This window comes from Schizophyllum commune (genome assembly GCF_000143185.2).
Source record: "Schizophyllum commune H4-8 unplaced genomic scaffold SCHCOscaffold_7, whole genome shotgun sequence".
In the NCBI taxonomy this organism is placed as follows: domain Eukaryota; kingdom Fungi; phylum Basidiomycota; class Agaricomycetes; order Agaricales; family Schizophyllaceae; genus Schizophyllum; species Schizophyllum commune.
Genome location: NW_026089544.1, coordinates 1253785 through 1374455, shown reverse-complemented (window position 1 = coordinate 1374455; position 120671 = coordinate 1253785). Strand labels below are relative to the sequence as shown.

The 120671-nt window shown below is 58.0% G+C and overlaps 49 protein-coding genes across 49 annotated transcripts in view; 21 read left to right on the top strand and 28 right to left on the bottom strand.

Annotated features, from left to right (window-relative positions):
* SCHCODRAFT_02629146 (carbohydrate-binding module family 13 protein) overlaps positions 1–532 on the top strand; it is a 656-nt gene extending 124 nt beyond the window's left edge. Inside the window, exons 2-3 of the mRNA XM_003030896.2 lie at positions 41–242; positions 297–532. Coding sequence (XP_003030942.1) covers positions 41–242; positions 297–426 — 332 coding nt within the window. The 3' untranslated portion in view covers positions 427–532. The remainder of the gene's footprint in view (positions 1–40; positions 243–296) is intronic.
* A 160-nt stretch (positions 533–692) lies between these two features.
* On the top strand, positions 693–5202 carry SCHCODRAFT_02629145 (uncharacterized protein). The gene is made up of 14 exons (XM_050345512.1): positions 693–847; positions 942–1121; positions 1170–1265; positions 1318–2276; positions 2330–2470; positions 2526–2906; positions 2989–3211; positions 3263–3665; positions 3721–4431; positions 4483–4610; positions 4666–4701; positions 4757–4865; positions 4912–4975; positions 5030–5202. Exons 2-14 carry the CDS (start codon positions 1010–1012, stop codon positions 5060–5062), a joined length of 3396 nt encoding a protein of 1131 aa, XP_050199655.1. The 5' UTR covers positions 693–847; positions 942–1009; the 3' UTR covers positions 5063–5202.
* Positions 5203–5704: 502 nt separating this feature from the next.
* On the bottom strand, positions 5705–7436 carry SCHCODRAFT_01154428 (uncharacterized protein; the record flags this gene model as incomplete). The annotated part of the gene is made up of 7 exons (XM_003031292.2): positions 5705–5777; positions 5829–5894; positions 5951–6114; positions 6312–6671; positions 6736–7038; positions 7090–7325; positions 7373–7436. The coding sequence occupies 6 exons, from the start codon at positions 7434–7436 to the stop codon at positions 5831–5833; spliced, it is 1191 nt and encodes a 396-aa protein (XP_003031338.1). The 3' UTR covers positions 5705–5777; positions 5829–5830.
* Positions 7437–8517: 1081 nt separating this feature from the next.
* Positions 8518–9858, top strand: SCHCODRAFT_02629139 (uncharacterized protein). The gene is made up of 9 exons (XM_003030898.2): positions 8518–8628; positions 8679–8720; positions 8770–8814; positions 8922–8944; positions 8996–9057; positions 9119–9199; positions 9280–9369; positions 9524–9581; positions 9664–9858. The coding sequence occupies exons 1-9, from the start codon at positions 8525–8527 to the stop codon at positions 9678–9680; spliced, it is 522 nt and encodes a 173-aa protein (XP_003030944.1). The 5' UTR covers positions 8518–8524; the 3' UTR covers positions 9681–9858.
* Positions 9859–9953: 95 nt separating this feature from the next.
* Positions 9954–10532, bottom strand: SCHCODRAFT_02506449 (uncharacterized protein; the record flags this gene model as incomplete). The annotated part of the gene is made up of 1 exon (XM_050343175.1): positions 9954–10532. The coding sequence occupies one exon, from the start codon at positions 10530–10532 to the stop codon at positions 9954–9956; it is 579 nt and encodes a 192-aa protein (XP_050199654.1).
* A 123-nt stretch (positions 10533–10655) lies between these two features.
* On the top strand, positions 10656–11807 carry SCHCODRAFT_02629138 (uncharacterized protein). The gene is made up of 4 exons (XM_003030899.3): positions 10656–10785; positions 10847–10932; positions 10988–11153; positions 11308–11807. Exons 1-4 carry the CDS (start codon positions 10731–10733, stop codon positions 11685–11687), a joined length of 687 nt encoding a protein of 228 aa, XP_003030945.1. The 5' UTR covers positions 10656–10730; the 3' UTR covers positions 11688–11807.
* A 118-nt stretch (positions 11808–11925) lies between these two features.
* On the bottom strand, positions 11926–14698 carry SCHCODRAFT_02504949 (uncharacterized protein; the record flags this gene model as incomplete). Its single annotated transcript, XM_003031293.2, has 6 exons — positions 11926–12693; positions 12751–13517; positions 13571–13660; positions 13711–14149; positions 14198–14342; positions 14391–14698. 6 exons carry the CDS (start codon positions 14696–14698, stop codon positions 11926–11928), a joined length of 2517 nt encoding a protein of 838 aa, XP_003031339.2.
* A 139-nt stretch (positions 14699–14837) lies between these two features.
* Positions 14838–17409, top strand: SCHCODRAFT_02544774 (uncharacterized protein). Its single transcript, XM_003030900.2, has 7 exons — positions 14838–15283; positions 15338–15375; positions 15422–15710; positions 15767–16787; positions 16852–17060; positions 17176–17269; positions 17320–17409. The coding sequence occupies exons 1-6, from the start codon at positions 14843–14845 to the stop codon at positions 17221–17223; spliced, it is 2046 nt and encodes a 681-aa protein (XP_003030946.1). The 5' UTR covers positions 14838–14842; the 3' UTR covers positions 17224–17269; positions 17320–17409.
* Positions 17410–17412: 3 nt separating this feature from the next.
* Positions 17413–18047, top strand: SCHCODRAFT_02320108 (uncharacterized protein). Its single transcript, XM_050342364.1, has 2 exons — positions 17413–17713; positions 17788–18047. Exons 1-2 carry the CDS (start codon positions 17575–17577, stop codon positions 17967–17969), a joined length of 321 nt encoding a protein of 106 aa, XP_050199653.1. The 5' UTR covers positions 17413–17574; the 3' UTR covers positions 17970–18047.
* A 467-nt stretch (positions 18048–18514) lies between these two features.
* SCHCODRAFT_02505715 (uncharacterized protein) lies at positions 18515–18811 on the bottom strand (the record flags this gene model as incomplete). The annotated part of the gene is made up of 1 exon (XM_050343165.1): positions 18515–18811. The coding sequence occupies one exon, from the start codon at positions 18809–18811 to the stop codon at positions 18515–18517; it is 297 nt and encodes a 98-aa protein (XP_050199652.1).
* Positions 18812–18994: 183 nt separating this feature from the next.
* SCHCODRAFT_02668796 (DUF1212-domain-containing protein) lies at positions 18995–22664 on the bottom strand (the record flags this gene model as incomplete). Its single annotated transcript, XM_050346598.1, has 11 exons — positions 18995–19222; positions 19275–19344; positions 19397–19491; positions 19544–19617; positions 19670–19907; positions 19967–20072; positions 20286–20527; positions 20584–20862; positions 20947–21310; positions 21362–22422; positions 22479–22664. 11 exons carry the CDS (start codon positions 22662–22664, stop codon positions 18995–18997), a joined length of 2943 nt encoding a protein of 980 aa, XP_050199651.1.
* A 1473-nt stretch (positions 22665–24137) lies between these two features.
* On the bottom strand, positions 24138–25017 carry SCHCODRAFT_02668795 (uncharacterized protein; the record flags this gene model as incomplete). Its single annotated transcript, XM_003031295.2, has 5 exons — positions 24138–24309; positions 24351–24407; positions 24452–24726; positions 24786–24823; positions 24876–25017. The coding sequence occupies 5 exons, from the start codon at positions 25015–25017 to the stop codon at positions 24138–24140; spliced, it is 684 nt and encodes a 227-aa protein (XP_003031341.1).
* Positions 25018–26208: 1191 nt separating this feature from the next.
* Positions 26209–26914, top strand: SCHCODRAFT_016105 (4A/4B type thioredoxin-like protein; the record flags this gene model as incomplete). Its single annotated transcript, XM_003030901.1, has 6 exons — positions 26209–26421; positions 26485–26528; positions 26587–26634; positions 26690–26717; positions 26770–26839; positions 26889–26914. The coding sequence occupies 6 exons, from the start codon at positions 26209–26211 to the stop codon at positions 26912–26914; spliced, it is 429 nt and encodes a 142-aa protein (XP_003030947.1).
* Positions 26915–26937: 23 nt separating this feature from the next.
* SCHCODRAFT_01038644 (uncharacterized protein) lies at positions 26938–28070 on the bottom strand. Its single transcript, XM_003031296.2, has 5 exons — positions 27942–28070; positions 27827–27858; positions 27615–27769; positions 27468–27540; positions 26938–27411 (listed from the first exon to the last, which is right to left on the bottom strand). Exons 1-5 carry the CDS (start codon positions 28045–28047, stop codon positions 27160–27162), a joined length of 618 nt encoding a protein of 205 aa, XP_003031342.1. The 5' UTR covers positions 28048–28070; the 3' UTR covers positions 26938–27159.
* A 1531-nt stretch (positions 28071–29601) lies between these two features.
* On the bottom strand, positions 29602–32274 carry SCHCODRAFT_02320076 (uncharacterized protein). The gene is made up of 4 exons (XM_003031297.2): positions 31700–32274; positions 31392–31647; positions 30062–31333; positions 29602–29987 (listed from the first exon to the last, which is right to left on the bottom strand). Exons 1-4 carry the CDS (start codon positions 32221–32223, stop codon positions 29946–29948), a joined length of 2094 nt encoding a protein of 697 aa, XP_003031343.2. The 5' UTR covers positions 32224–32274; the 3' UTR covers positions 29602–29945.
* A 383-nt stretch (positions 32275–32657) lies between these two features.
* On the bottom strand, positions 32658–34317 carry SCHCODRAFT_02581180 (uncharacterized protein; the record flags this gene model as incomplete). Its single annotated transcript, XM_050343912.1, has 2 exons — positions 34253–34317; positions 32658–34204 (listed from the first exon to the last, which is right to left on the bottom strand). Exons 1-2 carry the CDS (start codon positions 34272–34274, stop codon positions 32658–32660), a joined length of 1569 nt encoding a protein of 522 aa, XP_050199650.1. The 5' UTR covers positions 34275–34317.
* Positions 34318–34335: 18 nt separating this feature from the next.
* SCHCODRAFT_02629113 (uncharacterized protein) lies at positions 34336–36024 on the bottom strand. Its single transcript, XM_050345511.1, has 7 exons — positions 35996–36024; positions 35492–35943; positions 35399–35440; positions 35278–35347; positions 35080–35223; positions 34937–35021; positions 34336–34889 (listed from the first exon to the last, which is right to left on the bottom strand). The coding sequence occupies exons 2-7, from the start codon at positions 35932–35934 to the stop codon at positions 34510–34512; spliced, it is 1164 nt and encodes a 387-aa protein (XP_050199649.1). The 5' UTR covers positions 35935–35943; positions 35996–36024; the 3' UTR covers positions 34336–34509.
* Positions 36025–36206: 182 nt separating this feature from the next.
* Positions 36207–40225, bottom strand: SCHCODRAFT_02629108 (uncharacterized protein). Its single transcript, XM_050345510.1, has 6 exons — positions 39414–40225; positions 39099–39360; positions 37846–39050; positions 36945–37794; positions 36628–36895; positions 36207–36576 (listed from the first exon to the last, which is right to left on the bottom strand). The coding sequence occupies exons 1-6, from the start codon at positions 40132–40134 to the stop codon at positions 36391–36393; spliced, it is 3492 nt and encodes a 1163-aa protein (XP_050199648.1). The 5' UTR covers positions 40135–40225; the 3' UTR covers positions 36207–36390.
* A 614-nt stretch (positions 40226–40839) lies between these two features.
* SCHCODRAFT_02319632 (uncharacterized protein) lies at positions 40840–43472 on the bottom strand. The gene is made up of 4 exons (XM_050342363.1): positions 42453–43472; positions 42045–42404; positions 41143–41991; positions 40840–41089 (listed from the first exon to the last, which is right to left on the bottom strand). Exons 1-4 carry the CDS (start codon positions 43321–43323, stop codon positions 40923–40925), a joined length of 2247 nt encoding a protein of 748 aa, XP_050199647.1. The 5' UTR covers positions 43324–43472; the 3' UTR covers positions 40840–40922.
* A 557-nt stretch (positions 43473–44029) lies between these two features.
* Positions 44030–44469, top strand: SCHCODRAFT_02629104 (uncharacterized protein). Its single transcript, XM_050345509.1, has 3 exons — positions 44030–44064; positions 44123–44365; positions 44413–44469. The coding sequence occupies exons 1-2, from the start codon at positions 44061–44063 to the stop codon at positions 44347–44349; spliced, it is 231 nt and encodes a 76-aa protein (XP_050199646.1). The 5' UTR covers positions 44030–44060; the 3' UTR covers positions 44350–44365; positions 44413–44469.
* Positions 44337–46094, bottom strand: SCHCODRAFT_02629098 (uncharacterized protein). The gene is made up of 2 exons (XM_003031301.2): positions 45788–46094; positions 44337–45544 (listed from the first exon to the last, which is right to left on the bottom strand). Exons 1-2 carry the CDS (start codon positions 45855–45857, stop codon positions 44826–44828), a joined length of 789 nt encoding a protein of 262 aa, XP_003031347.1. The 5' UTR covers positions 45858–46094; the 3' UTR covers positions 44337–44825.
* A 2127-nt stretch (positions 46095–48221) lies between these two features.
* Positions 48222–50352, top strand: SCHCODRAFT_02629091 (general substrate transporter). Its single transcript, XM_003030902.2, has 11 exons — positions 48222–48274; positions 48332–48380; positions 48431–48597; positions 48653–48711; positions 48762–48910; positions 48964–49022; positions 49074–49177; positions 49229–49488; positions 49543–49964; positions 50015–50120; positions 50177–50352. Exons 1-11 carry the CDS (start codon positions 48235–48237, stop codon positions 50337–50339), a joined length of 1578 nt encoding a protein of 525 aa, XP_003030948.1. The 5' UTR covers positions 48222–48234; the 3' UTR covers positions 50340–50352.
* A 256-nt stretch (positions 50353–50608) lies between these two features.
* SCHCODRAFT_02581163 (uncharacterized protein) lies at positions 50609–51561 on the bottom strand (the record flags this gene model as incomplete). The annotated part of the gene is made up of 3 exons (XM_003031302.2): positions 51344–51561; positions 51138–51295; positions 50609–51084 (listed from the first exon to the last, which is right to left on the bottom strand). Exons 1-3 carry the CDS (start codon positions 51547–51549, stop codon positions 50609–50611), a joined length of 840 nt encoding a protein of 279 aa, XP_003031348.1. The 5' UTR covers positions 51550–51561.
* Positions 51562–51846: 285 nt separating this feature from the next.
* On the bottom strand, positions 51847–54093 carry SCHCODRAFT_01154396 (uncharacterized protein). The gene is made up of 11 exons (XM_003031303.3): positions 53464–54093; positions 53138–53409; positions 53008–53085; positions 52886–52959; positions 52761–52833; positions 52668–52712; positions 52543–52619; positions 52341–52487; positions 52243–52288; positions 52159–52178; positions 51847–52110 (listed from the first exon to the last, which is right to left on the bottom strand). The coding sequence occupies exons 1-11, from the start codon at positions 53802–53804 to the stop codon at positions 52027–52029; spliced, it is 1257 nt and encodes a 418-aa protein (XP_003031349.1). The 5' UTR covers positions 53805–54093; the 3' UTR covers positions 51847–52026.
* A 55-nt stretch (positions 54094–54148) lies between these two features.
* SCHCODRAFT_02629080 (aldehyde dehydrogenase) lies at positions 54149–56988 on the bottom strand. The gene is made up of 15 exons (XM_003031304.2): positions 56686–56988; positions 56567–56630; positions 56446–56507; positions 56304–56390; positions 56164–56245; positions 56039–56105; positions 55780–55979; positions 55639–55731; positions 55251–55591; positions 55064–55198; positions 54925–55011; positions 54821–54874; positions 54740–54750; positions 54627–54685; positions 54149–54571 (listed from the first exon to the last, which is right to left on the bottom strand). The coding sequence occupies exons 1-15, from the start codon at positions 56887–56889 to the stop codon at positions 54519–54521; spliced, it is 1599 nt and encodes a 532-aa protein (XP_003031350.1). The 5' UTR covers positions 56890–56988; the 3' UTR covers positions 54149–54518.
* Positions 54269–54537, top strand: SCHCODRAFT_02629081 (uncharacterized protein). Its single transcript, XM_050345508.1, has 3 exons — positions 54269–54318; positions 54359–54409; positions 54431–54537. The coding sequence occupies exons 1-3, from the start codon at positions 54287–54289 to the stop codon at positions 54513–54515; spliced, it is 168 nt and encodes a 55-aa protein (XP_050199645.1). The 5' UTR covers positions 54269–54286; the 3' UTR covers positions 54516–54537.
* Positions 56989–57141: 153 nt separating the features above from the next.
* Positions 57142–59224, bottom strand: SCHCODRAFT_02629075 (WD40 repeat-like protein). Its single transcript, XM_003031305.2, has 7 exons — positions 58872–59224; positions 58679–58732; positions 58549–58621; positions 58310–58416; positions 58139–58246; positions 57992–58084; positions 57142–57939 (listed from the first exon to the last, which is right to left on the bottom strand). The coding sequence occupies exons 1-7, from the start codon at positions 59105–59107 to the stop codon at positions 57207–57209; spliced, it is 1404 nt and encodes a 467-aa protein (XP_003031351.1). The 5' UTR covers positions 59108–59224; the 3' UTR covers positions 57142–57206.
* Positions 59225–62297: 3073 nt separating this feature from the next.
* Positions 62298–65924, top strand: SCHCODRAFT_02506702 (uncharacterized protein; the record flags this gene model as incomplete). Its single annotated transcript, XM_003030903.2, has 5 exons — positions 62298–62561; positions 62615–64027; positions 64077–65620; positions 65670–65791; positions 65848–65924. 5 exons carry the CDS (start codon positions 62298–62300, stop codon positions 65922–65924), a joined length of 3420 nt encoding a protein of 1139 aa, XP_003030949.2.
* A 260-nt stretch (positions 65925–66184) lies between these two features.
* On the top strand, positions 66185–68134 carry SCHCODRAFT_02581147 (uncharacterized protein). The gene is made up of 2 exons (XM_050343911.1): positions 66185–66257; positions 66317–68134. Exons 1-2 carry the CDS (start codon positions 66236–66238, stop codon positions 67870–67872), a joined length of 1578 nt encoding a protein of 525 aa, XP_050199644.1. The 5' UTR covers positions 66185–66235; the 3' UTR covers positions 67873–68134.
* Positions 67978–70439, bottom strand: SCHCODRAFT_02319396 (G-alpha-domain-containing protein). The gene is made up of 18 exons (XM_050342362.1): positions 70295–70439; positions 70051–70228; positions 69981–70000; positions 69910–69925; positions 69782–69863; positions 69339–69731; positions 69220–69272; positions 69086–69160; positions 68985–69028; positions 68906–68936; positions 68781–68854; positions 68652–68732; positions 68499–68598; positions 68422–68450; positions 68359–68374; positions 68268–68305; positions 68183–68216; positions 67978–68133 (listed from the first exon to the last, which is right to left on the bottom strand). The coding sequence occupies exons 2-18, from the start codon at positions 70208–70210 to the stop codon at positions 68084–68086; spliced, it is 1296 nt and encodes a 431-aa protein (XP_050199643.1). The 5' UTR covers positions 70211–70228; positions 70295–70439; the 3' UTR covers positions 67978–68083.
* Positions 70440–70887: 448 nt separating this feature from the next.
* SCHCODRAFT_02668777 (uncharacterized protein) lies at positions 70888–74899 on the bottom strand (the record flags this gene model as incomplete). The annotated part of the gene is made up of 12 exons (XM_050346597.1): positions 70888–71037; positions 71062–71237; positions 71296–71471; positions 71522–73407; positions 73462–73541; positions 73594–73678; positions 73730–73868; positions 73922–74074; positions 74126–74313; positions 74365–74570; positions 74623–74709; positions 74761–74899. 12 exons carry the CDS (start codon positions 74897–74899, stop codon positions 70888–70890), a joined length of 3465 nt encoding a protein of 1154 aa, XP_050199642.1.
* A 765-nt stretch (positions 74900–75664) lies between these two features.
* SCHCODRAFT_02668774 (uncharacterized protein) lies at positions 75665–77360 on the bottom strand (the record flags this gene model as incomplete). The annotated part of the gene is made up of 2 exons (XM_050346596.1): positions 75665–76074; positions 76124–77360. The coding sequence occupies 2 exons, from the start codon at positions 77358–77360 to the stop codon at positions 75665–75667; spliced, it is 1647 nt and encodes a 548-aa protein (XP_050199641.1).
* Positions 77361–78136: 776 nt separating this feature from the next.
* SCHCODRAFT_02689617 (SET domain-containing protein) lies at positions 78137–80145 on the top strand. Its single transcript, XM_003030904.2, has 4 exons — positions 78137–78418; positions 78468–78934; positions 78996–79398; positions 79525–80145. Exons 1-4 carry the CDS (start codon positions 78166–78168, stop codon positions 79719–79721), a joined length of 1320 nt encoding a protein of 439 aa, XP_003030950.2. The 5' UTR covers positions 78137–78165; the 3' UTR covers positions 79722–80145.
* Positions 80064–82235, top strand: SCHCODRAFT_02629048 (uncharacterized protein). The gene is made up of 6 exons (XM_003030905.2): positions 80064–80609; positions 80665–80834; positions 80889–80960; positions 81012–81508; positions 81563–81574; positions 81624–82235. The coding sequence occupies exons 1-6, from the start codon at positions 80244–80246 to the stop codon at positions 82043–82045; spliced, it is 1539 nt and encodes a 512-aa protein (XP_003030951.1). The 5' UTR covers positions 80064–80243; the 3' UTR covers positions 82046–82235.
* Positions 82236–82402: 167 nt separating this feature from the next.
* Positions 82403–83565, bottom strand: SCHCODRAFT_01190373 (uncharacterized protein; the record flags this gene model as incomplete). The annotated part of the gene is made up of 4 exons (XM_003031309.2): positions 82403–82663; positions 82742–83185; positions 83307–83492; positions 83536–83565. 4 exons carry the CDS (start codon positions 83563–83565, stop codon positions 82403–82405), a joined length of 921 nt encoding a protein of 306 aa, XP_003031355.1.
* A 784-nt stretch (positions 83566–84349) lies between these two features.
* SCHCODRAFT_01310088 (uncharacterized protein) lies at positions 84350–84892 on the bottom strand. The gene is made up of 3 exons (XM_050341422.1): positions 84802–84892; positions 84701–84748; positions 84350–84591 (listed from the first exon to the last, which is right to left on the bottom strand). The coding sequence occupies exons 1-3, from the start codon at positions 84840–84842 to the stop codon at positions 84441–84443; spliced, it is 240 nt and encodes a 79-aa protein (XP_050199640.1). The 5' UTR covers positions 84843–84892; the 3' UTR covers positions 84350–84440.
* A 1822-nt stretch (positions 84893–86714) lies between these two features.
* SCHCODRAFT_02629037 (SNF5-domain-containing protein) lies at positions 86715–90695 on the top strand (the record flags this gene model as incomplete). Its single annotated transcript, XM_003030906.2, has 7 exons — positions 86715–87959; positions 88013–88128; positions 88179–88582; positions 88637–88764; positions 88818–89674; positions 89726–90342; positions 90396–90695. Coding segments are annotated over 7 exons (3472 nt in total), but the record flags the coding sequence as incomplete, so codon positions are not given.
* A 375-nt stretch (positions 90696–91070) lies between these two features.
* SCHCODRAFT_02749442 (glycoside hydrolase family 13 protein) lies at positions 91071–93306 on the top strand. The gene is made up of 6 exons (XM_003030907.2): positions 91071–91638; positions 91692–91933; positions 91989–92209; positions 92259–92400; positions 92451–92580; positions 92630–93306. The coding sequence occupies exons 1-6, from the start codon at positions 91344–91346 to the stop codon at positions 93070–93072; spliced, it is 1473 nt and encodes a 490-aa protein (XP_003030953.1). The 5' UTR covers positions 91071–91343; the 3' UTR covers positions 93073–93306.
* Positions 93307–94020: 714 nt separating this feature from the next.
* On the bottom strand, positions 94021–95690 carry SCHCODRAFT_02629029 (uncharacterized protein). The gene is made up of 2 exons (XM_050345507.1): positions 95358–95690; positions 94021–95309 (listed from the first exon to the last, which is right to left on the bottom strand). Exons 1-2 carry the CDS (start codon positions 95487–95489, stop codon positions 94404–94406), a joined length of 1038 nt encoding a protein of 345 aa, XP_050199639.1. The 5' UTR covers positions 95490–95690; the 3' UTR covers positions 94021–94403.
* Positions 95691–97039: 1349 nt separating this feature from the next.
* SCHCODRAFT_02629026 (uncharacterized protein) lies at positions 97040–97378 on the top strand. Its single transcript, XM_050345506.1, has one exon. It carries the CDS (start codon positions 97082–97084, stop codon positions 97304–97306), a length of 225 nt encoding a protein of 74 aa, XP_050199638.1. The 5' UTR covers positions 97040–97081; the 3' UTR covers positions 97307–97378.
* Positions 97379–99317: 1939 nt separating this feature from the next.
* SCHCODRAFT_02505232 (LSM-domain-containing protein) lies at positions 99318–99721 on the bottom strand (the record flags this gene model as incomplete). The annotated part of the gene is made up of 3 exons (XM_003031311.2): positions 99318–99349; positions 99400–99513; positions 99574–99721. 3 exons carry the CDS (start codon positions 99719–99721, stop codon positions 99318–99320), a joined length of 294 nt encoding a protein of 97 aa, XP_003031357.1.
* A 52-nt stretch (positions 99722–99773) lies between these two features.
* On the bottom strand, positions 99774–100344 carry SCHCODRAFT_02319004 (uncharacterized protein). Its single transcript, XM_050342361.1, has one exon. It carries the CDS (start codon positions 100250–100252, stop codon positions 99965–99967), a length of 288 nt encoding a protein of 95 aa, XP_050199637.1. The 5' UTR covers positions 100253–100344; the 3' UTR covers positions 99774–99964.
* A 93-nt stretch (positions 100345–100437) lies between these two features.
* Positions 100438–101531, bottom strand: SCHCODRAFT_01201857 (uncharacterized protein; the record flags this gene model as incomplete). The annotated part of the gene is made up of 2 exons (XM_050341229.1): positions 100438–100860; positions 100914–101531. 2 exons carry the CDS (start codon positions 101529–101531, stop codon positions 100438–100440), a joined length of 1041 nt encoding a protein of 346 aa, XP_050199636.1.
* Positions 101532–102507: 976 nt separating this feature from the next.
* SCHCODRAFT_02629020 (WD40 repeat-like protein) lies at positions 102508–105244 on the top strand. The gene is made up of 3 exons (XM_003030908.2): positions 102508–103428; positions 103481–104792; positions 104847–105244. The coding sequence occupies exons 1-3, from the start codon at positions 102669–102671 to the stop codon at positions 104914–104916; spliced, it is 2142 nt and encodes a 713-aa protein (XP_003030954.2). The 5' UTR covers positions 102508–102668; the 3' UTR covers positions 104917–105244.
* An 82-nt stretch (positions 105245–105326) lies between these two features.
* On the top strand, positions 105327–108075 carry SCHCODRAFT_01213723 (uncharacterized protein). The gene is made up of 3 exons (XM_003030909.3): positions 105327–105598; positions 105662–105900; positions 105958–108075. The coding sequence occupies exons 1-3, from the start codon at positions 105344–105346 to the stop codon at positions 107837–107839; spliced, it is 2376 nt and encodes a 791-aa protein (XP_003030955.1). The 5' UTR covers positions 105327–105343; the 3' UTR covers positions 107840–108075.
* SCHCODRAFT_02702198 (uncharacterized protein) lies at positions 108006–109333 on the bottom strand (the record flags this gene model as incomplete). The annotated part of the gene is made up of 4 exons (XM_003031313.2): positions 108006–108126; positions 108192–108790; positions 108859–109143; positions 109193–109333. 4 exons carry the CDS (start codon positions 109331–109333, stop codon positions 108006–108008), a joined length of 1146 nt encoding a protein of 381 aa, XP_003031359.1.
* An 817-nt stretch (positions 109334–110150) lies between these two features.
* On the top strand, positions 110151–112236 carry SCHCODRAFT_02629012 (tryptophan synthase beta subunit-like PLP-dependent enzyme). Its single transcript, XM_003030910.2, has 7 exons — positions 110151–110258; positions 110306–110721; positions 110774–110930; positions 110994–111141; positions 111210–111697; positions 111757–111860; positions 111928–112236. The coding sequence occupies exons 1-7, from the start codon at positions 110208–110210 to the stop codon at positions 112142–112144; spliced, it is 1581 nt and encodes a 526-aa protein (XP_003030956.1). The 5' UTR covers positions 110151–110207; the 3' UTR covers positions 112145–112236.
* Positions 112237–112441: 205 nt separating this feature from the next.
* Positions 112442–117497, top strand: SCHCODRAFT_02629009 (uncharacterized protein). Its single transcript, XM_050345505.1, has 12 exons — positions 112442–112517; positions 112569–112940; positions 112993–113201; positions 113258–113682; positions 113734–114670; positions 114728–114889; positions 114943–115335; positions 115390–115584; positions 115642–115897; positions 115951–116491; positions 116544–116665; positions 116715–117497. Exons 1-12 carry the CDS (start codon positions 112457–112459, stop codon positions 117200–117202), a joined length of 4161 nt encoding a protein of 1386 aa, XP_050199635.1. The 5' UTR covers positions 112442–112456; the 3' UTR covers positions 117203–117497.
* Positions 117498–117534: 37 nt separating this feature from the next.
* SCHCODRAFT_02506543 (uncharacterized protein) lies at positions 117535–120429 on the bottom strand (the record flags this gene model as incomplete). Its single annotated transcript, XM_050343178.1, has 3 exons — positions 117535–117693; positions 117748–120294; positions 120358–120429. 3 exons carry the CDS (start codon positions 120427–120429, stop codon positions 117535–117537), a joined length of 2778 nt encoding a protein of 925 aa, XP_050199634.1.
* Positions 120430–120671: the final 242 nt, after the last annotated feature.

Here is a 120671-nt window from a genome sequence, read left to right as displayed (position 1 = left end):
TCCTCGTTGTGGGCGATGTCGACTGACCGTACCCTCACAGTCGTCGGCTGGAACAACAAGAATGGGGACAACCAGAAGTGGGAGCTGCAGCGCTCCGAGAACGGCTGGCACATCAAGAACGTCGGCAACGGGACGTACCTCGGCTTCGACGGTGATCTGCACGAGGGCACGCGCCTGACGTCGTGGAGGGACCCGTGCGACTGGCAGATCTGGAAGGATGAGCAGGACCCGTCGGTCTACCGGTGAGTCGACTTCATCGCGGTCCATCGAGCGGTGTTATTGACGATGCGGCGTAGTCTCTTCATCCCCAACACCACCCTCAACATCGACCTGTCCGACCACGGTAACGCGCACCCTGGCACCGCGATCACGCTCTGGGGCAAGTGGGAGGGCCGCCACCAGTGCTGGCGCTTCGACGAGGCTTGAGATGGCCTCGTCGAGATCCTCTAACGAGAAGAAAAGGCATGTAACATAGTGGTCTGATGAATGGACTGTAGCATTTTTGGACGGATATTGGCTCGACTTTCTGGCCTTTTGAGTGGACTTCAAGCAAGCTTGAGGTTGTGCGCAGAAAACAAAGCCTTCCTTTTCGGGATTAAAGTAACAGGCTCGGACCCGTATTCCCGAGTCACGCGCACGTGGCGTTAATGGGCGCGTCGCTAGCCAGCTCGCGGCTTGCTTTTGCCCACCATCTCTCGCATTTTTATCGTCTCCAGCTTCGCAATGGCCTCCCGAGGAGGCACGAAGCGCATGACGCCAGACAATATTATAGAGATACACGACTCGGACTCAGAACCAGAATATGTTGCCAGCCCACCGCACAAACGGATGAGGACCACAAATGCAGGTGCGTCGCGGTCTTTACGCGTCCTTTGTGCGTGCTTCGGGAGGTCACACTATAACTGAGCTCTGGACTCCCTTTGTGCACGTGAACTTCTTAGCAGCCGCGTCCACTAGCAAATTAAGCGCCCAAGTTAGCGCCACCGCCAGCAAGAGTAGATTTGACGCTATGGGTTCTGCGAACACGAGCCTGAAGGGCAAGAAGCGCTTCGATGCAGATGTCGAGGATATGAAGCGTGCAGCGGAGGCTGGCCTGTCGGTGAAAGGGCTACGGGTGAAGAGTGCGTGGCTGGTTGCTACATCCTGAATGAAGCACTGATCGACTTTAGCATTCCGCCCCGGTGAGGATGAAGGATCGATTGAGATGTCCCTGGTGGACGATCAGAATGCGGCGCCTGTCTTGAATCTGAATCTCCTTGTGTCTGGTAAGCGCTGCAGCTCGCCCCAATACGCAGTTGCCTCAATATGCTCTTGCAGACCCATCGGACTATCCCAAAGGTCACTCCTTCTTCTCCTACTGCCCAGATGGCGGCCCACCAGACCTCTTCCGTGACATCCTAGACGACCTGGCCACCGCCCCCTCCCGCCCTATCGCCACGACTATAGAACGCCTCGTCACGCAAGTAGCGAACGCCATGAATCCCTCCGCCGCGTCCGACGACGAGGACCCCGCGGAGGACGACGACGAAGACGACAGCGTGATCGACTACGACGCGTTCGACTACGAGCCCGCCGCGCCCTCCACGAGCGACAACCACCGCGAGCGGATGCGCGCGCTCCAGCACGACTTCCTCGAGTGCGTCGCGTCCGGGTACACCGCGGGCATCGTGCGCTTCAGCGGGGATGACTTCTGCGTCTCCGTCTCCATCCCCGTCGCGCGCCTCGCCACCATGGTCCCCCCGCGCGCGCTCGTCGCGTGGGATCGGCGCCTGCTGGCCACCTCGCAGCACCTCACGCTGCTCATCGGCACGTTCCACGGCGGGTACCCGGGCGTCGACGCGCAGGGGCATATCATATCGGGCAAGGGCCTCGCCTCCGGCCTCAACTTCAAGGTCGGCCTCACGCGCAACTACAAGCCGAGCAAGGACGTCGCGCGCGACGCGATTCGTACGTTCGGGCTGATTACCGAGGATGCGGAGGACGAGCTGCAGAGGCAGAAGGAGGAGGAGGCGGCGGCGCGACTGGCCGCGCTGATGGCGGAGGGCGAGGAGGGGTCGCCCGAGCCGCAGCCACCGGTGGAGGAAGAGGAAGAGGAGGAGAAGTTCGATCGGTTCAGCTTGACGAGCTCGTTGGAGAGCTTGATGGAGCAGTCCTTTTTGAAGGTACTGCAGGTCAGGAAGGAGTTCGGCCTTGGTTGGGCCGGGGCGGAACTCCTGCTTCTCGAGTCGGACAAGCTACAACAGCGACCAGCAGACTTGTTCAAGTCGAGCAAGGCGGTACATCGCACTCTTTCCCTCCCGCCAAGCACTATGACTGACATCGTTTTCAGCGCTTCGTCGCAGAGGACAAGGAGGAGAGGAAGCTCGCGAAGACAGTCAAGCTGCCCGAGGACCCTTTGCGAGAAAGCGGAAAGCAGGACTCAATCAACCTGCCTCTCACCGCATACTCGTACTTGATTCGCAGACTTTCGGTAACACTTCCCCCTTGCACATCTTCTCAAAGACGGCTGCTCACCGCGCCGACAGCTTTGCACGCGCTACTGCCTCGTCTGCCACACCAAGGTCAAGACCGAGTTTGCAGCGCTCAAGCCCTACGTCTGCGACTCCGCCCTCTGCCACTACCAGTACTACATGCACAACCGGGGTCCCTCCATTGAGTACGAGATCATCCACAACCCGCAGGCCGTGGATTTGCTCGTCGCGCTGGCCTACTCGGCCGCGGTCGAGCAGGTGCTTGACGATCCTCTGCCGAAGCATTTGGGGCTGCGTGTGCCGGTGCCCAATAATGGGGATATCAGGGCTCCGCCTCCGATGCGTGGGGTGGTGCAGACTCAGCCGGTGGCCTTGGCTGTCGTGCAGCCTGATGCGGATGGCCTATGCGAGTTTGACAAGCTTGAGGTGCCTCAGGTGCGTCCTCGATCTGCGGCGCCGTCTATATACGCGACACAGACTACGCTATTGCTACGGTCTGCTAACATTCACCCTGCAGATGCGGTATGCCATCGCAAAACTCATCGAATCCCTGCCCAAGATCTCGGAGATGCGCAAGCACCTTATGAAGCGGATTGCGAGGGGGAAGTCGAAGCCCAAGCTGCACGAGGTGAAGCCGGAGGTGCTGCCGGCTGCCTGGACGATCCTGCGGTGGTGTGTTGCGTCGTGTCGGTCGTATCTTGAGGAGATCACGGACGAGGAGTACCTCATCAAGAATATTGGTATGCATATTCCTCTCCAAGCAAGGTCTGGTACCCTGACCCATACTGCAGACTCCGAATGGCGCCAATTCCGCTTCACCGTCGGCGCCCCAGACGCAGAGGCCCGCTTTCGCGCCTCCATCGAGGCCGCCGTCAAGAAGGATCAAAACGCGATGAACTTCCCCTCCATCTTCGCCTTCCACGGCTCTGGCCTGCGCAACTGGCACTCCATCCTCCGGCATGGCTTATGGTTCAAGGACATCGTGAACGGTCGCGCGTACGGGCATGGCGTGTACTTCGCGAAGGACGGCTCGATCAGCATGTCCACCTACGCCCAGCGCGGCACGAAGACGTGGGAGGGGAGTGAGGTGATACCGCTGCAGTGCACCGCGCTGGCGGAGATTGTAAATCTGCCGGGGGAGTTTGTGAGCAGAGATCCACATTTGGTGGTTGCGAACACGGATTGGATTATGTGGTGAGTGGAAGGCTGTTGTATACTTTGCTTTAGGTAAGCTGAGGCCTTTCACCAGTCGCTATCTGCTCGTGCGTTGTAGTCCGAGGGAGCTACCTGCAGGAAATGGTAAAGAGGCGACGGCCAAAGACAAGAAGGCCAGCCGTGTCCCCTTCGTGCCGCTGGATCCCTCCCATCGCCTCACGCTGAACAACAAGGCGATCGCCATCCCCGACCCGGCGCACCAGATTGACACCTTACTCGCCCAGCGCATTGCTGAACAAGACGAAGTCGCCACCGACCGCGAGGACCGCGCCATCTTCGAGTTTGAGGAGGACGCGCCCACACCGGCGCCCATGTCGATCGACGATTCGTCCGAAGGCGAGGACTACGGCGAAGCTGAGGACTACGACCCGGACGACGTGATCATGGTCTCGGACGACGAGGACTACAAGGTGCCCGCGCCGAAGGCGAAGAACAAGGACAAGGACAAGGACAAGGCCCCCGCACCCCGCGCGCCGCCCAAGGACGACTGGAAGCACAATCCGCAGTGGGTCGAGGAGTGCTTGCAGCACCTGATGCCCCCGCCGGTGGACGCGAACCCGTCCGCGACGATGGCGGTGCAGAGGGAGCTGCGCGCGATGCTGAAGGAGCAGGAGAAGGCGGGGAGTCTGAGCGAGCTCGGGTGGTATATGCCGCCGGACTGCATCTCGGACAATATCTTCCAGTGGATCGTGGAGCTGCACTCGTTCGACCCGGAGATTCCGATTGCGCAGGATATGAAGAAAGAGTGAGTGACCCGTCGATGGACAGTGGAGGGGTGTCACTAATGTGCCTGTAGGGGCGTGAACTCGTTGATCTTCGAGATCCGTTTCCCGCCATCGTTCCCGAATGCGCCGCCTTTCTTCAGGATCATCAAGCCGCGATTCCTGCCTTTCATTCAGGGCGGTGGTGGTCATGTTACTGGAGGTACTTACACACTTTGTTCTTCCCCTTGGCCGTCGCTCATCTCATGCCCTCGCAGGTGGCTCGATCTGCATGGACCTCCTCACTTCCGATGGTAAGCCTGCCTTTCCGCCACTTGTTGTCCGCTCAGCGCTGACATTCTGACGCAGGCTGGCTCCCCAGCTACTCCATCTCCGCCGTCCTCATGCAGATCAAGCTAGCCATCTCCAACCTCGATCCTCGTCCAGCGCGGCTGGCCCCGCGCGGAGACTGGAAGAGGTGCGCCGCACGTACATTCGGACGGTCTCTTACTGAGTACTCATAGGGAGTACAGGGTTGACGAGGCCCTCCAAGGCTACAAGCGCGCCGCTGCTACGCACGGCTGGACTGTACGTCGTCTGTCTATATCTCTCGGGTACAAAGCTGACAAGCTATCTTCTCAGGTGCCGGTAGGCTTTGAGAAGATGTTGCGCTGAGTGAACTTGCACGACTGACTGAATTATCCGACATCTTCCATCCATATCTTCTGCTTCCCATTTACTCATCTTGCTTCACGAACACTCACGCACTCATATTATTCTTGCATCATACCCTTGCAATCCATCATATCATCTTCCGCGCGCCCGACCTTCAGCCTCAAACCTTGGTGATCTGAAGAGGTAACGTCCTCTCATTACTGAGAAGGTATAGAAAGTACAGGAATCTACACGAGCACCCTACACAACGAGAAGCAATACAGAAAGAGCAGAACCAGCCACAAACACATGAAGCAAAGTGAACAAGATACAGTCTACCCTTCACGCAACCTCCCCCAACCAGTTTTGACACTGTTTCAGACGTTGCTGCGCGACTCATCAGCACCGCGCTTACAGTGGCCACGGCCGTTCCAGATACAGCGACGACGCCATTCCGGATACGGCGTCCAGGCCCATTCTCCAAGCCTACTCACCTCACTCAACCCCATCGCATCGCACACCATATCCTCAACATGCTCCCGCAGAATACGCCTCTTCGCCCGCCTAACCCACCGCGACTGATGCGCCCCCTCCTTCGGAAGACCGGCACGACGGGCGTCTACGATGTTCCACCGCGGGTCGATGACTTCTTCTTGCATCGCGCAGACGTCTACAAGGGCGCGCATGATGGCAGCAGCAGTGAGGACGGCGGCATCGTAGCGCATGAGGTCGGGCGCTGGAAGGCAACTTAATGGAAGGACACAACGACGAGCAGACAAAGACGAACCTCTACAAGCCCTGAACAGCATCTCCCAGGACCTTCTTCGCACAGCGTTCCATCGTCTCCAGATAGCTAGCTCAGCGCATCCGGAACGCTTCGGGTTAAGTTGTGTCGAAGCTTTGCTGAACTGGGCCTTCTCCGCGTCCGCTTGCTGATTCTCTGCCTCCTCCTGGGTCTCATAGTCCAGCACGCTCTGCAGCTCCGGCACCGCCAACCAGACATTGTCCATCAGCGGCTGCGGCGTCACGCCGAACGTGTAGTTGACGGATCGTAGGACGTCGCGCTGGCATTCCTGGTGGAACGTTAGCAACCGCCTCGAAGATAAGAGAACAGGAACGACTCGCTTCAAAGGTCTGGTAATCCATCTCATGCGGCGCAATTGCCGTGAACTCGTCCGCATATATGGGGAGCAAGGGCGGCAGGTTATCGCGGTGGAACTGCAGTGCCGCGTTGGTTGTCCCATACGCGCAATCACCAGCCACTACATACCTTCACACTCAACGCCAGCGCCCCAACAGCCGTATCCCACACAATCAGTCTCAGCCCATCAACCAGCTCCTCCGCTTCGTACTCCGCGAGATCCGTCTCGTAATCGTATTCCGCGTCGTGCGCGCTCGTCTGAGTTCCAGTGGCGGCGCCAGCCTGATCTCCAACGCCCGTTCCACCCTCCTTCGCCTCATCCGCGACCAGTCGCTTCCTAATTCTCTCGTCCACAAACTCGCCCCAATTACTTTCCTTCACCGTCTGCTTTAGACATGCCAGGAAGAGCACGACTGCCTGGAAGCGCGTCTCCGGGGAAGTAGCTAGCTGGTCGTACAGTTGCGAGTGGCGCCGCTTGGAGGGAAGGAACTAGGCGAATGTGATCAGTCGCGGCGAGCAGCGAAGAGGCGCAAAGAACATGTAGCAGACTCACCGTCAACAACCACTCCACGATCCTCAGCCTCATCTCTGATCCAATGACAAAGGCGTCCTCGAAGAGCGCCGCCTCGCCGCCATCTTCGTTCGCTTCCCAAATCCTTGCGCGCGAAGCCTTCGCCCGCTCACACAGCCGCTGAAGCCTCGCATCGGCGGAGCCAGGCTCAGCCGATGATGACTGTGAGCTGAATGCCGGCGAGCGGAGGACCGAGGGCGAGATGACGGGGAAAGGCGTGTTCGGCTCGGTGGGCACGAGCTCGTCATCTTCCTCAACGTTCGTTGGACGGGGCTTGGACTCAGGCTGTAGGATTCAGTTGAGTGAATGCGGGTACGAAGGGTCCACTTTGCTCACATCCGAGCGCAGGCTGCCGGCCTTGCGCAGACTGGCCGGGACGTCCGCAAAGGGCACATCCGCCGCCGAGGCTTGCTTCGCGATGAGGGTCTTAGAAGACGTAGACCGGCGTAAGCTCGTCGATAAAGCCAGACGACTGCGCGAGCGGACGATAGCATTCTGAACAGGCTGAGCAGCACCCTGATTTGGATGGATGTTCTCCTTCTCGTCGCATGTTTGCTGCGTGCTGATCGTTGCTTGCGATAAGTCATCAAGCAAACAAGGGCTGGAAATGCTGACGCACCACCCCAAGTGTGCAGGACTGTCCATCTTGACGCGCTTCGCCATAACAGAACCGGCGAGAGCATCATTAGTTGATCGAGAGCGCTTGAGCGGAAGGATGCGAGAAGGCGAATGAGCATCTTGAGCAACGAAAGGTCGAGGGGAGGTCGCTGTTCGTCTAGAAAAGTCTGTCGAGAGGTTTTGACTGGATATATGCGCCTGATGAGGGTTGCAATTTTGCTGCCGAGCAAGTTGTGAGCCCGTCGTCGGTAGAACAGCGCATGAGCCAGGGACAGTGTCAGGTTCAGAGGCTTGATAGGCTGTGGCATCGTGGTTGGAGACAATTTGAGGGGGTAGTGCTGCGGCCGGCTTGCTATTGATGAGGCGGGGTATATGCGCGTATTGAACAACACTGGAAGATTTGACGAGTCCTGGAGGGTGCTGAGGCTCAGGCAGGTCTTCTGACTGTCGTTCATCGTGCCGTTTCCTAGAGATCAGAGCGTGAAGCCGTCGCTTGAGCGTCATGGAAAAATCGTCGTCGGCAGGAGAGGCCAGTACGCATTCGCGTTCGATACCATCAGCGTCTTCCTTCTTGTCTTGGGCTCGATAATCGCCGTAAGAGTAAGAGTCCGAGGCAAAGGAGCCAGACGAGCTCCCAATCGCACTCGAGCCATCGGAGTTGCTCGAGCCGTCAGAGTCCTGCGAGGCGAAGGAGGCCGATCTCGAATCCGACGTCGAGCTCATAGTATCCGAGGTTTTCTCCCCAGAGCCGGAGCAGGATGAGGTTCGAGAGTCCATTTCATCATCTTCGGGCGGCGTAGATGACGTGGCGGGTACATCTTGCGAGCTGAGCGCGCCAGGCTGACTCGAGGAGCAGTGTTGCGGGGTGAGTCCGGTCAGAGCCGTCACGGAGGGCACAGAGAGGAACGAATTAGCGTTCATCGCGGGCGACGGCAACAGCGACGAGTTTTGGGAAACCTGCACGACCACGGCGATGATGGCGGGAGGGAGCAAGAGCAAAATAGAAGCAACAGTGGAGAACAATAGCGCGCATTGTTTGGCTGCGCGTTTGAGGCTAATTCGGAAGCCGGACCGCGCGCCGATCGCGCTTCCTTCTCGAACTCTCATCGTCATCTGGCTGCACTTCAGTCCTTCTGAAGAACCCATACCCAGCATGTCTTCCACTAACCAAAGACCGATTGTCTTCATGGACATCAACATTGGTGAAACGCCTGCGGGGCGAATCAAAATGGAGCTCTTCAACGACATCGTGCCCAAGTCCGTATAGTTTCCTGGAGCGCGTTGGGTCATTGCTTAACAAGACGCAGGACCGCAGAGAACTTCCGACAACTATGCACTGGGGAACACAGGTAGTCTCTTGAATCATGGTGAAGGAATCGGTACCGACATGACCACCAGAGTGAACGCACGGCCACAAGGATACAAGAATGCCACCTTCCATCGGTATGTGCTCTTTGCCATATGTGCACTTCCGCCATGCTAACACCACTTGCAGAGTGTAAGCCAGGCTACCTCACTGATACTTCTGCTCACTGTTGACCGCTTCATAGCGTTCCAAACTTCATGTGCCAAGGTGCGCCACAAAACATCTATACCCTGCCACACCGTTGACCGACCTAGCTAGGTGGCGACTTCATCAAGGGTGACGGAACTGGATCTTTCTCCATCTATGGTGATAAATTCGCGGTAAGTATGACCCACGATCGTGGAATCACTCATCGCTCATCGTACTTATCCACCTTCGCAGGACGAGAACTTCGAAGTGAAGCACACTGGCCCGGGTTTGTTGTCGATGGCCAACTCTGGCCCGAACACGAATGGCTGCCAGGTAAGAGAGGCGCTACCAAACATCACGCTGCAGTATCGCCTCTGCTTAAGGTCGTCATTGACTGCTTACCTTCCGTCCAGTTCTTTATCACCACCGCGCCCTGCGACTTCCTCGACGGCAAGCACGTCGTCTTCGGCAAAGTCATCGATGGGATGCTTACTCTGCGCAAGGTGAATGGACTAACACTATGAACCCTCTTTGTGCTGTCGTCCTTCGTGCTTGATCACTTTCGCCTCTCGCTAATTAGTAGATCACGCGAGCCAGCGCCTCTCCTCCACCCCCACATGTGAATGACAGTCATGCTGATGCGTCCCCCTTCCACAGATTGAAAACGTCCCCACCGGACAAAACAATCGCCCTAAGTTGGTGGTCAAGATCACGGGTACGTGCAGCGGGTTTCTCGGTCAATGAGCACCTCGTTGTCTTTGTTCACAAACGAACCGAATGTCTGACCCGATCCACAGAGTGCGGGGAGATGTAGAACAGTCGAACCTGCTTTTGACAGAGAAATACCGACGAACACAAGGGCATGCCGACAAGACCGGTCCGTCGAGGATATGTACGGATGTTGTAAGACGTTTACGCCGCTCTGCACGAATTTCTCGAGCCGTACACGTCCTCGTTGAGCTCCGCCGAGTACAGCACGTACGTCCGTTACAGCCGTAACACTGAAGGCAAGTCCCTTACGCTCATTGAACGAACCCCTGATCAGTGCAGCGTGGATCAGAAACCGACGGGGTCATTCAATGGGCCACTAATGCGCACCGCCTTCATGCCGTCTATCATGGTAAGGCGGTTCTTGCGCGCTTACAGGATCTACGTGATAGATCCTGCATGTCAGCCCGGCATGGGTTGTGGCTGCACCCTTTGCTATTGTCGACCTTCCCTCGGTGCAAGAATCGCTCTTGCGGTCCCGCCAAAAGCGCCTCCGAGTACCCCGCACTTGATAATGACTTCCGGGCCGTCTCGAGGCGGGTAACGGTTGCCAAGCAATCGCCCTTTTGATCCTTACCGGGGATAACGGTAATGATCTTCCTCGGGACCCACTCACGTTCGCCGGCCCCATCTCTTCCTCCACCTCCTGTCTGAGGCCTCCGCGGTCGGCGCTCTCTTCCCTCCCTCCTCCAACATCCTCTACCCTCTCCCTTGCCCTTCCCTCCCCTAGCAACCTCGGTCCCGCACCCGACGAAGCCAGGCCCGCACTCGACGAATACATTGACTCGACGAAATAAGCGCCCAGGGCAGCATGCACGGCGACGTTCATCCCCGGGGCTCTCCCGAACAAATGATAAATTGGCGCGAGCTCAAACTCGCGTCCTGACAGCGTCGGCATGGACAGGAACGGGGCGCCTTTTCCACGCAGGACGGGCAGTGAATCAGGCGCTCAGGCCGCGCAGAATGCCTCCGCGCGGCGGCGGTATATATGGTGGCGAACAGCGCGCTTGCCGCCCTTTCCGCAAGGATCTTTCCTTTCCCTCCCCCTCCTACTCCCTTCACCCGTCCCTTCATACCCGTCCGCCACTAGTCAAACATGGTCCGCTCACTCATCACGCTGTTTGGCGCCTTCGTGGCTAGCTCTGCTGTCGGTGCGTGTATGTTCTTCCTCGTCGTACTTCCCTCAACGCTAACCCATCTGCTATGGTTCAGCCTCCGCCGCGACGACGAGCCTTACTGCCCGCCACTTGGCCCTCCTCGCGAGGCAGACTATCGGCACGGACGACATCCCCTCCCAGGTTGGTCGGACACGCTGGCTTGCCTTCTCATCGCCCTTTCTAACACCCCCACCAGTGCCAGGACGAGTGCGGCTCGATCTTGAACACCCTTCAGACGTGCGCGGACACCGACTGCTTGTGCACGCAGGACAACGGGGAGTCGCTCGAGGCGTGCCTGGGGTGCCTCGTCGCAATCGCGCCCTCAGCCGACCTGTACGACCAGAGCCAGTCTATTCTCGATTGTGCGTATTATTACCTCGAGCTCCTGCCCAATCCATCAATGGTTCTACCCCTCTCCCCCTTCCTCGTATCTGCCATGATCCCTCGATCGTCTTTCCTCCATTCACCCACCCATCAACTCCTTGCCTCGACCATCCACCTAACCCACTCACTCAGCCTTCGAGCAATCCTGCCCCAACGTCAGCGGCCTCACCCTCACCGCCATCTCTGCCTCCGCCACCGGCGCCCCCGCCTCCGCCACCGAGTCCCTCTCCGACATCTTCTCCGACGAGAGCAGCGCGTTCTCTTCCGCCACCAGCGCCTTCAGCTCTGGCTCCGCGGCGGCCACGCGCACGAGCTCGCCGACCTTCACCACGCCCTCGCGCACGGCGACTAGCACGTCCAGCGCGGATGACTCCTCCTCTTCGGATGACTCGAGTGACTCCTCGGACGACGACTCGAACCCGCTCAACGACCACAACGGTGCGGCTAGCCTGGGTGCAGGTGTCGCGTCCTTGATGGCGGTGTGCGCGGGTGCTTGGGTGGCGCTTGCGTAGAGTGGATGCTTGACAGGCGAAGACGGATGGTTGACGGAAAGCTGGGAGAAGAGAACGTAGCTGGAAGGACTCACTGTACATACCCACCTAACCCTATGCTAAGTTATCTCTAGCTTCACTGACGATTCTTGTTTCATTCTTTTTTCTACCGAGGTCCCGCTGCGAAATAGAAGCTTTCAAAAAAGTGCAATATGCGAAGAGTAGTCTAGAAATCAGTGCCTACAACCAAAGCTAACACTCAATTCGATGGAGCACCAGGTGCCGGCGCCGTCGCGGGCGGCATCACCGTCGCGGGCGACAGCGGCACCGAGAAATTCAGCGGCTGCTGCACATACCCCGGCATCCGCTTCGTCAACGCCAGCAGGTTCATGCGGATGGTCCGCATCTCGGGCGTCTCCTCCTGAGCACCCATTGCCGATGACGGTGCCGCCGCCGCCGCTCCTCCGGACGCAACTGCGGCCTCTCCCTCCCTCTTCACCGATCCCTCCTTCGCCTTCTGCGCCGCCTCCGTGATCCGCTGCAGCACGAAGTTCAACACGTCCTGGATCCGGGGCGGCTGCTTCCCACTGGCACCCTCTCCTTGTGTATGCCCATTCGGTTGGCCCTGCCCACTCAGCGCCCCCACCGCCCCCGCCCACTCCCTCTCACACGCCTCTAGATCCCCGGGTGCCTTCGCCAACAAACTCTGATCAATGGACTCCCCCCACATCGACCTCAGCTGGCTGAACGCCTTGCACGCATTCGGGAACGCGCACAGCGCGATCCCGATCTGGCGCACCACGTCGTCCGCAAACATGCCCGTCTTCGCGAGATTCGGCTTGTACTTGCGCATCATCACGACCCAGCGGTCGCGCGGGAAGGTGGTGAGAAGCGCGGCGGTGCGGCGGAGGAGGGCGTGTCGGTTGTCGGTGCAGGGGTCGAGGATAGTGCGCTCGATGTAGTGGGCGAGGGGCATGCCGAGGGGGAGGGGTTGTGTGAGCCCGTCGGAGGTGTCCATGGCGTAGGACTAAAGAGGATGTGAGTATATGGGGGACGAGAAACGTAGATGTATGCGCAAACATACCTCATCTTCATCCTCCAAAACCACATCGCGGCCGCTGGCGAACTGGGCCAGACTACGCACATACGCATACCCCGCCACACCTCCATAGACCACGTCCCGCAAGTACTCTTCCGCCTCCACCGCCATCGTCGGCGTGAAGAACATCGCCTCGTGCCTCATCATGCGCGGGCCCAACTCGTCCTCCTCCGGTTCCCGTATACTCCCAGTCGCATGCATGACCTTCGGAACCTTTGTAGGATCAGGTTCCAGCGTCTCCTTCAGCGTTACCATGAACACCCGCTCCTCCTCGTTGGGGTCGTTCACCGAGCGCGGCTGGATGTTCCGCCGCTGCATCTCGGCCTCGATCTCGCTCGCCAGGACGGCGAGGGAGCCGAAGTCCGTGGCGTGAGCTTCGCGCGGGACCTTCCATGGTGGATCCTCTTCCTCTGCCTCCTCGCGGTCACCTCGCCATCGCGAGCTGACATTGCGGGTGATTGTCCAGTGACGCCGTTTGCCGAGGACGCGAGGAGGGTCGTACGCTTCTACGTCCCGGATGTGCGATGGCGGTAGCGTGGTAGGAAGTGGCAGATTGGGGGCGGCAGGTCCCTGTGGCTGAACTGACTGACCACGGTTCGGATCATAGGAGTTTTCGCGACTTTCCTGGGGATAGTGCGATGTTGAACTTGAGGAAGGGGTGGTCATGGACACCGGTGGGTAGAGCGGTATGAGCTGAGGGCGCGTCATGGGATCCGGCACTAGTTGCTGCAGCATGTAGAAGGGCTCTTCAACTACGGAGTGCGCTGTCAGCTGGAGAAAGACAAGGCGAGGCGAGACTACGTACTCTCCCAGTAGTCCAAACTGCCATCAGGTAGAACAGGAAGGCCCTCCTTCTCTACGCGCATCCGCTCTTTCTTTGTCCGATACCGTTTATCTGCAAAGGTTCGTTAGCATAAGCAGGGTAGCGAAAGTGCATACACGCACTCTTCAACTTCAGCTGCAGCATGACCTTGGCCCAATCCGATCCCGGTGGGAACGCTGCCAAACCGTCCTTCGCTCCAGGTAGTCGACCGTCTTCGTCCACTGTCTTCTCCGGAGCAGGTGCATGCTTCTTGTACGGCCCGCGTGGTCCTCTTCGCCCCGACGAGGTGGCCGGCGCAGGTGTGGAGGCCTGTGGCGTATATGATCGTTGCGACGGCTCGTCGACGTCCATAGCGGTGCCACCCTCATCTTCTTCTACATCTAAGGGGTCCTCATCCTTCTCCACGTCGATGTTCCAGTCTGTCTCGTATTGGACGACGGTTCCAGCCGCTTTGGAGATGTGATCGAGCCCGTACGCCTCGATACGGTTTGCCTCTGTATGATAGATCGTGTTCGGAGGGTTGTAGGTCTTTGCGTTCGTTGTCACGAGCTTGAAGTCGTTCTATTGACGCGTCAGAGAAGGCAGGGAGGGAAGGGGTATTGTGCGCACAGCGAACTCCTCTAGCGAGCGATAACGACCACGTTCAACCTTCGTTGTCATCGTCCCAAAGTCCATGGGGTGCTTGATGACATCGGTGTAGCCTGGCGCAAGGGCCGTATTGACGGGTTCAAGAAAGATGGCATATTCATCTTTCCTGTACAGAGGATTAGAGCGAGTAGAGAGCGAGAAGTAGTAAACGCACTTCTTGATCTGCGCTATCAATTTCGAAAGCACCTCCTTCAGCGGCTTGAGCTTGACTGGGCGCTGCGCCTTTGGTGCCGCATATTCTACCGTGTCGTATAGAGCCGGGGAGCCATAATTCGTCGCAGACGCGCTGCTCTTCTTCGACTTGGCCTTCTTGTGCGATTTTGCAGGCTTGCTGGGCTTCAGGGCCGGTAATTTGAGTGTAATCTTTGGGAGACTTGGCGTCTGGGGCGGCGGCGGCGAGTCTGACTCGCTGGAGGACCCTGGCTCGCTGTAACCGTAAGAATAAGTTTCGAACTCGTCCATTTTGTGAAGTGATCCAAAGACGTCGAGCTTCTGGAATCAATATCCATCAACACAGGGCACGCTGCATAATGTGGCGTGGGAATATCGAGCACGTGGTTAGCCACGGCGTTTGCCGCATCATCTCGCCCTCTTCTTCCAGCCACCATGGTGCCACAGATATTTCAGCTGCCCATCGAGCTTCTCACTCGGATCCTGCTCTACTTAGACCCGTCTTCTCTCGAGGCTGTAGAGGAGGCTGACCCGCGCTTTGCTGCCATCGCGCAGACGCCTACCCTCCTAAAACACTATGCGACGAGCGTGGCCCAGCTGCGGTGCACCTCGGATGGCGACATGACCATAGACGACCTCCTCTCACAAGTGGAAGCGGCCGGATCAGCCTGGAGAGACTTAAAATCGGTTTGCACCCTCAGGCGCTCTGTCCCGCCAGATACGGCAGGCCTATACGAGCTCTCTGGCGGCTACATCTTTTTTGGCAAGGGCGAGCAACGCCGGGGGATCTACTTCATGCCGCTACCTACGCCACAAGATCCCGACCCTGAGTGGTCTTTGCTCAATATTGGTGAATATATCATTGATTTTGCCTTGGTTAGTTTATCGATTTCTGACTTTCTGAGGGAAACATATTGATGCCTTGGGCAGTCTCTCTACGAGCATAGTCTACTCGTAGCTGTCACATCGTATGTCAGAATAATATGGCAAAGTTCATCGCTCATAACCAAACAGTCGTCCCGACACAAGCGCGTCCAGCTCCTCGGGCGCAGGCCGCAGTGGAGATTTGCTCGAAATTCGCTTGCTCGAATTCCCCTCTGGTCGCCCTCATCCTTTGGCGCAGCAGAACCCAATACCTCTGCTGAAAACCCCTCGACGCAACCGTCCTCCTCTACTAGGGATCGAAATTGTGGGCGACACGATGGTGATTGCCGCACATTATCCTCGCGTGCGCACATCGGGTGCCCCGATTCCCCCCAGTACACTAAACTTCTACAACTGGAAGGAAGGAACTTTGAAAATGGTAGACCCCCATGAGCGCTGCTTATCAATCAGCGTAAATACTGACCTGCGACGTAGACATATGAGAGCGGTCCAGACAGCTACACCACCTTCGTCTTCCTCACGGAAGATCTCATACTCGTGCCTAACACGGCAAGCCGGACCCTGGAGTATTGGCGAATTTCGACGACGGACCCCAAGCGGCCTGCTCCTGCTGCCATTCTTCATCTCCCACCGCTCCGGCCTAGGGCGAAGGTCTTCGATATCCAATGCCGCGCAGAGCCAAATCCACGAGCAGACGTTCCGAGGACCTTTCCGGATCCACCGAAAAAAGGCGCCTGCAACAACGAGCAAAAGGGCAAAAGCCGCATGACTCGCACCGAGCCACCGTTTTATCCCGCGTCGGAGGAGGCGCTGTGTATCTTTCAGGTTGTAGTCCTCCGCGAGGACCATGTTCAGGAGAATGAGGATGCCGAAGAGGATGAGGACGAAGACGAAATCAATGGGGCGAGCGAGAACCTGGTGCTTGTCGTACACCGGTCGGCGTTCGTGAAGATCTTTGAGCAGCTCATGAAGGAGTCAATCGCTGGGAACGGCGCTCACCCTACGGAATCCACCTCCCTACCCGCCGATTCCGCCGATCCGTCTACCACCCCCTCCGACTCTACCTCTTCCCTACCCTCCCTTCCCTGGTCCGACTGGGGTCCGCCCGTCTCCCGCTGGCTCGACTTCTCGCGCAACAACCACAACTGGATCACCACTTCCTGCGGACAGCGCATGGTCGCTACCGCCTCCCCCCTCTTCCAGTCCCTCTGGGACGACGGGCTCGTCAACCTTTACGACTTCAACCCTTACGCTGTCGAGGCGGCTCGCAAGGAAGAAGCAGCGCAGCAGGCGCGGAGGGCAGGGACGCCGGCAGAGAATCAGGCGCTCATGAACACGCGGCTGCAAATGTTTGCGCCGGCGGAGGGGTTGGAGCAGTGGCCGGGTGTGCAGGTCGTGCAGACCCCAACGGTGTCGAATGAGGCGATTGAGGGGAGTAACATAGCTGAAGACCAGGGATGGGAGGAGGATGGGGACGGGGACCATAGTCTTGATTGTACGTCGCGGTCTTCCTCTTCTGCATACCTGGTCACTGAACGCCATTTCCTTCTTCTCAACAGTGAGTCATTCAGATGAAGGCTCCTTGGACGCTGTGTCCGACTTCATGCGACGCAATCCTGGCGTCACTTACGTCCAAGAAGCAAACAAGCTGCCGACGCTCTTCGCTGGCAAGCTCGACTCGCAGCTGCCGTGCGTCGTGACGCATAGCCCGCGGCATCTGTTCTACTCGGGCGTGATGATGGACCACAGGCGAATTATTGGGACGGTGGTGAGTGCGACGACTTTGCGTTCGCTTTCTTGGGGTGTGGCTGCCCTAGATGTCTTGTCGATGATTCTCTGTCAACCTTTCAACTTTTCTAGCCATCGTGCTGACGTCTTCTTAGCCAAGTGCGGATGGAAATCAGGATCTGGATATCCAGTGCTTTTACTGATCGCCGCAAGGTGAGAGCGGGTAGCCAAAGGGAAAGTCAAACTAAAGTAGGCCTTCCACTTGCGGGCTTCGATCCTGTGAACTCATCTTCTCCTAGAATATTTGTGTATGTATTCCTCGAATGTAACCTTCAGTGCTCGAACCCGAAGACGGGGCTTGTCCACGGGAAACCGCGGACACACCAGCGTAGCTCATGATCAGTCCGATGCTCGCGCTCAAAGTGTGAAGCGCAGTCGCCTGCCGCGAATGCTTGGCGCTTGTGAAGTCAAGCAAGGATCCTGCGGAGCGCACTAGCGATGTATTGAGGCGAGTTTATCCTGCCCATTGACAGTCTTACCTACAGCAAGGCTCCATGGGGTGCTTTCATTGTTCTTCTTCGGTGTTCACGCCATGTCCGGCCTTCGTCGCACCCCGGTCAATGGCATTGACGTGGCGACTGCACCTTGCACACCACCTTGTGTCGTCGTCGATGTTCGTCTGCTATGACATAGGTAGGTACGCCCGCACCGGGGCGGTGTGCACTACTCATCCACGCGGATCGCTCCCGTGGTCTACCTGTACGCAGAAGCTTCTCGAAGCCGACAAAGACACCTTATATCGTCTGTCAGTGAAGTCTTCGCCGATCCTCGTCAATCGCCCTCAGTCCTCGGGACCTCCTTCGATGCCCTCCGGGTGCGAAATCCGCGCTGGAAGCCAGCCTTCCCCGCAGCAGGGTACGGCTCTGGCCGTGCGGAGCGAATGAGGTGAATCCGCTGCTGCGCGGACGCGCTACATCGCTCGGATGGATTCCTGCATTCTGGGGGACTGGAGCGCAAGGACGCTACCACGTCTGTAGAGAAGCCTCACGAACTGGCCTCGCGGCCTTCTCCGCGCGCCATCGCGAAGCCAAGCCCCGCCACGGGCTCAAGCACCCGATTTGTGCTGCAAGGCAAAGGCTGCAAACCCCGCCTCCCCATGCCGCGTGCGTCCGGGGCAGCCCCAGGAATACCCCAGAAAGCGCTCGGCAGCCGCCTCGAAGACCGCGAAGGTGGAGCGGATGCGCACTCGAGATCGATCGTAAAACCCGTGATATGTATAAAAGCCCGGAACTGCAGCGTATGGCTGCTCTAGGGTAGGAAAGTCAGGATACATCGGAGAGCCCTGTACAACTAATAGCCAACCGCGGCGGACACAAAATAGAGTATATCCAAGGGAATCATCTAGAGGTAGGGTGTAATATATGTCTAATGAGTATCTATGAAGGAGAGGTCGTCTATTCACGAGAGGCGCATGAAACGAGCGGAGAGCGGAATCTATCTAGATCTCTGTTCGTCCATGGGGATAGTAGTATGCGAGAGAGCGGGTGAGCGAGCGTATGGGTTGGAGGTCAGATAAAGAGAAGAGGATGTACCACGAAGCACGATGACGACCGCGACCCGAAATAATGCATGTACCATAAAGTATAAAAAACCCATTGTATGCCGGCAAGGAAGAGTTGTTCGTGACAAGGAAAGCGAGATTGGACATATATATCGACAAGATGGTGACGGATGATGGGTGGAATGTTGGATGGGGATAAGGGTGTAATTGCAAGAAGGTCCATGTCCCATGAAGACGTCGGCACAATGGGCAGCGTGACAGCAACAGAAGGAATCACAAGAGATATTTAGTATACAGCAGGCAAGTTCGGCCTGGGAGTTTTGTACAAGGACACGCGTGCCCAGAGAGGATATGACGAAGCCAAGGAGGAGAGGTAGATGGTATGTTGAGGTTGATGACGTAGAGGTCGTCCGTTACAGGCTGAATACGCCGCCGCCCCGACGGCGGGACTGGATGGGGTGCACGATGAAGAGCGCAATGCCCAGTCCAACCGAGAGCCCAATTGACACCGAGATGAGCTGCAGTGCCGTCTGGAAGCCGGACAGGTAGGACGTGCTCGAGCCAGAGATCTGCTTCTCGGCGAACGAGAGCAGTCCACCATTCCCAAGACCCGAGGGAAGTTGGAAGAGAATGCCCGTAATCTGTCCTCGGTGTCAGTCAAAGAGCGACGGACGCGCACGAAGAGGAACCCACCATGACGACGAACGCATTACCAGAGAAGAACCGCGCATACACGTTCGCGACAACACCGACAGCGAAGGCGCTGCGAGAGCGGGTCAGCGCAGGATAGGAATAGCGAAGACAAAGATACTCACCCAACGGCCGCACTGATGTCGTTCTGGTTTACGAACTTCGTCGCCGTGAAGTGGTTGGTCACCCAGCCGATGCAAGAGATAGCGACCAAGACGGGCTGAGGAGGGGGATTAGCAGAGGTATCTGCGTAGTAACTCAAAAGGACATACCAGCTCCTTCGTGTTCCAAGCCGCGTGGTTGCGCAGACTCAGGAAGATAGAGTAGAGGGGGACTGTAAGGAATGCTTGAACATGGTCAGTGAGATAGCCTACGCCGAAAAAGTGATAACCACTCACCCCACCACATCGAAACATTTTTCTGATACCACGGACCCGTCGGATCGTGACTATTGACGCACGTATAGTCCTCCGTCGTATCAATACTTTGCCCCGTAATCTTCTCGTACGCCTCCGCGCCCATCGCGAGCCCGAAGCCCAGGAAGAGCGAGTATACGACCGCATAACACAGCCGGACGGACCCAGAGATGATGTTCCGCGACATCAACTCAAGAGAACCGCACAGCACGATGAAGCCCTGCCACATGCGTCAACACGCGCGCACGATAGCATAGGGAGAGAACACCCGACACGCACCGGAAGAATCAGCACAACAGACGCAGACGCAACAGCCGTGAAGCAGAAGTACTTCGTCGACGCGAGACCGGCAGAGATGAAGCTGAACAGGGTCGCGAGCGTTATTCTATCAAGGCCGTGTCAGCGCGGGAGCCTCGCAAGAATGAGCGTGCGGAAGATGGCAAGGAAGAATGGGAAGCACGAAGAGGGGAAGGGGGAGACGAAACGGGAAGCGCATTAGGCAAGATAGGGAAGTTGGATAGGCAAAGTAAGGAGGCATGGCACAACGTGAGAGTGGACGGCGAATTTGAGGCAAAGGGCAAAGAAAAGTGATACGCACTCAAAGATGTTCGAGTACAGCTCGTGCCGGACGCTGATGAGCTGCAGCATGACCAGCAAGCAGCCCAGCGGAAACACGACCAGCGCGTCGATAAAGCTGCCGGAGAAGGCGAGCGTGCAGATGCCCGACGAACACATGCCGCCGAAAAACATGAGCTTCGGCATGTTGTACATCGGCTTGGACACCATGAGGTTGTCCAGCTCGCACGACGCCTCGGAGACCGAAATTTTGTCGTGGATGACCTAGGGAGGGGTGCGTCAGCATCGGCTAAGAGCAGCGAGATTATGTGGCAAAGTACCTTCCAGTACAGCTTGTACGCATCGTGCAGTTTGTACAGCGTGAGCGTCGAACCCTGGCGAATGAACTTGATGGAACTCGTCGCCGTCGATTGGTCGTCGAAGCTGATGAGCATGACATCCGGCAAGTACATGCAGCTGATGCTCATGTCCAACACTCTTGCAGTCGCCTGGATCTGCGACTGCAGTCGATGTGTCGGCCCACCAAACATCATCATTGCACGCGCAAACTTGAGCAAGAACTCCTGCCGTTGGATGATCTCCGCAACGTGGCGCGTAATCTGGAAATGACCAATCAGTAAATGAAGTCGCACAGGATTAGGTGGGTGTCGCAAAGATAGCGAGCAGTGAGACAAGATACGCACGTAAATCTCGGCCTTTTTCCGCTTGCGGCGCTCCTTGCGACGGCGTTCGTGTTCTGTTTGCTTCTCATCGAGCCACTCCTCGCCGCCTTCCGTGGTTGGCGTGCTCATAGCAGTCGCAGGCGTGCTGCGCCCACTACGCGTCGCCAGGTTCAGCACCGAGCTCGCATACGGCAGATCCTTGATAACCCCAGACCAGCGCGTACGCTTCTGCAGATGCGAGCCGCTCTCCGAGTACGGCGTGCCAGGCGAGGTCGAGGCGGGCGAGGATGCCTGCGAGGGCTCGAAGTGCATGCTTTTCGGCCGACTCAGCGTCCTCTCCTTCGTCGTGGTCTTTTTCGTCGGCAAGTTGCTCTCAAGAGAATATCTAAATCATGAGATTAGCGGCTGTAGTGCGCGCGATCGAGCTAGATCTTACCTTGAGAGATGGTACCCCGGCCGCTTTAGACTCGGTGCTAGGGAGGACGGCACTGGCGCAGCAGCCCCGCTGATGTTGCCCGTACTAGCGACCAGGCTGGCGAATACCCCGCCACCCGCGCGCTCAGAAGGGTTCTTCTGGTGGCGAGGCTGGTGCGGCCGGTGGATCCACGATGACACGGATCCCCCGGTCGTCGTGCGCTTGAGAGGCGGCATGATGAGCGGCTCGTCGGAATTGGTGTGCTCGCTGATAGACGATACGTCCGAGCGCACCGCGGTCGCCGCGGAGTCGTCCTTTGAGTGCTTGGACTTGGGCGACTTCGGCGGGTGGACCCACGGGCGCTCGGGCTCGTCGAGGGAGGCGCGATCGGAGAGGGCAGGGGTGGTCGTGCCGGACACAAGCGTCGATTGATCAGCGTCATGGAGGGTGAGCAGAGCAGAGAGGACGCCGCCGGGCATGCGCCGAGGGGGGATGGGGTCCTCCACATCGGCCTCGACATCGCGGCGCTTCTCCCTCTCCTTCTCCTTCTTGGTCCGCGCAGGGCTCTTCGTGCGGGCCTCTTTCTTCTTGCTCGAACCGAAGAAAAAGGGCAGGTGCCGGCTGGTATGCGCGCGCACGACCTTGGACGCCTGGTGCTTCGCGTAATCGTCGAGCGCGCCCGTGCCCGGCAGGCCCGCGGTTTCGTTCTGGTCGATAAACGCGTTGGGCACGTCCCGGATGGGCGACAGCACCGGGGAGGGCGGCGCGGTCTCGGTGTCCATCGTCGTCGTCGTTGCCGTCGTCGCGGTGGAGAGGTTGTGCGAGTGCCCGTGGGGGTGCGAGGGCGGGGGCGGGGCGCTCGCGCGGTTGAAGTAGTCGCCGCGCTGGAACGGCGTCGGCTCGCTGTTGAGCTGCATCGTCGCCGGGCGGGGAGGGAAGTAGTGGATGCGCTGGGCTGCGGGTGGCGGGCTGGATGGCTGCTCCTGCAGTACGTTCGTGTTAATGTTCGGCCTCCTTGGTGGAAGCTGGCTTAGGGACTGATGGCGTTCCAGCGCATCCGTCAATGTTTCGAAAGCGGTGGGCTGGGGGGATGCGAGTTAGTCTCTGCTGCGCATTCGAGGGCATCCACGGCACGCACGTCTAGTCCATGCTCATCCAGCGCATGCGTCGACCTGTCCGATTCTCTGGTGTTCGTCGTGCTCTCGTCGAGCCACTGCACTTTGCGAGGGGTCTTGTCGCCGTTCTTCCTCGACGTCCCTCCCGGGGGTCGGCCGTCGCCACCGCCACCGCCAATACCACCGCCTTCAGAGGAGCTCGGGTTCATGGTAGCTCTAGAAATCGTCCGTGAGCTCGATGACTGTTGAAGCGGAGCCTTCAGAGCTCACGTACCTCTCCTAATTTACAAATCGTGAGACGGGAGCGGATGCCAGGAGAAATTTCTCCCGAACTGGGATCGCGGGCTTTGGAGACGCAGAAAGTTCGTGGTACTTGCTTCGTGGGGGGTATATAAGGAAGAGAAGGAGACAAAACGCAGACACAGACTTCAATGAAGCTGCTGCGGTCGCAACATAGAAATCAGGAAGAAGCGTTTGTTTCTAAACATATCCGATATGTTTTTGACTTCGAATCTCGGACCGAGGTCGCGCACGTGGCATTGCGTCATCGCTCCACCGCTTTTCCTGGCCATAAAGAAATAAATTACAAGGTGAACCACGCCGCCCACTGAATAAAAAGGAAGGGAGGTAGTCCCCATACCTCCTTGTCTTCTTCGTGACTTCTCATCTGGTATCCTTCATTGACTAACGAGTTGCCTTTGTTGTCTCGGGATAAGCAGGTCAAAGAAGGTTCGGCCGCAATCATCATCGTGCGCTAGAAACGGACAGAATCCATCCTCGGAGCTCCCACGCTTGTACGTGTACCTTCAGATCACCAATCGATAGCGTCCTAAACGTTCGTGTCCGCGAGACGCGTCGCTCTTGCGGCTCTCGATCTCGACATACACACGCTTCTATCTCCCGCGCTCTTACTCTATGAAGCCTACGGGCACTACATAAGCCCTAACGCCACCCTATCTGACGCGCTAGATTAACCTATGAAGCACAGGTTCAGTTCATACACACCCATAAGGAAAGTTCAACATGGATTGATGCGCATTCGGCAATCCCCGAAATGGGCGGACTCCGCATTGAGTAAATGAATGTGGCGGCCTCGACCTTCCGCAGTACAGGGGCGCTCCCTCGGTGACGGAGAACGACGACGGCGATGCGGTGAGAGCTCCAGGCAGTGACCTGAAGGTTTGATGGACAAGGCGCGACAAGACGACGCGCGACGCGGCGAGCCGGGATCTACCTCTCGTGATCGTGCCAAGTCGAACATAAAAACCGATGCAACAGGACACAGCTCAGTGGTATGAACATGGACGGGATTGGGTCGTGAGCAAAAGAGAACATAAGCCTCATTTGAATGGTCGTTACAAGTCATAAACAACAGTAAGTACATCAGGCAAAGGTGTAAGAATCTTAGTACTAAGAACCGGAAAGCATGGTACAGCAATAAATCAGAATGAATCCCGTCGGTGGCAATAGCGCGCGAACGTTCGAGAACCGCTTGCCCAGGTCGAAACTCGGTCTCGAAGGCTTGCCCAACCAAGGCGGAGACGTTAACCTAGACTGCAGAAATTGTCAGCGAACGGTTCGAGGTGCACAACATATAGCGAGGGCAATGGGCCATAAATCCATTGGGTGGAAGACCCCCGACCTTGGGCAGGCCGGGACTCGTTCAAACGGACACACCTCGCTCATGGTGCCAAGAGGTGCCAAGAGGAGGTAGGACGCGACTGCTCACCTTCGTCGAATTGCCAGGTCTGGTGCTCGCCATCCCACGTGTACCAGGTCGTGATCGGCGTGCCGGGGGTCGAGTTTCCGTAGTTGTAGAGATCAAAGTTCTGGTGAGTGTCCGGGACGAAGATGCTGTAGGATGTTGAGCGTCAGCGATGGAGATCGACACAAACAAGACGACAGAAGAATGAAGTCGGAGCCCAGATCGTGGAAAAGAGGCATCTGAATGCCTTTGAAGGGAGAAAAATGAGGTTGAGAACCCAGAAATACTCACCGATAAGCGCCCTCGACCTGTTCGTCCGTCCAGATGTGCCACGTGAACGGGTCGGTCTCCGCTACCAAGCGCGCGCCGTTCGCGGCGTCGGCGCCTCCGAGGCTGATGTACTTGCCGGTGGAGAGGGAGCGGAAGTTCCAACCATCGCCAGCCCAGTCGAGGGTCCACTGAAGATGGAGGAGGTTAGTATCGGTTGCAGCAGAGGGTATGATTGGGCATGGGGGCATAGGCGCTGGTACATGATGGCGCGTGTATAGCACGAAGAGGACCAAAATCTCATAAGTCAAGACGGTAGTGGTGAGGGCGAGGGTCGCAAAAAAGACAAGATGCGCACCTGTTGGTTAGACCCCTCGTGGTAAGGCCAGCCAATGACTATAGAATAAGGTCAGCAACAGCATGCGCGAGTAGGAAGAAGAAGACGTACTCGACGTATTATCCGCGGCAGACAGGTCGACGACCGTACCTCCCTTGCTGTTGGTGATCTTGTAGGACTGGCCGGATGTGATCGACGCTGCGAGGGCGATGACAGGGAAGGCAAGCAGATTGAGCAAGGTGGTGGGACGCATGACGGGAAGAGACGCGCAGGAGCAAACGTAGGGTCGTGAGGAGAGGTTGGCGGGGAGGAAGCAAGGTAACGGTCCTTCCACGCAGAACCTTTATACCGCCGCCCGAGAACCTAAAGTGTTCATCCCCACCATTCCGTCCGTCTTCCCAGCTAGCCAACTTCAGCGTCATACCCCTGTGCGCGATGAGCGCATCCTTCCCTGGAGATGAACAAGCCTAGAATGCCCGCCATTCATGATTGCCGGGCAGCGAAGGTGGATACCGAGCCCATTTGACGCCACTCCGCCCGTGCGTGGTGACAGCCTCGCATAGCTGGGCGCAGGGCATGACAGGCGTACTGACCGGTGCAGGCGCGTAGAGTCGGGGGCAGGATATGAGAAACACGCCGCCCGCACGAGCTGGGCACCATGTAGGGATTGTGCCTGGAGCGCGCGACTCGAGGGACGCGTCTGAATGGAAGGTGGGCGTCGGTGAGGGTGGCAGTTTGCGTCATTCGGAAGGCGAGCAGGAGGTGACTGGCGTGAGGAGATCAAGCACCTAAGGCACGAGGCCGCGTCGAGTGTACATATTCTCGTGGATCCCGTAAAGCCGCACGTAGATGACGACCACACGATAGTAGGTAGAGCGGGTATGGACGCCGCGAGCGGCTCCACAGAGAGATGGGATGACTCTGTCGCGTATGCAGCACGGCCAGGAACAGCTAAGGACGCGTAGTAAAGAAGGAGTAGGCTTTCTGCTTGGAAAAGAGCCTGGGAGTTGCGCAGGACCCGAGAAATTGCCCAGAGAAAGGACAGAGATGCGATACACAGGAGTTAGCGCTCTACCGGTCACAACTGATCAACTCGCTTGTGCACGATGCTGATCTTGGGCGGCAAAGTCGATAGTCATCAGGTTCTCAGAAGACCGGAAAATTCGACTTGTCATCGAGAAAGAGCATTACGGCCGTCGCCAAGAGCTCGTTCACGTCTGGTCCATGTCGTTTCCTTGTGCTAGAGAGCGCCCAAACGGATGAAGATCATGTTCAGATTCGTCGGCGCTGAGAAACGTGGGCCATGAACGCGGGAAACATCCAGAAAGTTGATGGATGTTTGTCTTTGTGGCGACGAGATATGCGTACTTCCTAATCGGGGCAGCCTGCTCTCCTTGCTTCTCCCGGTCATCCCTTCGGACCTTTCCTTCATTCGCCCTCCAAGATGTCCTACTTCCTTCCTCATCTTCCCTCCGGCTGGCACGTTGACGAGGCGATCAAGTCTGAAGAAGACCGCGTTGTCGTCATCCGCTTCGGCCACGACTGGGACAGTCAATGCATGACCATGGACGAGACGCTTTACGCCGTCGCGGAGAAGGTTCAGAACTTTGCTGTCATCTACCTCTGCGATATTACGCAGGTGCCTGACTTCAACAAGGTGCGCACACCTGCTTTTTATTTACGAACACGATGCTGAGGCTAACACTCCCCTTCCGCGCAGATGTACGAACTGTACGACCCATGCACGGTGATGTTCTTCTACAGGCAAGTAAGCTCCGCTCCCTCCTTCTTGAACGCGGCTTCATCTCTCTATGTCGTACAGAAACAAGCATATCATGATTGATCTGGGGACTGGTAACAACAACAAAATGTGCGTGTGGCGTCCATGGTGGCAAACGATCCCATACTCATGTCAACTCTTCCAGCAACTGGGCAATGGACAATAAGCAAGAGGTATGCCGACCCTCCAAACCGAACGCGCCTTCGTTGACATGCCCCTCCTAAGCTCATTGACATCATCGAGACTGTCTACCGCGGCGCGTCAAAGGGTCGCGGTCTCGTAGTGTCGCCGAAGGGTCAGTCACTCCTTTCATCCTCTCTCGGTTGAGCTCACACGTCCCCCAGACTACTCGACGCGCTACAGATACTAATCCCTCCAACCCCCTCTGCCGCTGAGTGTCAACTCCCCTTCCTGCCATTGCTTGTTGTTGCGAATACATGATGATGCTTGTATAAATACATAGTCCCTTATTCGATGCTTTCGTATTGCTTTCCAAGTCGAAATTACCGTTCACGTTCGATGCGCCTGCGCCTCCTTCATCGTCCTGCGTCTCTTACTCCGTTTGCGTCTCTTCCTTCGTCTACGCCCCTTCCTTCGTCGCGCCCGCGCGAACTATCATTGCACCCTCACCACCTTCGTGACCGTTGTCGTTGTGGTCGTCGTCACGATGTTCAGCCCCTTGCCCAGCTCGCTGGCGTCGATGACCGTCTCGGAGACGGTGTTCGAGTCGCCGTTATGCGTGCTGGACCCACCGTTGTGCCCATACGACCGCGCGTTCGCCGATGCGGGCCTGTCGTCAACTCTCGCCAGCGTCCAGATCCGATTACGCTGGAAGTGGCTTGTGTTCTCGTTGCGCCACAGTTGGAGCTGAAGAAGGTGTGTAATGTCAGGACGAAGTTCGAGAGATCGACAACACAACTCACCTTCGCAGCCTGCGCGTTCGGATCGGCATGGTAGTCGAGGTCAAGGAAGTAGTGGCTGTTGGGCCAGCCGATCCTATGTGGAGGGTCAGTACTGCGCTGAACCCGACAAGAGCAATTCACGCTGCTTAACACGCGAGATCCACGTACGTCCAGCCCGCAGTCCCTAGCTGTATATCCCAGGCCACAGGGAAAGCCGACCCGACGATCATCGTCCCGTTCGCCAGACTGGCGTCGACCGTCATGTACGACTTGCTCCGCGCGTTCTGGATGGTGTAGCCAGCGCCGAGGCGTTCGATGATCCACTGCGAGAGGTGAGTTCTGTATCCCGATGGTTATGGCTGAAGAGGACAGATACGCACTCGCTGGTTCTCTCCGCCATGTGCGAGGTAACCTGAATGGCATCGTCAGTTACTGTCGTTACTCAGAGCGCTGACGAACGCGACCAGGGGCTCCCACGCGAACAAAGATACTCACCTATGCAGGTCTTGTGGTCTGCACCAGATAGGTCCAAGACCTGGTCAATCGCCTCGTTCTTGATGGTGTACGTGCCGGGCACGAAATTCGTCGGTTGCGGATTCATCGCGACGCGCCCGGTCTCTTCCAGCGGAGTGCAAGGTGTTTCTTCCGTTCGGGTGTAGGGCCTCTCTTCCGTTCGGATGTGAGGTGACAATTCCGGTCGAGCGCGCGCGGTCTCCTCCGCTCGGAAGCGTACTGTGTCCTCAATCGCGGTCCTCAGCGTCTCTTCGACGGGTCTAGTCCACGTTTCCTCGACGGGTGTAGTCCACGTTTCCTCAGGCGGGATGCTCGGTGTCTCTTCCCAAGCAAGATTCGGCGATTCTGCTAGCCTCGTATACGGCGCTTCCTCGAGCGGCGTAGTCAAGGTGTCCTCGTCCGTGTACGCGAACGAGGTCAATCGGCTCCTCCTATCAAGGCGCGCGGGATGATACTCGATATCCTCGTTCTCGTTCTCGTCGCCGTATGCACGGTCGTCAACTACGTCGTACAGGCGCTCGCACACGCGTTCCGCTGCTTCGTGGACCCGGTCGTGGATTGGGTCGTGCTCGTGCTCGTGGATGCAATTTAGTTCGCGCTCGCGAATGTCACGGTCGTGCTGGCGCTCGCGCTCGTGTTCAAGCACAGCCTCGTACGCCCGCCTCGCGCTGCGCACGCTCTCCGAGTCGCTGAAGATGCTGTTGCTGGGGAACGGACGGTGGCGCGCGCCGGCGTGGCGGTCGGGGAGGTCCTCGGGATAGCCTGGTGGATGACGACTAGGTGAGTGGAGGCTGGGGGAGTGCCGGCTAGGCGAGCGAAGGCTAGGCAAATGCCGATGGCCAGGCGAGTGGGAACTAGGCGAGTGATGCCCCTGCTCCGCAACTCGAGGCGAGGCGGATACCTCAGACTCGCTCGGCGAGCTGAGATCGCTAGTGCTGTAGCTGAACGCTCCCGGCAGGCGGTGCCACGTCGGATACACGGCGGGCCGGCTGCTCTCGGAAAGCTGGCTGTACGGCGGGTACACGGGGAGGTTGTGAGGTGAATACGCGGGGCTCGGGAAGCACGTCGGGCACGAGGGGTGCGGCGAGGGCGAAGGGCGGGGGAAGGCGATGGTCGAGATGCCCGAGTCGCGGACGTCACGGTTCGCGTTCAGATTACCTGCCGCCTCCGGGCTGCGCGGGGACCAGACCGCGGATATGCGGTCCCAGGCAGCGATGGGGGAGGTAGAGGAGTGGCGAGAGGGCGAGGAGGGAGAGTCGCGGGGGTTGTAGGAAGAGTGACGGCGCCGCGGGGGCGAGATGTTGGTGGTGCGAATGGGCGGGACGTACACCGTTGGCGGCGGTGGGGGCGGCGTCGCCGTAGGTACGCGCGGCGGAGTGGGCACTGGCGGTGGAGTCGCAGTGGGCGTCGGGAGCAGGCTGCTCTCTGTGGCGCAGGAAGGTCTGCGAGCAGAAGGTGTGTGAGGCATCCTAGTATGGTCTGGATGTATATGGTTCGGAGGAAGTCAAGATAAAGCGGACAAAGGTGGAGAACGCGACCGAGCGGCACCAGTACCGCCAGGCAATGCAGATTCCAAAAGCGCCTGCGCGAGTTGTGAATGAGAGGAGTGCTTGAGGGTCGTGTTCAAGGCGGCCTCGAGGCGCGTCCATCGATGAATGAGATGCATGTGGTCAAAGCGTGTCCTGCGGCGGTGTGCACGACGACCGAGTAATATAATCTGAGCAGCTACTGAGGCGGTCCGATGATGTACGGCTGGCCCTCTTCGATACTGACACTCAAGTCGCCCTAGACTAAGTACGATACTTTTATGGCCAACTGCACACACAAAGACAAACAGCCGTCCATAACTGCTCGCCACGTCCGTCCACTCTTTTCACCCCAAACACGGCTGGAAACTGTTGCGCATACATTCCTTGGTCTTCTGACAATAATATGTTACTCGTAGATCCCGTCATCCCCGTACTTACGCATTCGCAACTTGCTTGATCACAGGAAACACGATACTTCAATTTCGCGTCCGCCGTCCTGCTGGTACCCACGTCAGCATCAAGAGGACAGCGCAAACCTCCAGACGAGGGGAGAGTAAATTGGATGTGACTTACCTTCATACCGATAATCCGCCTATGGTCGGCCATCACGCCTGAGTAGAAGGGTGGATTGGGGCTTGTAGTCTTGATATATGGCAGCTGAGACTCCAACCTGCCTTCGAACAGCGTTCGCATACGGCTGAGCTCATCGACGAGGACCGGTCCTGTATTCGCGGGCTCTTCCTCGTCGCTGTCGCTGTCAGCGTCGGTAGCGCTGGAGGGGGCGAACTCCCTCAATATGAACCTGACGACGTCTTGTTCTATTTCTTCTTCACTCATTTCCTTGGCAGGGGGAAGGCCACTTCCGCCAGTCCCATTGAGGATCTCGTCTTCCATCCGGTACATTTCCTCCACCTTCCGACGCGCCTCCTCCTGCTTCAACCGCTTGGCCTCCCGCAATTTCTCTACCGTGTACGGATTGAAGTCGTAAACGTCCACGAAGCCGTCTCCGTCCCTAAACTGGACCTCGGGCGCGGGGGTGGCGACCATGCGCTGCCCGCAGCTCGTCGTGATCCAGTTGTAGTTGATGCGCGCGTAATCGAGCCAGCGCGAGACGGGCGGGCCCCATTCGGACCAGGGGAGGGAGGGAGGCTCAGCGGGTGAGGAGTCGGTTGAGGATGAGGGGGGCTCGGTGGCTGAGGGCGCGCGGGAGTCGGTCGTCGATGATGCAGCAGGCTCGGTCTCCATCGGCTTGATACCCTCACAGGCAGGCGACGACCAAGCGTCAGCCTTCGCGCCCTTCGTATCGCGCAACAAGCGCCCCAGGATATCCATAAACGCCGACCGGTGCACGACGAGGACGAGATGGTTGATCGGCGGCATATGGTCCTGCATGATCAACACCTGATTCGCCTCGTTCATCTCCCGCATCAAGTGCACCTGGAACACGCAGATCGCGTCCTCCGCGGCGGGGTAGAACGAGGGCTCAGAGCGCCCGGTGTCGGCAGCAGAAGTGCGGTCCGAGCCGGCAGTAGAGGTACTCTGAGAGCCGGCAGAAGAAGTCTGTCTCGCGTTGCTGCTCCTTCGCGCCCCCTTGGGCGGCGCGTCTGGGAACGCCCTCGGCACGTCCGCTCGCGGGTTAGGCTCAGCGCGACACGCCAGGTCGAGGTACTCCACTCCAGTCCTGAGTGGCGGCAGGTGCAGGACCGCGAGCGGGGCTGGGTGTCTTGGGTCCGTGGTCGAGATGCGCCAGTACTCGAAAGTGCCGTTCGTCGCGTTGGGCACCAGCACGATGTCCTCCGTGAGGAAGATGAAGGTCGTATAGCTGGATTTTGGGGCGTCGAAGCTCTATAACAGACTCGGTTAGCTTGCCATCGCCACACATGAATCGCAAGGTGAAGCCCACCATCTTCTTCACTCCTTGCTTCCAATCCCAAAAGCTGAGCGTGCTTGGCATGTTATCATCGTCAAAGCGCGAGTAATGCGTCGCGATGACCATGGTGTCGCCGACAACTTCGATCCCGAGGAAGGGATGATGCCTGTCCGACGGAGACGTGCAAAGAAAGATGCGGTCCTGCTTCGCGAGAGGATGGGGCCGACCAGAGGGGAAGTCGATCAGTCGAATCCCTAGTACGTCTCTATCCTCTTGACCATCTGAGTGACTTTGAAAGTGTGAGACAGCGCCATCGACGAGCCACATGGAGCAATACGTACGACGTAACAGCGACAACGAGGTTATGCTCGTAAAGGGCCTGCACGCGATAAGCGGCTTGTAGACCGGTGACAGGGAATAGACCTACCAGTGCAAAATCAACGATGTTCTCCCCGATCGTCAGAAGAGACCACTGTGGCGTCGGGTGACTCGGCATTGGCAATGGCATGTAGTGAAGAGCACGGCGTCCTGCTGCGCCCAGAAACATGTATCCGCCAGATAGCTCGTAAAGACCGACTGTATTGCGCGGAACGGAGCACGTAACAGAGCATTGTGGCTTGTAGTGGCGCCAGGCATATTCGTACGCTTTCAACTCGTCGAGAACATCGTCTGGCGGCACTGTGCTGTCCGAGGCGTCGCGCATTCCAGTTGTTATCATGGCGTAGTGCTTCTTCAAGACCGGGGCGCTTGCGACGACGGCAAGCTGTCTATTGACGCGCGCTACAGCCTTGAGGGAATGCATGTCCAGGTAGAACATGATCCGAATCAGAAGTTCTACCGGAAGATCCAGTATTTGCAGCGCCATGGTGGTTCAGGACAACTGATGGTCAGCGTTCAGGACAAGATGAGGTGCCTCGAGGCTTGTGATGTCATCTTTGCAGTTTTATCCGGATTAGGCAGTCATTGTTTTAGCACGTGAATGTGACGCCAGGCGAACGTCACAACCTGATATCACGTTCTGCACGCAGCTACCATTCGCTCGTGACTTAAGGTAGCTCATCATGAGGCAATGAGAGCTTTGAGGTAAGTTTTCCTCAATGTCTACCTCTTTCTGCGCCTAAACGTCTTATACAGGCTCTCGCAGCTTGGGTATCTCTCAATCAGTGTCCCCTCGCAAGTTCAGGAGACGAGTTGGCCAGGCCGACTAGGTTGGATGAATGGGATGCGAGGTGGGGTCCATCACGAAGACCCTACTGCATATTATAGCCTCGAACTCGAGAAGAGCCACAACATAAGATTCTAGTCTATATATCCGGTGCTACACCCCCATGGAACGCTCTTGAATAGCCAGAGCATGCGCATCTTGTCCCCCTTTCGTTCAAATCCTGGCAGCTTTTTAACCATTCCATCACATGTATGCAGACATTCAAGCGGCGCCAGGCGAGTCCCGCCTACCACCCGAGGGTGCTGCCTAGAGTAAGCGATATTCTTGATCGCAAGAACATACTTGCTCTCGTCTTCGTAGTCAAGGACGTCTTCGAATATCAGAGTCAAGCGTTCAAGGTTCGGCAAGCGGGTCAAGGATCCGGGATGTGTACCATCGCGCGAAAATTGGCAGAGCAAGTCGAGGGATAACAGCTGGTCGTGCACTTGACAGTCCTCGAGGTTCTTCAGTTGGAGAGCCGTGAGTGACGGAAGGCGATCGAGGCAGTCGACGAGAGGATCCAACGGCGCGCGTGTCATCTGGCGGAGCGTGAGGGAGCGAAGCAGCTTGCACCCCGATGATATGTCCAGAAGACTCTTCAGAGCATGTACAACATCGTCAGCGTCAAAGCCGCCAGCGGAGAGCACGAGGGACCGAAGGTTCGCGCATACTAGAGCTTGGCCTAGTTGTATCGCTTCATAGTTAAGAGTCAAGTTCTCGAGGCAAGGGAGGTTTATGGGCGCGTCCCCAAAGGCGAGCTTGAAGTCACGGAGATCGCCTGATATCGTGCACACGCGCAATGTTGCGCTGTAAGCGATGAGGGTGCCGCGGACGGCTGTCCAATCCGCTAGGGTATCGGACAACAAGTTGAGTTCGAGCTCCGTGAGGGGCCATGAAGCCGGTAGGCTCAGGCGATGCATGTCTGCCGCCCCAGTTATGGCCAAAGACACCAGCCGGCAGGATTGCCGGTTGAACACGTTCAGAAATAGATCCGTCAATGAAACGTCGCCGTGGTCGATAGATAGGGCTTTCAAGGCGGGGAACACTCTTCCTGACAATCTCTCGTAGGCCACAGCAGGGAGATTTTCGAGAGAAATGCGCCGCCACCGGTTAGACTCGGCGCAAAGCAGTGCCCATGCTTCGTCGCTCCAGTCATCCACACGGGGCATAAAGTCTATGGACAAATCCAACGGCGATTGCCCTGACTTGCGAAGTTCGTTAGCCAACGTGCGAACGTGACTCTTCAGCGGGTTGGTCAGTCTATTGAAGCACAGCGAAGTCCATAGCTGGGGTGTTTGCAGTGCGATGTTGCGCCACATGACGCAGACAGACATACAGTTGAATGTCCTCTTGCAGGCAGGCTGCCTCGACCAGGAATTGGGCAGCGCCAGTACGAAGATCATCGAGAGGATTTCGGGAGGGAGTCGACGACAAGGGGCGATGAGGGAAATGTGCAGCGCTTTCTGTTTCCAGATAGCGAGCTTGAGGTTGGATAGCTTTTGCATTTCCTGATTGACCATGTCCTCAAGAAGAGGTAGGCTGTTTGCTGCGTTTTTGATCGCGCATGTATCCTGCTGGCTAGGAACGTAGCCACTTCGATGGAGTGCCATGTTCGCCACAGCTCGCGCGTCCATGAGAGTATCTGCAAAATGATGAGTGGCAGGATCCAAAAGCATAACGATATGCTTACTGATGAGCCGAGGAAGATCCATAACGAGTACAATGTGTGCTGCAGTGCGATGGCGGAGATTGAGGAGAAGAGCAGAAGCAAGGCTTTCCCTTTGTCACAACAAACCACAAAAGACATCACGTATGTGTGACACAAGTGGGGAGAGATATCTTTGCATGGACCGAAGCAAACGACATCCTTTCGGCTTCGTCGTCCTTATAGACGGAAAGCGTGCCACATTCGAGGACTCCGGACGGAAGCGACCTTACAGCCAGTGCCTATATTCCATACACCGTCCTTGCATTTTCTCTTGCAATCTCCATCACCCTCGTCGCATCCCATCCATCGCCCAATATCCCAGCCACGAAATCCGCAGTCCAGGGAATCATCGCGGTGTGACATAGAGGTAGGCGACCTTTCATGCCGGACAGTACGCTGTAGACGTTCGTGGGGACCATGTAGGGCGCATCCGTCTCGAGGATGATGCGAAGAGGGGAGGGCGAGGTGTTCGGTGTTGGTGTCGGGGCGGATGGAGCTGGCGAGCCAGCAGGTGCCGGTGCTTCCGAGTTGTTGGCAGCTGCTTGAGTGCTTTCGGCCAGGCCAACCATCCGCCGGATGATGTTGGGTGTATCTTCGTTTGTGGAGAAGGTCACGACGCCTGTAGATAGTTAGGATGTGCCGCGTGAAATGCTCAATGCGACGTACCCGTGACGCCGATGTACAGGTTGGGGAAATGGTCTAGCAAACGCTGGCCGAAGTCGGGGGTATCGGTGAAGCAGTGGATGTGTATCTGCATTGAGAGATACATGAGGACAGGCACACATATGGCTGGGGAGACGCTCGTGTACCCGGTGGTCCTTCGGCACTTCTGCCTTCAGGATACGTTCGGTGTCCTCGTCGGCCTCGCGCGTATGAATGGTAAGAGGCTTGCCGAGCAGGACAGCGTGGCGTAGTTGACGCGTGAAGACGTCGCGTTGTATCTCTCGAGGGGACTGTAGGGACGGTTAGCCAGGGAAGGGTGAGGGTGCGATAGTCAGAACGCGTACGTTGTCGTAGTGGTAGTCGAGGCCCATTTCACCCCAACCTACGCAGCGAGGATGCTGCATGGCCTCTAATCTACCCAAGTCAGCCTTCACTGTGAAGGGGGATGGGTGGATCGAGCCTCACATGTCGCGCTCGACCTCATCATTATAGTGCCGGGCTTCATGCCTACGAGGATGGATCAGTGCCGCGCTCTGTGCAGAGAAGGAGGATACGCACGGATGTACACCCATAACGAAGTAGTACTCAGTACCTCCCCACTTGTCCGCGCGGTCCTCAGCCGTCAGCGCCGAGTCGGCGAACTCGCGCCAGAGCTTCTGCACAGGCGCTTCGCACCATACGTCGACGATCGCCTCAACGTGCTTGTCCTTGTAGAAGTGCTGGAGAAACTCGTAGACGGTGTTGCATTTGCCCGCTGGGTACTTGTGCTTGTAGGCAGCAAAGGTGGATGCAAGGTGAGTGTGGGTGTCGACTATGGGTGCGGTGGAGGAGTGTGCAGGGAGAAGGAGATGGTCCTCTGCGGGGGCGTTGTTTCTGCTCTTCTTGCCCATGTTCTTCTGCTTTCCTGTACGTGTAGATTGGTAACGAAAGCCTGAGATCGAGGGGAGAGGTCGTCTGCAAAGCTGCAGCGCAGATGAGGAGCGGAGGAGAGGGCCGAACATAGCATGCATCGATCACACAAATCAGCGACGATGTCGTTGTTCAAAGTACGTGTGCACTTACTCAGTACATCCCAAAGACTCAGGAAATTGTTTTCAGCTTTCAGACGAGTACTGCGTCTAAGGTAAGCAAGAGACAGACTGAGTCACGATAGCCGCCCGTTCGGCGACCCGAAAAGGAAGGCCTTGTCCACTACTTACGATAAGCGCCCAAGCCATAACCATGAAGTCCACGACATCCATTACAATCTACTGACAACCACTCAGAGCCCATATCCGCAGGAAAAAAATATGGTTATAATGATACATAATACACGATTAATGAGTACCGCTTCCAATGCAGAGTGCGAGTGTAGCAAAGCAAATAACAGAGTAGATGAGTCCGCCTCGTCCCCCTCCTCCCAACAATTTCGAAATCAGCCCCAACAACCCTCGAATGCGAATGCGAAAGTAATGATTCTAGTCCGTCGGGAGCTCATAGTACGACCTGAACATCGACTCGGAGCGCATGACGGAGTCCCCGATGACGCCGTGGACGTGCAGGAACAGACGCGGGAACCGCCGCGTGAAATAGCCCAAGAAGCCCTCTGGCATTGGGCCCAGGCTGCGCTTGACGTTGTCAGGCAGGTCCTGGTAGTGGTGTTTCTGGTAAAGAGCGTCAGCGATGGCGATGGATTTATGAGATAGAGGTCGCACTTTGTTTCGCAACGCACGCAGCAAATCCTGAATCAACTTGCCGTCGTACTTGCGGAACTTGCCAAGGTTCTCGATGAAAACCTTGTCAAGCCGCCCATGCCAGTCGTTCCCGACAACGTCGAACGCGCCCGTCTCGAGCGCTATTAAGTTCGGGTCCTTCGGGTCGCGGCACATTATCTCGAAGCGGTCGGATGCGTCTTGTAAGAAGTTCAGTCGCCGACTGGGTTCCCAGAAGAAGGGATGCACTAGGCATGCTGTTGTGTCGGGTCTGTGCGAGAGTCAGTACTGAGGTGGCCCCGGCTATCGGACACACGTACCGTGCTGACGCAACAGGATCCAGCATATGAGTGATCAAGTCCACCGCCTCCGAGCCCTCCTCCCCAAAGCGCTCGAGGCCCTCCAAGCACTTGATGTTCTTCATGATGTTCACCTCCCGCTCGTACCGATCGCCGAATGGGTGCGCCCCATTCGTCAGCGTGTAGTAGAACAAGCACCCCAGCGCAAAGATATCCACCGACTTCGTCAGCCGTGTCGGCTTCGTCGTCGCCCCCGCAGTGCCAGAAGAGCCCGCCGTCCCTGTGCTCCCGCGCGACGACATCGACTCGTCGGCGAGCTCGTCGAGCTTGACCTCCCCGCGCAGGATTTCAGGCGCGCGCCAGCCGGCCGTGCCCGCGGCCATCGCGCCGTACGCGGTCGGGAGGAAGCTCGTCTGGTCCACATCGAGCTTCTTGCACAGGCCGAAGTCCGAGATGAGCATGCGGTACCCGGGCTTGCCGTTCACGTTCTTCGCGCTCGAGACGAGGATGTTCTGCGGCTTGATGTCGCGGTGGACGAGCTTGAGCGCGTGGAGGTGGCGGAGGCCGCTGGTGATCTGACGCAGGGCGCGCTTGGGGTTGAAGGCCATCGCGATGTCGTGGAATTGCTCCTTGTCGGGTGTTTCGATGATATCGGCGAGCGAGGCGGGGCAGAGCTCGAGCGCGATATACAGGAAGTTGGAGTGTGCTTCTTGGTAGTAGTACCGGATGACGTTCGGGTGGTCATCGCTCTCCTGAAGGATGCTGACCTCTCGCGAGGCAAGAGTGACAAAGTCCTTCAGGAGACGCTTGACGGCCACTGCACGGCCCTGAAGTGAGCCCTGATAGACGACGGTGCCGTGGGATCCGAAGCCTACAAGTAAGGTCAGACGTTAGGTTTTCAGGGAGCTTTTGCGGTACATACCCAATATGGTATCCGAGACTACCAATGACTGAGTGGGTGCAGGGGTCTCCGGGCTCGCGGTGAGCACAAGGGAGACAGCAGGCTGCACAGGCGGCGTCATTGGTTGGGGTGTAGTTGCCTCAGGCTCAGCTAGCCCGTTTGCCTGCGCCTCGCCATTCGCCGTATCCCCGTTCGCCTTCTTCTTGCCCTTGCCTCTCTTCCCGCGGCGCACCTTCTTCTTTCCAGGCGTGACCTGCGCATCGCCCTCCGCCTCATTCTCCTTATCGCTCTCCTCCGCCTCCTCGCCCTGACCCACATTGAACTGCACCCTCGCAGGCGGGGTCTGCATGTCCGCGGGCGGAGTCTGCAGTTCCGTGGGAGACAACCCCAACCCCGGTGCTGGCAGATCCGGCAGGCGCGGAGTCGCAGGACGCGACACAACGGGCTGCACGGGCACGTTCTTGATCTCCTCCCCCAGCTGACTCGCCGGCGTGATGCCCAGCGCCGGGCTCGTCATCTCTGGGCGGAAGCGCCGCAGGCCGAACCACAGGGACAGCGCGCCCAGCAAGAACGCCATGCCGACCGCCTGCCAGTAGCTGCCCACGCTCTCCCGGCTCGGGGGCGAGGGGCGCTCGGAGCTGGGGCTATCGGCCGCGGGGGGTTCGTGCTTGTCGCGGTCCGCCGACGCGTTGGCGCCGGCGCTGGGTTCCAGCACACTGGCAGCGGGCGAGGTGGGCACCTGCGGTACACCGTCGAGCAGGCGCTTGATGCGGCTCGAGGCCTCCGCATCGCCGCCCGCGAGCCTGCGCATGCCGACGAGGCAGCGCCGGTCCCCCGCGGCATACGTGGCGTCTTCGCAGCGCGATTGTCCGTGACGTTGAAGCGCGCTCTCCCATTCGCGTTGTTTGCGCTGGCGGGTGATTTCGTCGACTTCTGGTGGCAGATCGGCGTCGGCGTCATATGTAGTGCGAGCAGGACCGTCAATGAGTGGCGGTAGTGTTGGCCTATCCGCGTTGCCGAAGGCGACTAGTGGGTAGCGGGCGGGGCTCATGGCGAATAGGCTGCCGGTCTGGTCGACCATGCCGACGTACGCGCTGTCGTCGTTTGGCAGGTGAACATCGTTATTCATGGTAGGGAGGAAATCATTCAGTCTCGGGCGAGGCTGGAGGAGGACGAAGGGGTGTTGACCGGAGCCTGGGCGCCGAAGAACGTCGAAGATCGCAACCCTGTGTAAAGGTCAAGGACGTGTGGCGTTACGGTGGACGGCCACTCACGTAGGCTGGCTGAAGGCGTGCGCCCAGAGGAACGGTGGGTCGCTGCGAGGCGGAGACCCGGAGCTCGCCGCCCTGAAGGACAGGATCTCCCCGGTGGGGAGGCTCTGGATGTACGCATCGTCCTTGGTACGGTGATACAGCGACTGCATGGGCATGTCCTGGTTGTTGGGCCCATAGGTTGAGAAGGAGAGGTTCTGAATCGGCGTGGGGGAGATGCTGCTACGACGGTCGATAGGCCGGGTGTGGATGGATATGTGGTAGTCTGAAACGGCCAAGGTTAGCGACTGCCCGTAGTGCATGACGGACATGACGCACCGGTGCGCCCGATGAAGACATCCGTAGTCTTTGCGACTGGGGGCTTCGAGCCCTCTAGCTCGTCTAGGTCGATCTCGTCGCCGTCATCGTCGTGGAGGTCCTCGAAGGGGTCCCATGGGCACTCGGAGTCGATGGTGGCTTTGAGTTTCCCCGTCTCAAGCTCCACGAGCAGGAGGGACGTCTGCTTCTTGCCGACGAAAACGCGCCGTACGTCGCCGTCGGAAAAGAAGAAGGGAGACATGTCGACGAGCTCAGACATGGTGAAGGGGAAGCGCTGGAGGGGGCTGGAGGGCGTCGACATGACATATATGTCGCCCGTCTGCGGCTCGATGATGTACTGCTCCTGCGACGGATCGTCGGCAAAGTCGGGGTCCGAGTCAGGGTGCACCGTCCGCACGAGGGGGGCGAGTGTCGAGGGGGAGGAGGCACCGTCTGTGACTCCTGACATGGACCACAACGCCTGGCCGGTGGTGCGGCTTAGCGCGTGAAACTTGCCATCCACCGAGGCGACGAGGACGATGTCCAAGAGGTCAAGGTCACTCGTCACGTCCCCCTCCTGCGAGGGCGGAGTGTAGTGGTAGTCATCGCGGGGGCTGAGGGGTCTGGGGGAGCCGCTGCGCAGGGAAGGGCGGTTAGAGGGAGAGCGCAGCGGGATAAGGTCTGCGAGGGAGGCGACGGCGACGGTGCAAAGGAAGCAGTATAAGTACAGTAGAGTCGCCATCGGCGCTCATCCCAAGGTGAAGCCCAGAGTCCCAAAAGTGAGTGATGTTGTGTCCAGTATCGGTTCGTGGTGGTTGGGAAGAAGATGCAACTTTTTGATGAACCTCGCCGCGACGCCGCCCGCCTCGGCGCGACGAGATCACTGCCTTTTCAGGATCTCCGAAACCACCTCCGCACGGCGCTGAGTCCCCAGCTCAGAAAGACCTCGCAACGTCCCACCAGCGCTCATGATTGCGAAGATTCCAGACGAACCGAAGCGTTAGGCGACTTGTATTTTTCGCCAGCAAACAGCCCCTTAGGGGACAGACTAAATTTACAGTGGAATGTCTGTGCCTATTTCTGAGCCTTGGGCAACGACTGCCGCAGTCCCCCTGCCTGCTCTCTTTCGCTGCGCATCCGCTCTGTCGTGGAAGAACCATGGGATCAATGGGGAGAGGCTATTCAGTGTTTGCCGATGTTTCCTCGCTAAATTTACCCGAAATGGCAATGGCGTAACTGCGCACGTGGATAGTTCAACAACTTTCCTCTGACTTTCATGTCTCGACTCTCGAGGCGCCGCGTTCTCCCCAGCCCTCCTCGAGATCAGTGTCCTGGCTGCCTCAGCCAGCAGATGCGGTCTTCTGACCTGACAAAAAGTCCAACTGTATGCGGTTGAATTTCGGCGAACCTGTGAGAGGGGCTTGCGTCGAAGTCAGATGGTAGGTAACTTCATTTACATCTTACATTTATCGTACACTAACACAATACATACTCCAGGTAGATAGACTGCAAATAAGCTTAGCACGCCCACTAAAGGAAGTGCGTTGTGACGATCATAACAACAATGGCCAGGGCCGAACCGAAGAACACAAGCACAGAGAAATACCACAATGCCAGCCGGCAGCGAATGATCCATGGATCAATCACCCTTCGAGTCCACTCGGGCCTCGCGCTGACAGTAATGGCGTCGACGCCAGCTAAGAAAGTGTTAGCACCGAACCTCGCATTCACGAGGGACGTCAAGACGTACCTCCACTTGGAGTCAGAATATCCGCAACGACGCGGCGTTCGACGTACGGATAGCGACAGATGACATCCAACTGCGCCCCCGTCTTCCGCGTCTCTTTCTCCCCCGCAGGCATGCTCAACCCCGGCGAATCAGCCCGCTCCCGCCAGCGCGGCAGAACCAGCTCCTTCGGCTGCTGCTTCTTTCCTCTCTCGCGAATGCACGAGAACACCGAGCCGCCGCTACCGCGCTTCGCGCCCTCCCTCGGCGCGCAGCGGTACGCGGGTATCTCGCCCCGCATGGTGAAGAGCCAACCGCCTATGAGCCAGAACGCGGGCAAGAGGAAGCCGAGGAAGAAGAGCACCTGCGCGGGAGTCCACCGTCGGCGGTGCGCGCGCGCCGTCGGGGGCCGCGGCACGGTAAGCACGTACGGCAGATCCGCGCCGACCTTGTCCCACCGATGCTCGATGCGCCGCATCGTCTCCTCGTCGATCGCCGCCGTGTCGTGGCTGGCCTTCTCTTCTTCGAGTGTGTCGGCGGGGTTGAGCGCAAGCGGGCTCGGCTCGTGCTCGTAGTCGTGCTGCCGGAAGGGCAGGGACCTGATGGTGACGGCGGACGTGGGCGAGTGGTTGGTGTCGATGCCGAGGATGCTGGCGAGGGAAGACTGCCGGTTGCGGTCGCTGCCCGCGGTGACGAAGCTGTCGGCGTGTGGGGACGCGAGGGTGTCGTCGTAGAAGCTGTCCGCGTTAGGGCCGTGCTGCTCCTGGATGTCGGCTCCCCAAGCTTCGTGCATCGTCCCGAAGTCGCGCTCGACCGGCGAGCGCGCTGGCGAGGACGGGGTAACTAGAAGGCGCGGGACCTTCCTGCTGTTGGCTATGCAAGTCAGCGCCTTCGCCCTTCGCTACCACAAGTGAAGGACGACTCACTCATTGGACCAAACCCTGACAGAGCTTCACGACTGACGCGCTCGATGGGCGAGCCGCTCGTCATCGTCCGGGTCGTCGTCCGCATGCTCATCGCCGCCGATCCAGGCAGCACGCGCAAGCTCGGCGCCGGCGATTTGTAGCTGCCCTCCTCAATGGCGGACAACATCGGCGGACGCGCCACCATAGGCCTCACCGCCGCCGCCTCCGGCATCCGCACCCGCAAGCGACCTGGCGCACCCACAGCCTCCCCCGCACCGCCAAAACTACCTCCCGAGCCACCGAGGCTACCACCGGAACCCCCCAAATTACCCGTCGAACTCCCAAAGCTGCCCCCAGAGCTCGGGAATATGCCGCCTGCCCCTCCACCACCAATATCCCCCGCATCCCACGCGCCCGCCGCCACCGCGCCCTCCTGATATTTTACCACCGCCTCCATGTCGAACTTCGCCGTCGGCACGCCCGCCTCGAACCGCGCCGCGAAGCGCTCCTCGGTGGGCGTCACCACCCTCTCCGGCGCGCGGAACGCGGAGGGCGGCGGGCCCGCGGGCAGTCGCGCTGGCAGGGACGCCGCGCGCCGTACTGTGGCGTGTTGCGGCCCCAGCGTCGGCGATGGGAGGTCGATGCCCGTGAGCGAGCCCGTGGTGCCCGGCTGGAGGGGCTGGGGCCGGCTGATGGTGATGGTGTTGACGCGCAGGGGCGCGCGGCGTGGGGGCAGGTTGACGCTGCCGCTGCGCTGGGGCCTGTCGAGGCTGGCTGTGCGGCGGAGCTTGTTGAGGCTGCTGGAGCGACCGAGCTTGGTGAGGCTGCTGCTGCGACGAAGCTTGGTGAGGCTGGCGCCGAGGCGGGGCTTGTCACGATTGGGCGCGTCGCTGCTTTCCCGGTTGCGCTCATGGCTGGGCGCGTCGCTGCCTCTACAGTTGGGGGCGTCGCTGCGGCCTTTGTCCGCGCGCGGGCGAGTGTGCAGCCAGGCGTTGCGTGAGGGGGGCTTGCGGGCGACAGCGCGCTCCTCGGCATGCTCCTGGCGCTGAGAGGCCGCGAGGCTCGTCTTGCGCAGCAAGGCGGGCGGACTGAGGCTCGCGGCATGCGGGCCTTCGCTCCGAATGGTCGTGCTGCCCCTTCCGATGGTGCTAGCATCCTCTCCCCTACACGCCCACGACAGATCCGGCCTGCCCTTCTCCATGTTCAGCCTGCCCTTCTCCCGCGAAGCTCTCCCCTCCTCCAGGGATACGTCTTGGGGATCGGCCCGTGGCATGAAGAATGCGCGCATGATGCCCAGCATGTCGGTTGGTCGTGGAGATGATGATGAAGATGGGGAGATCGTAAGTCGTGGATGAGTCGTGAAAGGGAAGAAGTCCGTCGAAGAGGGGAGAATGTTGTTAAAAGGGAACAGGTGCAGCCAAGAAAGAGGAAGATAGACGAAGATACAGAAGATGCGCGGGCGGCTGCTGCCCACCCGCAGGTGAATGTCGAGCCGCCGCCTCCCGCGCAGGGCCTATATGTACGCTGCGCGCAGGGTCGTGCGTGCTCTGCGATTGCAGGGCCTGCCGCGAAGCAGCATGTTGCAGGGCGTACCGACTGTCACCGAGCCTGCTCATCGTGCATGTCGACGCGACTGTGCACCCTGCTAGCCGAGCGCCTGCGCGCACGGTGAAGGTCGCCTGTGCGCACGATGAAGGTCGTCTGTACGCACGATGAAGCTCGCCTGCGCTCGTAGGTGCGCCCTATCTCCTGCGCTAAGGCTCTCCCATCCCTTCCGGAAGAGGAAGTCGGCGCTTCTGGGGGTGAGGCGGGTTCTGGGGGATATGAAGGCCTACTGCATACACCATGGAATGGTCCTCGCATTCACCGAGAAGTAGCACACTGACTTGCAGACGATGGCGGGTGATCGGCCGCCACCCTCGAAGCAGCTCGATGAGCATTCTTCGAATGAGCGCATCCACCCCTTCGAATGAGTCTTCGACGCGACACGGCGCGCCTTTGTCCAAGAAGTATGGACCGGGGAACCACACGTTGCGGATGTCTGGACGGATGGACCCTAGATGAAAAAGGTATGAAAGTGCGTGGGCGCCTCATCTTACCAGGAAATGCATGGGCGCCTCCCAGCTCCTTCGTGCATCTTTTTAGCATGCTCTGGAGCGTTAGACGTATGTGCGCCTCGGATTGTTTCGCACTGGACGCACGGAGCAAGGACATCGCGCGCACGCTCGTCGTGCGTGCTCTTCTGACGCTCCGATGGCCTACGGATATTGAGACAACCTCCGGAGGTTTCGAAGATATCGAGGACTCGACGTTTCGCGGATATTGAGCCGGCCTCGTATTACAGGTAAGTAGAGGCGATAGAGGCTCGAGGATAGGCTCATATAGCTCGAGGGGTTTATGTTATAGTCAAAGCACAGTAGATACACATAAAAAGTCAAAGAGTGGGTGGGTACAGTTTTTGGCAGTCTCGGTAAGTGGTTGGTAGGTAGATACGCAAACAGGCACACGGGCAGTCTTGGTATGTAGGTAGGTAAGCAAGAGAAGGAAGAACAAGGGAATAAATACCGCCTCCGAAGGGAAGTCAAGTCAAGAACGCGAGGGAAGGAAGGGAAAGCAAACGCGATCCGACCGCGAAGGCAGGAACGTGAGGAACACGGAGGCAAAAGCAGCCCGCGCACGTTGCTGAGAACAAACAAGACACAACAGAAAGCCAAGCGGGTGGCTGGAGGTATACCGAGTAGAAAGAAGGGAAGAGGAAGGGAGGTGGGAAAGGGGCGGGCCGTGCGATGGCAAGCGCTAGCGCTACTGTGAGGCTGCTGACTCGGAAGCCTTGTCGGGTTGCGTGAACACAGTAGCGGTGATCGTGGGGTCGTCGGTCGCGGGCTCCTTCGTGGTGATGGGCTCGGTGGTCTCTGTCTGCTTCGGTGCCGGCGCCTCCTCCGCTGCGTGTGCATCCGTGGTGGTAGACCCGGCGGTGGGTTCGACAGCAGTGGCGGGGATGGGCTCGGCGGCGGGAATGGCAGCGGCAGTTTTTTCCGTCTCGACTGCTTTCGCCTCGATCGCCTCGTTCGCTTCGACTGTGATCGGCTCGTTCGTGTCGACCGCGATCGCCTCGTCCGTTTCGACCGCGATCGGCTCGCCACCCTCCTGCGCCGCTGCCGTCTCCTGTACAGGCACGTCCTCAGCAACCTGCGTCGCGGGCGGCGGCGTCCCGGCCTCCTCGAAGTCGCTCGCGGTGTCGTCCGGCAGTGGCACCTCCGTCGGCCTCGGCGCATCCTCAGGGAGGGGCACGTTCTCGGGGAGAGGTACGTTCTCCGGCGCCAGGTCGATCTGCCTGACGCCCGTCGTGACCTCGCGCACCTCCTTCGTCTCCGGCTGTGGCTGTGGGGGAGGCGCCTCGCTCGCCTCGCGCGACGGCAGCTCCGAGCGCGCGCGCTTCGCCGCGCGCTCGTCCTCCTCCTCGTCGCGCTCGACCGAGCTGTTGCGCCGCTTGCGACCGATCTGCGGCGCGTTGGACGTGGCTGATCAGGCGGGGGACCGTATTAGGTGGGAGCGTCATTTGGCGCGGGCATCATTGGGTGGGGGGCATCATTGGAATTGAGCGCGAGGGGAACGTGTCCGGCGTATGTGTCGCGTCAGGGGGGGTTGAGTGGCAGGCGCGCGGAGCGGGCGAGGCAGCGATAATGCGGGTAGATAGAAGCACATTGAAGGGGAAGATCGCGTCAGTTACGCGCGTCCGTCAGGGAAAAGGGGCATACACGCACCGTCGTCCCGCCACGGCCTGTCCAGGCGGGGGATGACCGACCCGGAAATGCGGCGGATGAGGTTGAGCATTGCTAGGGGGTGGTGTGTGGGGTGGAGTAAGGTGTGTGGAGGGTGAAGATATCGAGGGGGAGGTCGAGATTCCGTAGGAGGACGCGGATATCGACTGGGGAAGAAAACGATGCAGTCGGGAGCAGGCGTCCCGAAAAGGCTGGGGGAACAGGTGGCGGTCACGTTTTTCGCTCTTTGTCCCACGCCATCATGTCAACAGGCGCGCAGACGTCCTCCTCCTTCACCACTATCACCCGCTCTCCCTTCCCCGTAATCCATTGCTCTGCTCGTTTGAATGGTCCAAGAAATGTGCACTGAGTCCTGAACCAATACGAAGATCAGCCCAGGAGAAGATCGAATGGCATCAACGATTCTTGGGGCAGCGTTCTTCAAGTAGTCTCGCTTTCCATTCAGCTCTTGCTTAGCGGGCCGGCCGGGGACATTGAATATAGAACGAGGGTATGTCCCCCGTAGTGCCACTTCTCTCATCGTCTCTCACCCACCGCAGATGCCCGCTTATCTGACGTCTGGACATGAACATGCTTGACCTCCCTTCGTGAAGTTCCGTCGCATTCCGCGTTTACCCGGCTGTCATCTCGTCCACGCGCAGGAAGAACGCTGCGACCATTTCTTCAGGGCATTGCATTCCTACTACCCAGACTGTTTGCCCGCATCTCAATAAGTCGTACCCGCCTAGCCAGCTATCCTTCACGGTATTTTCAGGCGTCGAGCCTCAACTACCACCTCCAATAGGCACCTGTTCATTCGTTCTCCTGCATGTTCATTCCAAAGTGTATGAGCGAAAGCACCTCTTCCTGTTGTTGTCTAGGCTGGTCTCACAGAATATAAGTAACGTACACCATTCACTTCGACGTTCTATACTTGTTGGGCAGATCCCTCTCGCCTTGTCCAGGTAAGTCCGTGCGTCCTGTTGTGCTGCTTCTCAAGGTCTGACCGATCCTGCGTTACAGGTCCAGCACTGCACGTAGCTCAAATCGCCCAAAACGAGGTCCAAGGGACGGTTTGAATGGCTCTGGAGCTTGACGAAGAAGCTGCTCGACTACAGGTAAGGACTGCGCTCCATAGCTTGATATTGACCATGCCCAGACCAGGCTCCAAGACATGATTGGAGTATACCATTCACCTCGACGCCTGTCCCTACGGCAGTTGGGATGAACTGTGCAATCAACGGCGTGCCATGCTCCGCTCGCCGCACCAAGGTCGATGCCACCCATATGCTCTACTGCTTCGCGAGGTTCCTCTCATCCTTCCCTTGCGCAGCACGGACCGTACGAGATGCGTTCCGGGCAATTTACGCCTCAGTATCCTAGAGAATCAATCCCCGAGTTCTTGGACAGCTCTGAACCGCTCGGGAGCTCCGAGAAAGGTCGTTGAGGGCGAGGTCCGACGTTACATCGCGCCCTATCGCCCACACGAAGCTGAAAGACAAGCACCACCCTACACGCTTATCAGCAAGTACAATGTGCGTGCTCAACCGCGTCTCCAAGCTCCGTCTGACTCTTTGAGCCTGACATGCAGATTAACCGTGCACAACCAGCGGTCCGCCCCGGGCCTGTCCCATAATGAAAGTCACCGGCGTCGTCTGCGGCCCCTGATTGACAAACGCAGACCCTTGTTGACAAACGCAGGAACTTCGGAGTGTGGCGGTGGGCTACAGTCGCCGCGGTCGCAGTTGGACCACCCGCCTTGTACTTTTGTGGCGTATCCACTTGCAAGGCCATCCCCGCTGCGGCGGCAATTTTCCCCGCATCGGCGGCCCCGTGGGGTCACAGGGCCTATGCCACCATGCCCCGCAGTCTGCGTTTTGTGGATCAGACACAGCGGTCAGAGCTGAACGACTGGAGGACGAAGAAATACTTCCGCGAGCGACGAAATATTCAGTGCAACTCCGAGAAGCCACGCTCTATTCTTGTCTACTCAGCGAAGAAGAAGCGAGTGGCAGGCTTCTGCCGTACGAGGTTCCCATCTGTCCAGCTAACGCTGGACCTACCAATCAGTAGCTTGGTACCTCTCATATCTACCTTTACGACCCGTGACCAGCCTCCCCTGACCCTAGCCAAAAAATCCACTCAAAAAGGACGACGGCGCAGCCACCGAAGGTCAGCCTCTCCGAGCGCATCACTGACCTGCAGCCCATCACTGACACTCCGCGCGCACGCCCTCACGTCCTCAATTCAACCCAGCGCACACCTAATACACGCCAGCGTTCCTGGCGGCTCGGGCGGACCGCGCGCACCCTGTGCGCTGGTCAGGCGACCCAGCGTCCTTCACCGGAAGCCGCGACGGTGCGCGAGGTATATATGGCACCGTGCGAGATGCGCGGTGGGTAGGCGCTCCCTGCTTCCACCGCTGACCTCCCCGACGCTCGCCGACGATCATGAAGGCCGTCTCGCTTTTTCAGAACTCTCGGGCGTATTGTGAGTGTCGTGCATGAGGGAGACGAAGGGAAGGAACAAGAAGCTGACGATCTGCAGGGCTAGCGTTTGTGGTCTACTGGGGGATCGTGCTGTTCGGTTATGATACGTGCGTGTGCGGGCTAGTGAGGGTAGCAGCGATCGTTGACAATCTGACAGCGGTGTCGGCGGTGGCGTCGTGTCCTCCAAGCACTTCAAGGAAGCGTTCGGCATTATCAAGGACGGCGTCGAGGACACGCACAAGTCGAATGAGGTCTCGTCGAACGTAGTGTCTGTACTTCAAGCAGGAGCCTTCTTCGGCGCGCTGGGCAGTGCACCGCTGTCTGGTGCGTCGCTGGATCATCTCGCTCGAGTGCGTCTTAGGCTTACTTTGTCATCTAGCACGAGTTGGACGGAGGAGTACTCTGTTGCTCTTTAGCTTGGTGTTCGTCGTTGGTGCAGTGCGTATGCTATCCCCCGCATGCGAGACATCAACTTACACGGCTAATAGATCCTCACCGTCGTCGCCAACGGCGGCAGCAAGGGTCTCTCAGAGATCTACGCCGGTCGCGTCATCTCTGGTTTCGGTATCGGTGGTGTCAGTGCGGTCTCCCCTGCCTACGTCTCTGAGTGCGCCCCGAAGGAGGTCCGCGGTCGTATGTGCGTGCCTCCCACTTCACGAGAATCTTCAAAGCTTCAACGACCTTCTCTAGAACCGGCATGTTCCAAATCATGGTTGCCTTCGGTGTCATGATTTCGTACTTCGTCAATTGTGAGTAAAGGACCACCCCGACTTCTGCTCGATGCTGAGGTAGCATCACAGACGGCGTCGGTCTTCATCAAGTCGGTGTCGCGGTATGGAGGATACCATTCGCCATTCAGCTCATCCCAGCGGGTATCATGGCCGTCGGACTCCTCACTCTCAAGGTGCGTCAGTCGTTGAGCGCTCGAAACAAGCCCGCTAACCCTTCCCTGCAGGAGTCGCCACGTTGGCTCGTCCAAGTCGGCCGCGAAAAGGAAGCGCTCGCCAACATCGCCTACCTGCGCAAGAAGCAGGTCGACGACGAATCAGTGGTTATTGAGCTGGCCGAAATCGAAGCCGCCGTCCGCGAAGAGCGTGAAGCTAGGGCCAACCTCGGCTTCAAGGAGGCTTTCCTTGGGAAGGGCAACTGGCCACGATTCGTTATCGCCTTCGTCATCTTCCTGCTCCAGCAGTGGTGTGGGCAGAACTCGGTCAAGTGCGTTCCCTTCCCTCGCTATCGATAGCCTATCCTGATTACCCATCCACCCAGCTACTACGCGCCCCAGATCTTCGCCTCCATCGGCTATACCGGCACGAAGAACAGCTTGCTCGCCAGCGGCATCTACGGCGTCGTCAAAGTCGTCGCCACCGCCATCTTCGTCTTCTTCGGCGTCGAGTGGCTGGGGCGCAAGCTCTCGTTGTTCATCTCTGGCCTCGGCATGGGCACGCTGTTCTTCATCATCGGTGCGATCCTGAAGACGCACCCGCCGCCTGCAACGAGCGCGTCGGACGATTCGAACGTGGGTACGCCGTCGCAGGCATCACAGGCTATGGCGGCGATGCTGTACATCTACGTTTGCTTCTACTCGATGGGATGGGGACCGCTTCCATGGCTCTACGTTTCTGAGATCTTCCCGACGCGCACGCGGCATTATGGGATGTCGGTGGCGAGTGCGAGCCAGTGGTTGTTCAGTACGTGATTGTCCTTTGAACCTTGACTCTAACGCTGACTCTGCCGTCAGACTTTGTCCTCTCGAAGGTAACGCCCGACATGGTCAGCGACCTCGACTGGAAGCTCTTCATGATGTTCGCGACGATCGACATCGGCGGCCTGGGCACCTTTGCCCTGTGAGTGTCCTCGCTTCTTACCCATATTCAACACCTTACTCATCCCCTCTCCTCAGCCTGATTCCCGAGACGCGGGGACGCTCCCTCGAGGAGATGGATGTTGTCTTTGGCTCCGTCGAACAAAGCAAGCGTGAAGCCGACATCACAGAGCGGCAACGCGCGCTGGACGAGCAACAGCCCTCGTCCGTGCACTCCGAAACCGTCGATGCGAAAGCTTGAACGCTATTCACGTCTTACGACTGCTACGTCTGTGCTGTACTATAACTGTACCTTTGCTTTCATCGCTGTGTTCTACTAGTCATCAACATCATCCTGGATTCACCCAAAGTGCGTCTGAAACTGCATCGTCGTGCATGTATCGGCAAGCGTGATAAAAGTCCAATTGCCAACCAATTAAGTAATGCAAGTAATAGAAGGAGGCATTAGCCTTCAAAGGTATAACGTACATGCAGCACTCATATGCGCGATGCAGGTGCAATGAGAGCTATCTAGTATACCGAGCTGCGGCGAGAATCCCTCCAGTTCATCGAAGAGTCCGCCTTCCCTTTCACTTCAACGGTATATCGCTGCTGGTTCCGGGGCACAGGGGGCACCGCGGCAGAAGCACGACGAGTCCTCCCGTGGTGTGGCGTCGCTTGGATGGACTCCATCGCCTCGAAATCGTTGCCCACGGCTGCATGGGATATAGATCCCCACCGAGAATAATGTGTTTGGGTAGCCGGTGCCGACTTCGGCGGGCTGGGTGCCGTCAGCCGAATGAAGGTATCTTCGTAGGCCTCAAGCGCTAAGGCGTGAGCTTGTGCAAGGTTAAGCAACGTGTCCTGCTTTACTCCAGCGTCAATGCTGACGCGCTTTGCAGTCGTCACGGGGCTGGGCACACCCTGGTCGACAACTGCGGGATGGCGGAAGGTGCAGTCCCTCAGGGTGCACTCGCGCCAATTGGCGCACGGGGTGTACTTGCAATCTGAGAAAGGACGGCGTCAGCGACGGTGCCAACCTACTGACTGTCTGACTCACAGAGTTCGCGCTTCTGGGGGTGGTAGTAGCGGCAAGTGCCGCGACGGGGACAGCTTCCTTGAATATAGGCCCAGCAATGCGCGCGAGGAGCCCTGTGCCTTTGCAGCCCACTTGCGGGGTCGCTCATTTGAGCGGCGTAGATGTCCTTGTCGTGGATGCTGGTGGCAAATTAGCAACGTTTATGAGGCTTCAGACGCAACACGCACTAATCGCAATTCTCTTCTCCTTCAGGGCACGCCTGGTTCCTGCAGTAATGGGAGCAGAGCTTCGTCTGCCGCGCGAGCTCGATATCTTGAGCAGACGTCTTGTGCTTTCCGCTACGTGCGCTCTTGCCAGCTGCCGTGCGAGGTGGGTCCCCAACCAACACCGTGGCGCGGTGGCCACCCATGTAGTATTCGTCGAAGTGGCGCATATCTGAAGGGCCTGTCATGATAGAGGTCAGACAGCGTCGGACGTCGAGCAGAGCACGCACCGTGGACGCCGTTAACGGCGGCTTGCTGGTAGGTGTAAGGCGCAAGGTGACTGTTCATCGTGGTGGTTGGTGAATGAGTGACAGGATCACCAGGCGCGCGTTATATACGAGGTGACCTAGAGGCACCATGCATAGCCGTAACATGCATGACGACGTCACAAAAGAGCGTCCATTCAGAGAACAAAGGATGCAAGACAATACCGAAGTCGTCAAAGCCATCACAACATGGCCACCGGATCCGGACCAATCAAATGCAGCATACATACCCACTTTGACTGATAGCATACAGGAGGATCGAAAAGCGGTGTCCTTGTGCAGAGCAGTGACGACGACATTAAGTACTAAATGAGATATGCGATGCTTAAGATTCCGAGCGTCCGACTGTGAAGAATGCGATTGTTGTGTGGTGGTCTATCATCATCGTGGCATTGATTGCATGGAATTTGGGAATGCATCCGAGTAATCGGTCTGCATGCGTTTTCTCGGCGGCATACCGGTTATCTGTCAAAGTCAGTGAGCATCTCGACAAAGACTCAGGAGCGCACGCACGTCACAGGCATACTGCATGTCTACATTCGGAATAATAGCGCGTCAACAAATGACAACCCAAAAACAGACTGCCGATGCGCTTACCCGATTCGAGTTGTTCCGTTGACGGATCCCAGGAACGTTTTCGCACCTTCTCAATATTGGTTTGTGGTCGGCCACTGCATAGATGAGTGATAACGCACATCCATTTGTACGTTGGGGTCCACGTAGGGCGCATTGCCTCCTCCTACGCCCCCGACTCCCCAGCCCATTCCACTACCAGGCCCCTGCCGTATGGGCACAGGCGGCACTCTCATGGCCACTTCCGAGAGGTGATGTAGGTCAGCCGCCTGAATGGCATGTCATCAGTTCGCCATTCAATAGTCACTATCAACATGAACTCACCTCTTGATACCGTGACATGTTGTTCAACTTGCCGTCTTCGCCCTCTTCCGAGAATGATGAGTGGCGCGAGCTAGACTCTGCCACCAAGGTCAACGCGTTTCACGAACAGAGTAGCCGAAGCTTACCTGGTAATGTCGAAGCACTGTTCCTACGCGCTATCATAGCACCCACTGATAGACTTCAGTATACGCGATGCGACTGGCTGGTTCGCTACTCACTGATATCGTCACGCCGCCTTTCGGCCTGATGGACGGCTTGCCGCGCGCAGCGTTCCGCCTCTAAGCAGTTCATCTGCAGTCTCGTCTCAATACGAAAGCAGGCAGCGTAACAAGGCAGAACTCACGTAGCGAGAGTAGGCCTCTTGTGTCTCCTGCTGCGCCGTCGTAAGCGTTGCCCGAGCTGCTTGGAGGAGCTGTTCTGCAACCTCGGTGAATACACCATTCAGTGACGACGCTGTACACGTACTAGAAGTGTTCAATTCGTCACCGAGCGGGTCGAGGCTCTGCATAAGCGCCGGTGACATGGAGGAGCGAAGTGCAGGGTCTGCGCTCGTCGTCAGACAGTGGGAAGGCGGACGCCGCGAGGTTTCCTTCACCGTGCAATGTGTTCGGGAGCGCGTTGCGATCGCCATAGCTGCTGCCACCAGCCATCGTGTCCGACGGCGTCGACGCGCCAGTCCGCGGGTCAACGATTAAGTCGGCTTTGATCGTCCGATTGCGGAGTCGCGGGTTGTGAGGGATGCCCGCCGCCTGGCGCTCGATGAACTTGCGCAGGAAGGTGAGCTCTACGTCCTCGGGTAGGACATAGGGCGGGCCATTCAAGATACCCTTCGACATAAGAACTTCCAGGTGACTCATCGTCTTGTCTCTTCAACATCCCGTCAGTGACAAGCGCGCTCAGAGAGGGAATAGGCGCGCGCACTTCAACTGCTGCAACCACTCGTGCAGCTCCATGTGGTCCTGGTCTGCCCGTGCATCGTAGTCCTGACGCCGACGCGCCTTCCGCCAGTACGTCTTCGTCTGCTTGAGCGCGTTGTTGACTTCGGTGTCCAGGATGCGGTACCACTCGCTCGTCTTCTTGTTCAGCTTGACTGCGAGGACGCCGGGTTGCACGCGAAGCTGTAGAACGGAGCGTCCTTCCTCGTCCGGTGGCCCGAGGACTCCTTTCTGCCCCTGGTTTCCGCGCGTCGCCCCACGCGTAACGTTCCCGAGCTCAGGCCATGGCAGGTCGTCCAGCGGCGGCTGCGTCGAGGGAGAGGCCATGCGCGAGGCTCCTGAGCAGTACTAGCGTGCAGGAAGTAGGAAGCCAAGTGGCCAGAGGTGACAAGTCGACAGTGACCGGGGAAGATGATGGTATGTCTGAAGAATCGGTCGGGCGCGCGGAGGAGGGCGCGTGCATTGATTAAAACAGCGGCACGGAGTCTGTAGACTGTTGCGCGCTTCTTTTAGTCGTTGATTGGCCAGCCCCTCCGTTGATGGTGAAAGAACATCGATCGCTTACCCGACAACCCTGCATCCCATGTGCTTTTCTTACCTTGGTTACATCCATCTCTGATCCCGCTATCCCCCAGGGGCACAAATTTCACACCGTCCGAGCGTAATCCGCCTCGCGCTCCAGCGGACATCAGCGGCAGTCTGCCCGAACGCCCGGCGCACGCCTGTCCAGGCAGGCAATTGTGAGTGTCTGCTCTCATTCTTTATAGTTACAGTTGTGCTTAGGTGCTCGACTTGCTACTGTCTTCTCAATGTACGGTAAACTTGGTTTGCCGCCGCAATTGTTCCGGGGCCTGGCATGGCATGACGCGCCGTTTGCGTAGGTGGCCGAGCAGTACCTCCTGCTCCGACGCTTCAAGTCGAGGCGGACTTGGGTAGAACACCTACCTCGGGAGCGACGCGTTGCTCGTTGGCCCATCCGACCGCGCTCAGAAAGCGCTAGCTTCCCGACCGTCGATGCAGCGACGCGGTCGCGCATAGCCCTTACGCAGAGAAGTTCACGCCTTGCGCTAGTGGCGCAGCGTCCGAGAAGTTTACTGCGGTTGATCAGCGCCTCTAGTTTCCCCAGCCGGGTAGCAGCAGAGCACATACCAGTGCACGCGCTCCAGCGCACGTACTGCTTCCAAGCGTCACCGCCAGACTCACGACCCCTGCAATGGAAGTAAATAACCCATGCCACCAGGACCCTAGTGCACAACACGTACCATCCAGTGCTCTGTAGGGGAAAGAAGAAAGAAAGACAGTCAGAGGTCGGAGCGGGCCCGCAAGCACAATTATGTACAGACCTTGTTCCCTCCGAAGGCAGCACCGATTTCCGCGCCGCTGGTTCCCACATTGACCTGAACCACGTATCAACATCAGTGCTCAAAAGTGTCTGGACCTCACGGACGTTCACGATCCCCGCGTCGGAACCCGACGGGCCAATCCAGCGGCCGACATTACGGATATCCCTGGTCCAAAGTGACGAGGAAAGGCCCTGAGCAGTTCTGGTAAGCTGCGAGAGTGATTGCGAAGGCCTGTATGCATACCTGAGGAACGGCATTGTTCCACTGGATGGCTTCGTCCAACTCGTCGAAGACGGCGACGTTCAGGATGGGCGCGAACGTCTCCGTCGCCCAAATACGGTCCTTCGTGTCGACCGACCTCGGAATGGCAATCGTGGGCTATAATGTCCGTTAGTTCATCCGTTCTCCCACATCAGGGTCTGTCACCCACCTCCACAAAATTGCCCGCCTCGAACGGCGCGTCCGCGTACTTGCTCCCACCGCACACAACATCCGCGTTGATGGAGCGCAGATGCGCAACCGTGTCAGCGTACGTCGCCACAGCACTCTGGGTGTGCAGAGGGCCAAGGAGCGTGCCATCGACGAGCGGGTCACCAGGCTTGATGGACTTGTATGCTTTCGCCAGGCGCTCGATGAACTCGTTCGCAATCCCGCGCTGCACGTAAAGGCGCCGCGTGGAGGTGCAACGCTGCCCGGCGGTCCCGACCGCGCCGAAGAACACGGCAGGGACGGCGAGGTTGAGGTCGGCGTCCGCCATGACGACGGAGGCATCTGGGATATAATCTAGACGAGAGAAATCCGAAAGGAAAGGCCCGTACTGTTGCCACCAAGTTCTAGGATGGTCTTCCCGAATCTAGACATCACATTCTTGCCAACGATGCGTCCGACACGTTCGCTGCCAGTGAACGACACTGCGGGGCCATCAGCACCCACACAAGCACACGTAAAAAGATATTTACCGAGAGGAACATCACCGCTCTCTACAATAGCCTCACCGACGTCCTGACCACCAACGGCAAGACTGGCGATTGCACCTGGCAGGCCATTCTTCTCTAGCACATCCGCGACGATCCTCGTGGTGGCGATAGCACATAGCGGAGTCGTCGGTGAAGGCTTCCAAATTGTGGCGTTACCGGCGACGAGCGAGAGCGACAGGTTCCTTAAGTAGACCAGGTCAGCCTGAACGCATGGAGGCAATTAATTGACACAACTACATACCAGCCGTAGACGGCAACAGGGAAGTTGAAGGCTGTCAGCACGCCAACAACTCCGAGGGGATTTGGCACTGAGAGGAAGGTAAGATGTCGACATGGCCCGCTCGTGCAACAAAGGAAAGGAAATACCTTCGAGGATGGTGTGCCCCGGTCGCTCAGACGCTATGTACCGACCATTCATCATCCGGGAAAGACCAACACCGTAGTCGCACTAATGATACAACGACGTTTCAGTCATATTGCAGCGGTAGCGGGCGCAAAGCACATACGATGTCGACAAATTCCTGTACTTCCCCGATGCCCTCAGTCTTGATCTTGCCCATCTCCAACGATACGAGCTGCCCGAGAGCATCGCGCTGAACGCAAATGTGAGTTATATGCGCAATGCGAGATTGAATTTGTAGTAAGCACCTTGGCCGCCAGAGCCTCCCGAATCTGCCGCAAGATCTCACCGCGTCTTGGTGCAGGAACATCTGGAAGTGTGGGCCATTAGCTCTCAAGCATCGCTGCTCAACCATCTACAGCAACTCACCCCTCCAGAACACAGACGCTTCATTCGTCTTCCCAAGCGCTTCGTGGAACTCAGCCGGGGTAGGCTACACGACGCAACATTGTCAGCATGAGACTGATAGATCGGCGAGAAGTACGCACCGTCACAACCTCCGCCAGCGTCTCGCCCGTGGTCGGGCACTTCGACACGATCGTCTCCCCAGAACCGCGCCACGAGCCATCATATAATCCGGACAGCGCGGACCCTCCCTGGATTCCGAGCGGCGAAAGCACGTTCGATGCCCGCGTCGACAGGCATCGCGCGACGCGCAGACGGCTCACGACCTTCGTTCGAGAGCAGAGCATGATGGTTGGACCTGAGGACAGGAACCGAGTGTATCCAAGAGGTATAGATCGTCGTGAGAGTGCCCCGAGTCAAATGAGGGTGCAAATGCGAGATGGAGGTCAGGAGCAAGCTCCGGGGCGTGCGCGACGGCGAGCAACCCCGCATGACGCGAGCTCGAGATCCGGAGCACGTGGTCGTTTTGGCTGGAATTTCCTTTTCAGGCAGGTATTGTTGACATGAGAAGCGTTCTCTTCGGAGGTTGGACCCACAAGTGACGCGCGACCACAAACAAGACGTTCCCACAGGTATGCACATAGAGGAAAACATACTGTCAAAGCTACAGCCCATCGAAGAACTTCCCCTCGAGATCAATCTCATTCCGGCCCTTCTTTTTCTTCACGGCCAACAGATCCTTCGGCTGCTTCCGCTTCCTCTTCTTCGTCTCCTTCTCCCCGTCAGAGTCGGAATCGTCCGATGCGCCATCGTCGTCTCCCGTCTCGCGCTCCTCGACGCGCACTGCTTTTGACTCGATATTGGCTGCTGCTGGCTCGCCCTCCCCATCCGAATCAGACGACTCCTCGGATTCTTCTTCGCTGTCCTTCCCGCCCGCGTCTTCGACGTTCCTGTCGCCGTCCTCCTCCTCGTCACTCTCGTCACTGTCCTCGCTCGATCCCTCCATCGCCGCGCCCTCGCCTTCCTCAACGTCCACCCCACCCTCCTTGAAGAACGCCTCCAGGCTCGTCAACCGCAGCGACTCGTCGTGCCCGACGCTCCCCACCCAGTACTTCGCATTCGTCGGCCCAACGTCTTCTTCGTCCTCCATAGCCTTCCCCTTCCCCTTCGCGTCGCCCGACGCTGCACTCACTTCTGGCGTGGGCGCCTGCCCTACCGCGACCCGCTCAACGGGCCACTCGCCGTGATCCGCCACCACACCCAGCAACTTCGTCGGCAGCACCTGCACCGCGCGCACGAAGCCATCGGAAGAGCCGGTGATGACCGTGCGTGTCGTGTCAACGCCGATGTCGGAGAGGTCGGGGAGGGTGCAGAGCGCGTCGATGGATTGAGGATGACTTTAGCGCATGAATGAGTACGTGTGTGAATGAGGGAGAGGGGACTGCTCACCCTGGCACGCGATCCACGCAGTCACCCCAGCCGCTACTGCGGTTGAAGATCGAGAGTACGCCCATCTGGGTACCGACGACGGCTTTCGTGCCTCTGAACGCGCAGGAGTGAGCATGCAGTCCTCCCAGGAGTAGCGAAAACGCTCACCCTGCGATCAACCCTATGCTCAGCAGCTCATCTTCCTGATCTTCCGAGTGCGCGATCGGCTTCAATGTCTTTGCACGTACGTCCATGACGGAGAGGGAGCCATCGCCGCTGCGAGAGGTGAAGTGTCAGATGAGAAAGGGACACCACATATATGTGAAGGTGCCCGCGCACCTCGTCGCGACCAAATGCTTCTTATCCTCGAGCCAGAGGAAGTCGGTGATGTAGTCGAAATGCTGTGTGTAGGATCGCGTCGAGTCGCGCTGGCGAGGATCCCAGAGCTACATGGGGTCACAAATCAGCCCCGAGTCCCAGAGGCGCAGGCCCGAGTCCCAGAGACGCATCCCCGAGTCCCAGAGACGCATCCCCGAGTCCCAGAGACGAGACCTGGACGCCTGCTCTACGCAACTCACCTTGATCACCCCATCATCATCCCCCGTGCTGAGCAGCCACGACGTCAAGCACTTCACGCGGTTGATGGCCGACCTTGGGCACGCTGAGCATCTCAGCACCTTCGTAACCAGGGGAACTCGCCAGGCTTACTCGTGCGCGCCTGCCCGCGTCTCGGAGACCTTGCCGATGGAGGCGTCGATGGTGCTGGGAGGAGGGATGTGGTCAGCGTGAGGTCCTCGGGGGATGAGTGCAGGGGAGGACGGGAGGGGCCGACGCTTTGACGTCCAGACTCATCATTGAGCAACCCCCCCTCCCTCCGTACCCAACCAAACCGCACACTCACTGGATCGCCTTCCCCTTCCCCACCACATACACCTTTCCCGTGTCCGCCCCCTTCCCCAGATCCAGTCCCCTACACGACCTCTTCGACACCCTCAGCGAGAAAGACGGCACCAGCGCACCCTGCGCATCGTAGCTGAACGCCTTGACGTGCCCGGTGAGGAGCGCGGTGTAGATCGTGGGCTCTTTCGGGTGGAAGACGAGGTCGAAGATTTGGGAGCCGACGTTTATGGAGGGCATGGTAGGGGGCCTGGTAGTACCAGAGGTACGGAATCGTAGTAAAGCGAGTCAAAGAAGGGGAGAAGCGGTAAGGGAGCAGCTATGGACTTGGCGGGGGAGCGCGATCGTCGATCGAGCAATGATCGGGGCCCGCGCATTTCAACAGGGGCTTCGGTGCCTGCCGAATGTTTATGGTCACGCGTAAATCAATAGGTTCAACTTTCGCTATTCGCACATCTTGCGAGCGCCCACGATCAGGCGGAACTGCCTCCCAGACTCAGTGTTGGCGGAGTATAGAAAGGCGGACAGTTATATTTCATTCGATTCAATGCGCGGAGCAATTCTCGTTCACTTGAACCTAGTGTAGAGTTGTGATGCAGCTGCCGATGGGATAGGTCCTTCAGATGTCGTCAAAGATGACTAGCGGGCGTATCGACGGGACAATGGCATGCGTGGTATGTCAACGATGAACGAAAAACGATCTTCGACAGTTGTAAGCAACGTTAACAGTATGTTCAGTTCGCGTTTAGCACCACGTGGCCAGCACGTGCATTCCCACAGCGCACGGACCATGGGCAAACTCGGCGCAGCAAGTTGCTGAGCAAGAAACGGAGGTGTGGACTTGGGACTTGCTGAGCGTGATAATGGAGAAGACGACGGACATGTAGAGCACTTGCGAGCTGCCGTGTAGCGATAGGGTGTTGTCGATGACCATATCCAGGAGTGTGCAAGAACGAACGGAGGCGCTCGAGGCTTGAGGGCGTTGTATGAATCGACTTGAAGGACTGCAGAGTGCGAGGCAAAACCTTCGACACCAAAAGTACGTGAACAGAAACGGAGAATGGAGTAGAAGCCAGAAGACAACAGGTGCGGGTTGGATGTTCTGGTCGTGCCGTGCAACATAGTGGTGCGGCCCGCGTTGAAGGTGCAAGGCTGCAGCGTTGAAGATTGAGTCGACCTTGACATACGCACTACCGGGGTAATCCAGAGGCGTTTGGTCTGCGATACTGCGCAATATTGGCCAAGTAACGGCTGTGGGTGAATGAAGTCGATGGAGCGTGTCGTATGAGATCCGCGCTCAACCGACGCAAGAGCGTATCTTGTAGATGGAGCGCGCTACACAGATGTTCAGAATAGCGCCAGTGATGGCAACAGGCAGAAAGCAAGATGCATTGTTTGTTCGCCTGCGTCGACGTGTCAGATGAGGTTTGCAGCGATGCAGCAGAAAAATGGGAAGCGTACGAGGGAAACACGATGAGAAATCTTGCAGTCAAACGACGAAACAGATGGAGAGAACAAGGCTTGATATGGACCGGAGCGGAATTTTTCTCGAGGGGTGGGTGCGAAAGTCAAGCCTTCGCGGACCGAAGGAAAATAAGCGGACGAGAAGATCGGTCATCTGACCAGGGCAACATGCTTGTCTGAACGTCCATTGTCTTGCAAAATTATCTCCAGGACGCTGCGAGACGGCCGGCGACACCGGGCGAGCGGAAGAGAAGAGGTGACGGTTCGGGAAGAGCGATTGATGCTGTTTGTTGTTTGGTCACCGGCTCGCCGTCGCCGTTGACGGTCACGCCGCCTTCTTCTCACCGTCGTGTTCGCCGCCGTCGCCGCCCGCTCGTCGCCGCCGATGTCGGGCAGAGCGCCCCCGAAGGGGCCCAAAGCCCTGCAGAACTACTCATCGCTGCCTACGGGCCCGAAATCCATGCGACTTGACGGCGCTAACACGTCCAAGAACGGATATGCACTCCCCGCCCCACCGAGGAATCACGAACGCAGTAGCCATCGCCGCCACAGTCGTAGCCCCCCGAGGAGGTCGCGCAGCCCCTCCCTGTCTGACCGCTCGAGGTCGCGAGGGTCGTACTACGCGCCTGGCGCTAATGGGCACGCGCACGGATCATCTGGCACGTCGAGCAGCAGAGACCGCCTTTACTCCAGCAACTACAAAGGCAAGATGCCTAACAAGCGTGACGCTGAAGACGCCGATTTCTGGCCTTTCGAGTCGGTAAGCATTCGCGTTGGGGCGCGCGAGATTACTATATGAAACTAAAAGACAATGCATCAACAGCCCTCAAACCGCCCGCCTTCCCCGCCACGCTCAAGACCGCAAGACCGTGCACCTATCTCGATTTCCTTGAGCTCGAAGGGCGCGAATGGACATGGACCGCAAAATTCTCTGATGGTCCCGAGGAGTGTGAGAAAGGCGACGGTACCCAGTCATGCGCCATCGAGTTCAACGGGGGAGCCTCCCCCACAGCCTCCAGCGCCTGATGTTCCCCCTCCCCCGCCTCCTCCACTTGCGGATAGTGAGCCATTACCGCCCCCGCCTCCACCGCCAGCGGATGATGTGGCCCCACCACCTCCTCCGCCGCCGCCTCAGGCGTCGCCCCCGCCACCACCCCCACCAACATCAGCACCGGGGCCTCCACGAGAATCTCCTCCGCCGCCACCTCCGCCATCTTCAGACCCCCAAGGACCTCCGAGGACGCCTCCACCTCCCCCACCACCTCCGTGTTCGACACCGCCTCCAGCGCCTCCTCCTCGGCCTCCGCGGATATCGTTCGCGCTACCCACAAAGCCGAATGGTCTCCAGCCGCCCCCGCCGATGAACAGACCGCCTTCCCCTCCGCCACCACCTCCAAATGCACCTCCGGACGACATGTTCGCACCTCCACCACCTCCGCCCGAATCAGCGCCGCCACCCCCTCCGCCGGGCGATGCGCCGCCACCACCACCGCCTGTGGATGCACCTCCTCCGCCTCCTCCCTCTCTTCCCCCGCCAGTTCCCCCGGCACGACCTGCCTTGATCTCCTTCGCGTTGCCCAAGTCCTCTTCATTACGCGAGGCTCGGCCCTCGCTCGAGTCTGCACTTCCTCCGAAGCCCGCCCCGCATACACGTAGAACAAGGTCGCCGTCACCTGAGTTCTCGATCGCGCCGCCTAGGAGCCCCTCACCACCGCCCCGTGAGCCGACTCCACCACCACCTCCGCCTCCGAAGTTGTACTCTCTTCCCCCGGCCCCGGCGTACCCTTCACCGAGGGAGGAATACCCGGATGAGCGCGCGTTTAAGATCGTGTACGACCCCTCCGTGGACCCTGGCTCCTCTGACAAGCGAGCCTACTTCAAGAGGTTGGCGAAGCACATCAAGGCCAGTGGGCATGGGACGGAGAGGTTGAAGCCGGTGAAGTGCAGGGACAAGCAGATGGCTGAGATGATCATTCGCTTCGAGGGAGTAGTAGCAGGGAGACAGGATAAGGGCAAGCAGCGTGCAGATCCTGACGGCGATATAGACATGCAGACCGCTGGTTCAGAATCGAACAAGGCAGACAGTACATCTGTTGAGGACGGTAGCGCGGACAGTGAGGAGTTCTGGGAAGAGGAGATCGTGCTGCGAGATCCTAGGAAGGACCCTAGTGTTAAACGCCTGCCGTCGAGGAGGCCGGAAATCAAGGCCATGTCGGTGGTGCAGTACGAGGTGCGTGCCCTTGCACTGCGATCTTGACTTATTCTGACTTTCCTTGCATATAGTACGACCCCACAATATCAGCCTTCCCACCTCCTTCCGCGGTTCTAGTCGCCGGAATACCACCTCTCACTCCGAACGCGAACATCAAGCGGCACCTGTCTCAGTACGGCCCTCTCGAAAGCTTCGAGCCTCAAATCGACCTCACGAACGGCGCGGCACTGGGCATTGTCTGGGTCAAGTTCATCACCGCTCCCGGGATACCTGGCACCGACAATGCAAAGACATGCGTTGCGAAGGAACACGGCAAGCCTGCTGCCATGGGAGGCTTCAAGGCTGCTAGCACTTCCCAGCTCACCGTCGTCATGGACCCCGAGCAGAAGGTGCTGAAGACCCTGCTAAGGCAGCTCAATGACCGCCGCAAGGGGAAGGGGAAGGAAACCGTCCAGAAGTCTGCCCCGAACGGGCTTAGCAAGAGCGCCACCCCGCTCACGCCAGCCATGAACGGTACTCCTGTACCTGCGAAGATGGAGAAGCCAGCGCCTATGGGCAACTCAACGCCTCTGGCTCCGACACCGACGCCGATCGCGCACCAGATCCCTGGCTTGCCGCAGAACCCTTACCTTGCGGCTGCAGCGAAGGCGCATCCATCTCTGCCCATGAACCCCACTCTGCTCGCACAGACGCCCATGCAGCACCCGCTGCCGTCTGTTCCGCTGCCTTCCGCGGAGCCTATGGGGCGCGCGTCCTCGTCCAGAGGCGATCGAGACAAGGAGCGAGGCCGGCGCCACGAGCGCGAGCGGGATAGGACGCGGGACCACAGCGACATTCGCATGGCCTCACCTCGGCGCAGCCCTTCACGGCGCGAGAGGTCGCCGCCCCGTGGCAGCAGGCGCGACGGCAAGTATATCGCGTCGGGTGCACGAGGGCGTGGGGGCATGTCGTTCTTCCGTGCGCGACGTGACCCGTTGCTGGCTGCGGAGCCGATGAAGGAGAGCCATGAGCCACCCCCGCGCGTGAGCTCAGCGGTAGACACTTACATCCCTGGCAAGCCGGCGCTGGTTGACACTTATGTCCCTGGGCACGAGCGCACTCGTGGAAGGGACCGGCCAAAGGAGTGGGAGAGTGCTCGCGGGGAAAGGCGGAGGAGTCGAGAGCGTCATGCGAAGGACGAGAGGAGGAGCAGGCGGCGATCGAGGTCAGCGTCAATATCGAGGTCTCCGGATCCGCGCTACAGTCGTCGCCCACGACCGCGTGTGACGTCGCCCTCTGTATCACCTGGGAGGTACGGACGGAGACGCAAGGTAGATGATCTCCGGGATCGCGATCGAGGTCTGGCCAAGCGGACCGACGTGGTCAACGAACTCGCTAAGCTGGGTAAAGCCTACGTCAAGCTCTCTCTCGGCGGACGACTCAGTGACACAGTGCGCGAGGATGAAGTCCGCGCCTTCTTCGGTGGAGGGTTCAAGATCAGCCACGTCCGTGTCCTATTCCTTTCCTCCATTTCCTTGCTCATCACTCTCTTAGGCCCTCAAAGATCGCAATGCCTGGTATGTTACTATGCCAGACATGGCGGACGCCAACCGGGCGGTCCACTTCTTCACGAACACGAATCGTCTCCTCGGGTACAGCACCGTTACCCTCACCGCGCACGAATGCCCCGCTGGGTCTGTGAAGCAGGACAAGCAGGAGCTCACGGCGGACGACATTGTCAACAGGGCGGCGGAAATCGTTATGTCGGACCTGCGCAAGCTGCTGGAGAAGGATATCAAGGAACGTGTGGTGGCGCCGGATATACGGAAGCTGCTGGCCACCGAGAAGGCCAAGACCAACCACGCCGTCCAGCAGCAGCCGGTGCCCGCCGTTCCCGACATCGTCTATACGGACAAGAAGAGCCTGGCCTCGCTGTCGTTCAAGAAGATCAAGCGCCCAGCTCCCAAGCTGCCACCCCGGCCGAAGATCCTGGCCCCTCAACCTGTCGAGAATGATGCTTCGGCACCGCAGCAGCAGGACGAGGACGAGGAGGACGCGCCCCAGCAGAAGCGTCAGCGGCGAGATGTCAAGCGTCGCAAGGTCGTGGCCTCCGACGTCGAGTCCGAGGACGACGATACTACGTCCATCACCATCGTCGACGATGTCGTTACGGAGCGCAAGCGCGCGTCTGTGGACAGCGAGCTTCCTGAGCCGGTCAAGAAGAAGGTCAGGCTCGACGATGGCAATACGCACAAGGATCGCGAGGTGGGCGTCGAACAAGTGGTGTTGTCGGAGGAGTATGTCGAGCCGCCAGTTGCTCAGATTCGCGTTACACCAGAGGTTGCGCCCTCGCCCTCTCCGTCGCTCTCGCTCACCTCGGACCCTACCGTACCTGGGAAGAAGCGGAAGCGTGCGGTCACTCCGTTACCGCCGCCACCGCCTTCGCCGCCTGTGGATCCACGCGGAACAGGCATATGCGAGGACGAGGAGGACATGTACTTCGCCAAGCTCGTGCTTGCAGACGAGGAACCTCCGTCTATGCGCGAGCCTTCTCCCGACCCATCGGACCAACCTCTGTTCAGGAAGCACGAGACTGGATCCGCACGTACGGAAGGCTACTACAAGATCAGCCACGCAGAGAAGGCAGCCTATGTCGCGCAATACAAGTCGCGCCAGAACGCTCCCGAGCCGGCGCCGGTCGTTCAGGAGCAGAAGCCCCAAGTGCAGTCTTCTCGCTCGAACCGCGCCAACGCGCGTCGTCGTGCTCAGGGCCTGGAGGAGATGAACCAGATGCAGCGTGCGCTTGCGTTGTCGAAGGGCGAGACGGCGGCTGGCGAGCTGTCGTTCAAGTTCAACCAGCTCCAGACGCGCAAGAAGCACCTGCGCTTCGCGCGCTCCCCCATTCACGACTGGGGCTTGTACGCCATGGAGCGTATCGCGCGCGGGGAGATGGTCATCGAGTATGTCGGCGAGGTCATCCGTGCTCAGGTGGCCGACAAGCGCGAGGCGACGTACGAGAGGCAGGGCATCGGTAGCAGCTACCTCTTCCGTATCGACGAGGAAATTGTTGTGGACGCGACGAAGAAGGGCAATCTTGGGTATGTCGTCCTTCACTCGTGTGGTTGCGCGATGCTAACGTACGTTCAGGCGCCTCATCAACCACTCTTGCGATCCCAATTGCACAGCGAAGATCATCACAATCAACGGAGAGAAGAAGATTGTCATCTACGCTAAGAGGGACATTGAACTCGGTGACGAGATCACATATGGTGCGTCTTGCTTACTTGTTTGTTGACCTTACTAAATTGCTCACCTGCTACTGCAGATTATCATTTCCCCTTCGAGCAGGATAAGATTCCTTGCCTCTGTGGCACGGCCAAGTGTCGTGGCTTCCTCAACTGAATCCGGTACACTGCTGTCGTCGTTATTGCATACCGTATTGCGCATCGTCCTTCGGTTTCTTGCCACTCATCTGCTGTTTATACCTCGCTTTTCACACAATTCATTGTATCGTCTGTCCGAATCTTGGTGGTAATATCACTGGCATGAATGGTATTGGACTCCCGATCGTCTTTCGGTGGTTAGTGTCACGCACACGTGGTACTCTTTGAGAGACGGGACACGCTGTCACAACAGACGGGCTTGCTTCTGCCCATCATCTCATCCTTTCCAGCAGCAAGGTGCGGCGGCAGCAAGTCTACCGAAGTCTCCCCATGGACATTTATAAAATAATTAGTGAGCACCGATTCTCTGTTTGCAGGTCCTCGCCAGAGTCGCCACTGACTGTTTCGTAGACACGCTCACGAATGCTCGAGTTGTGGCCAATGCATCGCTCCATAGGAGTGGATACGCTCCCACCACGCAAGACGTAGTTCTCATTCAGCAGGCGGCGGACGACCTACCTCCTCTGGTGGACATGGTTGATCAGGAGATCCAAAAACTGGTCGACCTCAAGTATGCTATTCAAAAGCAGAAGGAGATGCATGGCGCGCTCGTGGCCCCATATCGGCGGCTTCCTCGCGAGATTCTTTCGATGATCTTTGTGCTTGCGCTGCCCGATGGCTGGTATCAACAGCGCATCGGAAAGCGAGTCTTTAACTGTCTTTCGGTCTGCGCGGCGTGGCGCGACATTGCTCTGCGGACGCCACAACTGTGGACATCGGTCCGGTTTTCACCAGAGCACAATGCGACGGAGGACTGCATACGCGCGCTCACCGCCGAACTGCAACGCTCTGGGCAACTACCGTTAGATCTGGCCATATGCGCCGCCAGGACGATCCGAGGCCACGATATCTGGAGCGACGAAGCATGGACACTGCTCTGCGCAGAATCCCATCGTTGGCAGCGTATCTCTTTGAACAACGTCCCTGCGTCTGCCTACGAGGCGCTGTCCGGCAGATGCTTTCCGGCCTTGCAGGCGCTTTCCATTGATAATGACGTACGAATCGCAGATATACCGCTTGGCGTCTTCCGCCTGGAGTCCAATCAGTTGTCATCCCTCAGCATATGCTCGTGGTATCATTTGTGTCGGCTTCAGGACCTCCCTGAAGCTTGGCCCATCACCGAACTCGATTTGCAGCTTGAGACTGAGAATCCGGCAGGTCTCGCGACCGTTGTGCAGGCAATCGTCGCTTACAGCTCCACGCTAGGCACATGCAGCGTCGGCGTCATGTCTGGGGACGTCGGATCCAGGGAGGTGCCCACACAGTTTCCTTGCCTCGAGACGCTAGTCCTCAACAACGAAGCGGTACAGCTATGCCACATCATTGCTTGCCCCAACCTCAAATCCCTTACGATCAACTCCTACACCGTCTCCTCTGTGCAATTTGAACTTGCCTTCCAGAGCCTTCTGGACCACTCGTCTGAGTGCAGGCATCTCCGGTCTCTGTCGCTGCAGCAGCTAGAGCTAATCGCATCGCACGGCCTTGGCCTCTGCCTCAAGCGAATTCCGCAGCTCACAGATCTTGAATTGGAGAACGACGATTCTGATCCTCGCCGACAGCTAATCACCATCGACCTGCTCTGGAGACTCTCGCGTGACTTCGAGATAGTCCCCGGGTCCATGACCTTCCTGCCGAACCTCGAACGACTCTGTTTGTGGTTCGGAGACGCACTGGAGGAGGAAGATGAACGTTTATACGGCGTATACCGTCAAGCCATTGAGGACATTGTTGATTCCCGGGCTCGTCGTCGGAAGGTACGAGGGATCCGGCTTGCACCGCTGAAGTCCCTGGAAGTATTTGGCGCGGCCAAGCTTCCAAGCTTTCGACGGGACGGTGACACTATGTGCTTCTGGTTCAGTGACGATGCTCTGGACACGGCTTCGAGTAGTGCTTCAGATGGCGACTAGTTGTCTACTGTCCTGTGGGTTCACGGGGTATGAAGAAAGTGACATTATGCAGATCATAGCCCGGTGCAGGAGGGACTGTCAGCGTACCGGTCGGGAAAGCGTCTACAATACAGCAGATATAGAGATACTGATACAAATGTAAGCAGTGCGTGAAAGTTATTGAGCCCGCTCGCAGGATATGCCCTGCGGCGCAATGAGTGTTCGGTATCATTCAGATGAGCTCGGTCTGGCGTAAGTGTTCGCGTATGAGGGTCGTATGCACTGGATGGATGATCAGCACGAGTGAGTACTCAATACCCGCGAGGCTTACCCGCTACGAGTAGCGCAGTGGTGGCCTTCGTGTCCTGAACGCGGTTGTGAGGCGCTGCATGAGAAGTAGTCGACGAAAAACGCACGATAGCAGCAGTGGAGTAGCACATGAAAGGGCGGGGTACTGCAAACGCGCATTAGCGAAGGGGCGAGATCCAGGCAGCAACTGGGCCCTACTAGGAGAGAGACGTTTCTGTAGGGAAGTCAGAAGTTGCCTTCGTCCAACCAGAGTAATCATACCTGATTAAGTTTAAAGCGCTCGCGGAAATCTAGGCCGGCAGTCAGTACGGAGTGAACGTCGTGAAATGCTGTCTTACAGGTCGTAACATGGTCCACTTCGTTCGGAGCATCCCCATAACTAGGTACCCAGTCCTTGACTTGTACACCGGACTTCAATGTCTGTTCCAGGATATCGCGCTTAACGGGGCTCAGCGCATGCCGGTGGCAAAGAGGGAGAAACATTCGCCAACTTTGTTCAAGAAAAGGATCAGATTGCACTTCTGCAACAGTTTATTGGAACATATCATCTTCCACAGGCCAATGCTATCTTCCTATACGATGGTTAGCACCGAGCGACGCACGACGATAAGCAAACATACCAATCGATTCGTCCGTGGGTCGTCGGGAAGCATCATGTTGAAGGAAAGTGGTGCCAAGAAAAGGATTGCTTGCGCTGCGAACGGAGCGTGAGTAGAGAAGCAAGTACAATGTGGGGTAGAACTACCATCGTCGAAATAGGGTATCCATTGATGACGCTGGATACATATGAGGACGCGCCCGTGCGAGCCGAGAAATAGACGTACAGTGCTCTTACTCCCGCTCACGTCCGTAATGTAAAACTCAGAGCCTGTTCTCTGTCAGATCGAGGGTACGAAGGACGAGAGACTCGGATGGCTGCACGCACCTGGCAAGCCCTTCTCCATAACAAAGTGGTGTTCCTCCACGCCTACGGTGCGTATACGTGCACGTATAATGTCAGCTGGCAACGAGAAGCGTGAGTTCCGCTGAGCTTCACGCGCGCTGTCGGAGCCGACGCACTGTCCGTGGGTTCATAATTCGGTGCCGCAACACGCTCAATATCATCGAGGAAACTGTTGCGGGGCAGCGTGATTAGCGCAACTGAATGAACGCGCTCCCACACGCGAAAGAACACATACAATCCCGGTGTCTGTTCAATGTTCGCCCCAATACTGCGCAAGGTGTCCTGTACCCACGGGTCTTCCCACATGTCGACGATCTGGTTCTTCGACGCCGTGAGTAGGTTCTCGTTATCTCCGGCATCTTGACGCAGGCGTGGCGATGCTGAGCGGTTCTGGAGGATGCCGTTCAGCGTCGTCTTCCAGCCCCCGCCAGCGCGCACGCAGACGTCGGCGTAATCTTCGTTCAGGGTGTCGGTCGTGAGTTCGCGCTTCAAGTTCTCTTCCATGGCGAGGAGGGGCGAAAGAGCCAGCCGGTAGCGCCGTACAGGGCTTCCCAAAGTCGAGACGTCCTCATGAGATGTCGTTTGAGCGACCGCGAACTCAAGATATGCCAGTATACGCTTAATTGTACTGAAGGATGAGCTTTAGTGAAAGGCCTGCAAGCGTGGATTGTGACACACCTTATCACGTTCAGTTGGACGATCGTCCTCCATGCCGCACGTTCCGCGCCGAACCTGGTTGGGGTGAAGGCCATCTGAAAGTCTGCGCGCCGGTCAGTCAGATGCGAGGTAGATGCGACTGTACGCACTCTTGACAAGGGACGTCTGGGCGGCATCTGTAAGCGTACTGCATAGGTGAGAGTAAACTGCTCGTGCGTGCCTTTCCCGACTCAGACTGCCCTGCGAGGTTTGAGTTAGTCGCAGCAAATGGGCTTACGCAGAGCACACACCTAGTAGAAGCAGCTTGATAGCCTTACGCTTCTTGTCGAGCGCCCTCTTCGTCTCTTGCAGCTCTTCGTCAATGTCCCGGGACCGCTGCAGCGCGCGCCGACGCTCAGCTTCACGGGACTGTTCTTCCGTTGACGCGCTATGGCGAATGACTGTCGGCATTGAGGACGGCAAGCGCCTCTGAGTGATCCGTTAGATGGGGAGGGAGAGGACAAGGTGAGGGAACGGGTCAAGTTCAGTGCTTACTTATCTATTCAGGGATCACTGCAGGCGCAAGATAGCGCAGAAGTACGCTGATCTAGTGGCGTCTTGCGGTCAAAATAACATGACGCTCCAGCTCACCAATCTCAGATCCCCAGGGGGACCTTCGTGTCTGCGTCCGCGTGGTTGTTTAGCCGCAACATGCCGCAACGTGGCTGCGAAGTGGGCCAATCACAGACCGTAGATCAGTGTGACTCTGACACAGCGACAACGATCTCCGTAATGGCCTCAGGGCAGACCCTGACAACAACCGGACGTTGCCCGGGACCGGATGGTACGTTGACGAGAGGCAGATGAGAGATTCAGCACTGGCAGCAGTACGCAACGCTGGACGCAAGAGGAAGTCATCTTTGGCTCAGATGACAGAGGGTCCGACATTGCAGCGTAACCGCCTTACTGACTGTACCGGTACCCGTCGACTGAAAGTCGAACTTAATTCTTGCAGGGTCGACGCCCTCGAGCCCACTCTGTTGGTTCGTGCACCTTGTCGAAATTGACGTTTATCATCAGATTGAATAGTATGTGATAGCCTGTAGGTATAAGTAGGTTGGATTATGCAAGAGCACCGGAGCAAATACTCAGCAAGATAGAGATAAAGAAGCCCAGTCAATGGGTCGAGGACCTTTCGTCCTGCCGTTCAAGTCGGCTAAGTCGATGAGGTGGCGCATGGTTGGACGACCGTGGGGACAGTTCCAAGGCTGGTCCATGGTCCCCATATGCTGAACGACCTGCAGAAAGGACCGAGTAAGGACTCGACCGCGCGCGAAACCCGAATCTCTTACCGCAGTCATCTGGCCTTTGGTCAACGGCATGCCAATCATCACGCTCTTCCTGCACGCCCGCGATGCGAACATGGCGCGCGCCTTCGAGCAGCGCACCGCCGCCCCACCGGGCGCGTCTTGCAGCAGGTGGATGAGCTCCTCGAGATCTGCAGAGCTGTGTCAATACGTGCGACTTTTGTATGCGACGACAGGGACTGCACCCACCCCGCATGTCAAAGGTGGTCGACTTGCTAACCGGTTGCGCCACCAAACGCAGGCGTGCACCATCACTATCATTCCCTGCACCACTATCCTCGACCTCGAACCCGTTCTGGCGTAATACGTCAAGATGGTCGCGCGCAATCATCTCGTCCGCTGCTGTCAGCTCGAGTGGGCGTGGCCTATGCACGCGTTAGCCGTGAGATACCAGTACCAGCAGAGCGGGACGCACCTGAGCAGTCGCTGAGACTCGATCTTCGTCGTCTGCTGCAGCGTCTCGAAATTGTATTTCTCATCCGACGCATGCTGATCCACGATGAACAGGTCGTCCATCGAAGAGCCGCCGCTTTCCGGTTGCTTGCGTCGGCGCGCGATGATGAAACCGCGGTTGAATTGGCCAACAACATCCATCTTGGCGAAGTCAGCCTTGTCAATCACCCTCGCCAAAGCATTTGCTGCGCTTTCCGCATCGTCGGTGTTGGCGAGGCCAGCGTCCGCAGAGAACCCATCGTCAGCTGAGTGGAAGCTCTCTGCGGTCGGTTGTGGCGCGGATAGCACTTGTCTCAACCGCTCCCATGCAGCCTCAATTCTGTCCATGGCTAGCTCGATCGTGACATCGCCCAGCGTGTTGCTATCTTGTCGCAATACTTCAGGACCATCTAGCACGACACCGTCGTCCTTGGGGTCGTCTTTCGACGAGATTCTGGTAGACTTATTCGTAGATGATGATCGCTGGGTGACTTTGGAAAGCGCTGGCCCCGATTCGTCGTCCGACGTGAGGTCAATGACTCCGTCTGCGACAAGCAGCGAGCCCTCACCCTCTTCCAGCTTCACGGGCGCGTCGACAGATGCCGGTGTAGTTTGCGCAATATCGTCCTCACCGGCGCCGCTGCTTGGGCTACGGCGACGTCGAACTCGTTTCTTGGGCGCCTCGGCAGCAGGCAGCTCTTCCCCGCCGTTTCCATCTGCGACATCTGCGCCACCCTCGTCAGGCTGGTAATCCGCGTTGTCCATAGCTTCGTCGCCATCCTCGTCATCCTCGCCATCCACGTTCATCCTGTCCTCTTCATCCTCATCCTGCCGGTCTTCTTCCTCATCCACCTCGTCCATCCCCTCGTCCACCGCAGCCACAGGCTTCTGACTGCCTGCCATTGCGAAGCCCGCCAGCTGCGTCCGCATAATCTTCTGCGACGCCTTCGTAGATTTTACCGGGGAGTTGGTGGACTTTGAAGGCGAGCCCGGCTGAGAGGAAACCTCCGCTGCAGACGCGCGAGTACGACTCTGCGACGAGAACCAGAGACCTTCGACCGAGCGGATGTCCTTCGCTTTCTTGAAGTCGTCTAGGTTGTCGGAGTCCATCGCTTCGTCATCATCGTCCGCAGGGCGAGGATCATCCTCCTCAGGATCAGTGCGCAACCTCTTGCGCGGCGGCTCATCGGCATCGTCGTCCATCTCAACTGTGTGCGCTGGCTGCGATGTAGATTGTAGAGGGGAAGAGCCCCTGACCGCGGTGACAGAGGTCTGACTCCAAGATGCGCCAACGACGCTGACCTCGACGTCCATATCATCGACCGGTGACGAAGGTCGCTGGGAGGACTCAATGGCGGCAGGTGGACGAGTATATGGTGTAGGCTCTTCATCAGCCTCCGACGTATCGTCAGCCGGTGGTTGTGTCGCGTCTTGCGTGGGCGGCACTTCCTCGTTACCGTATGTCCAGTTGACACTAGCGCGAGGCGGGCTTGATGGCGGAGGCGACTTGGGCCTCGCAGGGGGTGCGGCTGCCGGGAGAGGCTCGTCGTTCTCGCCCCACCGTGCCCCTGCGCCGTCCTCCGTATCATCGAGCTCAGGACGTATGACATGGTCATCATCGGGCATCGGAGACGGCGCTCGACTAGGTGAGGGTTGCCGACTGGGCGAAGACTGCCGACTGGACGATGGCTCAGATTCAGGAGAGGGGTCCCTTGTCCGCACCGCCGGAGTCGCAGCTTGCGCGCCCGACGAAGCACTATCCGTCCTCTTCGCCTGCGTAAACGCTACAGGCAAATTCGTCTGCGTCATCTGGCTCGCAGAAACATCGTACATCGAGCGCGAGGGCGCGAAAGCCGTCTCGAGGGCCGCCTACGCAATGCGAATTAGGAAACGAAGGTACCAACTGAGAAATGGGATGCTCACCTTGAATGCAGCGATGAGGTTAGCCTCATTGTGCAGAAAGATCGTCCGCTTGTCTGGGCTGACGTTGATGTCGCAGGATTCTGGGAGATCGAATCAGCGGGTGGCAATGAATAGCAGGACAGCGTAGCCTACCAGTAGGTATCTGGAAGTCTGCCACCAGGAACGCCGACTGTGTAGCATTGAAAGACTTGTATACCTCGTTAAACGCTTTCTGGACCTATGCCGGTTGTCAGCGGCATACGTGGCATACCGGCCTACTTTGACATACCTTGCTGAGGTCGCAGGGTCGACCGTTGACGAAGAAGAATTGTCGATCGGTGCCGGTGCGTCCTGCACCTACGGTGAACTTTGACACCAAGCCTTTCACTGTGACGTGAATAGGCGGCAAGTCCGTCAAGATGCCATTGCTGCGCATGATAGTGAGAACCCTATTCAGAGCGGGAGGTAGGTCATCACTCACGGATTCAACCTGCGCATAGACATCCTATCCCGTTCAACGTCAAAGGATAGGTCGAGGTCCACGACATTGTCAAGGGCGCGGGGACCCCAGAGCGCTGTGACAGAAGCGCGACAAGACAATTGGCCGGGTGTTCGTATTTGCACTGACTTGGCTCTGAGGACGAGGAGGTCAGAGCTACTCCGTGCAGGAGCCGCCGATACGCACCCCTTATCCATCTGGTTGCTCACGGTCAGCTTGACAGGCTTCCCATCGTTGGAAGCACACGGACCAAGGGCATAAGCGTTCAGGAGGTGCAAGGCCTTCCCGAATTCACGCTTCGCATTGCGCTCGAACTCCTTGCGTCGGACGGGTAATGGGGTGAAGATGTTGGAGAGTTGGACGGTGGTGCCGCGCTACAAGAGACGTAAGTCAAGTGTACGCCTTGTTCGGTGACTACCACACACCTGCCTCGCTACCTTGCTCCTCTTCTTTATTTTCCCATTCCTGTCCATCTCGATCATTTCACCGAGCGGACCTTGGGTTGCAGTCGTGATCGTGAAGCCGTCACATAGCGCGCAGAGGGATGACAGCGCTTCCCCTCGGAAGCCAAAGGTGCGCACAGTCGTCAAGTCTTCGAAGGCCGCAAGTTTGGACGTATGATGCTTCAAAGCTGCGCATGCGCATTAGCACCTGTCCCCGCGCCACCGCGCCCAAAGACGCACCAATTCCCTCAAAGTCCTTCTCCGCAATGCCTGAGCCATTGTCTACGACTTCTATCGACTTGAGTCCATGATTCTTAAACCTGACCTCTGTGGTGACGCTCAGCAACGCGCCTCAAGCATCCTACCGAAAGAGCTGACCAATGTTCGTCGCGCCCGCGTCAAGACTATTCTCTAGAAGCTCCTTGACCGCGGTCTGCAGGTCTATGACCACCTGTCCAGAGGTGATGCGGTGGATAGAGGCCTTGTCGATAGCCTTTATGGCCGTGTCGGCCGCCATGATGGCGGGTGTGGGGAAGGAGCGGGGAACAATATCGCGCTCCCCGACGATCGAGGCGCGACGCGACGCCACATAATCAAGCGACTTCAACCACGCACATGCAATTCACGATTCCCCAAGTTCGTCTTAATTTGGTGTCCTTCCAAGCTTTGTGTACCAATCCGCTCATCATATACGCGAAGACATACATGAGGTACCCAACACTCGAAGAACAAGGGTATGTACATAGGTCGGAGTGGCGAAGGATGCGCGATTCTGCCGCACCCCAGCACCACCCCGACCTGTGATAGAAGGTATAAACTCAGGCGTAGCCAAACTACATCAACAAGGATAGAATGTAAGGTAGAAGAGACAGTGAGTTAATCTGTAGCATGAGCGCCCGCCGTCATAAAGACAGCGAAAGCGCGTCGCGGCTAGCCATGGCGAAGACAACTAGCCGCGGTCGACGTGAAGGGCTGAGCGGTCGACGGCGGGGGAAAGGGAGGGCAGCACCAGTGCATGGGGTAGGAATGTAAATGGGCAGGATGTACAATACAGGAACAAGACCGAGGCAAGACCAAACCAGTTACCAAGAAGCCACAGATAAACGAGCGACCGTGACGATCGGGAGACACGCGCCACGGGAGGCCTTCCAGGGACCCGCGACGCGCGAGCCAACACTAAGAAATACACCAGCGCCCAAGAGGGAGGGCAATGTACACGCGCCTGAAGTGAGCGGATGTGCGCATCTCAGAACGAGCGGGTACGTCAAGATGGGCAGCGCGTCTATTCCGCGCGCGGGGCGCCCGGCATAGGCGCCGCGCCATGGCCCTCATCCTCGGAGTAGAGCACGCGCATACCGACGGCGTTGTAGCGCGCGGGCTGTGCGGCGGTGGACGCCGAAGAGGACGAGTACGCCGACAAGGCAGACGAATTCGGGTAGGCGATGGGGTCGAAGCCGTCGGGACGGAAGGACGAGGCCGTCGTGGGATCCACCTGGCGCGCTGCCGCGTACGCCTTCATCATGTCGTCGGGACTCATCACGTTATCCGGAAGGGCCTGCATAGGCATCATACCAAGAGGGCTCTGCGGCGGGGGCGGCGACGACGCAGGCGGAGGGGGCGGGAACAGCGGGTGACCATGTTCTTCCTCGGGCGAACCAACAGGGGCCTGCGAGTCGCGTCCAGTGTGCATCACTACAACGTTCGTCAGCAAGGCTTAGGACGATAAGGGCAATACACTTACTGCTCAACGCCGGATAGATATTGTCCATGTCACCCTCGTTGCTGTTACGCAGACGCGACTGGATATCTTCCGGAGTCAACGAGAATGCGCCGGCAGTCTGCGTCGGACTCATGACACCAATAGCAGGTGACGAGTACGTCGACGAATCAGAGTCCTGACGTGTCGGAATTGGAGGAGCATTGACGGCGGTATGAAAGGAGCGGCTAGCACCGTTGACAGAGTACGCAGACCTCCTAGTGTCGACGGAAGGACGAGGGCGCGGGGAATCCGCGAAGGACACCCGCGAGATACGTGGAGCCTGTCCCTCGGCGTACGAGATGCGGGAGACGCGCTCGCCGTCCGACACAATAGTATGACGAAGATGCGAGATCGGGGCGTTGTCATGCTGGTACATCTCGCGTGGCGCACCGATACCCGCTTGACCGCTCTCGCCGTCGTTGTCCACAGTGCTGACGGGCCTAATATTGCCAAACGAGAAGCTGGAAAGACGGTTGTTCGAGTTGGAGTCTGCAGACGGTGCAATCGAGTTACGAATTGCCGCAGACGCGCCGGCTGCAGACATACTCCGCCAGTCGGCGGAGATGGTCGACATGCGCTTGTCGATAGCCTGGCTGAAGCGTTGGCGTTTCTCCTGACCCCGCTTGCGGCTCATGCGGATATAGACCGCAACGAGCATGGCAACGAACAAAATGGGGACAATGACCGCGGCGGCAACCGCGCCCTTCGACAGGCCCTTGTTCGACTCCTCAGCCGTCGCGCTCTGCACCTGGGTGATGCCGACGTCGTCCGAGTTCTTGGACGTGTCCGCGGCCTCGGGGGTGTCGCCCTCGGGCGCTTCGTACTTCGCGGTGAAGACGGGCCCCGCGGGGTAGGGGCTGAGGAAGGGCGCGGTGCCCGCTTCGACTATGGACAGCTGGAGTTTCTGGGACGCGGTCGAGTTCCACCAGCGGGGCTTGAGCTCGGCGTCGTAGTGGCCGTCGCTGAATGTTACACCCTCCCAGATGTGGATGCGGGAGGACTGGGTGCCGGGGGCGTATAGATAGATGTCCGCCTGCTGGCTGGTTAGGCAGCTTGTGTCCCAGGAGATGCTCAGAGTCTCGAGGGCGTTGATCTCTGCATTGCTTGTGGGCTCCTTGTAGAACCCGCCCTTGCTGCAATCTGTACGTCCCGTCCGGTTGAGATGGTATTTGGGCGGTAAGTAACTAACACGCACCAGAGTCGGCCCTCTTCTCAACATGCTTATGCTGAGTCTTCCTGTGTTTAGTTATATGGGTGGCCCCCATGGCGGAAAGGAATGACTGAAGGAGAGGAAAGGAAGACTCGACGACGGAACAGGAGAATGGCGGGCGGGAACAAGGTCGCGCTGACGGTTTGATGGTTGTTTTCCCGCTTCAAACTCCGCCGTCCGGAGAAGCGCCAAGAGCGTTGGCTGGCAGCGCCAGAAGTCTCCTTAAGGTAGCTTTGGACATTGGAAAGCAGAGACGAGGATATGAACTCGTTGGAACGGACGACGAGAGATGAGGAGCTAGGAAACTCCTTCGTTACATACTGCTTAGACTGAGCGCGGCGGTGTGTGATGAAATAGTGATAAGCAACTCTAGATCTCATCCCTGCACGAAGTTCTACCTCAAGGACTACCCCGATTTTTAGTACAGTGCACTGGGAGTACCTAGGATTGCCACGGAACTCTGCTAGGTCCAAATCGCTGCAGTTCCGTGGTAATCCTGGGAATTCGAACGTCCGATCACTTTCACCGATTCAAGCGGTTGCTAGACTTTGCAACGCCGATTACGCGCTGCCCCTCCAACGATGGTCAGGTTTATCATACAGTATCCTACAGCTTGACACTGTTACTACAAACAAGTATGTTGCTAAATCAGAGTGCATTCCAATGTTTGACTTTGTTTAATCAACTGGATGGTTCGGCAAATGCCGCGCTGACGCAGCAACAAACTGTGGAAGTCGAATGTTCACCTTCAACTTGAAGGACTCCGACTGAAAGGCCGAAAAAGCGCCGGCGTAACACGGAAGAGTTGCCTACCATGTCGGAATACTCGAAGGAGAACTTGCAGCAGCTCCATATCCAGCTACAGCCACATCCGCGAGCCCGCGACCGGGTTGTGGCCATCACAGATTTCATCGAGGGATCCGTCATTTTCGGGCAGTACGCACTCGCTACAGCCTTACTCTCGACTGAAAAAGGTCGAAGATGCGACGCCTGTACTCGACTCGCCTCTGATAAGCCTCTGCGTCGATGCTCAGGCTGCGCGGAATACTACTACTGCGACGAGCATTGTAAGGCAAGTCATTTGAACCCGTCACCCGTATGCTAACACCAGTTCAGGCCAGAGATATCACTGGCAGAGAAATCACAAGCGCATTTGCAAGCTCTATTCGTCCTTTTCGGCTTCCCTTGGCAGCCTTCCTGAGCATGGCAGGATGGACGCGGTCCTCTTGTCGCACCTGCTCGCTCAGATGACACCTGACGATCTGGCAACGGAATCATCTCCTGTGCAAACACTTTTATCTCTGCTGCCAAGTTCGCAGGAGGAGAATCCCGCGCCCCCGGTTTGCTACGTCCCGCGATTCGTGCCGTCCATTCTGGTGCAAACGCTCTTCGACCGCTTCCAAAACAACAACTTCGCCATGCACTCGCACCTGTCGACGTTTGGGCACGGCATTTTCCCTCTCGCCAGTCGCCTTTTTAACCACTCCTGCGTGCCGAACGCCGCCGCTCGCTATATATTGCGCCCCAGGGAGCCTGTCAAGATGGAGGTCGTGGCATTGCGTCCCATTACAGCTGGCGAAGAAGTAGGCGAAGTCTCTTCTTCAATTTGTATAATGTACAGTACTAATGCATGTTGGTCTGCAGATCTGCATTCCATATGTCGATCCGGCGCTTCTGGAGACGCGCCAGCAGATCTTCAAGCTGTCGTACGGGTTTGAATGTCGATGCACCTCCTGCCAATTCCTCAGTCGGATATCGAAAAACCAGCTCCCAAGCGAAGCGAGTCCTGACTCGTCGGAACTGGAGGCCGGTCTCCGAGAATCTTCTGGCGTTGACGAAGGGAGCATCACCCGTTTGCGAACATCGATTCTGCAGGATACTATACCTTCGCACCTCCACCCGGCATTCAAGGAGGCATTTATATCCTCGCTGTCGAAGAAGTTCACGGATGCCGCCCACGACGGGCCGTATGATGTGGCTCAGAAGGCCGGTGCTGCGCTACTGGCACTCTACCTCATGATCTACCCGGACAACTACCCACAAGTTGGTGAGCATTGGCTTCTGTGATCGGCGTTAATGGACTTTTGCGCCTCGGTCAAACCGAAGCTAGTCCATCCTCTACGAATATTATTGCACGCCTGACATAGAAAGTGTGCTAACGTACAATTCCCAGGCATGCACCTGCTCGAGCTAGCGAAGGTCGTGTGGAACGACATCGTTAAGAATGGGGAGGATCGCGTCAAGCGCCGCACCGCGAGAAACTACGCGACCGCTGCGCGCGGAGTCCTCTCCGTCTTCGGGGAAGAGGGTGACGAAGGAGGGCCTCTCAGCGAGCTGGCGCTGCTTGAGAACCTGCTCTGGAACTCGTGATCCTTTGTATCACGCTGTCGCCGCATCGATGAGTTACTTACGCTTGCTCGACATTCATGCCCGTCCGCCTCGACACCTATCCCAAACCGCCCGACATCCCTCCCACACACCCCCATTCATCCGGTCTTTTCCTCTCTATTCAACATACGTTCGCTTCTTCAAACTCGATCAAGTACACTGCTTCTCATTACGGTGTGTACCCGAGTTATGCGCGCTTAAGCTCGTAGCCTGCGCCTGCAGCCGATCTATGTCCGCATCGACGCTGCGCTTGACCAGTGTCATGCTACGCTTCCTCAGTGCCATACCAGCTCGCAGCGCATGCGACGCGGGGTCGAAGGGCAGAATGACCCTATCCGACCGTCGCCCGAAGGCGATTTATACCAGGAAGGAGCGTAGTGCGGGCCCGTGTCGAGCGCCCTCTTCAGTGAGAGGTTTTCTGACTCCCTCCTCCCTCCCTTCTCGTCCCTCCTTCCCCTTTCCCTTCGTCCCTCCCCTTCCTTGTGCCTTCGGTGGTATCGCATCATGCGCGCCCCTGTAAATCCCTTCTCCCCGTCGCGGCCCTTTGCCCGCCTACGTTCATTTCACCTCCACCCAGTCGACGAAGACGTTGAGAAGGCCGAGACCCCTTCCACTCCTCCATCGACCCCGCCACGTACGCGGAGGGCTCCCTCACTCCCCAACTTTGCTGCCGCGCTCCCTAAACTCGCGAAGCCACTTCCTCTCCCATCCATTTCCCTTCCCCAACGTCCAGGCGCTCGCCTGGTTTGGTTCATGGTCGCTGCATCAATCACCTTCATCCTGGTGATATGCGTTGCCTTCGTCGGAGGGGACATCGAGCAGCCGTATCTCAAGGGAGTGCTCGACAATGCTGCGAAGCATAGTCCAGGGGTGCGTTTTGGACCTCCCTTGGGACGATTCATAAAGCTGATGCTCTTTGCATTAGCTAGTGCTGATCGGCGAGAACGTCGACATTGACGTGGACGAACCATCCATCGGTATCCGCTGGTCTATCCTCGCCTGCGGCGCAGCACACATGCAGCCCGGCTCGGGTGGCTTGCACGGCAGCAGGGTTTGCGGACTGCCGAAAGAAGCGGTGCAGATATTCGTGGACAGGCATGTCAGTTCACCGACGATATGAGCCTCACTTGTTGACAACTTTACTTGCAGCGACGTCGAACCCACGGGCAGCTATGACCCGAAGCAGATGCCTACAAGCTCTGACGACGGGCATCCCTTAAGGTATATTTGCTGTCCTTCTTCAAGCGCGCCTGCTAATTGCTCTTTACCCAGCGCACAAAACCTCTTCCAGTTCGACAGCGATCATGTCCTCGACGTCCACGATGCGCGTCTGTACCCGTTTGATACCTACTACCTCTCTGGCACTCTCCGCGCCATGTCGCCTCTGACAAACGAGTCCATCCCCATCCGCCGCCTCGCTACCGTCCAAAATATGTTAGGCTTCTTTGTCGATACCACCGACGTCGCGAGCTTGCGAGAGCCTGCGGGGACGACGCCGGAAGAGGAGTTGACCGAGGACCAGAGCGAACTCGACGTGCCAAGTCGCGACTTCGAGATGCGCGTGTCGCGGCAGGGCGATGCTCGCTTCTATGCGCTCGCGTTGTTTGGCTTGGGGTGGTTTGCGGTACATGTGCAGGGGCTAATGGTCTACTTTGCGAGGAAGACGATGGACTTGACGGTCATCCGAGTGTATCTAGCCGCTGGGGTCGGGATCACCATTGCGTTGCCCCAGCTGCGAAATGCGATGCCGGATGGGCCAGACTTGGATGGTGAGTTAGAACTGTTTTTGCGTAGAAACATTTGGTGCTGACCCGGATTTTAAGGCGTTCTTATTGGTGTGTATGTTATCCTTGACGCAAAAAGTCCAACTGACTGGCCTCACAGATGCGATAGGGTACTTCCCTCAGGTGTTCCTTAGCGGCTTGGGCGTGGCCGTCCTGCTCCTCATCCTCATCGTGCGACAGTCTTGCGCCCAGGACGAGTCGGCAGAGCCCACTGACGAAGGTCAAGTTCTATATATCAACGACCCACCTTCGCCTCCCCTGATGCGTTCGCCTCCCATGCGCGTGCTGGGCCGTCCATCCACTGCCTCGAGTCACGGCCCTGCACGGCGCCCGCCTTCGCGCATTTATCCGCCGACGCCATCCCCAACGACCCCTGGCGAGGTTGCGGAATACGAGAAGGCTCGCGCGACGAAGCACCTCCGCGGTGAGTACGTGTTCCCGCCGGTCCAGCTTGTCGGCTCGGCGATGGGTGTACACAAGGATGCAGGGCATAGACGGTTCAAGACAGTGCACTTTCTGTGACGGACTTCGTTGTAACACTACTACCACTAGCATAGGCGAGTATACCTCAGCCATCCACTGTCCTTTCTCCTAAATTATCCTATGTACAATAGCGGATGGACTTGTTGTCGTCGGATGTTCACAATACTCACTTCTCGATTTTCCTGCTTGTTTCTGTTGTCTACTAGAATATATTTTTTCGACACTGCAACATGTGTAAGAATCCATTGCATGCATGGACATACGCGCGAAAAGGAAGAAAGCTCATATGAGATCAGAAGGTGCATATACGGAATGGTGGCGCATGATGTTCAAGGTGGAGGGAAGGTATCACTATGCAGAAAGTTTACGGCACGGCGAATAAAGAAGGCATCGTGTTCATGAGTACCTCGAGCCCAGCTCCCCCATAAAGTCCTGGTACCACGCCTCCGTCGCCTCGAGGTCGACGTACGGCACGCCCGCCTTGTCCAAATCCTCTCCCTCGGCTTCATCGTCACAGAGCGTAGGCGCCGAGGACGTCGACGAGTAGTCCGACACCGCCGTCGCAGAGCTTGAGCCGCGCCTCCTGCCACGCACTGGGGCCGACGCATAGAACGGCCTCGGTCCAGCAGCGCTCTCCAATTCAGCGGGCCATGTTAACTGTAGAAAAATAGAGATGAGCGAGAACGTTCAATGATGGAGGACGCCATCACAGGCGCCAACAACGACGGGACGCACCTTCGCTCTCTCCACGTTCAGACTCTGGACCAGCCCATGATCTGAAGGAAGCCCCGCGCCGGCCATCATCGAGCGTGGCGATGGGCTGCGGCGCATTTCGTCTCCTCGATAGGGTACGTGCAACAGATCCGTCTCTATGTGATCCCGCCTTGTTGGTGGTGGGGGCGAGGGTGAGGGTTGGTAGGAGTAATAGGCTCCTGCGTCGGTTGGTTGCCGGTACAGCTCCCGCATGGTAACATGCTCCCGCTGTTTAACATTCCGCGGGGCCCGATCGCCTCCTATGGTGGCGCCTTCTGCTCTCTGCGCGAAGAACTCCCTTTCTTGAGCGCTCAATGCTGCCCATACGTGCTGCGCGTGGGGCTCGACGGATCGACCACTTTCCACGGCATAGAAGGTCTGGTGGTAGTCAACGTAGGGAGTTTGTTGAGGGGCCGATGATAAGAACTACGATCTCAGCATCGTTTGGTACGGAAGTGTTGGATAGGTAGGGATGGGTTGGATGGGAATGATTTGCGGAGTAGAACGTCAGCTTCGTGTGTCAACGAGTAAATACGCGGAGGCTGACCTCTCGAGGTGGACGCGGAGGGGACGTAGGCCAATGGTCGTCCCCATGGAATCTTGTTTTCGATTGCGCAGCAGAGGGATGATGATGATAAGGCTGCATGGACGGCAGACCTTCAGCGATCAGGATGGGGGTTTGCGTGCAGACCGGGAGATCGAGAGGTCCAGCAAGAGGAGGAAGTACGATAGGCTGGAGAAGTATGCACTGATCAAGTCGCCAGTCAGACAAGCACGTTGTCGGTAGCTTTCGTCGACAAGGGCATTTTCGGGAAGAGATGGAAAGCGAGGGACCGCAAATTGCGCACCACGAGTACGGTGATCAGTAGGGTCGGACCCCTTCGGTGTTGCCTCGAGGACGCGAGTGAGGAGTCAGCCAGAGTTATCGTAGCTTTTTGAACCGATTGGGGCGTCATCAAGGGTTGCAAGCTGACCGCGCATTTCTAGCAAGTGACAGGCAGGCGACGAAGAGACCCTGGAGGCGGGAAGTATGCAGCGGAGACCCCGCAAGTCGATCACAATCTAATCTTTGTACAAAGCCATCTTCCGTCTCGACTAAATGACATACGAAAATTAGAGGGGTCCTCTTCCCGCGTTAAACAATCTTGGACCCCTTCTTGCTTGCCTCGTGCCGTGAGAGATGTGACGTGTCAAGGGCTTTGCACCATAGACATGGGCAAGGCTAGTTAGCGAGCATCGAGTGTAGTCTATGGAGTAACAAATGTAGGAGGCAAGAGATGGAAGTGCATTTGTGGCAACAGCATCAGTGGGATATTGGTGGGATACGTTCTATACAGAGAACAATAAGACAATGGAGGTGTGAGACAGTGTCGTAATAAAGCCCCATACGGTAATAGAATTACCACTTGGAGACGCTGAGATGCTATTGTTCTTTTTTTTGTTCCCGCGGGGGCGAGTTCTGGCGAAGAAACTTGGAAAGCTATAAGATGAGGCGAGCATATCCTATAACGCGTGGAAGACGAAGCAAGAGGATTGAATGGGAGATATGCAAGCTATGTGACCCTCGCGAATCGAAGGCAAGATCACATGCATGGTTCAGGTAGAGGGGTTCGATAGGAAAGGCTTGGATAGGCGCCCGTTGGGTCGCCAGTGCGGGTTAGATGCGGATATACCCTGAGAGCTAGCGAGGTTCTTTGCATCGGCATGCTAGACTGTCTGTTGAACAGCACGCCGCGGCGTGAACGATGAGTAGCGCACCGGCAGCGTGTTGCCCGGGCATGTTTTGGACGAGGAAATGACGGCAGGTTGCGAAGTCGAAGGGTAACATGAGCCTAAGAAGTGTTTGGTCAACGCGCTGGCGAGGCAACAAAATTGGAGAGCACGCCATCTCTTACAGAGAAACCTCCATCCCTGATCTGGACGTCGTCTAAACTGACTTACCGCTGCCTTATATGGGGCATAGAGAATATCATGCCCTTTGACCAACGCCTGGAAGAACGGTAAGCGCAGGAACGACGGTTCATAGCCTGAAGATGACTTACGAGCTGCCGTGCTTAAGCGATTTGGACGGAAGACGATGCATTCCGTGAGGCACTTGTCGCGTTGGCAAGCATGCGTCATATGTGCGGTGCGGGGTGGCGAGGGTCAGCCCAGGCGCGCAAGATGGGGCTCGGCTGGTAACATGTCGGCAGCGCAACATGCTACGCGAAGAGCGCAGCGCAACAGGCTTGAAAGAAACCATCAAGAAGTCAACTTCACGACGACCCAACGAGGAACTCACTTCCATCCAAAGAAGTAATTTGCCTTGGCTTTCTTCCTCCTGGAATACCGCCAGCAGTACAGCCGGCAAGCCCGCCGCAGTCTGCAACGGCACGCACGCGTGGGAGCGCGGACTAGCTGCGAAGCGTCGGGGTGGCAGCCCGCCAAAGAATGCACCTGCAGCATGTCCACCCACGCAATGCAAAGTAGCGCTGTTTACGTGCCTTGTCGGGGGAAGCGCTTCCCCACGCAGCGGACGGAGGATGAAAGACTGTCAATGATAAGTCCGTCCCGAGGGCAGCGATAACTGCGTTCGGGACGCACGTCATCTGTGGCCGTGGTAGGTACGTCGAGCACGCGCGTCGGATTCGGAGTCGGCTCGCGTAATCCTCGACGAGCCGCGGGGGCGGGGCAGCGGTGCGGATGATTGTTTAGAGCAACCATCAGGGGCGCGCTCGTCGTCTCGAAAACGGACTGCGCGCCACAGGTAAGCGCCTTTTATAGGAGGCGAGGTCATTGACAGGCGGCGCCCGAAGGTGCTCACCGCTCGAGAAATGGGCCTAGAGGAAATGGGAAGGAAGAAAAAGCATACCGGGCGGGCCAAGGATGGAGAGACTGGCAATGGCGGCAGAGAATCTGGGCATGTGAGATCGGAGATCTGGCTGATGAGACTCAGGCGACATGAGCCCACTTCGGGACACCGATTACGCCCGGTATGGTTTGCCTTGTTCTCGTGTGCGATGCCCGCTACCGGCGCCGTCAAACTGCTCGCCAGCGCCTTCTGAAGATGCGTCAAGGCGGACGAGGAGACCAGGCGTGACGCGTGACAGTCCATCACAATGTGTGACCTTGCCTTTCGTTGACCTTGTCATCGACGCCGACGACGGCGCGCGCGACGAGCTCAAAGGACGGCGGCCAGGACCTGCAAACTCGAATATCATCAAGGGAAAGACAGGCTGCTCAAGCGGAGCGCCACAGTACAAGGCGTCACCGCACCGGATCCCGTCAGGCGATAACGGCGGTACGTTGACGAACCATACACGAGTTTACGGGTTCGCGCGGATTCTTCGCAAATACGCACAGTTTCTGCGTGAATATGCCTTTCCGGCTCAGAATCAGCGTATTTCATTTCCCCCGCGGACCTTTAGTTCGCCCCCTCACAATCACGCCTGCGCCCGGAACCGGCCTGACCCTCATTGACAGGTTGCCGCATTTCCAGCAGAGGACTTCTCTGTCGACATCTTCGCGTCTCATTCGTGATCGTACACCGTCTCCGGCGCGACTTCGAAGTTGTATACCGGCGGAAGCACCGCGGTCGGGATAACACGCATCGCGCAGCGACAACACGTCAAGCGTGTTCGAGGGGGACGTGGCCTGAGGTGCGTGCGCGCTCGTACTGCCATATATATTCGCTCACGATCCCCCCAGTCATGAACTCCTTTTCTTCACAGCAGTTCCCCGGCGGACAAGCGCCGGGGTTTAACAACATGAACAATTCCTCCATGCCCCCCAACTTTGACTCCATGCATCCCGCCCAGATCCAACGCATGCGCGCGATGATGGCCAACGGCGGAGGCGGTGGCCTCGACATGGCTGGTGGGATGGGTGGCATGTCTCCCGGCATGATACAGCAGCAGGCCATGATGAACGGCCGCGGGAACATGATGAACAACATGAACTTGGGAGGCATGGGCGACATGTCTGGCATGGGCATGGGCGCAGGAGGAGGGGGGGCCGGTGGCATGGGAATGGGCATGGGTGGAATGGGTGCCGGGATGGGTATGGGCGGCGCCAGCTCCCCCGCCAATGGCATGGACCCGAGCATGCTTCCTGGCGGCATGGGCAACATGGGTGGTGGCGGAGGGATGTCCCCGCAGGAAATGGCCCAGCGCGCGATGATGGTGCGCCAGATGCAGATGCAGCGCGCTCAACAAATGCAGCAACAACGCAGCAAAGACAACTGGGGCGCTGGAGACTTGGGCTTGGGCGACGGTCTCATGAATAACTCAATGATGCCGCCTCCTCAATCGACCCCTCGGCCGCCCACCGTGCGTCCGGGCACATCTATGTCGCAGCATTCGCCCGTCGCAATGCACTCTCCCTCCATCGGCGGCGGCATGATGTCCCCTGCTGCCATGCGTCCTGCCAGCCGCACCATGAGTGTGGGTAGTACGTCCGGCGACCTCTCGATGAACGGCTTTGCGAAGCCCCCACCCACGCCCTCTCAACAGCAGTCCATGCCTTTCGCCACGCAGAACTCCCCTCCGCCAATGGGCCACCCCTCGCAGCTATCACCTCAACTTAAGCGAAAACTGACGTCCGAACCGACGAACAGCCCGCGTCTCGGAATGGGTCCGCCGCCTTTCATGAATGGCCGGCAGACGCAATCGCCGCGTCCGACCACGGCTGGTGGGATGGAGCCCAAGATCGAGCCGATGGCGGGGCAGGTTCCGCGCTCGATGAGCAGGCAGCCATCCATGGACAAGCCTGATCTCAAGCTGGACGCGTTCACTGCCCCGACTGTCGACGCGACTGCATCTATATCCGCTGCACAGAAGCCCGTCCGACCCGCTCCTCCTTACCACTTACCGTCCTTACCTGCCAACGTGAACCTGAACCCGAACGTCAGCCGCGTCGAGGTCGTGCCTCTGGAGGAGTCAGCGGCACGCATCCCCCCGCTGGAGCCTCGCGAGATCGAGGAGATCAAGGCATGGCAGGCGCAGGACAAGGAGTACGAGGGGCTCCTGCGAAAGATGAAGCAAAGGATGGCCGAGGAAGCAAAGGACGCTTTTGGGCAGCCGAACTGGTGGGAGCGCGGTTCGCGGGATATCGACGTTAACGCACACCGGCGCCAAAGAAGACGAGAGGAGTTTGGAATTACATATACCCACCCTGAGCTGAAGAAGGGCAAGAAGAAGCCGAAGCGCGAAGGGTTCAGGCTGTGAGTGTTTAGTGATTCGTAGATGAGCGATATACTGATCCTTGGGCACTTAGGCCACGGCGGATCGACCCGAAGGACGCCAATCGGCCAGAGCGGCTCGTTCCCGTGCGTCTGGAGGTCGACGTCGAGCATCACAAGCTGCGCGATACCTTTGTATGGAATCTCAATGGTGCGTATAGTATACTGATTGAATTGAGGACGTTCCGCTGACTCTTGTAGACCCCATCATCACACCCGAGCGTTTCGCCCAGTCCGTTGCCGAGGATTACAGCCTCCCTACTTCCTATGTCTCGACCATTGCAAAACAAATACAAGAGCAGCTCAGCGACTACCAGACACATACGGGCTTGGACGAGGGCGCGGAGGCTGACGATGAGGCGCCACCTATCACTGGCAAGCAGGGTGACGAGGATGCGAAGTGGTGGGAGAGCTGGCGCAAGCGCTTGCGGTCGGAGGCGGGCGGCCTCAAGGGCCGGAAGAGAAGAAGGCTGACGCGGCGCGCACGACCGGATGAGGTCGACAGCGACACGGAGATGGATACTCCGGCGGAGCGCCCGAAGGCTCTCGAGGAGTTCAAGGTCGACGAGAGCAGGTTGCGGGACGATATGCGAATCACGGTCAAGGTCAGTGGTTGTTTGCAACCTCAAGATGTCTATGCTGACTTTGTATCGTATTAGGTTGACATCATCGTCGGATCCATGAAGCTCGAGGACCAGTTCGAATGGGATGTGGAGGGTTCTTCCATAACTCCAGAAGACTTCGCAGAGGTCTACGCGCAGGACCTGGGTCTGGCAGGCGAGTTTAAGTGAGTGATCTCGTAAATCCTTGGCTTCCTATGTCTAAACGCAGTGCTTGTAGGACTGCCATAGCGCACAGTATACGCGAGCAGGTCTTCGCGTACAAGAAGTCGCTCTATCTTGTGGGACATACCTCCGATGCTTCGAACGTCCAAGACGAGGAACTGCGACAGGCCTTCCTTCCCAGTCTCACCTCTGGTGCTCGGCCTTCGGATCAGGTGGCGGCGTTTACACCATCGTTGTACTACGCCAGCGATGGCGAGATCGAGCGCAGCGAGAAGGAGCGGGAGCGCGAGATGAACAAGCGGCGCAAGCGCAACACTCGTGGTCGTCGCGGCGTCGCTCTTCCAGACCGCGACCCCATCCGGACCTACCGAACGCCAGCTATCGGCTTCCCCGAACTCGACCCCGCTGCACTTGCTGCTGCCGCGGCTGCCTCTGCGCCGACATCGCGTCGCGCGGCTGCGGCTGCTGCATCGCTCACCATCGCAAACATGGTCGCCAACGAGAACGGGTCGCCGCCTTTCACACCCGCGCAGCTACCTGGCACGAGCGGAGGCCAGCAGCAGCAAGCAGCGAGTGCGCCGGTGAAGGAGAAGAAGGTCAAGGGCCCCGGGCTTTTCACTGCTCCACCTTTCGACCCGTCGGTTCTGCGACCGAGAGCCCAAGTTTCGGCACCGACAAGATCTACAGCGGCTGACGATGACGGCACGGGCAAGATCAGGTTCTCGAAAGAGAAGCAGGTCCAACGAGAGAGGGAGAGGGAAAAGGACGCCAGAGAGAAAGAGTACATGTCGAGACAACACCCTACCGACGTTGACGGCAAATGGCATTGCTCGAACTGTGGCCGGCCAGAAGATCTCGCTGGGGGGAAGCGCAAGGGTCCGATGGGAGAGAAGTCACAATGCGCAGTTTGCGGTAAGTCCACGGCCTTGAGGTCCGCGACGGCGTCCTGATTTGTTTCCGCAGGCAAGTTTTGGCACCGCTTCCGTCGCCCAAGGCCAGTCACATGGACCACGGATGTTGCCTTCCACACACGCGCTGTGGCCTCGGAGAAGGCGCAGGAGGCGGCGTTGAAGGAGGCCAACGACGACCGTAGTCCGCCGCCGACAAACAAGCGGAAAAAGACGCGCGCAGCCCCTCCGCCAAGGGCCGAATCAAGCTCGCCTGTCGTGCAGAAGACGAACTCTCGTCAAAGAGCCACGTCCCTCTCCTCTGCTTCTGATGTCTCCGATGCACCATTGGCGCAGACGATGAAGGTGAACGGCTCTGCCAACGGCAACGGGGACGATGACTCGCCTACGGAGACCCGCGCTGGCACGCCGCCGCCGCTCGGGGAGAAAACAAATGGAACGTCCCGGTCAACGTCTACGCCGCTTCAATCTCACCGCAACGCACCGTCGTCTCCCTCGGCACAATCGCACCAATCCTACCCGCCAGGGGCGCAGCCTCCCGAATGGTTGCTGGCGGCCATGAAGGGCTTGCAGGAGAAATACCCGACGGACAAGTTCGAGGCAGTACTTCGCAAGGTATCGACAGTGAACTCGCCCGAGTGGCGAATCAAGTGTTTGGACTGCCCTGGGAAGGTGAGTTGTCCAAGAGATTACACCACGCAAACATTGCTGAGGCCACCCCGCAGCTATATACGCCTGGTGGCGGGGAGACCCTTCAGAATTATGAAGTGCATCTGAAGAATCGGCACCATAGGCAGCGCGTCAACGACCGGCTGGAAAGCGAGTCATGAGCCACCCGGCGGACGACGAGGGATGCGACGTGACAGACTATTCAACTTTACTTCGTTTTTTCGTATGTTTCTTTTCAGTACTTATATGCTTGCTGTTCCTGTTGTTCTCTGAAGCTGTCTGTATCGCTACAACGTCGGTCCTGTAAGTATGAAGCTACGTGGATATATGCCGTGCACGGGGCATATTTGAATGAGGTTTGGTGTACGCAAGACTGGTCCTCTATCAAGTGGTTACAGCTGGTGCCGAGTACCAAGTTTTAGGCACTGCTGACCATCTTTGTTGCAGGATTATACTCGTCCTCAGCTCAGCACCTCGTGTAAAGGTGAGAACGGCGTCGGCCTCGGTAAAGCGCGAACAGGCCTCGAATGTTGGCGTTGCCATCTCCGGCCGCCCCAACAACCCGGCTTGGCTCCTAGATCAAGAGCGCATGGCGTTTGTGCCTGTTCGGAGCTATCGCCCTCGACATCGAGCTGTCTCAACTGCACTCTCCGAGCATTCAGTCGCGTCAAGCACTGACGGTCGCATCTTCCTCGTCGACGGCGACCATACGATATACTGCTTCAAAAGTGAATGCATCGTTTCGTCCTCCCATCGAGGTCAATGACCTCCTCGGTCCGGCCATTTTCCCCGCACCAACACTCGGGTTGCCAGCGCACCACGCTGATGGCAGTGCCTCGACAGTCCGCTCCGTCTTCGAATCGAACGCCGCGGGTTCTTCCAATCACCCAGGCTTTATAAAGGAGGCCGGCCTCCAGCGCGGCCTTACCTTCCTCTCCGTTCTCCTTCTCCCTTGGTTGCGCGCGGTCCCTTGGTTTGCTCTTTAGGCGTCTCGCGTTGTTACCATGTTCTCCAAGTCACTCCTTCTTTCCCTCCCACTCATTTCTGGCGCGTTTGCCGCGACTGCCGAGGACTGGCGTAAGCGCTCGATTTACGAGCTCGTGACCGACCGCTTCGCGCGCACGGATGGCAGCACTACCGCGCCGTGCAACACGGGCGACCGTGTTTTCTGCGGCGGGACGTGGCAGGGGCTGACCAACCACCTTGACTACATCAAGAATATGGGATTCACGGCCGTATGGATCAGCCCTATTACGATGCAGATTTACGGGAACACGCACTCGGGCGAGGCTTACCATGGTGCGCTCAACGCTTTATGTACTACTCGTTCTGAGTAACTAACTGGCGTTCAGGTTACTGGCCGAAGGACTACTATCAGCTGAACCCGAACTTCGGTACGGCGGACGACCTGAGGAACCTTGCGAAGGCCCTGCACGACCGCGGCATGTACCTCATGGTCGACCTCGTCGTAAACCACTACGCCAGCTGGGGCGACGAGGACATCCAATGGTCGCAATACGTCCCCTTCAACGACCAAAAGTACTTCCACGACAAGTGCTGGATCAACTGGAACAACCAGCAGTCTATTGAGGATGTACGTCTGCTCGTTCCTTCTTCGCACGGAGCTTCGTATGCTGACGACTACATAGTGCTGGATGGGTGACGGCTACGTGCCCCTTCCGGACTTGGACACGGAGAATGACTACGTCGTCTCGACCCTCGAGAAATACGTCGGCGAGCTCGTCTCGAACTACTCAATCGACGGCCTCCGCCTCGACGCGACGAAGAACATCCGCAAGGACTTCTGGCCCGGCTTCTGTAGCGCTGCAGGCGTGTACTGCCAGGGAGAGGTCTGGACGGCCGACGTCAAGTACGTAGCAATCCTGACACCCGAGAGCAAGTGGCTGACCCTTTGCTAGTCAATTCTGCCCATGGCAAGATTACATGGCCGGTCTTCACAACTACCCGATGCATGACTACACTGTCAGCGCCTTCAGTTGGCACAAGGGTGACGTGAACGCACTAGCCAACACGCTGAACGCGCTTACCAACCAGTGCGCTGTGAGTACTAGCATCTTCAGGGGCTATAATGTTCTTACGGAAGGATACAGGATGTCGGTCTCCTCGGGTCCTTCACCGAGAACCACGACAACCCTCGCATGGGCAGCGTGACCAACGACCTGTCTCAGCGGAAGTCGCTCGCCGCTATGACCATCCTTTCCGGCAACGGTATCCCCATCGGTGCGCTCGTTCATCATCATCTATTCCTCCAAGCTCACTCCGTATCCAGTCTACTACGGCCAGGAGCAGATCTTCGACGCAAAGAAAGACCCGGACAACCGCGAGGCGCTCTGGCTCTCCGGCTACGCGACCGGCGGCGACAAGCTCTACGACTACTTCGCGCAGCTCAACGGCCTCCGCAACTGGCTCGTGTGGAACATCCCCGAGGGCGACTACCTCACCGCGAAGCCGTCCTACTCCGTGTACGACACGCACACGCTCGTCGCGTCCAAGGGCGTCACGAAGGTGCTCGTGAGCAACATGGGCGCCAGCGTCGACGGCAGCGTCGCGACGTCGGGCTGGTCGGCGGGCGAGGACGTCGTCGATGCGCTGAGCTGCAACACCTACACTGCGGACTCGCAGGGCAAGGCGACGATTTCAATGAAGTTGTCCCTGCCGGCGGCGGTCCTGCCCAAGTCCTCCCTCGGCGGCTCTGGCATCTGTGGTCTGTAAGGAGAGTGCTTCGTTCAATCTTCTTGTTCATGGACTTGTATCCCTATGGACTTCGTGCACATACGGACTTGGGTTTTCTTCACTGCTTTCTGGTTGTCCGGTGCTTTCGTTTACTGATCGCTGTATGTACCTGGTTGGCTACCGTGCTGCGATGGGACAATGTATATGTTGGAAAGCTCTGTGCGCGCAATGGGTGTACGGACGTGACCTCCGGAAGATCACTTGTGGGTCCCGCGGCTACAGTTCCCACGCTTCCCATAATTGCCCAATATGGTAGGTTTACCGCCGGTGCCAACAACATCTCCGTTAGTTCCGAACACGCTCGGAACTCGGCATCTTGACTTCCTCGAAAGCGTCGATTGAGGGAGATCTCGAGGGTGAAACGCTCCGCAGTACATGCACATTGACCCCTTTCGCTAACCCACTGGGTGTACTCTTGCAGTCTTCCTCCTCCAATTCTTGTCGCTAGACCCACAATCTGATCCTTATTTTTGTCAGCCGCCTTGTACCATTCCGTCGCAGCTCTCCACGGACAAAAGGCAGAAAGTGCGTCACAACAGCTGCCGATGTCAGAGCTAGAGAGCCGAGGGCGTTTCCGACAAAACTATACCAGGAAAGTCCGAAAGCCGATTCCAGTATTCGAAAGCCGACTGTAGCACCTGAAAGCCGACTGTAGCATTCGAAAGTCGATTGCGGCCTTCGACAGACGACCAGCATCACAGGATATCCAAGGCTCCATCCACCTTCGAGGTTTGAGTACGTAGAGACCAGGAGGGCAGATCAGGGAAGATCAGCGCATCGCCAGAGCATCACCAAATGGAAGCGACAATCACAAAAGACATGGGAGCAGTGTCCTCTTCCAGTCGCTCGGGTGCCACACAGTCAGAGGTGGTCAACACGACTTCGTTCGCTTGCAGTGCGCCTGCTCTTGCGTGCAAGACGACTTAGTCTGCTTCCAAGACAACTTCATTCGCTTCCCCTCGACATGCATTCTAGTAAACCTCTAGCTACAAGTGGCACATATGGTACAGTTGTGAACTTAGCTTAGTCCTCGACATAATTAGGGGAAAGAGAGTCGAGAGTATGAAGAAAGGGTAGAAGGAGTGAATAGATAAGTGATCGTTGCGTATTAGGCGGATGGGTGTCTGGAATTATTCCGGTGTGCTGTAGAGAACAAGCAGGTCGAGAACAATGGCGATGGCAGACGAGTAAGTATCGTGTGAGTAAAAGGCCTGCGAAAGGGAAAAAGCCAGCAACAGGGAAAGCCCGCGACAGGGAAATGGCCACGTCAGTGAAATACCAGTCCATCACTAGCGTCGAGCATGCAGCGATTATAGCACGCGCAGTGCGTTGAGGACCTCCTGGTACGGCAATGTCTCCCGCTGGCGACCGCGTCTCTCCCGCAACCACTTCTTGCTGTACTTGTGGGGCGGGCGGGGAGGGGTACCGAATCGCTGGGTCACAGCGTCGGCAGGCTCCTCTGCACAAGCGATGGGCTTGAGAGTGTCGTCTTCGGCGTCGGACTCAGTGTACTCGTCATCGCTCGTACTGTCGAACTCGATCTCCAGTACACGGTGCGCGGTGTCGATGGCGTCCGCGAGCGACACGGGATCGCGCACGTTAGAGAGCGCCCCGAGGATGTGTGCCTTCTCGGGAAGAGGTGGGAGAGGAGGGACGGCGGGAACCAGTATCGATGGCGGGCGTTCACCGAGATGGCGACGTAGTTTTGACATGCGCCGCCTGTGTGCGGTGGCTGGTGTTGGCGGCTCGGGGATGTATGGCGAGATGGGGCTGGTCTCGTCGGACTCTGGAGACAGAGGCGCGAGACGTAATGAGCTTGTGTCCACGCTGAGCATGGTCATCTCCCCGCTGGACACCTGCACTCCGTAGCCATCGTCGGACGCGGAGCGTGTCGGTGCGGGCGTTGGAGGCCGAGTCACAGATAACTCCGGGAGCGATGGTAGCGGGCGAAGGGAGCGCGGCCTAGGCGGCGCCGGCTGAGGTGTGACGTCGAGGTATGAGGGGGAAGAGCACGGGCAAGTTGGTGACGTCGCTGGGAGAGAAGGAAGGGGGCGCACGCGGCGTGCACTGTCCGCCGGGGACGGCGGCAAGCGACGGGGGCGAGACGGTCCGGAGCCGTCAGACGCTTGGGAGGCCAGTGATGAGATAGTGGCCACGCTGCTAGATGAACCAGGCCGGGAGCTGGCCGTCGATGAGATGGAGGGCCGCGCTCTGTGCTGTTCGAACGTCAGTGCAAGCACCGACGCGCGCGAGACACCACTCACAAAGTAGGATGCGGCGGGCCCATTGACATCGATGTCGATTGTGAGTGCGGGTGCGCCTGCCATGCCGAAAGTATAGCGGGGTGTGAAGCGACGGAGGGCCCGACCAGCAGGCGATGGTCGCGTTTTATACATGATGAAGGGATGCCCTGAAGTCAACGAGCCTACCGCGATCAATCATTACCATTTCACCTCAATTCAAACGCAAGAGAAGGCGTCCCGATGGGGGAACTACACAGATTCGGCTAAGCGAGTGGACTGTTCAGATGTTCACGAATGCTCGTGTTTGGTCGGGGACGCGGACTCGGCGTCCCACGATTCGCCCCACAGACCCTGTACCGCTTCTCGTCATGGGCTAGCAGACGACCTGCAGAGAGGACTTCAGGACGGAAAACGAGGGAAATGACATGCAGAAAAAATGGAGTGTGTGCCTCCGACCGCGACCCACTTGTCACGTCTGTCTCCCGAGGCAGTGCGCCTATTCTCTGTCGTATTTCCCCTTCGCGTGGGAGCGCTCGTAGAACAAGGCCGCCTTCAAGTCGACGCCAAGTTGACACATCGCCGGCGTTCGAGGGCGCGGACCAGAACGTTGTACGGACAGCTTTCTAGAGCGTAGTTTGGGCGTAAGTGCAGGCATTTTGTTGCATCTTTCCAGGCCAATGCAGAGCTGAGATTATCCATAGCAAGGTAAAAGTAATTGGTCGCAGCGCGCTGACCCTCCTCGACTGAAGAGATCGCCTCGAGCTTGAATGGGATGATGGCCATCAGCGTCCGTGACAAGAGTTCAACATAACACTTTCCCACGGGCAGGATCGAGCTGCCCTTCACCGTCGCTGGCAGAGGTAATTCGTGCCTTGTCCCCTGCCACGAAGCAATGTATCCCCAAGTATTGGCAGAATATGGGTATGCTTCCGTCTCTCGGCCGCTGCCGTCGTACGTTTGGGCCTCTCACATGGTTATTGTTCAGTGCAGCATTTCATCAATCTCATACGCACCCGCGGCCCACCTTTAGATTGTGGCGCATACATTTGCACTAACACTGTAACAGGCATACAAGGCAGATCTCGTGACCTATGCCCTGTCGAAGCTCTGCCTCTGGCCGGCTCGTAGCATGTTTCTTCTGCTTGACGACAGGCGTATCTAGGTCAGCTACCAGATGGGTGCCACAATGTCCAGTCCACCTCCCTCTCAGTCGACGAACTCAAGCGATTGACCAACATCAATATCGTCTCGTCGGCGTCTTTTGGGGGTGACGGCAGACTCGACCAGGCAATCTCTGATAGTGCGCCTTACTGAATGGCCGCGCACGAATTGTAACGTCCTGCTGTCATGACTTGCAACGACTCGCTATCTGTCGGAACATCGCCGGCCGCCTTACCCTGCAGGACCCTTGCTCGAGGTTACCCCCTCAATGCTCCCTCGTTCGCCGCTCTTCCGTCGTTTTCGGGGCGTGTCCTTGTCAATTCCGCGTCTGCCTTGCCATCTCTAGTACGCGAAACCTCTATGCTTCATCCGGCCTAAAGACCTGACGTCCTATTCTTCCTCTTCTTTCGTCATTTTCTGGTCCCCAACAGCGGAGGTTGCGCAAGTGCTCGTCGATCCGGTCAATGGGGAAAGATCATACCATTCACTATTCTCTTGCTTTGCTATACTGATTTATGCCGATAATTAACGCTCCTGTTTCGCCCAAATCGATGTTATTCATCCTTTCTCGCGCTGTATCCGGCATGCTCCATAGGCCCTGCATAACCACAACAACCATTCGTCAGTCTCCTCTATCGCCATCTATCGCGTCAAACCCGAACGGACTCCGCCTTATTGGCCACGGCGACAGCTCCTTGTCCCCCTCGCTCGCTAAAGCCCCTACTTGCCTCCTTTCCACCCAAGCCCCGCTCGCCACGACACCTCCGTCGCTTGCCACAAAGGTTTCCCGATGGAGCGCTTTCCCCTGAATCTCTTCCTGCGGCCGTCGCACGGAATCCGTCCCCGAGAGCCTCTGTGCCTTGCCAGCTTTGCCCGTTCGTGCCTTGGAATCGACCACTGTAACCGTCAAAGCTCGAAAGCCGACCAGATCATCACCCAGGCGACTTTCGTAAGGCAGGCTGTACCAAAGGCTGTACAGTCTATCCCGTACCTGTCGCAAGTTGAGAAACTTTGTCTTTGTTTGGATGTGTGGGTCCATCTCGATGTGGAAGGCGCCGTCAAGCGTAAATAGTGGTAAACACGAGGGTGCACAAATATCATTGCGACCTCCATGCAAGCCCTGTACAATTGTCTCTGCCGAGACATAAATCTCCTTGGCAATCTACCGGCGGATACGCGGATTGTTTACATCAACCCTGCAGTCAGTGAGGATGTGATGTGATGAGACGAGAGGTAGCCCGAAGTTGAACTTCCACAGCATCGAACAACTGAACACGTCGGATTGTGGCGCGCAGCGGATACCACTTGCTCTTGAGGACGACAGGACTCGTGGACTTCCATCCCAATTTTCCATCCAGCATCGTTGCAGCAGCGGTAATCCCGAACGATCTACCGTCCATTCTAGAAAATCATAACAGCGCAGGAGGTCAAGTTTCAAGAGCGGGAGGGCGGGCTCGTGGTCGACGACGCGCCTGTCATGGGAAAGGACGCGCTCGTCTCGGAACATGACGCGCTCTCAACGGCAAACGGCCCGCCTCTCCTGGGAAGACTCGTGTAAAACTACATGTAGAAGCACGTAAAATCAAGGCAGACAGGAATGTGTATCAAGGAAAGCAGGATTGAAAATCAGGGAAAGCAGGAGGCAGGATCAAGGAAAGGGGAGCGGGAGATCAAGAAAAGCAGACCGGGCACCCAGGCATCGGTTAAATGGGCCGTTTGAGCGGCGCGTCTGTGTGGGCTCGCAGCATCGGTCATAGAGTCGCTGAAGCACTCAAAGACGATCGGCTGTGCCAAGGGCATGCCGACGATCTCTCGTCTTGCAAGTTGCAGATCGGCGAGTACGCGATACGAGGGGTCTTCGAGGCTTCCGAGTACGATCACCAGGGTCGGGTATCCACTAGATTCGTCTGCAACCTCGGGGACTCATTCCGAGCAAAACCAGAAAGCCCAGCTGAAAAGGCCAAACAGCACAACGGCGTTTGACCGGCCGTGGCAAACTCTGGAGCAGTCAAACAAGGACCACGGCCAGGCCGTCCCCGACCTGGAGTCAGGTGTTGCGAAGAGGTTGGAATGCGATACATCTCTTGAATCTATCGAGCGATGGGCTTCTGACCTCGGAGCGAGGCCGCCAGTTCGCCGTACACATTGCGAAGGGAGGTCTCCATTTTATCTTCAGACCAAACACGGAGTGGCCTGAGAGATGCACGTATAGGGCAATTATTGGTCGGTTGGGTTGACTCGACCAATCTTGCGACTTCGCTATTGACTAGCATGGAAAGGGTGCAGCGAGGTCTTCATTGTCCTCCTTCCAACCATGATGTCGCCCTGTGCGACAAACGCTGGTTCTGGATGTACAGGCGCTAACCCGCTGGGTGACGCACGAGAACCCTACCTTGTATTCAGCCAGTGCCAAACGACCAACTGACCATCATCAACGTCCGCTGTGATTGGCGTTCCGGGCATCGTCGGTACGGATATGCACCACGTTGAAGGATCTATACATCATCATGTCTGCGTGCGCCCCGCAAAGAAGAAATCGTGAGCGGGACCGGGGTGAACGCAGCGTCGAGGCGGGGCCATTCAGCGTTTGAGACATGTTTGCTGCTCGGGATCGCCGCAGATGATCTGCATACTAGCAGCATATTTTCTTCCCAAAGGGCGTGTGCGGCGAATTATCGAGACGGTATACTTCAAGGTTTGCATCGGTGTGCGCCGCAGGGATGTCATTGCAAGACGGCGCGCTATGTTACAAGTCTCGATCGTCTTCGTGCGTGTCGTCCACGCTCATCACGCGTCCAAATTACAACAAAGTGCATCACACTAGATCGGCTCTGCAGCAGAGATGTACAACACTGTCCTTTGGATCAGCCACCAGCTCAAGTAGCAAAGCCTGATCACGCACCATTGTTCCCCCGAATAAACGCGTCGCCGTAGCGGTTCACGACGCGTCCCCCAACGTGCTCTTCCGTCTGCTCGAGCGCAATGTTCATGTATCCATCGAGGCAGCTCAAGACGCCTTCATTGTGCACGACTCATCAGCCAGGTATACACGGTGCTAACGCACGATCGCACGCACCACGGTAGTCGACGCCGGAGATGAGGCGCACGATGACACGTTTCCCGACGACACCCTTCAGGAAATCAGTTGGGGATCCCGTCGTCGGCGCTGCCGCTGGCGGGGATGCCGCGTCCTTTGGCGGCGAAGGTGGTTCAGCGTCAGCCATCGCGTTTGTTGATGACTGTTTGTGACGCGCTTGGGGAACATGATGATCAGTCGCCCAAAAAGGACATAAAGAGGTTCGACTTTTAGCTCTGAAGTTCAAGACGGAAGCCTGGGCTGTTGAAGGCGTTCTGGCGTACAATATTCCTGGAAGAGGGTGGTATGTCTACATCAAGGTCACGGAAAAAGCTACAGGTGGCAGAAGTCTTGGACCTTGAAGACGATCGCAGAAATCATGGGATCGAGGTCAAAGGATATATTTCGTAAGTGAGTGCATAAAGGCATAGCGAGGCATAATGTCATAGGATGATTGAGCAGAAGGCAGTGATGCAACGAAACGCCCGAGTACGAAAAAAAAGGTAAGAGAAGGCCAGTAACAACCAAGAGACGAAGGAAGCCGATCCACAACGATACGTAGACAACACAGAAGCGGTACATACAAGGGAGTACAACAGACAACAGTTCGACAGAATAAGTTATGGGATAAATACCTGAACGGACTCGCCTCGATCTGGTCTCCGTCGCGCGCACGCATCAGCGCGGATCGCTGAGAGCATCTAGCGGAACCAGCCCGCAGAGCGTCTCTCGGTCAGACGAGTGCCCGCATTCTGTAGCAAGCGTTCCCCGGACATGCAAAGAGCGTGCTGTCCGGGTTGCCACCCTGATAGAGCGCACATAGGTGCAGAAGGATATCCCTCAGACGAGGTCCTCGCGATCTCTTCAGAAACGCCAGATCCGCTTCTGCGTGGCCGGCACCGACTTCCTCTTCTTCAGATCGCCAGTCGAAGCCGTCGAATCCTCGCATATCCTGGCCTTCCTGCTCACCATGGAGGACAGGCGCCCGGGAGAGGTGGAGAACAAGATACGACCACGCGAGGAGGTACGCTCCGGCTTCATGGCCGGCGCAGACGCGGTGGATAGGTCGGACTTCGCGCGAGGGGGCTGGAGCCTCGGGATCTTCGATGGAGACAATGGGCGTGACGGTGACGATGTGCAGGCCTTTAGCGAGGAGGGCGATGGCGGCGCGAAGGACATGTGGGAGCCGCAGGTAGATGGGGCGGTGAGGGTCATGTCGTCGTCGTGTTCATCTGAAGGGGTGGCGATCACATTTTCGAGTGGAGCGTGAGAGGCGGGAGCAAGGAGCTGCGCAAGCCTATCAGCAATCCATCGAGATGCACACCGAAAGCAAGACTCACCTCGATCGACGGCCTCTTTAGCAATGGCACTACGGGGCACATCGTCTCTACGCACGACCGCGGCCTCCTCTCCATCAACTCCATCTCCTCACCTGCGTCTCCGAAGAACAGACTCTCATACGCGTCCAACGCCTTGCTCAACCGCTTCGCCTCCTCCCCCAGCTTCCCCTTCTCGTGTTCCGCCGTCGTGTGCTGCCTCACCAGCTCCGCGCTCCTCTCCTCCAGCTCGATGAACTCCTGCTTGACAGCCGCCACCCGCGCCTCAAGCTCGGCGTTCCGTTGCTCGACACGATCGGCGCGCCGCTGGAGGCACGCGACGCGCATCTCGTCGACCAGGCGCACGACCCGGGCGAAGTCGCGCTCCTTCTGGGAAGCGTGGAGTGCGTTCTGTGCGGAATCGAGGGCGCGGGCGAGGGAGGCGGCCTGGCGCTCGAGCTCGACGGTGCGGGCGAGCTGGGCAGCCTCGGCGGCGGCGCGGGCGCGGCGTGTGCGAAGTGCGGCAAAGACCGAGATGAGGAGGACAATAAACGAGATGGCGATGTACATCGGAGCGGCACCTGCGCAGATGTACGCCCCGATGGCTGCGCCGGAGGACAAGGCAAGATCGTAGGCGGTCATGATGAGATGGGTCGTAATCCTCGAAGACGATATGGAGGGTGGGGGTCGAGCAAGCGACGGATAGGCGTCGAGGACGAGTTATCGAGGAGGGGTCGAAGCCCAGCTATTGAGGGTCGATGTCGAGCTATCGAAAGGAGGCGACAGCGAGTACGTCCCCTTCATAAAGGCCGGCTACCTGGGCCTGAAACAACGGGGCGGGGGCGGCATGGGATGGGCATGGACTTGGTGAGAAATGGGTCGGAAGTACTCAGTAGACACGCGGCGGACATGAGGTGGGGGACGTCGTTATCGGCACTGGATCAGCTTGCGGGGGATGAAGCAGGATGAGTGCGGGAGGTCCCGTGGAATTGTCAGGAGAGCGATTCTGTAGACTAGGGCACAGAGCTGAAGGGTGACGAGTTGGCATAAGCAACTGTAAGACTGGATCGAGAGCGCCATACCTTACGTCCTCTTCTGAGCGCGTTCTACAGCGCACGCTAAGCAGGTGATAGTCAGGCTACTGCAGTATAACAGGTCCTCATGCATGAAGAGCCGTCTACTGCACTTTGCCGGTGACACGAGGAAGAGGTGTGGCGAAGTCGTTGTGACTTGGAGAATTCACTTCAGAGGGCTGACCTCATCTCGAAGTAAGCGACAGCCTCCTGCTCTTGACCTCGACTGTCGGCAGGTAGAACATCGTTGTTGCCAGGGTGCACGATGAGGCTCGGAAAGGATCTATGCCCACGATCCGGCAATGTAGAATACTTGCAACACATGTACGTCTCATTGTAAGCCAGTGCAGGTACTTCACTCAGAATGTACCCAAAGTGTTGTAGAACCTGTGTAGAATGTTTAGAAGGCCCAAGGTGCACGCAGAAAGAGCGCCTACTTTCGGGTGTGAGGTCCGTTGCCGACGGTTGTTACGACTCGGAAATTCAGCACGGCCATTTCCGCGTGTGTTCCAGTTTCTTGCCTCCCGCCGTCATTATTGCTACATCCCGATTGCAATCGTTCCCTGCGTATCGTCTACAGCAGCCGAAAGAGGACCAGCCATTGTTCTCGGAGACAAAGAGGGGGGAATTTGCAATACCACAAGTGTGAGAAAGAGGGGCCGATGTGCTAGCGTTTCTCCGCACACCGTCATACCACACTTGTACGATGGCCTCCTCGTCGTCGGCTGCGACCCCGCCGCGCCCCAGTTCATCATACAGCTACTCGCTCATCGACTACGTGGATGACTCCGACGTCTTTGGCTCTCACGCACGCAGTGCTTCTACCCCACCTTCCAACCGCCGCGTACCGGGCCTGGCGTCCTCTGCATCCTCCTTCGTTTGGCCAGAAACACCCCCACAGCAGCGTTACTACCAAGAGGAACCATGGACCCTACCTTACTCTCGAAATACCACCTACTCCATATTGAACGGAATCCCCAACGTCAACATCAAGGGCATCCTCCCCAGGATATGGGACGCCATCCTCAGCTCGCCCTCCAAACTGCGTGGCTCCAGCTTCGCAAATGCATCTTCGCCCACCCTCGTCACTCCGGTGCGCCCGCGCCCCTCTCCGTCCCAATCCGCGGGCCGCTCGTTCAGCACCTTCAACCGCTCCACCCTCTCCGTCTTCATGGGCCGCGGAAGCCCCACGTCGACGCTCTCCCGCGCCTCCACACGCTACCACACCCCCGCGACGAGCCGCGTCTCGCTTGTCGAGGACCCGGACGAGCCGCTTGTGGGCGACTTTCCCGTCCTCATCGACTCCGGTCCAGACTTTCCCAGCGACTCGGACATCGAGGACGAGGCATGTTTCTGCTTCGTTTCCAAGGAGGACTCCGCACCTATACCCTCTGACACCAACGGATATGGATATGATGTCGGCCGGGGCACGGGCAGGGAGGACATTAGATGCGTTATCGGCCTCAGTGAGTAGCGCTTCTATCTCGCATCCACAAAGTCGCCTGACCACTTTTCTAGACATTGTCTCTCTACTTCCACCGGAGCTCGGCGTCTACATACTCTCCCTTCTCATTCCCCACACCTCTGACGACACCACCGGCGGCTACGGTTACGGGTTGAACGACCTGTTGCCGTGCTCGCTCGTCTGCCACTCATGGTACGACCTCTTGCAGGACAACGAGATTTGGTACAAAGCGTACGTGAGCTGGTGGGGCGTCCGCCGACCTACGTGTCGCTCTACGTCAACAGAGTGGAAGCGCCTCTTCATACGTCGTGCAGCGCTGGAAAAGCGGTGGCGACGTGACGACCCCGAATTCGCCGGACCGACCCTTTCGCACTTGCAGTCGCATACCGACAGTGTCTATACGGCCGAGTTCTCACTCGAATGGGGCTTGCTCGTTAGCGGTAGTCGCGACCGGACCATCCGTATTTGGGACATGCACGCTCGCTCTGGTCGCGAGTCTTGTCTCGCCCTGCTGAGGAACTCGGGTGGCGAGGAGGGCAGCGGCCATACAGGCTCTGTGCTCTGTTTGAAGTTCGAAGTGATCCCTGATTGGTCAGGCGCGACACCTGACCGTCAGCGGTTCTTCATGGTCTCCGGTAGCAGTGATTGCACGATCTGCGTCTGGGACTTCACCGTCGAGGGCTTCGCCGCCGGCCGTGATCGCAAGCGCCGTCGTCTCCGCGTGACGCAGAGCCGGCTCCTGCGCACGCTGCGCGGACACTCTGGCGGCGTGCTCGACCTGCGTCTGTACGAGTCGGCCACTGGGCAGAAGTGGATCGTGAGCTGCTCGAAGGACGCTTCTATCCGCGTCTGGAGTCGCACGACGTACGAGGAGGCGCGCGTCATGCGCGGTCATGACGGCCCTGTCAACGCTATTGGTGTGCACGCACAGCGCGTTGTCAGCGCGTCTGGCGACGGGAAGATGATTCTCTGGAACATCGACTCGGGCGAGCGCATCCGCACCTTCGACGGGCACGACCGCGGGCTCGCGTGCATCGAGTTCAAGCAGGATCTCATCCTCACGGGCTCGAATGATTGCACCATCAAGGTGTGGTGCGCGAAGACGGGCAAGTGTCTCGGAACGCTGGAGGGGCACCGTGCGCTCGTGCGCGCGCTTGCCTTCGAGGTGTACCCGGCCGGGAGAGGTGGCGATGACCGCGTGAAGGGCCGTGTGGTTAGCGCGAGCTACGATCGCTGCGTGCGGGTGTGGGACCTGGACACGGGGCGTCCGGAGGGCACAGCGCCTGGTTCGCTTGTGCGCGAGTTCAAGCAGTGCCATACGAGCCATATCTTCGACGTTCGCTTCGATAACTCTCGGATAGTAACGTGAGTCCTCTCCCTTCGACCGTCTATCGTGCACGTCGCTGACTGTTTCCACAGTACCTCACACGACCAGAAGATCGCCATCCTCGATTTCTCTCGGGGCTTGGAGGACGTGTGTCTCCTCTGAGCGTCCCACATATTTATCATCTTGCATCTTCATCTTGGACACACTATATAACCCGCAGTTACCTTCGTCATCTCTCCTTAATCTCCGTTGTCCTTTTCTTTATTCCTCGCTCTCGCTCTGTCTTTCATGTCATGTCCGGAGCTTCACCCTTCGCTGTCGTTTGATTCTTGTTCTGCTCTCCTCTCCAATCATCATCAAATAGTGCATGCTGCTGCTGAAGCGCTGCCGTATACCAAGAAAAACAGATAGTGTGTAGTTGTACTAGTAGTGTAGAGTATTTTGGATGACCTGCATGACCTATATATGCCTGGATGTTTGGAGATGAAAAGTTTGCGACGAGGACATTGCGAAATCAGGTCAACAAAAGCTTCCAGATTAAGACACCTCTATTGTTCCAGTTATCATCACTTGCTCGCTACATACAATCATGGCCGCGCAGAACAATTCTACCAAGGGGGATGTCTTCCACCCGGAACTGCACGCTTTGCGAACGAGGTTACAGGACATATTGTACTCCATCGAGCACTTCTATCCCCCAGCGCCGCGCCCGCCCATCATCGATTCATCCGTCGAATTCCTTGGGACGAAACAGCACGAAGAACAATGGCTACAGCGACGACACACGCCTGGGCTGAAGAAGCTAAAAGAAGCTGTACGCGTCGACTACGATGTTCTGGACAAGGTACGATGCTTGCGAATTGATCGCCGATGGCTGTAGCGTGCTCACCGTCCCATCCGGCAGTAGTTCCTCAATGATCCAAAGTCCCAATACCTTCCACCACTGAGCACGAACGCGCCGTACTTGCTTGCGGTGTGGAATGAGGTGCTGTGTGCGCCACCGCCACTGGCAGCGATCTTCAAGTCGGTGCCGATCGCGCCGCGGAAGGGGAAGGAGACGCGAGGGGGCGGTGACGAGAAGAAGGCGGGCGCTGCCAAGATCGACATCGTTGCGGAAGGAGGGCGCAGTTGGATCCGTGTCAACACGTACGTTACGTTCAGTTGCGTCGGCAGTCTGCGCAATTGACCTAGCCTACCTTCCAGCATAAAGAACGCGCGCATGCTGGCCGAGTTTCGCGAGATTGACTCCTACGATACCGGCAGCTCAGACGAGGACGACGATGACTACCCCGTCCCCTCCCTCCGCCAAACCAACTTCGACAACTCAGTCCTCCGACTCGGCCGCTCGCTCATCGCTGCCGCGCAAGCTAACCCCAGCGAGATCACCGGCCGTCCTCCTACTGTCGTCCTTCGCCTCACGCGCTTGACACCCGATGGCGAGGATACCGACCCGCGGATCGGTCAGACGATTCGCATGCTGGAGGAAATGGGCCTCATTGTTGAACTCGGCGAACGCACATCGCTGCCGCCCTTCCCTGGAAAGGATAGAGCGGATGAGGCTGCTCCGTCTCCAGCTCCTTCTCACCCACCAGTGATTACGCCTGACATTAACCTCGACTTGTCTATTCTCATCGCGCTCACATCCGACCTGACGCACGCGCCATTGCCGACGACAATAGAGGAAGCAGAGGCTCGATTCATCCCGCCCACGCGATACCGCGTATGGCGCAAACTGCATCGCGCAGCGATGAAGGGCAAAGCCGGCGTTACCGACTCAGACCTGCAAATCGGCACCTCTACACCTCTTGGCGAGACCGAAGAGACTGCACACGACCCAGAGGAGCCACTGCCACCCGCATTGGAAGACGACGACCTCATGAAGCACACACGGCAGCTCACCACGCAAGTCCTTCAAGAGATGGGTTGTGGGTTGTTCCAGGACATGCATACGCAAATATCAAAGCTAGGATCACACACTCAGGCAGAGAACCCTGGAACCACAGCCCCTCGCGTACGCTTCTGGACGACGCGCGAGGCGCGCGACCGCTGCGTGCGCATCGTGATGAAGATCGGTGGCAAGACGGAGAGGAAGAGGGTGTGGGCGATGTTTCCGGGCGCTGTGAAGGCGGTGTTCCCGGAGCAGGCGGAGGTGCTGCATGCAGAGGCGGAAGCGCTGCATGCATCCTCGTCAGCATCGGCCGAGCCTACTTCAGCAACAAAAGACCCTACTTCCGTGATTGGAGAAGACGCAGTTGACCTGGGCCTCCGCCGTTCGACATACTGGCGAGGCTCTCGCTATCCCTTGGATCACGTCCCAATATTACCCATCCATATATATGACGCCAGTCCAGACGAAATGGTGGGGAAAGCGAAGGCTTTCAGAAACTCCCCTGCCCCCAGCGACGCCACTAGTACCGCATCACAAGCCACATCCGACGACTCACAAATCCGAATACTCCTCGGGCCAGGCAGCGCCTTCTCGCGGGCGCTCGCTCACACCTGCCGCGAGCTCCTCGCGCAGGACGTCGTTCCGCACCCGCGCACGGTCAAGAAGATGGCTGCTGGGCATTTCGTTCCCGTCAGCAGTGATGAAGAAGATGAGGTGGATGCGCCCTCAACGAACGGTGCTGCCTTCTCTTCCAAAGACCCTGTCTCCTCTCAGGACGACCGTATATCCTCTCAGGACGAGCGTACCTCGACCAATGCCCCCACACACCCACCAAAACCCTCCCAAAAAGGCGCCCGCCCCGCCGGCCGCACTAGCGTACGCCTCCGCGCCCAGGTGACGCGCGCGAACCCGCGGCTCACTGCGCATACGATCGACAGCCTGCTGTATGGCGCTGCGCTCGGGTGGACGACGCTGACGGCGAACAAGACGAGCGTGAAGGGGGTGATGAAGGAGATGGGGGATTGGGGGGCGGAGGCCGGGGCGAGTGGGGGTGCGAGTGCAACGGATGTGGGTGAGGATGCGAAGGATGCGAGGGGGAGTGTGAATGGGAAGGATAAGGAGGCGCCGCGAGCGGCCCTGTGGGTGGTGGACCCACGGAGCTTAGGGGAGGAGATGCGGGCGGACTACGTGCCCTAGCGAGTGTGGACTTATTGGAGCATGTGAAGCTCGGCGTACGGGATGTTTGGAGGGTAAGGAAGAGGAGGGCTACATAATTGCGTGTAATGTACATTGGGATGTATGGGTACTTCATTTGTAAGAGGTCCGTCAGTGATTTTACGAGCGGCGATCATGCACTACGCGCTCAGCCAGACTGATACATAGCCGGGCCAGCGACGACGTGCGGGTTCATCTGCGAGGTGTTGAAGGGCGTGACGAAGAGGTCAATATCGGTAAGGACGATGAACTGCGTGCCGTTCACGACGCTGAAAGCCCAATCGGTCAGTCACTCTCCACAACACAAATGATTGAATAGGAAGAAAACACTCACCCAAACGGATCCTGGCCAAACGGATTCGTGTCATTGTAAAGCGAGCCGCCCGGCTGGTACGTCGACGCCGTCCTCGCCGTCAAGTTCACATCCACCAGCTCCGTGTACGTCACATTCAGCTGCGAAATCCACGCCGCAAACTTCGGCTCGCCCGCCGTCGTCTCCGTCACGTAGCTGTTGTCGTAGCTCACATTCTGCCCGGGCGCGTCCCAGTGCAGGAACACCTGCCTGCCTGGCGCGCTCAGCGGCTGCGTGCGGTTGCGCGTGATCGCCGGGTAGGTGTTGTTGCCCTCGGTGCCGTTGGTGAGGACAGACGCGTTCGGATTGTTGTCGATGTAAAGGTACGGGAAGAGCTGGAAGGTGATGCGCGGGTTCTCCTCGGGGCAGGAGGTAAGGTAGGGCGAGAGGAGCGTCCAGGCCATGGACTGCGGGAGCCCGGTGGTGAAGTGGATGGGCATGGGGAAGAGGCCTTCCATCTGGCGGAAGATCATCTGCTGCCGGGCCTCGGTGGTGATGGACTGCAGCAGCATCTCGGCGGCGGCGCGCGAGTCGAGGTGCTCGAGGAAGCCGTAGACGCCGGATTCGCCCCAACGGGTGAGCTGTGAGGTAGTTAGCAGAAGGTTAGAGGCAGATGGAGGGGGAGATGGATGGGAAGGGAAGTACATACCTTCTGCGAGAAGTCAATGAACTCGCGCACAGTGTTGAAGGGGTAGGTGTAGTTGCACTGCTTCGCGCCGTTGCCTTGCAAGAGCGTCTGGATGAGCGTCGCGTGGCCGACTTCCTGCTCGGCCATGAACTGCAGAAGGTACCGCTGCTCGGCGTCGATGCCGGCCTCGTCGAACTCGTCGTCGGTGAACTTTGCGAGGCCGTAGTGGAAGAGGTCGAGCTCAATCCACTCCTGGTTCAGCGCCAGGTTCAGCGACTGGAAGTCAAAGTCGCTGTAGTATACGTACTGCAGGAAGGAGGTCAGAGGGATGAGGGGAAGTATGAGTAAGACTCACTTGGGGGATCTCATTGAGACCGAGGCCGCCCTCCGGACCGGGAGGTGGATCGACGTATTGAGTCGGTGCACGGTCGGGCATTGGCCACGCGCGCACAACGCCGGTCAGGCCAAGAGCACACAGAGCAGCTGCGGTGATCATGACTCGTTGTGTCGAGGGGGCGAACAACAGAACATGAGAGGGGAATTATCGGTTATATAGGCGCGCGGCCCACTCGCGATCCTCAGCGTCGTCGTCTCAGTCGTATGAGATGACGACAGCGGATCGAGGCGAAAGAGACGCGGGAGTAAACGATGATGCTGGTTCCGTCGTCAGCTGGGTGATAGAGCGCGTAGGACGGGTATTCGGTATATTGCAAGCGCGCGTCATGGCGGGCGATCGCCTGAGACCTGGGAGGCGCGATCTCGAGCGAGTGCATGCGCGCGAATTCCGAGGAGGCCAAATGAGGAAGAAAGGGTGCAAAAGGTGGCATGTTTATCCATCTCACAGTAGGGAAGAAAATCCATGAAGCGAGTCGAGCGAGAGCTAGTAGGATACGCGCCGACGCCAACACACGAGCTCCCATGAATTTTGCCGCAATCCGCCATCAGGAGTGTCAAACCGAATCTTGCGAGTGGCCTTTCTTGATCTGGATTCTTGCCACAAGATGCGCGGAAGGAGGAACGTACGCCAAACATCGGGGAAGGCTGCTAAAGTGGAACTGGGTACACACACCGCGTACGTGTGCAGCTGTCGGCGGTAGCGTTGCCAGGTAGGCGGAGTACCGCACCCGAGACTATACACCCATGTTAGGGACGGTGAAATTGATGATGTCCCTTGAGTTACTGATTCAAGTGCAGAAGAGATGATGATGGTAGAAACTAAGAAAGAGAACGGGCCAGTCCAAGCGTCCCACGCCACACGGGATTTTCGGCCGAAAAGGCTTCGGTGATCCGAGGAGATTGATCGAGCGAGCACGTTCGCCTGCAGCAATGAACTCCTCGATGCGAGTCACAGTTGCTTGTAGCAAACTACCATGAAGTACTTTTCAACACGCGGGGGCAAGGATTTGCTGTCCTTTGAGGAGGTGCGCTACAAATAACCCCATCACCACCTGCCACTCACCTTCCCCAGGCAGTCCTCGCCGGCCTTGCCCCGGACGGCGGCCTATACATCCCAGAGTCCATCCCCTCCCTTCCCTCAGATTGGCAAGAAGCATGGAAAGACTACTCCTTCGTCGATCTATCCTGCGCCGTCCTCCGCCTCTACATCTCGCCGAACGAGATCTCCAACGAGGACCTCCGCACCCTCGTCGAAAAGTCCTATAGCACGTTCCGTCACCCCGCGATCACCCCTCTCCACAAGCTCGACGACAAGCGGTTTATCCTAGAGCTCTTCCATGGACCGACTTTTGCGTTCAAGGACGTCGCGCTGCAGTTTCTGGGCAATCTCTTCGAGTTCTTCCTTTTGCGGAGGAATGCGCAGAAGGCGGAGGGTGAGCCGCAGGAGAAGCTGACGATCGTGGGCGCGACGAGTGGGGATACTGGGAGGTGCGTATGTGGTCCCAATGTGTACATGCCTATGTAGACTGACGTGATCCAGCGCAGCCATCTACGGTGTGAGGAATAAGGCCAACATCTCGGTCTTCATCCTCCACCCCAAGGGGCGCGTCTCGCCGATTCAGGAAGCCCAAATGACTACCGTCACGGATCCCAACGTGCACAATGTTGCCGTCCAGGGTACTTTTGATGACTGCCAGGTGCGCATGCAGAACTCTGATATGTCCCATAATACTGACACTAACACACCTCCTACTCCACAGGATATTGTCAAAGCGCTCTTCGGCGACGCAGAAATGAACGCAAAATACAAGCTCGGCGCGGTCAACTCTATCAACTGGGCGCGCATCCTCGCGCAGACCGTCTACTACTTCCATGCTTACTTCAATGCACGCAAGCAATTACCTGCTGGTACGTACATGCATCGCGGGTTCTTCACACCTTGATATAATTAGACGCTGACCGCCTCCCCCTTACAGATGCCGAACTCCAATTCGTCGTCCCCACAGGCAACTTTGGCGACATCCTCGCCGGCTACTACGCCAAGAAGATGGGGCTGCCAATGGGGAAGCTCGCGGTCGCGACGAACGCGAACGACATCCTCGCGCGCTTCTGGCGGACGGGGAAGTATGAGAAGGTCGACTCGGCTGCTGCCTCAGCCCCTGGTGAGGCAGACCCAGCATTAGGCTCGTCAGACGGGAAGCAGGCAACCGCGGCGGGCGGAGTGAAGGAGACGTTGAGTCCAGCGATGGATATCTTGGTGTCGAGTAACTTTGAGAGGTTGTTGTGGTATTTGGCGAGGGAGGGGGCGGAGGGTGCGACGGAAGAAGAAAAGAGGGCGAATGCGTCGGCGACGTTGGCGCACTGGATGTCGCTGGTGAAGACGGACGGGCGGGTGGAGGTGCCGGTGGCAGCGCTCGAACTGGCGAGGAAGGACTTTGTGGCGGAGAGGATATCGGATGAGCAGGTGAGAGTTCCTGGTGAGGGTGGACACAATCGAGAGGCTGACGGAGGTGCGCTACGCAGACATTAGATACCATCAAAAAGCACTTCCTCGCAGACCAGTCGTATACGGCAGACCCGCATACTGCGGTTGGGCTTGCTGCTGCGGCGCTCATTGCGGCACAAAAGTGAGTGCTTCCCTTTCTCGGCACTATCACCCTCTTCTCAATACGCATACTCATACTGCCTTTTCAGCCCCCAAAATACCACCCAGATAATTCTCTCCACCGCGCACCCCGCCAAGTTCTCCGAGGCCGTCTCTCGCGCGCTCAAGGAGTACTTCGAATTTGACTTCGAGCGCGATGTGCTGCCGGAGGAGTTCCGGGGGTTACTCGACAAGCCGCGGAATGTCATCGATGTGCTGAAGGCGGATGTGGAGCTGTTGAAGGATGTGATCAAGAAGTATGCGTAGAGACGGGGTGATGGAGTAGAAGACAAAAATGTACTGGATCTGTATGGTGTACTCACAGGCTACGATAAGGTGGCCAGGCGAGGGAGAGAGGAGTGGAGGATCAAAGTAAAGAAATGATCCCTTTCAACATCTACCATTGCACCAAAAGGCTCAAACGGAGGTATCTGTTGTTGAAGCACAAACACTGCCTAATGCGGCAATTTTGTCCTCATGTGAGCACGTGCTTTCATGACTTGATCGCCGGTGCCGAAGTCCGGACCGGGACCGGAACGTGGCCTCGTCGCGTCGCGTCTCTTGTCACCGTTTGCCACCATGTCGGACTCCACCGCTCCTCGACGCTCGAAGCGCGACAGGAAGACGACGCAGCTATTTTGTGCGTGCATCTCTCATGAATCTGACGCGCTTTCCTGACAGAGTCACGCAGCTAGCCAAGGTTCGAACAACAAGAGACGCGCCGGGGAGAGCGAGACCGAAGCCGACACCCCAGGCCAGTCAGATGTTGAGATCGACGATCCAGAGGAGGGGGGAGAAGACACAGTGCCAGCTGATGATGAAGAGGAAGAAGAAGACTATGAAGGGCCCGCGAAAGCTGCGCCAGGCGCGGGCCGAGGCAAACGGAAAGCGGCGAGCAAGCCCAAGGAGCCTCGGCCTGTCAAGAAGCCCCGAACGGCGCGAGTGAAGGGCACGGGTACGACGACGCGTCGTGGTAGAAAGCCGAAGGAGGGGGAGGATGTGGTGTTCGACGCGGCGCAGGTCGAAAAGGACACGAAGATATCGTCGGACAACCCCCTGTTCAGTGCGTGACTGTTCCTGTTGACGCGTATTGCGTAGCTGACCATGCGGTATAGATGCTATATTGAATCCTGCTGCGGCGCTGCAGTCGACGGCGGAGGATTTCCTGGAGTCGTTGAACTCGAGCCCAGGACACGCGCAAGCCGAACTGGTCAACTTGATCCTCCGCTGTTGTGGCTGCAACGACTCCGTGAACGAGGACGAGGCAGTTGACTACGATGGTGTTGTCGACGCGTTGGACAATTTCACCGAAGCGCTTAAGCAGGTGCGTTCACACAAATTCACCCGAACAATAGAGCACTAAACGCGTCGCGTGCCCAGGACAACTCCCCCACCTACCCTCTCACATCGAAGCTGCCCATCTTCAAGAAATTCCGCAAGTCCCTGTCCGAGTTCATTGAGCGCCTCATCGTCTCTGCCGCCGATCTCGGGTCCTTGTACACCTCCGACCTCATGCCGACGCTCCAAACATGGGTCGTGCCGATGTCGTCCTCGCAGATCCGGAGCTTCCGCCACACGGCGACGGTGCTGGCTATGGAGGCCGAGACCGCCCTGTGCGCTGTCGCTGCTAAGGTGGAGAAGGAGGCCGAGGTCATAGGGCGGCAGCGTGAGGGAGAGAAGAAGCGCAAGGCTGCGAGTGCTGCTAAGGGCAAGGGTGCACGGGAGAAGGAGCTGGAAAGCAAGCTTCAGGAGGTGCGCAGCCGACGGAATAAGCTTGCGGAGTATTTGAAGGAGTTTGTGGATGGGTATGCGTCGTGTGCTACTCTCAAAGAACAGTCTGGCTGACTATTTCCTAGCGTCTTCGTTCACCGCTACCGCGACCTTGACCCTACCATCCGTGCCGAGTGCATACATGCACTCGGTGTCTGGTTCAAGAAGCACCCTTCCACTTTCCTTGACACCTCTTACCTCCGCTATGTCGGCTGGGTCCTTTCCGACAACAACCATCACGTTCGCCTCGAAGCCGTGCGTTCCCTCCAGCATGTCTACGCAGCGACCTCCTACCTAACCTCCCTCAACCACTTCACCGAGCGCTTCAAGCCGCGCCTCATCGAGATGGCGACCAGCGACATCGAAGTTTCCGTCCGCATTGCGGTCATCCAGGTCCTGTCCGCGATCGACGATGCGTCACTGCTCGAAGATGACGAGCGGGACAAGCTGTGCCTCCTGATATTTGACCCCGAAGCCCGGGTGCGCAAAGCCGTCAGCGAATTTGTGGCAGGTGCGTGGAAGGAGTCCGTCGATGAGCGCCTCGTCGGCGTTCAGCCCTCTTCTTCCGACAAGAGCCGCATCGGGATCAAGGCGCTCGCGATCCTGCTCGTCCGCTGGGGTCAGACGCTGGACGCAGACAGCGAGGAAACGGAGTCGCAGCAGGATGCAGCGGACGACGACGTTAGCGAGGCCGCGAAAGCGCGCCGGAAGGAGGTGGGCGTTCTCCTCGCGAACTCGCCCCGCAACCGCATCACGCTCGCCGTCGACGCGTTGTGGGACGTGCTGGATAGCGTGCAGGATTGGGAGGGGCTTTTGGACCTCCTTCTGCTCGACCATACTGCGGCGGAGGAGGCAGTGGGGTCCTCATCGCCGAGCAAGCGCAGGAGGGCGAATGAGAAGAATGCGGGTCCGGAGGCTGTGAATGATGCGTGGAGGCTGGATGATGAGGAAGAGACGATATTGTTGCAGGTGTTCGTGGCAGCTGTGAGTAAGGCGAGGGCGGAGTCTGTGGGTGGGAAGAAGGTGCGTTTCCTATGCAGATACGCATTTCAATCGTGCATGTGCTAATTGCTTGGTCAGGGTGAAGAGGAGAAACTCTCGAACGACATCACTCGCGCACTCATCACAGGCCTTCCGAGACTATTTGCGAAGTACCAGGCTGATCACACCCGCGTCGCTGAGGTGCTCCTCTTGCCAACTATGATGAATCTCGACCTCTACCTTGAGATGCGCAAGGTTCCTGTGAGTACCCCTGGTTCACTCATCCTACCAGCAGCATCTAACGCTCCCACCAGGCCTACGGCACCCTCTGGGACGAAGTCAACAAGCTCTTCCTCTCCCAAACCGCCATGTCCGTCCTCGTCAACGCCGCCAAGGTCATCTACACCCTTATGGACGCCACCGCGCTCTCGAACACCAACAGCACGAAGATCGTCGAGCTCGAGGACGAGCTGTCGACCAGCCTTCGGGATGTGATCGCTGGGCGCGACGAGATCGAGGTGGCGGTGTTCTCGGAGGACGAGGTGCTGGCGTTGACGGCGATCTGCACGCGGTTGGCGGTGTTGTCAGGGTGCAGGGATCTGTCGGGGTGGGTGGACGAGAACGAGGGAGGGAAGCAGAGTAGCGCATGGGATATCCTCATGGCGCTCTCTGAGCGAGGGCGGATGGGACACAAGGAGGAAGAAACGGTGCGCGTGTTGCTGCATGCGAGCCAGTACAGAGGTACTCACGTTACTTCGCAGATGATCGAGCAAGCTTTGACCGTCCTCTCGCTTCACATCTTCTGGAAAGCGAAGGGGCTCACGATCGATTCCGAGTCCTCAGACGATACCCGTTACAGAGATACCCTTCGGGAGCAGCGCGACTCCCTGCTGCAAAAGCTGGTCGACTTCTCCTTCAGCAGTCAGTCGAACACAGTCGATGGTGTGAAGCGAGCCGCAAGTCACTGTGATACGACCGCAGCCAAACACTTTGCTGATCACGCATATATGCAGGCTTTCAAGCAACTGCTCAACATTCATGTCCTTTTCGCGACCGGGCAGACGAGAGCGGCGGATGGTGCTGTGCTGCCGCTTGCGTCTATACCCGTCACGTTGGACGACGAGGTGCAGTACCGGTGCGCTGGGTTCATCCAGGCGGAGGTCGAGCAATATGCGGAAAGCATGGGTCGTGGGCAGAAGCCCATCAATGACGACGGCTCGGACAGCGAAAGCGAGGAAGAAGATGAGGAAGATCGCAATGTTGTGCAAGGTATGGTCATTCCTCTCTCCTTTGAGTTACTTCGGACTGACATTGTCTGACAGTCGATACGAAGTCTCGAGCACAGCTGGAGAAGGAGTATGTCTTCGTGGATGTCATCACAACTTACCTGCGTGCAATACGTGCAGGTGTCATCGACCTCCGGCACTGCGCGGTGCTGCTAGCGCACTACGGTCGATTCGGCGCTAACGTGGACAGCTGTTCCAAGGTCGTCTTAGACAGCCTGCGGCAGGAGTGCCGCAGAGGCGGCGACACAGAGCTCGTCGTCAGCGTCATCACCGAGGCCATCCGGGAGGCCTTCGACTTGGTCCTTGGCGGATACGTTGCGGACGAGTCGAATGCCCTCAGCTTGGCGAAACTGCTAGCAACAGCGATGGTCATCCGTGGCGCACAGCTCGCTGTCGTGCATAGTATGGATGTAGACCACATCGTGCAGATTCATACGGACTTGCTCGACTGGATAGGCAAGCGTCTGGCTGGGTATCAGGCCAACAGCAGCAGACGACTTATGAGGAAGGCCTTGACTTTCTTCCGCGTGCTGACGCCTCTGGTCGTTGGCATCAAGCCTGAGGATGGCCTTCGCATGTGAGTAGTTTTGGTATATGCGCGACATTGTGGGTACTGACAGCTCCTACAGTAAGGCACACATGGACCAGGTGCTAGCGGAGGCCAAAGTCGCCTCGACCTCCACCGCGAAGGAATGGGATGCCCATAAAGCGTACGAGAAGCGTCTCGGGGTATCAACAGCACGCCCACGAGGTACGTCTCTTCGTTCAGAATTTGTTCTCGATGCTCACATGACATGTAGCAACTGGCAAGGGCCGCGGTCGACCCCGCAAGGGCAAAAGTGCAGCCGCCGTGGTCACGGACGACGAAGGGCACACCACCGAAGAGGAAGCGGTGGTCGTACGAAAAACCCCCACGCGTCCACGACCACGCGCTCGTCCTCGACGGGCCGCCGCCAAGCGCAATGGCGCAGGCACCGACGGGGAGGCGTCGCAGGCCGAACAATCAGATGTCGAACCGGAAGGATCTCCTGCGGCGCGCGAAACGACGACACCTCGGGCGTCTAAGACGTACGGGAAGTCGCCCAGAAAACGTCCCACGAGGGGCGCTAGCAATCCTCCTACTGAGGAAGAGACAACGCCGCGGGCCTCTCGCAAGAGAGGCAGGTCTGTGGTCGAGGAGGAAGATGAGGAGGGCGCTCACGACGAGTCGGCACCAGTCCAGTCGACGGAGGAGCCACCTTCATCCCCTGGCGAAGTCCAAATTCGCAGGAAGCGTGTTCGGAGGTGAAGGGTGGGCGTCGACGGTTGGACGATGCAAAACTGCAGTTTGCTTGATGCCTGATCCTGTACTTATTTGTCCTGCTTTGCTCTCAAGTTGTTATCAAGTATGTATGCTCCATCCTTTCCTGGTGGACTAAGTGTCCCTGGATTGTACCAAAGTATCAACAGTAATAAGTTACGTCGTGCTTCATCAATGTCATGTCAGATAGATACATATGGTAGACGCCAGCGAAATGACAGAATGCGAGATTACGAGGTTTTCCAAGGTAGAATACAATATGCACGGTGACTCTGGAAGTTCGCAGGGTGACTATTGCTGCGATGTCGTGAGTACGCCCTTCAAGATAACTGGTAGGACCTCATGTCTATCTCTCCAGCGGCCAGCGATGCTCGTGGAGGTACTGACCGCGAGCGAACCCGACGGTCATGCTTCCATATGGGCGCGCTCGCGTCAAGCTTGCGCTGCTGCCTATGTCCTATAGCACCGTCGGATAGCGCCTGCAGAAGTAGTCAGAATACATATACACCGAAATGTAGGCTTTGTGCACATACCCTTGGTCTTCGACCTGCAGTAGGTGATAGAGAGGACCGACCAGGGAGGCGCGGCACAGGCGGGATGCCATCGCTGTCGGACGAATATCCAGACTTCGCCCCAGATGATATGGTGCTCGTCCGGCGACTGCTACTCGAAGGACGAAGCCCTGCCCTTGATACTCGCAGGCTACTCTTCCGCGACGCAATCACCCTGCTCGACCGCCGACTCGACCCAGGCGTTGAGCCTTCCACCTTCACGCACATCTCGTCGAGCTCCTTCGCGACTGCACTGGCATGCTGCCACGCCTCATCTCTCTCCGCCTCCAATTCCCGAGCATGTTCGCGTTCCCGGTTCAGCTCCGCGCACCGCCGCTGGAAGCTACTATTCAGCTTGCGCAAGGCGACCGACAAAGCACTGCTTTGATGAGCAGCGAGGAGAGACCTGAGCTCGGCGATACGCTCGCCGGTGGTGTGCAGGTCCTCGCAGAGCTTGTCCAGGCGAGCAGAAACATTGCGCAGTTCTTGCACATGCTGCGACCCGGAACCCTGCGCTTCCGTGCTGCTGAACATCGAAGACAACGAGGACAGCGTCTGGTCCCGAGCACGCTTCAAGGACGCAAATTGTGCCTTGATATCGATCCGCCGTTCCTCCAGTCTGCTGAGTTCGGTGGGAATTCTGGTCTCGACATCTTCCGGGCGAAGAAGGCGGATTGACGACGCCTGCGCGGAGTGACGGATAGCCTGCGACACCGTAGACTGGAGCTGCTCGGATGTGAACACCAGTTTGGCACCGTCGAGCGTGTATGCAGGCCACCTGTTCGACGATATTCTGCTCACTGGGCTGTGAAGCACGGCGTCGTTTGCTTCGGCCGATGAGCGCAGGCGACGGCGTCGAGAACCGCTGCTAGGCAGAGTATCTGCACGACGGCGTATACTAGGCATCCGCGGCCCTGCCGGAAGCGGTGGCCGCACACGTACGCGACGGAAGGAACCTTCAGTAGACGCCGTAGAGGGCAATGGACGAGCCTCATTGGCGTTGTTGGGCGGCGGCTCAGCCTGACCTTGTTGAGTGTGATGCCTCTGCTCATCCTGCTCGTCCTGCGGAGGCTGGCAGTCCCAGCATACAACGTGGTATGGCGGTGGAGAGCCGAGCACAGACTGCCCTGAGGGTGATTCGCTGCGGTAGCTGTGATGGTTGGGACGTGAACCGTCGTGAAGAGCGTATTCGGGTATAGCACCAGGAGGGGCAGGAAGACTGCGTACAGCCGGAGCCTCCGTCGATGCGGGACTTTTCACATCCTCGCTATGCGTGGAATCACTGGGTGCCCGAACGTGCGCCACCGTGGTTGCAACAGCAGGGGCAGCAGAGGATGGAGGTAATTGCGACGGTAGTAGGGGCGAAGTCGTTGTCACAGGCGGTGGCGGAGGTGGGATCGAAGGTGGAGGCGGTGGCGAAGGGTAGGATGTCGCTAATGAGGATGTAGAGTGCGAACCTATTGTGATACCTAGTTCTGGTCGAGGGCGACTTGGCGACCGCGCACCTGCCCCTCTTTGGACGACAGGACTATCCTGTACGACAGGAGTTGGGTGCACGGGCGATGCCGGTGCTGGCCGTGGCCCGGAAGGAAGACGCGGGGTGCGTGGGCTGCCCATCCGAGGCGAAGTCACCGAAGCATTGGACACAGCAGGCCGCCTGACCAAAGAAGGAATGCGCAGAGGAGACGGGGCTGGCAAAGCCCCAGTCAATCTGCTGGAGGGTTGTTCGGAAACCGAAGGTGCGGCGGCCTGAGTGGTAGCTTCTTCTCGGGCTGGACTTTCAGGAGAGTGCGAACGCGATTGGTCGTCAGCAATCTCCTCAGAGCGTCGGAAGACGGGCAATGAAGGGCTGAAGCCGTGCAGGTCCCCTGCTGCTCGTGTAGGCACGACCACTTCCTGGAACATGCTTGTCGCAGTTTGGTCATTGTCCTTCACGGGAGATGCCGCAGGGGACACCTCTTGCGGGATCGAAGGAAGCGCTTTTTGAAGAACTGCGTGTCGAGTGGAGTGTGGTCCGTCCCAGAAGTTAGCGTATCCTGTCCCTCCTTCAGCGGTAGCGGGTCGCGCAGGTGCTCTTTGCTGTACATCGATGCGAAGAGGTAGGGACCCGGGAGAAGTTCCAGGTCGGCTGTCAGACGAGATACTTCTGCTGCGCCGAAACTCGCTTCTCGAGGGTCGCAAGGGTGCAGGCTGAGGAGGGCCTGGTACGGGGCGGGAAGGCGGCTGCCCAACGCTCGACGAGCGAAGTCCTGCGCTTTCTCCTAGACCACCAGGTAAAGGCGGTGGCTTAGTGGTAGGTACAGGTGGCAGGTGGCCGATAGTGGTCGAGCGCTTCCGCTGTTCCACAGTCATCCCCGATGCTCCCGCTTCGCTCGCTGAAGTCACTGAGCTCAGTGATTGACCCTCTAGTCGCTCCTTCATCACACCCGCGACCGTGACCGACCGCTGGCGGGCGGGAGCGGGTACGGACGGACTTCGACTCTGCGTACTAGGACCATGGTTTTGTGGGACCGACCCCGAGCGCATTAGCTGTAACGGAGTCGTCGGTGATCAGTATGGTGCGTCTCGTGATGATGCACGACGGAAGCACACCTGGGAGGTTGGTCGATCACTGATAGGGAGCAGAGACGATGTGCTAAGAACGCGGCCGTGACCTAACGCCATAGACTCGCGCTTGCGCTTAACATCGAGGCGACCTGGCATTTGTCAGTAAGTTCTGGTGCGCTTCCGGAGGAAGTATGCAGTAATGTACGAGACGGATCAGGAGAACGCGACGAGTGGATGGGAAGAGAAGAAGAAAAGCCTATCACACAGAAGCATCCTTATACTCACCATCCAGAGGTATCGCTGACGTCCCAAAGATCGGTGATATGATCCCCGAAGACACGGAACCGCGAGGCGAAGAG

Excerpts from the sequence above, each read along its gene's own strand:
- SCHCODRAFT_02629145 (XM_050345512.1), top strand. The coding sequence starts at position 1,010 with ATGGGTTCTGCGAACACGAGCCTGAAGGGCAAGAAGCGCTTCGATGCA. Across the intron at positions 1,122-1,169 it reads GAAAGGGCTACGGGTGAAGA|CATTCCGCCCCGGTGAGGAT; the intron begins GTGCGTGGCTGG and ends GATCGACTTTAG. Across the intron at positions 2,907-2,988 it reads ACAAGCTTGAGGTGCCTCAG|ATGCGGTATGCCATCGCAAA; the intron begins GTGCGTCCTCGA and ends TTCACCCTGCAG.
- SCHCODRAFT_02629139 (XM_003030898.2), top strand. The coding sequence starts at position 8,525 with ATGTCTTCCACTAACCAAAGACCGATTGTCTTCATGGACATCAACATT. Across the intron at positions 9,058-9,118 it reads TCTATGGTGATAAATTCGCG|GACGAGAACTTCGAAGTGAA; the intron begins GTAAGTATGACC and ends CCACCTTCGCAG. Across the intron at positions 9,200-9,279 it reads CGAACACGAATGGCTGCCAG|TTCTTTATCACCACCGCGCC; the intron begins GTAAGAGAGGCG and ends CCTTCCGTCCAG.
- SCHCODRAFT_02629138 (XM_003030899.3), top strand. The coding sequence starts at position 10,731 with ATGGTCCGCTCACTCATCACGCTGTTTGGCGCCTTCGTGGCTAGCTCT. Across the intron at positions 10,786-10,846 it reads CGTGGCTAGCTCTGCTGTCG|CCTCCGCCGCGACGACGAGC; the intron begins GTGCGTGTATGT and ends GCTATGGTTCAG. Across the intron at positions 10,933-10,987 it reads CGGACGACATCCCCTCCCAG|TGCCAGGACGAGTGCGGCTC; the intron begins GTTGGTCGGACA and ends CACCCCCACCAG.
- SCHCODRAFT_02544774 (XM_003030900.2), top strand. The coding sequence starts at position 14,843 with ATGGTGCCACAGATATTTCAGCTGCCCATCGAGCTTCTCACTCGGATC. Across the intron at positions 15,284-15,337 it reads ATATCATTGATTTTGCCTTG|TCTCTCTACGAGCATAGTCT; the intron begins GTTAGTTTATCG and ends TGCCTTGGGCAG. Across the intron at positions 15,711-15,766 it reads AGGAAGGAACTTTGAAAATG|ACATATGAGAGCGGTCCAGA; the intron begins GTAGACCCCCAT and ends CCTGCGACGTAG.
- SCHCODRAFT_02320108 (XM_050342364.1), top strand. The coding sequence starts at position 17,575 with ATGGGGTGCTTTCATTGTTCTTCTTCGGTGTTCACGCCATGTCCGGCC. Across the intron at positions 17,714-17,787 it reads GTTCGTCTGCTATGACATAG|AAGCTTCTCGAAGCCGACAA; the intron begins GTAGGTACGCCC and ends ACCTGTACGCAG.
- SCHCODRAFT_01038644 (XM_003031296.2), bottom strand. The coding sequence starts at position 28,047 with ATGAATCCGCAACCGACGAATTTCGTGCCCGGCACGTACACCATCAAG. Across the intron at positions 27,859-27,941 it reads AGACCACAAGACCTGCATAG|GTTACCTCGCACATGGCGGA; the intron begins GTGAGTATCTTT and ends GATGCCATTCAG. Across the intron at positions 27,770-27,826 it reads ATGGCGGAGAGAACCAGCGA|TGGATCATCGAACGCCTCGG; the intron begins GTGCGTATCTGT and ends CACCTCTCGCAG.
- SCHCODRAFT_02320076 (XM_003031297.2), bottom strand. The coding sequence starts at position 32,223 with ATGGCGCTGCAAATACTGGATCTTCCGGTAGAACTTCTGATTCGGATC. Across the intron at positions 31,334-31,391 it reads AGCAAGGAGTGAAGAAGATG|AGCTTCGACGCCCCAAAATC; the intron begins GTGGGCTTCACC and ends AGTCTGTTATAG. Across the intron at positions 29,988-30,061 it reads GGCGGATTATCGGTATGAAG|CAGGACGGCGGACGCGAAAT; the intron begins GTAAGTCACATC and ends CGTGGGTACCAG.
- SCHCODRAFT_02629113 (XM_050345511.1), bottom strand. The coding sequence starts at position 35,934 with ATGTTCGGCCCTCTCCTCCGCTCCTCATCTGCGCTGCAGCTTTGCAGA. Across the intron at positions 35,348-35,398 it reads GATGAGGTCGAGCGCGACAT|ATTAGAGGCCATGCAGCATC; the intron begins GTGAGGCTCGAT and ends TGACTTGGGTAG. Across the intron at positions 35,022-35,079 it reads AAGTGCCGAAGGACCACCGG|ATACACATCCACTGCTTCAC; the intron begins GTACACGAGCGT and ends CTCTCAATGCAG.
- SCHCODRAFT_02629108 (XM_050345510.1), bottom strand. The coding sequence starts at position 40,134 with ATGGCGACTCTACTGTACTTATACTGCTTCCTTTGCACCGTCGCCGTC. Across the intron at positions 39,361-39,413 it reads TGTCTTCATCGGGCGCACCG|ACTACCACATATCCATCCAC; the intron begins GTGCGTCATGTC and ends TGGCCGTTTCAG. Across the intron at positions 39,051-39,098 it reads CACGCCTTCAGCCAGCCTAC|GGTTGCGATCTTCGACGTTC; the intron begins GTGAGTGGCCGT and ends ACCTTTACACAG.
- SCHCODRAFT_02319632 (XM_050342363.1), bottom strand. The coding sequence starts at position 43,323 with ATGCTGGGCATCATGCGCGCATTCTTCATGCCACGGGCCGATCCCCAA. Across the intron at positions 41,992-42,044 it reads GTCAGGGTTTGGTCCAATGA|CCAACAGCAGGAAGGTCCCG; the intron begins GTGAGTCGTCCT and ends TGACTTGCATAG. Across the intron at positions 41,090-41,142 it reads TATTCTGACTCCAAGTGGAG|CTGGCGTCGACGCCATTACT; the intron begins GTACGTCTTGAC and ends ACACTTTCTTAG.
- SCHCODRAFT_02629098 (XM_003031301.2), bottom strand. The coding sequence starts at position 45,857 with ATGCTCAACCTCATCCGCCGCATTTCCGGGTCGGTCATCCCCCGCCTG. Across the intron at positions 45,545-45,787 it reads CAGGCCGTGGCGGGACGACG|CCACGTCCAACGCGCCGCAG; the intron begins GTGCGTGTATGC and ends CCGCCTGATCAG.
- SCHCODRAFT_02629091 (XM_003030902.2), top strand. The coding sequence starts at position 48,235 with ATGAAGGCCGTCTCGCTTTTTCAGAACTCTCGGGCGTATT. Across the intron at positions 48,275-48,331 it reads TCAGAACTCTCGGGCGTATT|GGCTAGCGTTTGTGGTCTAC; the intron begins GTGAGTGTCGTG and ends GACGATCTGCAG. Across the intron at positions 48,911-48,963 it reads AAGGAGGTCCGCGGTCGTAT|AACCGGCATGTTCCAAATCA; the intron begins GTGCGTGCCTCC and ends GACCTTCTCTAG.
- SCHCODRAFT_01154396 (XM_003031303.3), bottom strand. The coding sequence starts at position 53,804 with ATGGCCTCTCCCTCGACGCAGCCGCCGCTGGACGACCTGCCATGGCCT. Across the intron at positions 52,713-52,760 it reads AAGGCGGCGTGACGATATCA|TGGGTGCTATGATAGCGCGT; the intron begins GTGAGTAGCGAA and ends GAAGTCTATCAG. Across the intron at positions 52,289-52,340 it reads ACCCCAACGTACAAATGGAT|GTGCGAAAACGTTCCTGGGA; the intron begins GTGCGTTATCAC and ends AATATTGAGAAG.
- SCHCODRAFT_02629081 (XM_050345508.1), top strand. The coding sequence starts at position 54,287 with ATGTACGGTAAACTTGGTTTGCCGCCGCAATT. Across the intron at positions 54,319-54,358 it reads CTTGGTTTGCCGCCGCAATT|GTGGCCGAGCAGTACCTCCT; the intron begins GTTCCGGGGCCT and ends CCGTTTGCGTAG.
- SCHCODRAFT_02629080 (XM_003031304.2), bottom strand. The coding sequence starts at position 56,889 with ATGCTCTGCTCTCGAACGAAGGTCGTGAGCCGTCTGCGCGTCGCGCGA. Across the intron at positions 56,106-56,163 it reads GGGGCACACCATCCTCGAAG|TGCCAAATCCCCTCGGAGTT; the intron begins GTATTTCCTTTC and ends CCTTCCTCTCAG. Across the intron at positions 55,012-55,063 it reads GGAACAATGCCGTTCCTCAG|GGCCTTTCCTCGTCACTTTG; the intron begins GTATGCATACAG and ends AGAACTGCTCAG.
- SCHCODRAFT_02629075 (XM_003031305.2), bottom strand. The coding sequence starts at position 59,107 with ATGCCCTCCATAAACGTCGGCTCCCAAATCTTCGACCTCGTCTTCCAC. Across the intron at positions 58,733-58,871 it reads GGGAAGGGGAAGGCGATCCA|CACCATCGACGCCTCCATCG; the intron begins GTGAGTGTGCGG and ends CCCTCCTCCCAG. Across the intron at positions 58,622-58,678 it reads ACGCGGGCAGGCGCGCACGA|GTCGGCCATCAACCGCGTGA; the intron begins GTAAGCCTGGCG and ends AGCGTGCCCAAG.
- SCHCODRAFT_02581147 (XM_050343911.1), top strand. The coding sequence starts at position 66,236 with ATGGACATTTATAAAATAATTA. Across the intron at positions 66,258-66,316 it reads GGACATTTATAAAATAATTA|ACACGCTCACGAATGCTCGA; the intron begins GTGAGCACCGAT and ends ACTGTTTCGTAG.
- SCHCODRAFT_02319396 (XM_050342362.1), bottom strand. The coding sequence starts at position 70,210 with ATGCCGACAGTCATTCGCCATAGCGCGTCAACGGAAGAACAGTCCCGT. Across the intron at positions 69,732-69,781 it reads GTCCAACTGAACGTGATAAG|TACAATTAAGCGTATACTGG; the intron begins GTGTGTCACAAT and ends CTCATCCTTCAG. Across the intron at positions 68,134-68,182 it reads CACTGCGCTACTCGTAGCGG|TGCATACGACCCTCATACGC; the intron begins GTAAGCCTCGCG and ends TCATCCATCCAG.
- SCHCODRAFT_02689617 (XM_003030904.2), top strand. The coding sequence starts at position 78,166 with ATGTCGGAATACTCGAAGGAGAACTTGCAGCAGCTCCATATCCAGCTA. Across the intron at positions 78,419-78,467 it reads CTACTACTGCGACGAGCATT|GCCAGAGATATCACTGGCAG; the intron begins GTAAGGCAAGTC and ends ACACCAGTTCAG. Across the intron at positions 78,935-78,995 it reads CCATTACAGCTGGCGAAGAA|ATCTGCATTCCATATGTCGA; the intron begins GTAGGCGAAGTC and ends GTTGGTCTGCAG.
- SCHCODRAFT_02629048 (XM_003030905.2), top strand. The coding sequence starts at position 80,244 with ATGCGCGCCCCTGTAAATCCCTTCTCCCCGTCGCGGCCCTTTGCCCGC. Across the intron at positions 80,610-80,664 it reads CTGCGAAGCATAGTCCAGGG|CTAGTGCTGATCGGCGAGAA; the intron begins GTGCGTTTTGGA and ends TCTTTGCATTAG. Across the intron at positions 80,961-81,011 it reads GACGACGGGCATCCCTTAAG|CGCACAAAACCTCTTCCAGT; the intron begins GTATATTTGCTG and ends CTCTTTACCCAG.
- SCHCODRAFT_01310088 (XM_050341422.1), bottom strand. The coding sequence starts at position 84,842 with ATGCATCGTCTTCCGTCCAAATCGCTTAAGCACGGCAGCTC. Across the intron at positions 84,749-84,801 it reads TCGCTTAAGCACGGCAGCTC|GCGTTGGTCAAAGGGCATGA; the intron begins GTAAGTCATCTT and ends CCGTTCTTCCAG. Across the intron at positions 84,592-84,700 it reads ATGCCCCATATAAGGCAGCG|GCTCATGTTACCCTTCGACT; the intron begins GTAAGTCAGTTT and ends AACACTTCTTAG.
- SCHCODRAFT_02749442 (XM_003030907.2), top strand. The coding sequence starts at position 91,344 with ATGTTCTCCAAGTCACTCCTTCTTTCCCTCCCACTCATTTCTGGCGCG. Across the intron at positions 91,934-91,988 it reads ACCAGCAGTCTATTGAGGAT|TGCTGGATGGGTGACGGCTA; the intron begins GTACGTCTGCTC and ends ACGACTACATAG. Across the intron at positions 92,401-92,450 it reads CGCTTACCAACCAGTGCGCT|GATGTCGGTCTCCTCGGGTC; the intron begins GTGAGTACTAGC and ends GGAAGGATACAG.
- SCHCODRAFT_02629029 (XM_050345507.1), bottom strand. The coding sequence starts at position 95,489 with ATGTATAAAACGCGACCATCGCCTGCTGGTCGGGCCCTCCGTCGCTTC. Across the intron at positions 95,310-95,357 it reads GGCCCGCCGCATCCTACTTT|CACAGAGCGCGGCCCTCCAT; the intron begins GTGAGTGGTGTC and ends ACGTTCGAACAG.
- SCHCODRAFT_02629026 (XM_050345506.1), top strand. The coding sequence starts at position 97,082 with ATGCTCCATAGGCCCTGCATAACCACAACAACCATTCGTCAGTCTCCT.
- SCHCODRAFT_02319004 (XM_050342361.1), bottom strand. The coding sequence starts at position 100,252 with ATGCGTGCGCGCGACGGAGACCAGATCGAGGCGAGTCCGTTCAGGTAT.
- SCHCODRAFT_02629020 (XM_003030908.2), top strand. The coding sequence starts at position 102,669 with ATGGCCTCCTCGTCGTCGGCTGCGACCCCGCCGCGCCCCAGTTCATCA. Across the intron at positions 103,429-103,480 it reads TAGATGCGTTATCGGCCTCA|ACATTGTCTCTCTACTTCCA; the intron begins GTGAGTAGCGCT and ends CCACTTTTCTAG. Across the intron at positions 104,793-104,846 it reads GATAACTCTCGGATAGTAAC|TACCTCACACGACCAGAAGA; the intron begins GTGAGTCCTCTC and ends CTGTTTCCACAG.
- SCHCODRAFT_01213723 (XM_003030909.3), top strand. The coding sequence starts at position 105,344 with ATGGCCGCGCAGAACAATTCTACCAAGGGGGATGTCTTCCACCCGGAA. Across the intron at positions 105,599-105,661 it reads ACTACGATGTTCTGGACAAG|TTCCTCAATGATCCAAAGTC; the intron begins GTACGATGCTTG and ends ATCCGGCAGTAG. Across the intron at positions 105,901-105,957 it reads AGTTGGATCCGTGTCAACAC|CATAAAGAACGCGCGCATGC; the intron begins GTACGTTACGTT and ends CCTACCTTCCAG.
- SCHCODRAFT_02629012 (XM_003030910.2), top strand. The coding sequence starts at position 110,208 with ATGAAGTACTTTTCAACACGCGGGGGCAAGGATTTGCTGTCCTTTGAG. Across the intron at positions 110,259-110,305 it reads ATTTGCTGTCCTTTGAGGAG|GCAGTCCTCGCCGGCCTTGC; the intron begins GTGCGCTACAAA and ends CACCTTCCCCAG. Across the intron at positions 110,931-110,993 it reads GTACTTTTGATGACTGCCAG|GATATTGTCAAAGCGCTCTT; the intron begins GTGCGCATGCAG and ends CCTACTCCACAG.
- SCHCODRAFT_02629009 (XM_050345505.1), top strand. The coding sequence starts at position 112,457 with ATGTCGGACTCCACCGCTCCTCGACGCTCGAAGCGCGACAGGAAGACG. Across the intron at positions 113,683-113,733 it reads TTGAAGGAGTTTGTGGATGG|CGTCTTCGTTCACCGCTACC; the intron begins GTATGCGTCGTG and ends ACTATTTCCTAG. Across the intron at positions 116,666-116,714 it reads ATCAACAGCACGCCCACGAG|CAACTGGCAAGGGCCGCGGT; the intron begins GTACGTCTCTTC and ends CATGACATGTAG.